The 144,179-nt window shown below is 39.9% G+C and overlaps 8 protein-coding genes across 21 annotated transcripts in view; 4 read left to right on the top strand and 4 right to left on the bottom strand.

Moving 5' to 3' along the window:
- The first annotated feature begins 603 nt into the window (after window positions 1-603).
- LOC117433173 (NSFL1 cofactor p47-like) lies at window positions 604-6,499 on the top strand. Its single transcript, XM_034055238.3, has 9 exons — window positions 604-744; window positions 2,009-2,106; window positions 2,305-2,379; window positions 2,714-2,879; window positions 3,393-3,488; window positions 3,730-3,839; window positions 4,274-4,411; window positions 4,947-5,111; window positions 5,888-6,499. The coding sequence occupies exons 1-9, from the start codon at window positions 643-645 to the stop codon at window positions 6,048-6,050; spliced, it is 1,113 nt and encodes a 370-aa protein (XP_033911129.1). The 5' UTR covers window positions 604-642; the 3' UTR covers window positions 6,051-6,499.
- Window positions 6,500-7,700: 1,201 nt separating this feature from the next.
- On the top strand, window positions 7,701-19,875 carry LOC117433163 (sodium-dependent lysophosphatidylcholine symporter 1-B-like). Its single transcript, XM_059003948.1, has 14 exons — window positions 7,701-7,918; window positions 9,758-9,895; window positions 10,267-10,391; window positions 11,485-11,617; window positions 13,293-13,371; window positions 13,904-14,058; window positions 14,456-14,546; window positions 15,466-15,587; window positions 15,939-16,022; window positions 16,790-16,873; window positions 17,996-18,108; window positions 18,236-18,379; window positions 18,910-19,089; window positions 19,540-19,875. Exons 1-14 carry the CDS (start codon window positions 7,847-7,849, stop codon window positions 19,580-19,582), a joined length of 1,563 nt encoding a protein of 520 aa, XP_058859931.1. The 5' UTR covers window positions 7,701-7,846; the 3' UTR covers window positions 19,583-19,875.
- Window positions 19,876-21,094: 1,219 nt separating this feature from the next.
- LOC117964480 (peptidyl-prolyl cis-trans isomerase FKBP1A) lies at window positions 21,095-25,962 on the top strand. The gene is made up of 5 exons (XM_034908061.2): window positions 21,095-21,247; window positions 21,342-21,389; window positions 22,832-22,944; window positions 24,195-24,338; window positions 24,694-25,962. Exons 1-4 carry the CDS (start codon window positions 21,211-21,213, stop codon window positions 24,321-24,323), a joined length of 327 nt encoding a protein of 108 aa, XP_034763952.1. The 5' UTR covers window positions 21,095-21,210; the 3' UTR covers window positions 24,324-24,338; window positions 24,694-25,962.
- Window positions 25,963-27,060: 1,098 nt separating this feature from the next.
- LOC117433182 (syntenin-1-like) lies at window positions 27,061-36,735 on the top strand. The gene is made up of 9 exons (XM_059003950.1): window positions 27,061-27,210; window positions 31,536-31,590; window positions 31,922-32,015; window positions 33,619-33,719; window positions 34,231-34,392; window positions 34,613-34,788; window positions 35,053-35,224; window positions 35,487-35,578; window positions 35,778-36,735. Exons 2-9 carry the CDS (start codon window positions 31,540-31,542, stop codon window positions 35,830-35,832), a joined length of 903 nt encoding a protein of 300 aa, XP_058859933.1. The 5' UTR covers window positions 27,061-27,210; window positions 31,536-31,539; the 3' UTR covers window positions 35,833-36,735.
- Window positions 36,736-37,585: 850 nt separating this feature from the next.
- On the bottom strand, window positions 37,586-52,922 carry LOC117434405 (syntaphilin-like). Of its 5 annotated transcripts, XM_034056937.3 has the most exons (7): window positions 52,715-52,919; window positions 52,348-52,430; window positions 45,739-45,832; window positions 45,066-45,131; window positions 44,062-44,175; window positions 43,525-43,674; window positions 37,586-43,073 (listed from the first exon to the last, which is right to left on the bottom strand). In XM_034056937.3, exons 3-7 carry the CDS (start codon window positions 45,780-45,782, stop codon window positions 41,867-41,869), a joined length of 1,581 nt encoding a protein of 526 aa, XP_033912828.3. In that variant the 5' UTR covers window positions 45,783-45,832; window positions 52,348-52,430; window positions 52,715-52,919; the 3' UTR covers window positions 37,586-41,866. The 5 variants fall into 5 exon arrangements, with proteins under 5 accessions (XP_033912828.3, XP_058859929.1, XP_058859928.1 ...); XM_059003946.1 differs by lacking the exon at window positions 45,066-45,131 and having other exon boundaries at window positions 52,715-52,921; XM_059003945.1 differs by lacking the exon at window positions 52,348-52,430 and having other exon boundaries at window positions 52,715-52,920.
- Window positions 52,923-53,949: 1,027 nt separating this feature from the next.
- Window positions 53,950-62,029, bottom strand: LOC117426506 (double-strand-break repair protein rad21 homolog). The gene is made up of 14 exons (XM_059004379.1): window positions 61,981-62,029; window positions 61,184-61,357; window positions 60,831-60,960; window positions 60,248-60,347; window positions 59,954-60,060; window positions 59,364-59,513; window positions 58,428-58,529; window positions 57,756-57,872; window positions 57,264-57,493; window positions 56,707-56,818; window positions 56,144-56,271; window positions 55,565-55,681; window positions 55,313-55,393; window positions 53,950-54,900 (listed from the first exon to the last, which is right to left on the bottom strand). Exons 2-14 carry the CDS (start codon window positions 61,325-61,327, stop codon window positions 54,697-54,699), a joined length of 1,722 nt encoding a protein of 573 aa, XP_058860362.1. The 5' UTR covers window positions 61,328-61,357; window positions 61,981-62,029; the 3' UTR covers window positions 53,950-54,696.
- A 25,224-nt stretch (window positions 62,030-87,253) lies between these two features.
- On the bottom strand, window positions 87,254-114,358 carry LOC117964457 (neurotensin receptor type 1-like). Its single transcript, XM_034907920.2, has 4 exons — window positions 113,586-114,358; window positions 98,450-98,651; window positions 92,054-92,138; window positions 87,254-89,458 (listed from the first exon to the last, which is right to left on the bottom strand). Exons 1-4 carry the CDS (start codon window positions 114,270-114,272, stop codon window positions 89,209-89,211), a joined length of 1,224 nt encoding a protein of 407 aa, XP_034763811.2. The 5' UTR covers window positions 114,273-114,358; the 3' UTR covers window positions 87,254-89,208.
- Window positions 114,359-123,212: 8,854 nt separating this feature from the next.
- Window positions 123,213-144,179, bottom strand: part of LOC117964527 (solute carrier organic anion transporter family member 4A1-like) — a 25,244-nt gene continuing 4,277 nt past the window's right edge. The window contains exons 1-13 of one of the 10 annotated variants that reach the window (XM_059003995.1): window positions 138,356-138,488; window positions 137,115-137,221; window positions 134,249-135,156; window positions 133,395-133,485; window positions 132,801-132,919; window positions 131,997-132,102; window positions 131,489-131,643; window positions 130,906-131,101; window positions 130,509-130,677; window positions 129,354-129,526; window positions 129,070-129,134; window positions 128,722-128,870; window positions 123,213-127,518 (exon numbers count right to left, since the gene is read on the bottom strand). In XM_059003995.1, coding sequence (XP_058859978.1) covers window positions 127,354-127,518; window positions 128,722-128,870; window positions 129,070-129,134; window positions 129,354-129,526; window positions 130,509-130,677; window positions 130,906-131,101; window positions 131,489-131,643; window positions 131,997-132,102; window positions 132,801-132,919; window positions 133,395-133,485; window positions 134,249-135,071 — 2,211 coding nt within the window. In that variant the 5' untranslated portion in view covers window positions 135,072-135,156; window positions 137,115-137,221; window positions 138,356-138,488 and the 3' untranslated portion in view covers window positions 123,213-127,353. Of the gene's footprint in view, window positions 127,519-128,721; window positions 128,871-129,069; window positions 129,135-129,353; window positions 129,527-130,508; window positions 130,678-130,905; window positions 131,102-131,488; window positions 131,644-131,996; window positions 132,103-132,800; window positions 132,920-133,394; window positions 133,486-134,248; window positions 135,157-137,048; window positions 137,222-138,032; window positions 138,148-138,351; window positions 138,493-144,179 lie in introns of those variants that run through there. The other 9 variants (XM_059003990.1, XM_059003992.1, XM_059003994.1 and 6 more) reach the window with 9 other exon arrangements.

Genomic DNA, 144,179 nt, shown 5'->3' on the forward strand with positions numbered 1-144,179 from the left:
TATTATTGTTGATTACAATACCTTCCATACTGTACCATGGAGCTAGGGTTACCATATGACCCCATGTAGACTGGGACAGTTCAGGCTTTTCAACTCACATCGCAATGAATTCTGGTACGTGTTACCTGTTTCACAGCAGGACTACGCTTACCAGAATGCATTGGGGTGTGAGTTAAAGAGTCTGAACTGTCCCAACTGTCCCAACTGTCCTAGTGTACCCAGAGTCATATGGTAACCTTACTTGGGACCAGCAGTTGAAATATATGCATGATTTCTCCCACAGGCCTGCAAGCAACATGGCAGCCACATATAGAACTACAACACCCGGCATGCACTGCACCACCACCACCAACAAAAAACATTGGTGACTTCGATGTATTCATTTTTCCAATGCCATGTTGCAATATTCTAGCTTAGTTTTTCTTTATATGACACCAAGGAATATTTATGTCTACTGCTTTTTTGAAAGATCAAAAAAAAAATAATAAATTCAGCAACACAGGTAATGTTAAATGAAGGAACTGTAGATCTCGCGTCTCCTGTTTCCCACCAGATCTTTTCTCTGTTGTGCCTCTCAGGCGGAACCTTAGTCATGTGGTAAGTGTTTCCCCGCCGGCTCGACTCACTTTGTGTAGCTCCAAAATGGCTGATCAGGAGGTGGCTGTGAGAGAGTTTGTTGCGGTGACAGATGTTGACGAGGAGCGGGCCCGGTTCTTCCTGGAGTCTGCCGGCTGGGATCTGCAGGTAACGCTCATCGCCGAGAGTGAAAACCACGACAGAGGCGATCGCGCTGTCAGAAAAACGATGGCAGCAGACCAAAGTGTCGCAGCCGGGGTTCAAAGCATCTGAACGAGCAGGCGAAGCTGAGCGTGACTCACCGGGAATCATGCAAAGTCATTGCTTTAGTTTCTGTCTATTAAATACAACGAGTCCTAATAACTGTCAGAACTGAGTTTTAACCTTCTGGAGTCTTTTAGGCGATTGAAGACTTGAAGCGCGAAGTAAACAGCCGCCTGTCGTTGTTGTATTTTTTTGTGGGCCAAAAAGTGAATAGGTACCGGTATTTAACTGTTACAGTGTTATAATTAAACTTAGTCATCAACATTTAAGAAACCCCAACGCAGCCCACACCTGCTTGTGGTTTCTCCAGTCCCCAAGGCTTTTATTGTGTTACTTGCAACAGAAATGATTCATTACCAGAGATGACTGCACAGCATTGTTGTTTAAACAGTGCCTCTTCGCTTTCAGGGACAGTCGACACATACAGTATTTATCAAGATTTCAGACGTCATAAAACATTGCTTTTGTGGTTTTAGTTAAGCTTTTATTACAAAATTGTGCTCGCTAAAACCCCCGAACCACATTTTGAACATCGTTAAACTACAATAAATAAAGTACACACACAATCGTCTAATTTGTAAGACATTACGAAAGTACCATAATAATTAAAATATAACGGCCGTTAAAATCGAAAGTACCATAATAATTAAAATATAACGGCCGTTAAAATCACATTGAAAAGTAACAGACAGTTTGGCATGTGATGTAAATAAGTACAGAAAAAGCCTATTGCTGTAAATGGACGAGGCTTTGTTCTGCTGTATACTTTGTCAAAATTAACAATACACACAAACATTTGAATAAGGGGGATGTATGTAATAATACTCTTTAAAGGTGCTTGATCAGTAATATTTTGACCTGCCTTAATGCAGATCATATATGCACACAGATTTAACTATGCTAATATAGCCTTCAATCTGAAGGTTTGCTTGCATTTATTTTAAATTAAAAAAAAAATTAACGAATTCTGCATAATAGCAGTATTGTGAATACTTTGATTTATTGTCCATAATTTATTGGAAAATGTGGTGTTGTAACTCTCTTTGCATATTTGGGATGTTTCCTTTTGTACGTGTATTTGAGGTGATGTCATTGACTTTGATCAGTTTCACTCTGGTTTGGTATAACACTATAAATAATTGGCTCTCCCTTGGGCTGTCTGTTTCAGCTTGCACTGGCCAGCTTTTTTGAAGATGGTGCTGATGACGATATTGTAACTCTTCCACCTCCAGAACCCAGCGCTGTACCCAGGCCGACTGCCCCTAGGTAATGGCAGCTGTCACTCAATGACTTGGAATTCCAGAATGGGTATTTATGACTGATATCCAGTGTCCTGACCTTATTCAAATTAAATCATGTATAAACTTAAAAGGCAAACAATGGGAGCTCAGTGTTGATAAACTGCAAGATTATTGAGAGGAGAGGGGAAGAATTTTTTTATAACAGTTTTTAACTTTATTTCAGCGAACACAGAGTGACTTCCTTCAGAGAGCTAATGCAGGAGGAAGAGGAGGAAAGCGATGAAGAGGAGGGCCAACGGTCAGTGCCCTGTTGAATTCAAATCCAATCAAGGCGCCTGGTTTTGCAGTACACACAGCGGGGCTCTAATACTACATTATCTGTAGGGAGGAGCTGCTTTTACCCAACCTAGTCATTAGTGTTGCCAACAATCTGCAGAACTGTTCATTCAGGCGCAGTTTGTATGCACAGTAAAATGCATTGACTATTGTTCTGTAATTGTTGTGCTGCAGAGGATTAATTTGTAACGAGTAGTTCTGGAAAGAATTAGCTGATGGCAGCATCCATGATTCTGATTCTGTTACTCTAGTCAACTGCAAATGCCTATTGTGTTGCATTTATTTTTCACGCGCAGGTTTTATGCTGGAGGGTCAGAAAGAAGTGGGCAGCAAATTGTCGGCCCCCCCAAAAAGAAGAGCTCGAATGAGGTGGTGGAGGACTTGTTTAAAGGAGCGAAGGAGCATGGGGCTGTCCCTGTGGACAGAGCATCGAAAGGTCCTGGAGAATCCAGCAAAGGACGAGTAGGGAGACCTTTTATCTGTTTATTATTTGAAATGTTGCCTCGCTGGACTGATAAGGGGGTGTTCCTGGAAACAGCAGGGTTTCATTGACTGTATCTATGATGAGACAGACGCATACACAATCGCAGGTACCAGTGGTGCATCCACCATCATTTGAGTTTGGATTAAATAAAAGGGAATCGTAGAATCTGGAAACAAAATTAATAGTAGTTTTTGAAATGTCCAAAAAAAATTATAGAAGTCCAAAAACTACTGAGTTCACAGTCATGTTTTGTTTCTGTACTACTGTATTTTGGTTAGTCCAAAAAACTGCTGTCAATCAGTTTTAATTCACGGATCGCCATTTTCTTGGGGGGGGGGGGGGGGGTTGGATTTAGTGGCTACCCATATGGTGTACTTGCAAAATTGCTTTTTTTCTGAAGAGAGATCTTGTCACATGCTCTACAGTTTCTCGTTTGTCTCTGCGTTCTCAGAATATGCAGTGCATGGGATTTATTCCATTGTGTTTTGCAGGTTTTTGGTGGAGGTGGCTATCGTCTTGGTGCAACTCCAGAGGAGCAGTCTGCCTATGTAACTGCGCAGAAGCGATCCACAGAGCCAGCACAAGATGTGAGTAATTCTGAAATGGGTCGGTTGCATACATACCGTAACTCCAAGCTGAAAATAAGTTAACTAAAACTCTTGTGTATCATCCGGAACAATTTCCAAATACATTATTTTTACAATTGTATTAATTGAAATATTTGTCAAGTTTTTTGAAGCATATTCTTGTCATCTTAAATGGGATTGAAATGCAGTGCTGAGAAATGCATTCTCATGTTGAGCTGTCGTTGTCGCTTCATTTCTACAGGTTCACGTGGTTCTGAAACTGTGGAAGAGTGGATTTAGTTTAGATGATGGAGAGTTGAGGAATTACTCTGACCCGGGGAATGCTCAGTTTTTGGAGTCCATCAGGAGAGGGTAAGGGAATGTTTAGTCCATATTGTTTGTATCTGAAGCACTCTTAATCAAATCCAAGTGCATTTATTTAACCAGGATAGAACCCTTGAGAGATCTAAATTCCAAGGGGGTCCTAACAAAAGAAGGCAGCAAGAAAAGAGACAAATCATTCAAACTGGACAAAAACTCTTAAAACAATCATTAAAAACACTAATACAAAAATAAAAGCTTGAAAAATAAAACCATTCCAATTTACCTGATCCTGGTCATAGTCAGTATTTACAGAATTTGCAACCCTGGTCAGATTATAAAGTAAATATTTCGGAGTGATTTAAAGGTATTGTGAAGAAGCTGTTTTTATGTTCGTAGGCGATGAATTCCAAAGATGAGATGCTTGATATACAAAGGCACATATTAGATCTCAATTTAGGGATTTTAAAATGTGTCTTTCCCAGTGAGATTCCCATGGAGCTGCGGAGGCTGTCGCGCAGCGGGCAGGTGAATCTGGACATGGAGGACCACAGGGATGAAGATTTCTCAAAGCCTAAAACTTCTTTCAGGGCTTTCACTGGAGAGGGGCAGAAGCTCGGAAGGTAGGCAGAGTCAGTTATCTTCCCCCAAGCATGATATTGTATTTAATATTGATGACCCAAATGAAATGAAATACCTTGTCCCCATTGACAACCTGGGCCATATTCACAAAGCATTTAACACCATTCCTGTATACTTAAAAAAAAAAAAAAACGATGCATCCGTAGCACAGTGCTGAATGCTTTAATATGGCCCCTGTGGTGAGTTAACCTGGCACCCAGGCCCAAGATGACTGTTAGTCCTGTGCTTCTATAACAGCTTGCTGATATATGTGCTGGTTGTTTGAATCAACTTCTTGAAAATGTAACTTTTAAGACCTCAATTAGGTATCATCACCAAAATTTGAATTACTTGGCAATTATTTGAATCTGGCCACTAGATGGCATGTGTACTGTGCAAATGAATTGAAGATAACACTTTTTTTTTTTTTTTAAAACACCCACATTTTGTAAGCCGTAGTTTGGTTCCTATGTTTTGCACTGCCTGTGTTCTGTCTTGTGTACCGGATGTTTTAAAGCTTGTGTTTTGTGTGTCCAGTGTCGCTCCCCAGCTCGTGGGCGCAGGCTCTAAATCCCAACAGGAAACTGATGAAGCCCAGGCTAGCTCCTCCATGGCAGTGAATGAATCCGAGGCCACCACCAACATCCAGATCAGGCTCGCCGATGGGGGGCGCCTGGTCCAGAGGTTCAACCACACTCACAGGTCTGCAGATAGAGAGAGACAAAGTGCCCCGCTAAGGACAGGAAAGAACCAAACATTTATTGTTTGATCCTGACATCTTTTTATTTGTTTCAGTGAGTCAGTTAAAGGTAGCATCCAGAAATACAGTTACTTTGCACTCTTGATTAGACTGCATCTACTGTATATTTGACCCAGATATTTGACAAATGTATCCTTCACATTGCTCGATAAATCCTCATGTTGGATAGTTTTTAATTCCATGCTCCCTGGCAAAGGGTACAGTTTCTGTTCCCAGATCAGGGAATGTTAGAACTGGATTGACTGACGGCTGCCTGGGATTTCTCCTCATTCCTTCTCTCTTGTGTAACTGCTTTCCTGGATTCTACCTTTCTCTGACAGACTGACTGACAGGCATTTTTCCAAGTTAATTTCACTCTCACAGATCTACCTTATTTTCTAACTTATTTATATGTCCTGCATTTCCCCTCCCCTGCCTATGTGACCACACTTCAACAGTGGACCTGTTCACACTTCTAAAATGCTAATGTCTAATACGTCTAGAACCAGCACAAGCTTGTTCCTCTTTGAAGAGACTTGCACCCTGTGGTTATGAGAATGTGACAGTCGATTTTAGCATCGAAGATCTTGAGAAATGTTTTCTGGTTAGATGTATTTGTGTGTTTATTATTATTTTATTTTTTTTGTGATGTATGTGAAGGTTTTTCTCAGAAAGGAATTTGCCTACGAGGGAGGAAGTGATAGATAACATCGTCCCTCTTTTTCTGTGTATTTTACAGGGTGTCGGATGTCCGCCAGTTCATTCTTGGTGCCCGTCCTTCCATGGCTGCAGCTGAATTTGTTCTAATGACCACATTTCCTAACAAAGAGTTAGCGGACGAGAGCCAGACCTTGAAAGATGCAAACCTTCTCAACGCTGTGATTGTACAACGGTTGAAGTGATAGGACCCCACCCCTTCCCAGCCTGTGTAAATATGACCAGAGGAAACTCTCACTGGACTTTGTGTAGAATAGTTCACCGGCTGGGGGTGAACTGCGGGACATAACAATAAAAAGAATAAGAAATAATAAAGGCTTTTTAAAGAAACTTTCATTACCATTGAGGGTTCTTCAATAGCATTAGGTTTCTTGTTTATTTGGAGTACAGGTATTCTTATGGCAAGCTCGTAACTTGACACCGCTCATCTTTCACCTGTAATTCATTTGTATTGAGCGGACTTTTCAAAATGAGGCAGAACAACAGTAGTAAAGGATGGAAACGCCCCGCGGAGTGATACTGCTCTGAGCTTGCTGATTACATGCTGCTGCTTTTCTCTTCCATTTCATGTGTGTTCAGTACTTTGTTATATGTTGACTTATGAAAACTTGTGATTAAAATGTAGCTTCATGTCTTTCCATTTTAATTATTATTATTTTTAATAGTGGGACACCAAATATTATTCATTTTCTTCCTGAACTACTGAGTGGAGACATTTTGTTGTTTACTTTACCCCTCAGAGTGGGTTTGTGCCGTGGTTGGCAGATTAAATGGTGTAGAGCAGTGGTGCCCAACCTGTGGGCCGTGACTAAACACCAGCTGGTCCGCAAGCAACTCCCATGGTTTGGTTATGCAAATCATGCAAAAACCCATTTCTGAGCATGAAATGACTTCTTATTACTGATAAGAAAGTTCGACTGTGAGCACTTTTCCAAGATAGTTACATTAAATCAGAGTTTTCCTAAGTTTCACAAGACTGCTCATACCAGTAACTCTACAGATAAGAAAAGAGCCCACATCTTAATCTGGTTCCAAGGAGGAATTATGCATTACAATAACAAAGGCACACAGACACATTTTTAACATCAGAGCAGTGCTTAGTTTTTCTAGGTTCAGCTCTTAGTATCCTGCTTGCAATTTACTACAGTAGTCTTTCTGCTGGCTGTAACATCCTTTAAAACACAGTACAGAATTCTTACAATATTGAATATTATCACAACTTCTCAGTCTATTTTTAATCACGTTCTCCAGGGATCAGCTTGCTCCCAGCACGTCTACACCCAGTAGGAAAGTCCTGATCATGCTCTGCTCTCAATGGGTTTGTAAAAGCGATTACAGGCTCCTTTATGCATTTCTGCACAGCCCAGGTGTGGGTGACAGTTTAGAGCGCCTGGTATCTGCAAAAACCTTCAACCTTGTTAGCTAGGCAAATTGTCCACCCTTCATGCACATGGTATGTGATCAACTGAGAAGGTAATACAGACCTGGTATTGATTCTGCGATTCTGTGTGTGGATGAACGCTTAATAATATACATACATCTTATAGCCTTTTGCTTTTTGGCAGTCTTGGAAAAGGCTAAAGGTAGTCCAAACGATCTGGAACGTTTAGTACATGTACAGAAGCAAACAAAACAAAAACTACGTTGTTAAATAAAATATGCAGGCTGCAAAAAAATGTACAACTTTTTTTGTACGTGTAAATATCATGCAAATTAGTTATACTCGTATGTTTTTAATCCACATCTCAAAGTTTAACCAGTGTCATATGATATCAGTACGGTCATATCCTGTGTCAAAACACATTGCATTCACACATGTTGTAAGGAATCTACTGAAAAAGCTAAGCTTCTGATATGCAAGCCGTCTTGGGCGGAATGAAACAACGACGATTGGCATCGTACAGGCAGTACTGTAATTGCACAACTTGTGCGGGGTTACAGGGAAGCGCTCCTCGCTGTTCGTGTTAGTGCGAGTAGGAGGATGAATGAGATGCAAGATAAGGAGAATCCCGGACCAGAGAACCGTGGACTGAACCACGGGGATCCAGTCAGAGTAAGTTTTAGTTATGTTTTTTTTTTTGTTATTGTCGGATTTTTTTTTTTTTTTTTTTCCGAATCACGGCTATTGGAATTACCGCGTTTAGGGAAATTAATCCAAAAGATGCGCACTGTGTAATCTGAAATTATTGATTGATATTGCTGTTTTTATTGTCTTTTTGTAAAGTTACAAACAACGTGTTTTATATACTATACTGCAGTCATGTTTTGGCAGTACTGTCGTTATTTTCATATGGGCAGGAAACGAATTTACTGCATGCTATATTACACATTTAAAACTTGCAAAAAATGCTCTTCCTTCTACAAGCGTATAATCCAAGCATTTCATATGGTACAGTTACCCATATCATTGTGGAATATGAGAAAATGACCGAAACACACATAGCGCAGTGTTTTGTTACCGGTACATCTGTTTGCAGTTAGAAGTTTTTTTCCCCCGTAATGGAACCCCTCAAATCCCTGGATTCTTTATTATACACAAATCATCTGCTACAGACGACGACATTCCTAATAAATTGTAAGGGAAACGTTTTATACTGCAGCCTGCAACAGTAATCTGCATGCTGGTGCAGTATTGACAGTTATTACCACTAGTGTAAATAATGAACACGTTGCCTTTGCAGTAAAGGGTAATACCTGAGCTGCTTCCACGCCTGTGGGGCTGGGTTCTCATAACATGCATGTTATTAAACTGTGATATAGGCTGTTATCTATTCAGGGATAGGAACATAGTTTGTAACTAATAGATCTGGGTGGGATTAAAGGGCGAAGCAAGCCCAACTCCCTCTCAATACTTGTTTGAGGCTTGTGTATATGGTTTGTTTTGTTGGCATCTTTGTTGCTCATTAAAAAGATATACAAAGAGGTGCATGTATTATTCACATATACAACATTTTATATAGACATATACAACACACTACCACAAGGATTGTGAATAAAGGACATGTCTTGAATGGTTAATAATTATTATTTATTTCTTAGTAGACGCCCTTATCCAGGGCAATTTACAATTGTTACAAGATATCGCATTATTTTTACATTTAATTACCCATTTATACAGTTGGGTTTTTTACTGGAGCAATCTAGGTAAAGTACCTTGCTCAAGGGTGCAGCAGCAGTGTCCCCCATCTGGGATAGAACCCACGCCCCTCCGGTCAAGAGTCATGATTTGAATGGTCTGTAAAAACACAACCCTAAAAGGAATACTCTTTATATTTTGCGGACCACATTTCCCTGTATTTTTTATTGTAGTGGTTTTAAAAAGGGGGTATAAAATAAACCCCTCACTGGATAACACCTTGTCAGCCCCATAGAAATGAGTCTTCTGTAACTGACAGCTAAGAAGGAAGCAAAATATTATCAAAGGGGAACTACAGGACATGTTTCCAAATGCTGTTCTGCTAATTTCTGTACTGATAGTACTGTGAAGGGACACAGGCTTAAAGAACAGCCTAATTAAATTTGAAACTAATTAGATTGAAACAGCAATTGATACAACTAGTATTTGTGTGTCTGTTTTCAATCCATACATGTGTCTTCTATATAGATATCTAATCACGTGTGTGTGTGTGTATTATATATAAATTGTAGGAGATGACATTCTGCATAAAGTATTAATTATGTATTTGATTATAAGTTTCTTTATTTCTATGTTAAAGTTTTCATATTTGAGGATGCTCAGTCCTTTTGATGAATCAAACACAGTGGAATATTTATGAAACTGTGCTAGACTGCTGCTGGGTTCTTAATCAGAAGCCCAGGAAAGTTACATGGATATCCAGCTTCATTGTATTCAGTATAAATGCTGATTGAACTTTGGCACGCCTCCTTGCAGGTCTCCCCTTCGCAGAAAGGGGCCGGGAGGCTGCCTCTGTCCAGGAAACTCTGCTATGCGATTGGGGGAGCTCCGTATCAGATGACTGCCAACGCACTGGCCTTCTTCCTGCAGCTCTTTCTGCTGGATGTGGTCCAGGTTAGTAAAGCACACTTCTGCCTGTGACCTTAAACAGAGGCAAAGAATGATCGTCAAGACTTGGAGAAAATGTACGTGTTGTTTTGTTTAAAAAAAACAAACACAAACTCTTGTCAAGTGTAAATTGCAGTAAATGTCTGGTGATTGATTAGAATCAGCACTTAACACAATGCCTACAACATTTTACACATTTAACACCCTGTATCTCAGGAACCACTTGAGACACAGGCTTCAGATTCAGTGTTATCTACACACACACACTGACGGACGCAAGCACACACTGACACACACTGACACACACACAAACACACACACACCAGATAGGCTGCTCACATGTGCTGCTATCAGTAATGTGCCTCTGTTTGGTTTAGATGGAGGCTTTCTATGTGTCCTTGATTTTGTTCATGGGACGGGCCTGGGATGCTGTCACAGACCCTGTTGTTGGATACCTGGTGAGCAGAAGTGGGATGACTAGATATGGCAAGCTGATCCCGTGGTGAGTTGGGTAATATAAAAATGGAACAATTTAGCACCAGCATTAATTGTATTAAGTGTGCACCTGTTCAACCCCACGGGTCCTTACGCACGCTATACTGAGTGTCTCCTTTATTCTTCGGCCGTTTGGGACGAAGCTGTACTGCAAGTGCACGGCTACAGTGCCATCGATCTCAAATCCTAATTCTTTTATTAGTTGCTGTCGTGTTAAAGTGGGACAGTGGCGAGCCTCCCTGATTTATACTGAATACAATGAAGCTGGATATCCATGTAACTTTCCTGGGCTTCTGATTAAGAACCCAGCCGCAGTCTATTATTATTATTATTATTATTATTATTATTATTATTATTATTATTTATTTCTTAGCAGACGCCCTTATCCAGGGCGACTTACAATTGTTACAAGGTATCACATTATACATTATTTTACATTATACAGATATCACATTATTTTTACATACAATTACCCATTTATACAGTTGGGTTTTTACTGGAGCAATCTAGGTAAAGTACCTTGCTCAAGGGTACAACAGCAGTGTCCCCCACTGGGGATTGAACCCACGACCCTCCGGTGAAGAGTCCAGAGCCCTAACCACTACTCCACACTGCTGCCCGTCTAGCGCAGTTTCATGAATATTCCACTGTTTGAGTCATCAAAAGGGCTGAGCATCCTCTTTAAATAACTCTCAAACAGGAGAAGGTCTAGTATTGTGCTGCAGTACAGTGACAGTAAAAGAAGAAGCAGAACAGGGAAGGAAATGGCTAGATTTCCTTTCACAGATGCAAAACGCTAAAAAAAAGCTATTAAGGTCATGACATTAGGTGTATAAGGTCCGGTTTTATTTACAAATGAAATCCTAGTTATAACAGTATATTGTCTCATTGGCTACTCTGTATCTATTCTGTGCTGCTTCTATTATACTGTATAAAGGACTGTTATAGGAGACAGCATTTCACACAGGTTGAGCTGCTCAGCTTTGCTTTGCAGTCCTCTTCCCGAGCTGCACAAGGCCAGTAAGAGACACCCGACACACCCCATGTTACACCAGTCTTGTGCGCTCTCAATGCTAAACGAGCCCTGTGCTGTGTTGCAGGATGGTGCTGTCCATGCCCTTTGCAGTCATCATGTACTTCATGCTGTGGTTCACCCCCGCTGACACCATGTCTCCTGCCTTCAGCTTCTCCTGGTACTTCATCACCTACTGCCTCTTCCAGACCTTCATGAGTGTAAGACACCCTCACACTGCACTCAGTGCTTTGGTTTGTTACCTGACACAGAGGTGGAAATACAACTGCCAGTGCCTTGTGTTATGAGCTGCTGCAGATTTTAATCTGAGTTTAGTATTACACACCCAGGCTTGTGACCTGTGAGGTGTGTGATTGACAGCTCATCGTCACACCTTAGAGTGGCTTGAACCTCTGTACAGCGGGAGTCTTAATTCAATCCCACGTGAAAGCATCTAATATTACCCCAATTCTTTTTTATCCTTCATCTCACAGCAATTTTTTTTGTGAACAACAATACAATGTAATCTCTCTGCCAAGCCTCTGGTATTTTGGCACCAAAGTTTTGTACAGACAGGCTGCATTAGTTGTTCTTTCCAAACAAAGAATTACATCTAATGTTCCTGCGAGCCAGCAGAGGGTTTAAAGGAGCCATGTATATTGTTTTCATCTTTTGTTCCTCGCCTGGTTAACACCATTCTATTTTTTAAAAAAGAAAACTTAAGCGTTTGGAAGTTTGTTTTTCATTTTTTTAAAAAATGACAGCTTAGCTTGGTGGTAAATGCTTTGTAAATTGTGAGCAGATGTGAGAGCTGTGGAGGGGTTGGGCTGGAATTTCCTTTCTGTCAGAGGGAACAAGGGGTTCACTGTCACAAACATCTTGCTGTGTGAGCCGGAGGGCAGGCCAACAAATAGCAAACCCAGAGTCGGTAGACTGCAATTCAGTGCTGTTGATTTAAAAACCTCTGCACTGCCACAGTCCTCAGTAAAAAACAAAAAACAAAGGGTGTTTGTTATGCGCTGATCCGTCAGTCTGTCTGTCTTCACAAACCTTTTATTACAAATTTGATTTGCTTATAATCTGATTTTATAGAAGAAGTTTTAATCTTCTGGGTACTGTGTGATTAATTACCCAATCGGGAGGACCCTCTGTATGACCCTGTACTGGTTTCATTAAAGGGAGTCAGCGATCCTCTTATCACTTTAAATACTGACACACTGTGTGCTGGTAGCAATCTTTCCATTTCCCTTTTTAAATTGACGACACTGTTGACCACAGTAGAATAGACTGTTCTTTTTTTTAAGCACAATCATCTCCTTATGCAGCCTGTTCCCAAGGAAACGGACACTGACACTGAGGGCGTTGCTCAGGGACCGATGCGTTCACAGTAGAGACCAAAGCCACCCTCTGAAGCAGGCCAGCTGCGTTAACTCTACAAAAAAAAAAAAATGACATCCTAAGATGTAAGCTACCTCAAAGCCAGCTTTGAGTGTAAACTGGGGTATACAAGACAAGTGACAAGGGTGGTAGTTTAATGAAACATCCCTCAGCATACCGATTGCAGAACAGAATAGCAAAGGCATGGTGAAAACATGTTAAAGCACGGTCGTGGATTGCAAAGCTCAGGTATATATCAGAATACATGTCCAGAAGCACAGTTATTGTGCAGCATAAGCACGACAAACAAATGCCGAAGTTACCATGTAGTTAAATCAGTTTTCATCTCTGAAGACCATCCTCCAGTCTACACCTAGCACTTGGAAGGTCATTTAACTTGTTTGTGTTTCAGAGAGAAAGAGAGAATGGAATTAAAGCAATGCCAATTAGAATAAAGTGGAAACTCAGCAAATCTGTTAAGAAGATGAGTTGATTTGTTGTGTGTCCCTGTGTCTGCAGTGCTACCATGTGCCATATTCAGCTCTGAACATGTTCCTGGGAGGAGATCAGAGAGACAGAGACTCAGCCACAGCATACAGTAAGTGAAACGATTCACAGCTGTGAGTAATTATATATATATATATATAAACTACTGGAAAGCGGTACTATGTGTTTGGTTGTGTTCTAATATTATTAATAATAATAATGACACATACAGGCATAGCTTGGATTGCAGACCCAGTCCGATATCGGAACAAGATGTGATCTGATTTCACAGCATGTTTATGGTGCAGATGGAAACACAGATGTTAATCTAGGGAGTAGGAGTGCAACCCACACCCAGCTCGGTCTCAGTGTCTAGTGAGGTCAGTGACACCCAGCTCCCCCAGGGAAACAGTGGGTCTACTTCCTGAGCAGAGCGATGTGTCTGCACTCTGATGCAATCCCATGCTTACACAATCTAATAGAGTCCAGATAAGGACTGCAGACAGACCTAGTGATATAACACATATATCCCTGCGTGTTGTGTAGTATAGTCTTGAACATGCCATGCATTTTAATGTGTCTGTGCTGGTCTGTGCCATCTCGCTGCACGCTGTCCTAATGAAAGCTGCTCTTCCTCAATGCAGGGATGGGGATGGAGGTGTTTGGGACCCTGGCAGGAGCCACGATCCAGGGCCAGATCGTGGGAGTGTACCACGCCAAGACAGCACAGACCTGCAGCATGCTGAACTCCACAGAGCTCAACAGCACCTCGCCACTCGCCGACACCCTCTCCAACACGGTCAGCTTCTCTCTGATCAGCCCTTCTGTTGTTCTGCACAGTTAGATCACAATACAAGACATGTGTGCACACTGTACATCTGCAATGGCACAACGAGCGATCAGGAACGCAAGTGGCGGCTCATATGATTGTGTTGGCATGTAGAATTGTGAACAGGTTGCTGCCATTCCTATCATTGTGGCTGTTGATAATGAGTAAACTTGCTCCTATTCGTTCATATTCCCCTTTGCCTTTTTTAAATGTATTTTAACATGCTTTCAATTCAGTCATTAGTTTTTTTTTTAGCTGCACAGATGATGTTTTCACTCGCTGCCGTCCAGACGTTGCACTGTATATCATAACGATATTGCCAGCTGCTGTTTGACAAACTGCTTAACCCTGGAATACTGTTTTCCAGAGAAGGGCCTATGTGATTGCGGCCGCAGTCCTGTGTGGGATTCAGATTGTGTGCTGTATAGTCATGTTCCTGGGAGTAAAAGAGCACCCAGGTAAGACAGATGAGGCGCCCGCAGTTCTCAGGGTTGAGCTTTAACAATCTCAGTTTATGGCCCTACCATATCTCTACTGTATCATTTTTATGGCAGCACCATGATTTAGATTTAATCCAGGCCCCTGTCAGAAAATACATTTATTTTAAACCCTATAGAAAATGTTTAGTATTTTCAAGAGTAAGTAGCGGGGTTCCGAAAAATATCGCGTTCCACTTCCCCACGTGATGCTACAACTGTTTAAATAACGTACCTGTCATTTTTATTGTCATTGTTAACATCCTGTGTTATTGCTGTGTTACCTGTTTGACAATGTGGACAATAATCCTTACACTATCAATGCACTAGAGCGGCCATTCTGAAAAGAGCTTTGAAACAGACTTTAAAGTTAGAAGTGTAAAAAGTTGTCAGGATGTTAACAATGAAAAGAAAAATGACAGGTACGTTATTTAAACAGTTGTAGCAGCAGGTGGGGACGCATAACGCTATATTTTTTCAGAACCCCGCTACTTACTCTAAGACTAATAAACTCTCAAAATTAAAAAAAAAGACTACTACGGGCTGAGTCGGAGAACAGGCTTGTTTTTCTGTTTACCAGTAAAAAGGAGAACTATAAGAGGATGTCTTATCTATGTAGGAAGCTGGCACATCCCCTGACTCCCCAGCATGCTGATTCAAGGCTAGACTGAAAACAGCTTGGGTTTAATCTGGTTTTCAGTTTGCTCCCTAGCGGTGCAGAGCCTCTTGGAAGGGAGGCTATGTACAGACCTTGATGCTGTTAAAGTTGACAGCATTGCCGTGTCTATACATACTGGAGTGCCATAGGCTTCATTTAATCCAGGGTCACGAAATAAGATTGTTCTAAACTCTGTTTAACAAGATGGTGTTTGTGGCTGATATGCTCTGTGGCTCCCCTCAGCTCCCCTCAGCCCATTGGGCAGAACGAAGATGCCGTTCTTCTCCGGTCTGAGGTGTATAGTAAAGCACACGCCGTACGTCAGACTTGTTTTCGGATTCCTGTTCTCATCACTGGCTTTTCAGGTCAGTAGACTAGTATTCCTCGTACACTTACCTTAACTGGTAAATGAATAAGGGTTTATTTTTTCCCCTGCTGCCGGGAAGGTATAATTTCATGAAGTACGTAAGTAAGCAAGATTGGTAATAATACACTCATTAGATTTTATTTCTCGCAACGGTAATCTCCACTAAATGAAGCACCATGCCTGTGATTCCATTAACACACTCATTCAATCTGTATACATACGGTACCTTTTCAAACTCAGCATTCTGTTTGCGCTAAAGGTTTTTTTTCCAGGGAAACAAGTGAATTGAATTGATCTTCATATTGTGAAGCGATGTGATATCAGGATGTGCTGTGTTTACTGTTTTCAGCTGTCCCAGGGAAACCTTGCCTTGTTCTGCACTCATGCGGCTGGATTTGGGGCTTACCTTCAGCACCTCATCCTTACATTCCTGGTAGGTACTCGTGCTATCAAATCTTTCCTTCTCAACTCCAGCCCACCCCCGATACCCCCCCTATAGCAAACCTGCAGCACCTCCATCATTTCCTGAACTCCCTCTGCCTCTCAGTCCCGGACTTCCTGTCCTGAACTCCCTCTGCCTCTCAGTCCCGGACTTCCTGTCCTGAACTCCCCCTGCCGTTCAGTCCCGGACTTCCTATCCTGAACTCCCCCTGCCTCTCAGTCCCGGACTTCCTATCCTGAACTCCCCCTGCCGTTCAGTCCCGGACTGCTTCTCAATCAGAGGCTGCCAAGTGGACCAAACTGTGCTGGTGTTGTGGGCTGATGTCAGTTTGGGGTTAGGTGGAAATCAGCAAACTTACTTCGCTTGTGATCTGAACCTATTAGAAATGGCATGAGAGGCTTGATACACAGACTCGAAGGAACAGACACAACAGTCCGGTATAGGCTAATCATCTTCCTGATTTGAATGTGTGAAATATGGAGAGACACATGCCTCGCATAGAAACTTTATACTTGGAAAAATCCCTCCCTATAATGAATAAATACATATCTTTACCAAAAATTACCCCAACATGTCATCAAGTTTAAAGAAGTGTTAAGCAGAGTTTGAAAAGGATTGTTGCTGAATAGTTGCACGCAGTTCCGAGCTTCTGTAGGTCCATTGGATGCACTGCAGACTGTGGTGATTTTCTAATTGCGTTTGCATTCTCTTTTGTTACATTCACCTGATGAAATAAACATCTGTTTATATCCCAACAGGTTACGGCCACTCTATCGATCCCCATGTGGCAGTTTCTTCTTGTTAAATTTGGAAAGAAGACCACACTTTTTGTGGGCTTGTCTGTAAGTTTTTCAAAGCCAGGCTCTCAAGGTGCCATTCATTTGTTTCACTGCTGTTAGTTGACCTTTGTCTGTGGACCATCATATTCATAGTGTATTTGTTTATTCAGCTGTGGTCATAGTCAAACTTTCAAATCCATGCGTGGGTTTAATTTGAATGTTCGTCTGCAGTAAACTAACTTATTTCCTTAGTTATATTTGGGGAAAATAGCAGAAGGAAGTAATATGTTTTGTCAGTATTACAAAGAGCCAAAGATTGCCCCACATCAAAAACACACTCTAAGTTACAGAAACGCAAACCAGCCTAAATTCATAATTAGACAGTAGGGTCTATTTAAACAGTGATGCAGCAAAATGCTGAAGCATTGCAAACACTCGCACGCACTGTTAGATGTAGGATTTTCATAACCGTATTACACACATTTTAATTATGAGGGACAGTATTTAAATTCACTGCCGTTTAAATCAATCGATTAGTATCTTCTATGAAATAACAATAAGTGATGATGCAGTACTTTTTACTGTAAAATGCAATAAGCAAGTTTGAAAAAAACATGTTTAAAAACTTTTCAAACATACATAACATACCAAACACTGCCCATTCACTAAGACACCATGATCTGCTGTCATACGCTTATGATAAAGGGTTCAAAAAGACTCTGAAATAAAGCGTTGACAGACACCTAAGAATAGTATCCATGGCATTGAAATGTGCTGTTGTTAAATGGAATGGGAAATAAGCATGCTGTGTGTTATACACTATACCAAGGTCCCTGATGGGCACAACTCTGTCTTAATAGCTTTTTGGAACAGCTTTTAGTCCATAGATAGTAGAATGGATGAAAAGCCATTCTCACTGCTGCAAGCTGTTAGTGCAATGTACTGCAATATACAAGAAGTGAGAACTAATCAATGGGTCAGCTGTCTGAATGCACTGTCACAAATAACATAAAAGGTGTGTATCTTTATCAGAGTAATTCCCTTCTGGTTTTATTGTTATTTTACTATTTTTAAACCTTTTTATAATGTTTGCAATAATATTTGATGTTTGCATAATTATCAGCAAAAAAATTGGATAGATTAATAACAATCAGAAGCACTCAGAATTCTTCCTTTTCTTCTTAGTGCTTTATTCCAGCTCTCATCTCCTTAGCTTCATTCAAAAGCAGCCTGGCTCTGTTCTTCGCCATGTCTGCGTTTGCTGGGAGTAGCTTGGCAGTTCTCTATCTACTACCATGGTGAGTGATTTCGCTTGCCATACATGCAATGTGCCAAGGGCTTGAGTAGAGACAACAAGGGTGGACAGAGCCAGTATACCGTAGACTCTGCTGTTCAGACTGTCTTTGTGCTGGTCCTTGTCTGCAGGTCCATGCTGCCTGACGTGGTGGATGATTTCAAAGTGAAGAACCCCACCTGCACTGACCTGGAGCCTTTGTTCTACTCCTTCTACGTCTTCTTCAATAAATTTGGTGGCGGGGTGTCCCTTGGAATTTCAGCCATGAGTTTATAGTAAGTAGAGTTCAACACACGAGATCCACCTTCCTGCCTATTCCCTCCGCGCCCTGAAGATTAACTTACTGTTGAAAAGCATCCATAGACACCACACTCAGGTGCCTTCAAAAATGTATTCTATTGGCCACCTTGCGATCTACTCACCACACCCAGTTTTCTACAGACCAGGTTTGCTGGGGGCTAGGTTAAATTACAAATGCCATTTTAAGACTGCAAAAGCAGTTTCAGTCATTACAGGCTGCTTTGTAAAGCCTGAAATGGTGTGAACTGCTATGCATTGGAAGCCTCTAGGACCATCCAAAAACCCTGTAGTTTCCAGTAGTATACTGTGCTCACGCTGTGGTTGAATATAGCAAACTATAGTATTTTTTTCTGGGTTATCAGCACTGACTTGGATGTAACCCTTGGGTCTCTTTCTAAAGCAGTGGCAGATCTTAGTACTGCTGTTCTCAAGCTCAGTAAGTCAGCCTGGCTTGGGGTAAATGCACCAGCGGATCTGAGTCTGAGTGCTCTGTGCTGTGCCTCAGTTTCGCAGGTTACAAGCCGGGGGCCTGCTCACACAAGCCTGCAGTGATCACCACTCTGAGGGTCCTGTTCGCTCCGGCCCCCGTGGTGCTGCTCCTGCTGGGCATGCTCATCTTCTACTTCTACCCCATCAACGAGGAGCGGAGGAGAGAGATCAAGAGAGAGCTGGACAAGATACAAAGGTAAGATGGGGGGGCTCAGCCCTTAGACAAGTTTACTGTGGTACATCTGCACAGTCGTTGTGCTTTTCCATGGTTAGCTATGTTTTTTTTTGCCTACCATAGTTCCCAATGCTTTTCCATGATTGCCTGTGTTTTTATCATGCTTTCACCCTTGACCCTTTTATGAGGGGCATCTCCAGTTGGAGAACACCAAGGGCTGGTTTCACAGACCCTGATAAGGAGTTAAAACTTAGAGGAACTTGCTCAATCAAGTAGAAAACGTTTTTGGCTAGTGCCTTCATCGGTGTGCTGATTATATGACATTATTGCATGATATCGATTTTGCAGTTGCTGTTTTATTTTTACGATTTGATTAAAAAGGAATATAAAATTAGTTTTTAAAAAGAACCCTCTTTTTGACCTGGAATACATGGGGATGCTTTGCTGTAATTTCTCTCTCTCTCTGTTCAGGCGTGAGAAGGAAACCAGGGAAGATGTGAACAGTGCTTTCTAGTTGTGCTTTATTATATGTGCTTTTACAATCTGCTGCCAAAAGGAAACCAAGTCAGTGCTACTGTACTGCCATGTGCACTCAGAGGACTTTCAGGCAGGTTGGAATTGAAGGGTCAGTCATTGTTAGTCCCCAAATGTCATGTTTCTGGACAGGATTATCACCATTTATGTTATATATAGAATATAAACAGGCATTCTATTTTCCTACAAAACCAAATACTGTTTTATATTTGTACTTTCTATAATTGTTTTGGTTTAATAAAACCATTTACTACACAGTGACCTTGTGGCACAGTAGGTCCTCTTAGTCTTTTTTTTAAAACCGTTGTTGCATGGTTCAGGTATTTCATAATAAACTTTCACCACAATGACGATGGCCTGGTCTCTATGAAACAGGCAGGTCTTTGTAAAACAAAAGCTAGTCTTATATTCCTCATTCCATTGAAGAACAGAAGATTAAAGATTCTGTGTTGAACAGGGTATCTGTTATTTATCTGACAGTAGAAAACCGAGACGGTATAATGTATTTTATTTTGTCTGCTTGCAAATTATTATTATTATTATTATTTTAATAATTGTGCTTTTCTATATATTTTATTTAATGCTGTAAATCTATATACAGTAACAGTTCAAACCCGTTTGTCTTTTTTTCTGTTAACGTGCGTTCCATGTTCATTGAAGAACACAGCTGACTGTAAATGACCTCTTCGGCCTCAAGGAGGCGACATTGAGCTAATGTCAGCTGTGTTCTTATTTTCCATCCAAATAGCTTTGCCATGCATGCAGTAATTAATAACTCATGAACGGGCTGATGGAATGCAATTAGGCGTGACTAGAACAAATAGGACTGTTGGACCTACGTGCATGGGTCACATAGTCTTATTTTATAAATAACACTTCACATGCACTGTGGTGAACTGTGTAGTACAACTGGTGTAAACAAATGCAACTTTGGTACATAGAATTGAGGACATTACTGCGGATATTACGAGTGTTCTAGAAGCCACAAAAGAACTCGAGAACCTTTCTGCAATGAACATTCTAACAGGAATGAGCTTTGTAAACGTCTAGATTTCGGAATAATCGAATGTGTACCGTATAACAACAGCGACATCTAGTGATTAGTGCAGTCAGATTTATTTTCCTAAGTCTCGGCCATACTCCTGTTGTAACATACACGGTTGCGAAAATGCCATCGACGTAATAATAATAAAAATAATAATAATAATAATAATAATAATAATTGATTTTATAGTTCATACATTTCTATAAAGCGCTTGCAGGATTGTTTAACTAGTAACGCGGTTGCACAGTCAGATATATTGACAGCATGCAATATTACAAATAAAAAGATGTTGGAGACGCCAAATATGAATGAAATGACAGATCTGCGTGTCGCTGGATGGGGACAAGGCGACTGTAGCAAAACCACATGGCTGTACCACACCAGCAATCCAAATGAGAAATATCCGCTCCCATCCGGGCATCCCTGATGGAGGAGAGAAGAGGCGGCGCGCCGTGTGGTCACGTCACGTCACGTCACGTGTGCGCGCACGGCGCTCTCGTCCAGGAAGGGTGGGAGCGGCGCTCTGGATCGTGCAGTTCAGCTCAGAGGGACGCGGAGACAAAATGGGAGTCGAGGTTGAGACGATCACCCCCGGAGACGGTACGGATCTGCTGTTTCTTATCGAGCGACCTTGTATTCCGTTTGTTTCTGAGTAGATTATAGCCGCTGACCTGTGTGTGTGTGCTTCTTGCAGGAAGGACCTTCCCTAAGAAAGGACAGACCTGTGTGGTGCATTATGTCGGTGAGTCTGGCGTTCATGTGTTTGTTAGGCCGCATGGCAAAACAGCGACAAAAAAAGAAGAGAAAGCTCGTTGTGTTATTAGTGAAATCTTACTTGAATCGGCTTCACATTTACTGTGAGTATACTATAAATTATACGAGGGGCTAGGGATGTGTTTTCACGTAGAGGCTTTTTCTGCTACGGAATGATAAACCCATTTTTAATATACAGAAAAAACGAGACTGGAGGAGGTTCAGGGATTTAAAACCGGATTTATATTTCTTTGGCTCGGATTTGAACAGATCAGCTGCGTTGCAGAATGCGTGCACATAGACGGGCTGATACATTTATATTGATGTGTATAACATTGTATTCTGCGCTGACCTTGTAATGTTTAAATGTAGGATGCAAAGGGTTCATTGAAGTCCCGTTTTCTTGCGCTATTAATTATACAGTACAGTATGCACAGGACAGAAATCTGCCGCAGAATGGGTTTCTAGGTCACTAGCGATACAAACCAAAGAATACAACACTTGCTTCTGCCTTTTATCTGTTGTCGACATTTTAAAGATAATTCTCAAAAAAGGTCATTTGAGACCTTTGTGTAACGTTAGTTAAAGTTGACGTTTTATGTGATTTCTACAGCAAATGCATAGATTTTTTTTTTTTCTCAACGTCCACAGCATGATGTAATGCATATTGTTAGTAGAGCATTAGACATTAGTAGTGTAATTGCATCCAAGAAGATAGGGCGTTCTTTAATGGCCAGTCCACAGAGCTATTGCTGTTGTGCGGTAAAGTGTTACTAGTCGAAATTAATATACATTTCACATCGTTTCTCCGGGACCCCATTTACACAACTGTACATCCTAGGAAGCAGGATAATTAAACACAACCTTCAGTGTGGTTTCACTGAAGCCTGGAACAACTGCATATTTAACACCAAGGACCTTTAAAAGGAGAACATCCTTTCCACTGTCCTGATAAAGAAGGTGGAGTCCACGTCCTCCTGTTTATTGCGTTTCCTGTGCTTCTATATAAAAAAAACCTGCAGGATCTTTATTTTGTAGTAACACTGGAGTGGAAAATAAAAAATGTCAATGCATATTTCTAGTTTGTGGATTAACATTTAAAAAATTGCAAGTTGACTGGAAAAAGTGATTGCTTTGAAAAGCTTTCCTGCAGTGCTGTCCAGGAAATCCCTGAGGGTGGACACCAAAGGAAGGAGAACAGCTCCACTCTTTCCAGCCTCGCCTCTATATCTGTGCAGCCCTGGTGTGTGTAGCCTTTTAAAAAGGGCTTGGATCAGTCAGTCGTGTAACACCGAGGGCACAAATATACTTGAATTGTATAAAGTGCATTAGACAAGGCTTCTCCGTTCTGCTCTTTCTCGCTGTGACACCTCCATTCTTGTGCTTGTGCAGTGTGGTGAATGCAGTCGTGTGCTCTGCTCTTTGTTCTAGGCTCATTGACAAATGGAAAGCAGTTTGATTCCTCTCGTGACAGAAACAAGCCCTTCAAATTCAAGATTGGTAGCCAGGAAGTGATTAGAGGATGGGAGGATGGAGTTGCCCAGGTATGCAGCTTACTCACTCTCTCTCTCTCTCTCAATTATTAATCTTCAGTAAATTCTCATTTAAAATATGTATTTCCACCCACACAAATATCTATGACTTAACATTTGATAACTTAAGTGAATATTATGTCTTGCAACTTGTAGTGTGCTTTTTAATAGTTACTCAATGTCATTTCGTATGCTTTCTATGATCAACCACCTTAGTCTCTGAAAATGGATATATATATCAAATATAATAATGTGTGTGTGTGTAGAAGTACATTATTATCCTGGCTGTAAGAATGCCGACCCTCCAACTGTACAGATTGTAGCTCCTTATATGTGCCTGTAATTTGCTTGGTTATTATAAACATACTTTGTGTTTGCAGGCAACCGCAGTCATTTTTAAAGAAGGCATACACAATATAATTGAACTGTGTCACAGGAAAGGTTAATGTTATTAGTCATCTCGAGCATCTTGCAGTACTTTTAAAACGGATAATGTAGGGCCGCTACAAAGCGTCTGCTAAAATAAGCCTGGTGCACTTCCCTTTCAGCTAAAAGCAGGAGGGGTAGATGGTGACCGTGGCCTTCGTGGACCCCTTAGTTCGATGGCTGACATCAGTTTGTTTTTTGGGTTGGAAAGCCCTTGAAACAACCATTTAAAGTGATACTAGCCTTAATCAGCTAGGTCAAGGGTGGCCAAAGTAGGCTGCTCCAAGCTGTCCAGACCCTGAAGGAGTTCATTATATCCTTTTACCTGTTAAACCTGGAGTGGAATGGCCCTCCAGGACCGTGATTGGACACTCTGAACTAAGCCCCGTCACACACACACACACGCACGCACATGTTCAAAATGGGCGCTGTAGCACACAGCTCTACTACGCTGTCAAATTCACTTTCTAAGTACTTGGATGATGGTAAAATCTTATTAGTGCACATTACTGCATGAGAGATCCTCTTAAATGGACGGATGTGTTTCCTCCCCATGAGGATATCCACTAATAGGATTTCAGACTTGTAATTTGATTTAAATGTTTCCCTCCTCTTCCAGAATACATCTTCCACATTTTCTCCAGTCTCGAATGTGCATTATTTTTTTCCATTGTTGTTACTGTAAGGATTTCTCACCTGCGTAGTCGGTTGTGTTTTTGCCTTCCAGATCTGTGCACTCCTCTCTGTGGTAGAGGTTTTCCTATTCCACTTTTTGTATAACCTCTGGACGTGAATAACCCCAGTGTTTCTGCTCTGCTTTTTTCCTGTTGTAACAGATGAGTGTTGGTCAGAGAGCGAAGCTGACATGCTCACCTGATTTTGCCTACGGGTCTAAAGGCCATCCAGGTATCATCCCGCCCGACGCCACTTTGATCTTCGATGTGGAGCTCATAAGGCTGGAATGAAGCAGTATATTTTTTGTAAGGAATGATACTTCTGAACAGAATTGAACTCACTGTCTCAGTCTATTGTACAAACTGGGTTCTTGGGATATTTAGGAAGTAAACGGTTTAGGATTATGTTAATTAGGATTAGTTCTAGCTAGGCACTGAAAGCTTGTTTCTCTGATTAAACTAGAACTGCAGTTTATCTTCAGGGACTAACAACGTACATATTCATCCTACTAGTGTTAACTGGATATGTTGAGGAAGAAAAAACACATGCCTGAAACTAAAAGAAAGGGGTGAAATGAGTCTCAAAATGGAAAGCATGTTATAACCTGGAAATAGTTGGAAAGGCTGCTGCAAAAGAATAATTGTATTTTTTTCTTTTCAGGTTGCCTCCTACGACAAGAACACAAGAGAAAGCTAGGAGCGTGTGCACTTGAATATCAGGGGCTTGTCGTATAGCTCCATCTCGGTCACTGTTTATCCATATAGAATCTGTATCGGTGAATCTGCTTTTCTCACACACCCTTCCTTTTAAACTATGGGCCATAACCTTAAAAACCTCAAGTTCTTAATCTTGAATTTTAATTGTGCTTTTTTTTTTTTTTTTTTGCTCTTTGTGTAGAATCCGTTGTGCATGATCAAGCATTATAACAATATACCAATGAACAACAGCAAGTGAAACTGATGGATGAGTACAGTAGTGATGTGTGGTACCGCCCATGCCAGACCATACAACTTTGGCGATCTTTGTATTGCTGACTTTATATTTAAAACTAAAGCACACAGTCTTAAACCTTGCTGTCTGCATTAAAAACAGGGAATAATGTACCTGCTCTCCGTTAGTTTTGAAAGTTGCATATGAAAACCGTGTAAGATTTGGCACAATTAGTAAATGCATCCCTGTGCATTCTAACCCAGCTTGTCGGTTTGGTTAGCTGTGGAGTGCAGGTACCCTGTCCCTGTAGTTTTTTATTGCACTGGAACGTGTATCTCTTCCCTCTTGCTGTATACAGGAGCAGACTGATATTCCTTCATGTGAGTGTGTGGAGACCTCCTGATGTACTGTATTCATGGCATCCCTTCATAACTACAATGAATTTGCATGGCTGTTTAGGAACTCCATTTCTGTACTCTTTTAGGGTTTCAATACAGAAAGGCTTTTTTTTTTTTCCCCCTCGAGTCGGGCTGTAGTCATAAAGCCACAATTGAGAGAACAATACTGCAAGACCGTGCTGGGGAGGGTATGTTAAGTTGTAGTTTTCTTACGCGGTGCCTAAACATGTGGGCAGGGAACCTTGCCATTGTATTTTTCAGATGTCAGCTATATATAAAAATACTATATATTATACATAGACCATGTTAGGCTGAGCAGTTTTAAAATTTTTACAACTGATAGATGTTACCAGTAATCTCCCACACTCTTAGTCTTTTTGTGGGGCCACAGAGGCGTCCTTTGTAACTAAAGGTGCTGATTTAACAAATGACTCAAATAAGATGCTGGTCATCACAACTGTTGATGTATCCTGTCCAGTGTGGCTTAATGTCCTGTACTGAACTGTGTATCTGCTGTGTGCTGAATAGGCAAGAAAACCAATGATGAATTCAATTCTGCTGTTGCAATAAACTGCTTTCTACCAGCTTTGGGGAAAAAAAACGTGTGTGTAGTATTTCTTCAACCAAAAAAATGCAGGATATGTTTTAATAATTTGTCCACTCCGAAGTTAAAATGTTGAACTTCTGAATTGTGTCCTCCAAACTGAATTTCTGTTAGTGACACAGTTTCTGTCTGCATTTGACAGAAAATACCACTGAACTAAAGGTTCTCAACCCCGGTCCTCACACCCGTGTCTGCTGTTTTCATTCCACTGTGCTCCCAGGTACTTAACTAGACCCTTCATTGAACTCATCATTTGCTTAATCAGACCTTTGTAATTTCTCTGCTCCTAACAGGTTGCAGATTTCAAGTTACTTATAAGATTTTACAGTTAACTTGAACTCTCCAGCTCTTCTAAGAACTGAAAACAATTAAGGCCTAATTAAACCGTAGTTTACAACTAGAACTGTGCACACATGGGCATGTAAAGGACAATCCTTAACATGTTTGACACATAAAGGCAATTTATAAATGATTTGCCAAATGTTAAAGGAAAAAAAAAATCACTACACTTACAGCCTTGGCTTTAGTTTGTGGTGTTTGTTCAGGATCTTGAAGTTCTCCTCTCCACGTTAAACGGAAAGGTAAAGTGATATCCAGACACCCGTGTTTTAATGCTGCTAATCTGATTCTGCATGCTTTCATTTATATTGTCCTGCACCACAATGAATAGGCTAGGTTCACTTTGCGGTTTCGATGCAGTCTCAAAACCACACACTACATGTAACCATCTGCGGGAGTTAGTCAAATATTTAACCCATAAGAATGTGTGTGTGTGTGTGTTTTTTTAAGACAGTTATATTTAAAACCCCAGCCAAGAGTGGATATAAATACAATTAATAATATGGATCTATAATAATAAACATGCCACAAGTGACCAGTACAAGACTGCTATTGTAAACCGTGGGCTTCTTTCCAGCAATACCGAATAGCTCATTCAATTAACATAATCTAAGGACACTACAGCTTGCATGTTGTGTTACTGCTCAAGCAATTTAACACGGAGCGCTTAGATTTGAGGTTGTCTTTAGACGAACCCTTTCCCAAACGCGATGAACATCCTTGTGACAAAAAGTCAGCTGATGCCGTGTAGCCAAACACGTCATCGATCGAAAAGCAGGAAGTGATCTCAGTGTTTCTGTTGATAGAGCTCAGAAGAACGGGTCCGGACACAGTCGTGGTTTGTTTTATTTTGTCGTTCGAGTTTCTTCTGTTTTTACCTTTTCATATCGTCAACAGATATCCAAGGTGAGTTGTTCTGTTCTGTTTGTATTTGTTTTTTTTTTTATCTGAATTGATGAAATTCTATTTTGTTCAAAGATGTTCAATAGAAAATATGACAAAAGAACTGGTCGAGGATTACAAACTAGTCAAATCGCCAGTTTAACCAACACTGTGACTGGACGAAGGACGCGTGTCGGGGCTGGCGACGCTTTAGATTTACCGATGAGTTACGTTTTTCTTTATGTACATTACTAAAACATTTTACAGGTACAATATTAAAAAATAAAAAAATAAAAAACACAGAAATGAACGAAGTTGCTTAATTGGTGTTGCTGATTAGTACCAGGCTCCGGAAACACAGGCAGACAGCTGGGATTAATACATGTACGCACATTGTATTAATGTGAAACATGTCCTCATTCGTTATAATAATAATGCTGGAATCCGACCAGATCAACCCAGAGAGAGTTCAAGTAGAGCTTGAGCGACTTCTGTAGCGAGTCCATCTCAGGAACTTTTCTTAACCGCCGCTGGAATGATGTTTGTGACATTTTAAACGCACTGATTTGTTATTTTTTAAAACGGTTATTATACGATTGCTATAACTAATACAAATCCGGTTGATGTATGCAATAGGAAACCCACATACCAAAATGAACCAACCCCCAAGCCATACGTAACTGTTGCATATGTAATCACATTCTTACAACTTGAAACTCACCTGGAAGCAGTTATCATAAAGTGATGGTATGAGGTTGGTGTCGGAGTTACAAAAACGCACCGTTTTAAGAGTAACTACAAACTAGTGTACGAGCTGCGGTGCTTGACAATAGACACTAGACCCTAGACGCTCAGCATTAGGCCATTCAAAATGTAACGTGCCGTTGTATAAATGCATCAAACCGCAGTAACAGGAAAGGGTACATACCTTTGTTTGTGTAATGCATAGGTAACAGTTGTGCGTTGCAGTGGTATGGGTTCTGCTAAAGCATCATGCAAATAGTACAAAACCAGATAGACTGTGTTATTAACTTCAGAATGCCACAAACCTGATAGGCTCGGGTGTAGTTAACCCTTTGCTGCCCTGTGTCCAGTATATTTAACATTGCTTTAGTAGGTATGGGAACATACCCAGGGCAGTAAAGGGTTCACACCAGGAGTCTCTGATGGGGTTATCTATGGACATGTTTCCTTGGTATAATATTAATATTAGAGACATGATTTCTGATTAGTTCTCTTGTTGTGCACCCACATGACCTATTGTGAAAAGCATGTTGAGTGTTGACGATGCTGTATGCTGGGATTTCCCCTACAGCCCTATTGCTGCAACATATTGAGCAAAAGCACATGCCTCGCATTATTAGCAATCACAAGATGGAAATGCAACCAGGGTGCAAAACATACTGTCTTTACAGTCATGTGAAAACAAAGTCGAAGGTCCTTTGTAAGGATTTGAATTGAAAAAGACGCAGTGCTGGGTGAGCTGTCTTGCCTCCCCTCGTTCGTATTATTTGGTATGTTGTCTGAAACAAACCCATTGGAATTGCACAAGCAGGGACTCGAGACTGCTCTAAACACAGTGTCTGTGTTCTGGAATGCTACTTGGCTTTCTCAAACAGATTCTGCACGCTTTGATTTGTGTCCTTTTCTCAAATGCAGGCATTTCTCAAGCTCTCTAAAACCTCTCGATGCAATTCTGCGCTCAGTCAGAGAGATGTGATTTCCCAATAACTCTGTCATGAACCCTTTGTTTCTAAACGCAGCAGGGAATTGAGGGCTCTTAAAAGCCTTTGATGAGCCATGCTGTTCTGAGGAGCGCTCTAAGTGCGGCCCATTTAGCATTCGTAATAGCTGCGGTCCAGGCAGAGCCAGGGCTTGAGTTTTTTATTATTTATTATTTTTTTACTTGAAGGAAATGGAAGTGATGATGATCAGGAGGCTGTGTGATCCAGTGGTTAAAGAAAAGGGCTTGTAACCAGGAGGTTCCCGGTTCAAATCCCAGCTCACTCACTGTGTGACCCTGAGCAAGTCACTTAACCTCCTTGTGCTCCGTCTTTCGGGTGAGACGTTGTTGTAAGTGACTCTGCAGCTGATGCATAGTTCACACCCTAGTCTCTGTAAGTCACCTTGGATAAAGGCGTCTGCTAAATAAACAAATAATAATATGACAGTGTCGTGCTGTGCCAGGTATCGGATTATCTAACCTTGTGGAAATGTGTCTTTGTCTACTGCATTTGCAAATTGGCGTCTTGCTTTCCTGATACAGGTTCTGGAAAACGTTCCGTGTTTGAAAGAGGATACATTTAACAAAACCGAATGGTCTGACTAATGTGTCTGTGCCAGATCAGGAGGTGTTACAAATACATTATATCAGATTTCCTTTATGATAGAAGAGTATAACGAGCATTTCAAAAGAAAATCCTTTCATGCAGGCAGGTTACGAAATGTCCTGAAATTCTAAAGGAAAAGCTGTGACCAAAAAAGTGTTTCCACGTCCCGTTTTTACAATAAATCCTTGTGCACATAGCGCCCGGAAGATTACAAGAATTTACACGATACAGTACTATTTCAGATGGTACAGCAGTACCTTGTGTATCTCACCACAGCATTTGACTTGGTGTATGATTAGTGACGTCAGACAGGAGAGAAGAGACGTGGGTGACTGGCCTCATTGTGTTTCACTGAGTGCATAAACATTGCATTTGTGCGTTCCTAGATTTGCTTCAGTATTTTTATATTCTTGTTGCAAACAGCTTGTATTATTGCCCCCCAAAAAAGGGATACTTTTTTAATGTCCTTGATGGAAACGAGACTCCCACTGCAGAGCAGTTAGCTCCATTCCTGGTTTTACTATGAGTTTAGTAAGACACACCTGAGCTTGCTACTGGAGCAAATCAAGCTCATATTAATTGAAGGTCTTAAGAGTCTTATCTCCTCACTAGAATGGCACACTCTCTCTCCACTGCCCAGCACAGAAAGTATAGCAGGGGGGCTGTAATAAGTGCAGACTAACGTGGGTGAGGGGGCTGCTCCAACATTGATTTCAAAGTCTTTCCAGGACTAACTCTTCACATTCACAGACACCTTGAAAAACTGAACAGGGTGACTCAGATCTGTTGTAGTTCAGTTGGCGAGTTCTCTTTTGTGAGGGTGGGAAGTGTCAGCTTGAAAATATAAACGCTCAAAGGCTACTATGTAAGAGGACAGGAATGTTGAATTGTCAGTGTAGGTTACTGAGACCCTGTCACGTGAGGCTGTAGGAGAAACTGGTTGTATCCTAAGTGCGTCATGAACATGCAGCGTTAAATGCAATCTCATTTCATTCGTCATTGCTGTGTTATCTACAGTAGCCCTACCTGTTTTATGTACCTTGCATAACGTATTAATAGACAGATTCCACAGCTGTGTTGCATTGGTTGTTCAAAATCATAAAACTGGCTCACCTTCGCTGAGCTCCACTCAATATTTATTTATTTTGGTTTTCATCAGCGCCCTTGCTTATACAAAAATAAACTCTGACAGGAAGCGTTTCTACTGTGTGAGAGATCAAACTGCACACAGGTTTAAAAAAAATTCCATTGTTTGAAAGCGATGTCAGTTCATCGCTGTTTTGGCCAGGTTTTATTCAACAAGCTTTGAATATCTTTTTCGCTTTCAGCGATGAGTGATTTTTTAATTGTATTTATTTATTCAAGTCCAGTGAGCGATTCGCACTGTTCTAGATTACACTGCACTGCTAAGCAGATACAGAGCTGGATCGAATTCAGTGGTTTAAATATACTTTGTTAATATTTATGTATATAAAAGAGAGAAGTCTGTGCACGTCCATGGAATCCTGTGTCTACACCGTGACAGATCCTTCAGTACAGCGTGACGAGAAGAGACGTACTTCATTGTGAAAAGCTTGTAACGGGCTTAAACTTCAGACATGTGTTCATGTAACGTATACAGACTCGCGGTGTTAGCCTGTGGATTATCCCCCATTAAAACATTTCTATGACATCACCCTTTTGATCATTGCATTGATTTTGTTTACCAATTCAGCTGAAAACTTAATAAACTTAGAGAAGCGTAATGGAAATAAGACTCCCTTTGCAGGGCAGGCTGATCCATCCCTGGTTTTACTCTGAGTTTAGTATACCTGAGCTGGTTGCCGGTACACACTGTGGCTAATCAAGCTCGAAGTAAAACCTGGAATGGGTGAAACTGCTATGCATTAGGAACCTTATTTCCATCCTTGACGTTGATTTAATAACTCTGAGTGGTTATTCAGTGTTCTGATATTCCCCAGTCTCATTTCTCATTAGTTATCCATTACATAAACTCATCTTTCTTCCTTCTTTTTCCAGAAAGATGTCTCTCTATCCTTCCCTGGAGGACCTGAAGGTGGACAAGGTGATGAAGGTAAGCCAGTGATATTCTGTGACTGAAACTCAAAGTTACTTCCCACAAAAAACAAACCAAGAGTATTTGACACGTTTTAGACTTGACTCGGCTAAACGACTTGTTTACTGTGGTTTTGTAAACTAGTTTTGGTTGAATTTCTAAAGTAACAAACTTGAAGATCCTTTTTTATTTATTTGACGTCGCGCAATCCTGTTTAATATGGAACAGTAAAGGGATCTCCCATGTGACTGATTGCTCGGATGCCAGTGCATACACAGTGTCTGACATGTTTTACTCCAGTATGTTCTCTTGCTGTCACTTTCCTCACTGTAATGCTCCCTTCTCCTAGGCGCAGTCCAGCTTTGCAGCCAGCACAGCCGCGCCAGCCATTGCAGAGGAAGCTTCAGAAGGGGCGGTACAGAGCGGAGCAGCAATGATGCCAGGTCAGTCTGGGGCTCTCCCTCTCTCTATCCATGTGCACACCAACACTAATCACTATGCTTTACTACTACTGGACCTACTGAGTTTCAAATGTAAAATGAAATGACATTACAAAGCAGGTTTGTCAGAGGCTGAACGCACAGGAGTAGTAAATTGCAATGGCTTTAGTTCCTTTGTAGCTGCATCAGTGTGTTCCAGATGATATAAAATGGCTCTGCGGGAGCTACACTGTGGGCTTTCAGGACCGGGGCTTGCAGCGTCTCTTCGTCTATATGCACAGAGATTTTTTGCAAGATAAATTCAGTTACAGGAGTTATTTATGAATTCATAGCCTGCTTAATCGTAACCAGTTAATACATTGTTTGTATTGGTGATGTCAGGTCAGTGTTTTGCCAGGAGAGCGCTGCTCAAACTGTGAACATTAATGTCTGTATAATTAGGAGTCACCCTACACAAGCTGTCAGAAGTAGATGAATTCACTGGTGAATGGGGTTCAGGGTGAGGGAGGATTGAAAGGCCTGTGTTTTGTTTTCTCGTTTGTGGCATGTTGACTGTTGCCATGGAGACTGCTGCCAACCAGAGTGCTCTTGCAATTCACCATCTCGGGACTGAGCAGAACTTTGAAGAACCTCTTCTTGTTTGAGTTGTGTATCTTATTAAGACAGGATTATAATCAGGGCTGTGATCCATGCAGTCTAATTGCAGGAGCGCTCTGCCTGGATTCTGAAAGTAAAAGATCACACACATTGTGAGTGGCTGGCTGAAGGGAAGATAAACAAAGCAATTTTATTGCAGCCCACGAGACAGCGTGTTCAAATACAAATCTTATTGAATGAGAATCCTAAAAGCAGCTCCCGCTGTGTGCCCTTGAGCAGGATCTGGTTTTCCTTCAGCCCCCCCCCCCCGCCCTGCATTGTACTTGCTCTGCGCTGTGCCGGCCAGGAAGGAAACTCCTAGTTTTCCAGCAGGCTCCCAACTGCCTTGCTTTGTCATGGCATGCTGGCTCGATGCCTGGAAAGAATTGGGTGTAAACCCAACCAGGCACACTTAATAACACAACCCTGCCCGCTCTCATCTCCAGCCAGTTGTCTGCGACCACCTTGGTGTGTTTATATTCTGCAGGGATGACAAGCAACAGAACTTCATCTGTTTTGTATTGTCTCTATTATTAACCCCTTCACCTGGGACTGTTTTTATAGAATCAGCCCACATTAAAATGTCAAGCATCCACCTTCCGCATGTATGGATATGTATTGATAAAGAGGTGCACCTGATAATAGTTCATGTTCTGGAAAGAACTAAAGGGATATAAAAGGTACCAGTCTGAGGTTGTATCTCACTCGCTCCCCCACCAAGAGCAACACATACTGATGCTGCTTGAAATAGGGGATGCTGACTGCAAACCTGCGCTGTACTTTTTTAAATACATGTTAATGTATGGAGTTTCATCCTCACACCCACAGAATTGTGTGTAAAGTGCATGCAGTAAATATCAGTTGAGGGTAACTGCATGCACTGTAGGTAATGTACCTGCATGTTGAATAAGCAATGCTGGGACACACATATCCAATTCTAAATCTATTTTCATCCTGTTTTTTCTGTCAGTTCTGTATCCCAACCTGCAGGAGCTGGGTGATTACATGGGGCTGAGCCTCAACAGTGATGAGGTTCAGAGGAACTTGGCCCTGCTACCTGCGTCTGGTAATGTGAGTATTTCAGAGTGAACCGCTGGTATTCGTCATTGTGACTTCACTAACCTCGTAATATTAAGTACTTGCTAACGGAAATATATATATTTTTTATATATTAAAAGCTTATCCGGGATGGAACCAAGACTCCCATTGCATAGCAGTTTGATCCATTCCAGGTTTTACTAGGAGTTTAATAGGACACACCTGAGTGTTACCTTAACACTGGGGCTAATCAAGCTCGTAGTGAAACCTAGAATAGGTGAAACTGCTATGCAATAGGAGTCTTGGTTCCATCCCTGCTTATGTTATTTCCTGGTTCAGGAGATTTAAAGCTGAGTACAGCACATACTGGAGCTGCACACCAGCTTGAGCCAGGAAGGAAAATATGTACGATCTAAAGGCAGACGTGGACCAGCGTAATGGATTATTTGAACTGTTCCAGTTTGTCACGTTGGTGGCGGTGTTGTATCGTGGTTAAAGCCTGTGCTTGTCTGGGTTTTCTCAATCCGATTCTGTCCCCCTGCAGCAAGTGGCGACCAGGCCGTCTGCCCTGGGCTGCATGGTGTCCCCGGTCACAGGGAATGACGTGGGGCTGCGCAGGGCGGAGATCAAGCAGGGCATGAGGGAGGTGATCCTGTGCAAGGACCAGGACGGGAAGGTGGGGCTCCGGCTGCGCAACGTCGACAATGTGAGTACACCGGCTCAGCCTGTGAAGTTTTGCAAAACTTTACACCTGTTTTATTCTTTTGCGAGATCCAGTCTGCTGCAGTTTCAATAAAGACCGTTTTGCTTACCAGTAAGAGTAGGCAAGTGAAACCTTTTGAATGGGTTGTTTTGATCACGACAGTCCCGTGCGGATCGGTCCTGAAGCAGAGCAGTTGCTGAGGTTTGTTGGTGTTCCCCGGCAGGGTGTGTTCATCCAGCTGGTCCAGGCCAACTCTCCGGCCTCTCTGGCTGGCCTGCGCTTTGGGGACCAGGTCCTGCAGATAAACGGACAGAACTGCGCCGGGTGGAGCTTCGACAAGGCACACAAGGCACTGAAGATCGCCGCGGAGAGCAGGATTGAGCTCATTGTGCGAGACAGGTAGGCAGAACGGCTGCGGCATTTCATACCAGAATATTTGAATTGAATGTATCCAAAGCCCATGAGAATTACATTAGACTATTTTAAATGCGCATCAAAGTTGTTTGTGTTTGCTGTGAAACAAGTAGTCAAAATGTATCTACACGTTTCTGTCTAGGTAAAAGGCTCCTGCAGCCAGAACCACTGAGGTAGCAAATAAACAGCCATTCCAAGGGGGCAGGCTTGGCCTGTGTGGGCTGATGGTTTGTTGATTTCTCTCTCCAGGCCGTTCCAGCGCACGCTCACGATGCACAAAGACAGCACCGGGCACGTCGGGTTCGTCTTCAAGAAGGGGAAGATCACCTCCATCGTGAAGGACAGCTCCGCCGCCAGGAACGGCCTCCTGACCGAACACAACATCTGTGAGATCAACGGCCAGAACGTCATCGGGCTGAAGGTACGAGAGAGTTCAGATAGAGCACATTAAAGGGTTTGCTCGCCTTTCATGCAGTCTCGAGGTCTACAGAAGTAACTAACTCACTGAATAGTTTACATTTCTTGCTTGTTTTAGTCCCAGCACTACCATTATCCCATAAATTGCTCATTTAATATAGTCTAATTCTGTTAATGTGCTATTAATGTTACACAAGATACTTGATCGTCTTTATTGAAATAAAACCAGTTGGATTTCTGAACATGACCTTGTGTATGTATTGCAGGACTCTGAGATTAAAGACATCCTGGCCACATCTGGAGGTGTGATTACCATCACCATCATGCCTAAATTCATCTATGAACACATGGTCAAACGGTAAGTAATAGGCCCTGTAGTTTAAAGCACAAGTGAAAATGGAGCCGTTCTCAATATTCACACCTGCCAGTGCATTCAGCTCCCTGCTGAAGACAGCAACAGCCACGCCCATTGCCATTGAACCATCAAGGCTGTTTTAATCCAACACGCAGTCCAGGAGCACAGCAATGCAACTTCTGATCTTTGTCTCCTCCTCCAGCATGGCCTCAGGGCTGTTGAAATCGTCGATGGACCACTCCATCCCGGAGGTGTGAGGAAGAGAACGGTGTCTTCACACAGAGAAAGAAAATGTGTGCCATCGGCGTCTTCATCCTTTCATGGGTCTCTCTGAATCTACTTGCTGTATTGTTAAAGCCTCAAAATCACTTTCTATTTGCACCCTGAATAGCTCTTGGTATAATTGTAAGATTATTGTTCTTCTGTTGACCTACCTGGTTTAGATTAGCATCATTTATATAAAACAGTTTCCTTTACGGTTTAAACTTTAGTTTTATTTTTATATGTAAAATCATTTAATTTTTTTCCTACTTTTATAAATGCAATGTGTTTTCAAGCTGTCAGAATAGTCACATATCCCAGGTATAGTCACTTACAGTGCATGCTTCAGTTTGACTGGTAACCTGAAGGAATAAGCTGGCTCCAAGAAAAATGACCGTCTCAAAAGCTAGTCCGAGTTGCCCAGGTAGGACCGAAGTCACAGGTTTTAAAATGGAGAGCAAAAATAACCCATGACTGATTTTGAATAGACGGCTGGCTCTATCAGTTCCTATTTTGGGCGTCTGGCTCATTTTTCAGGTAACAAATCATAGAAATCCGAGATGATGTAAAAACGTCTCTTTACCACGCAAATAAGGACCAAAATAGCCACAGTGTTCATATCTTATCTGAATCATTTCATCTACTTCAGCAAAACTGAGATGCTTGTTTTTTTCTCTTGTTTAATTGTTTTGAGGAAGTGTAAAGTTTTTATTAGCCATGAACAAGATTTAAAAGTAGATTTTTTTTCTTTTGTGGTTTAGAAATGTATGGTGAAGTAACCCAGTAATGGACCAAATGAAACCCTTTCAGATATGCTGTTATAATTTTAGAATCTACCTGATCTGTAATCAGTATAATCTGCAAACAAAAAATAATAAAGTGCTGTATCATTTCTTTAACCGAATCCTATTTTTGCTAAATCTCTGTCCTCTTGCAAATTGAAAAGGGAAGTTCCAGAGCACGCAGTAATTACACAGGTAGGCTTACCAAAGAGATTCAGACCTTGAAGAACCCCCCCCCCCCCGGACACTTATTCACTGTGCAAAAAATAAATGACAAGCAAGCACAAAACAGATACAGTACTATGTACAAGACCTTCCATGTATGTCATCATAAAACATCTATATACTCTACGAGAATATACTGCAGAAGACAATCCCTCATCACACTGCCTATATAATGCACAGTGCCCACGTTCTGAAAATGAGTGGCAAGCCCATGATTTCAGAGTGCGCTGACCGTGCATTATTTAATGAGTACAAATACACCTCCCTTAGGCAAGACTAGTGTCATATTAACCAATGGGTGCAACCTTTTATTCTAATTCTATTCCACTGGGTGGTGCCAGCAAGACCCAAACATGAAAATTACAAAACAGCACAGTGCCAATGAGATTATTTATCACTGTGTAAATGGCATACCTGCGGGAGAACGACAAAGTGGTTCTTCAGTTCTGTCAGACGCATTGCTACATGCAACCTGTATGAGGGATGGGTAATAACATGCATTATTAAAAATGATTTATACATAATAGCTCAAGGTCACGAGGAGACAGTGATTAAACTGGTTTACATGCGTGTGTCAGCAAAACTGCAGAGATGCAAATTGGACATTATCCTATTGTACAATATAAACAATACACAGGAGTTTCACGTGCCATTTAATATATAGGCTTTTGGTTTCCATACAGTATGGTGACGTGAAAACGGTACAAAGAAATGAATGGAAGCGATGTCTGTACACAGCAGATATTGCAATACCTTTATTTGACAGACATTAGCTGCACGTACTTATTTTTTCCCCCCACACTGTTTCCATTGACAGTTAACACAAATGCTTGTTCCACAGACAAAGCCAGTGATTAAGTGGATCCGACGCATCTCAATCACACACACAAACACAACATGGACGTACAGGATACAGTTATTATACCAGACAATGAAAGACACGTTGGACCTGATAATGTTACACCCTAAACCAGAGAGCGCTCAGATAAGCAGCGGGAGGGAGTGGAGTCCCAATTAAAATCCTCTTCTCTGTGCAATATCCAACTAGACCTTACCTTAGGCAAAGTAGTCAAGTTACATTGGTAAAGATTTATTGAACGAGAGTCCTTACCCCTTTGTGATATCAGAACTGGTCGGTTCTGTTTTTTTTTGTGATTGTTTTCCCCAATCCCAATACGTGGATGAATGGAAATTCCCATTACTGTGCTATCTAGGAAAACAAGGAGATGTCAATAATATCCAAACAAAGCACTTTATCAGACAGGTAGATTAGGGGCTCCTTGCTCTCCGGAAACATGAATAGGTATCTGGACCCTTTCTGTTCTAGAATCGATTCTCCTGCATGTGTCAACGTCTAGGCACAGATTTAAAAACTGTACCTATAACCCAGAGGGAAGACAATGCAGACTCCCTTCCCATCCCCTCTCTGGCCAGGGGTTCCTCCATACATACACTAGCTCACTCACAACAAGTAGTGCGAAGGAACCAGACAAACACATTCAGAAGAGAACTTTGGTTGTATACAAAACAAAGAACAATAGATTGCTCATAAACAACATCATGGTGATGGTGTGCAGAACCCTGCTCACCTAGTTTAAATGAAATAACTCAAACGATTTAAAATAGGAACAGTAACGCCAGTAATCAGCAACCAAGTTATGACATGGCTTCTACAGGGAGCAACTCAACTCATAGATACACCCACAAGACTGGGGATGGGATCAATTCCTTTTTAAAAGCAATTCCAATTCAATCAGTTCCAACACATCATTGATTAGAACTGCAAGAAGCACTATTCTGTTAAAAAGGAGCTTCTCACAGTGGCAACAAATTACTTAAATTGAAGTCACTGTTTGTTAGTCAATCGAATTGGCTTCAAATGAAAGCAGTTAAACAATTATTACATATCATTCCTTCTAAGGAATTGGAAATAGAATTGAACAGGAACAGGCTTTGCAATATATATTATATAATCGGTTGAATTTCCTCTGAAGCAGTAAGACCCAAGCCCCATTGGTCATGTGATAAGGGCGTTACCAAACTGAATCGCTTGCATCAGTGTCGAGTGACCTACTAGAGATATGCAGACAGGTCAGTGGTTTCAACATGGTGCGATGTTCCCATTAATAACAAGGGACACTTAAAGTTACATATATTTTAGCCACAAATATTTTTATTTATTTATATTTTATTCCACGTAAGAATATTGGAAACCGAGATACAACATTAAGAAAACAAAAACTGACAGCAGCTGCCGACCCATTTGACTTCTTAAATATTTCTTGGTCTGTAATGAGTTTAAGATGCCTGAAACTCATACAAGGAAGAGGTTCACTGAATTAAGTACACTTATTTTCTGGAGCGATCCAATTAAAAAAATGTGTGACCCAATCATCGCAATCCTCATTTCTGAACCCACTATCCTCCATTCCAACAGGAGCCTCAACTCCTCTCCAGCACATAATCAATAAGACTAAAAGCATTAATCAGAGGGGACGGCCTACGTGCTATACTCAAATAACCTGCTGTTCCTGAACGCTCTGTCTGGCTATTACCACCCATCCCTCATCTAATAAAACCTGATAAATTCAACTTCATTTCTACAAGTGATGATCGCATCCATCAATCCATGCTAACGTATTATGGCTTTACAGTCAAAAAAAAGGGTGAAATTTTTTTTTTGTTTTTATTATTATTACACATTCATTTTACTACTGCTTAATCCTCCATCTTTTAAATATTTATTTTTTTACTTTTAAATATGATTTTAATTTGTGCACAGTGCCACCTGGTGGTCAAAATGTTCCAGTTTCCTTGAGAACGCTTAATATTCCCTTCCCTAAAATCATGGGCATTGCACGGGGGCAGACTCAGAGAAGACAAAGGACTGCAGTACTGGGTAACGAGCAAGGCTTTGGTTACTGAAGCTTCTTTAAAAACTTTCCACTTATATCACAGGCTCCGAAATGACATTTCGCAAAGCAGCTTGACATTTTGTGAACAGTAGTACACATGGCTTTGTCACTTCTATAAAGAAGGCAGAACATCTCTCATACTGCGAGTATTAAACACACTTCTAATCCATTGACCTGAACATGATTAAACTGTACAGGGGTTCATCTGACCAACCTATCCTCTGCTGGGATAAGACACAGCTAAATTCTATTGTATAGCTTTTTACAGCACTGGGGAAAACACCCCCAACCTCTATGTTTTAGGGGTAAACCACAAGATAGGTGGGTTGATGCAATACTCAGTTAAAATGCAAATGGAGCTGTGGTTTATCCCTGCAGGGTAGAACCACCTAGACCTCCATTCCCTTTGAGCACTGTGCTGCCCTAAAGGAATGGTTTGTAATACATTTCTCCATGCAGAGTCACTCACTTCACTACCTTCTACCACTTGGCTAACCCGTGCCCAGCACAGGTTTGTACTTAACCCTTCAGAACGACCAATCACAAAAACACAACAAACTAATAAAATATTTCTTTCAAGGCAAAACCTTTCAGCAACCTAGACATACTTCGATGCAAATCCCAGGTGCATACTCTAAAGAGTGCCGTTGTTACCGAGTCCTGCATGGTTAGGTTCATACTGCATTTTTATATGAAAATCAACACATTTATTTCATTTTTATTTTGTGTGTGTGTGCTCAAAGCAAACTGCTTTCAGCACACATCCTAGAGCATCTTACGTTAAGTTTAAATGGGGTAGAACTTTGTGGCAGACTAGAAAACAATAAAGCATGCGAACCTTGAGCATGACAAGAACTAGCATGTTCTACGAACACAGTGGCCATTCTGACCAGGATTTACAGAACGACAGCACAAGATTGTCACGCTTTAACAAAGCCAATGCTGCACACATTCAGAAAATAAAAATGACAAAAGGCAATGTATATATTTAGAGAGAGGATAACTCTGCAAAATACATTAGGGTCTAGATCAACTCCAGACAGGCAATTTACAGCTTGGATTAAATATTCTGTGCAATTTGATACAAAATAAATCAATGCACTTATTCAGTGTGTGTCCTATGCATCTATTTTACCAGACTGTTCTACAGTATTTACAATTAGTAACTCGTAACCTTTTTACTTTCACCAATACTTTACATGGATAAAAAATAACTGCCCCTGCTAAACGTAGAGACATCAATGTTGAGTCATGCAAAGCAATCAAAAATTCAAGTAATAATGTCTTAAAGTGAATAATAGTGCAAATAAAATGAACATATTTTAAAGAACTAGATTTGGTATTTCCAAAATAATATATATATATATATATATATATATATATATATTTTTTTTTAAATTAGGGGCTTTACTTATTAAATAGACATTTGATTTTAATTAAGGACAAGCCCAAATACACAAAAGGAAACTCAAATGGCTGCAATAGAGAAAGCTCATTTCAGGTTGAAAATTGCAGATGTGAGCAGCGAGCAACAGCAGAGCCAGAGCCTGAGAGAAATAAAAAGGCTTCTTGGAATCCCATTCCAGTGGTTTATTCTTTCCAGAGACCAAACATGGGCTTTGCATTTTATAAAGATACATTTCTGGGTTTTCAACGGAGCGGTGTGTGCACATGGATTTATTTTTCTCCTAATTTTTTATATTTACATATTGCACATAAAATATATCTATATACAGAATGCATCCATGACTGGTTTCATTGACTCTGATCAGGACTAATCATGCTACTTATGGTAGTCCAGGATTAGTGCTAAATCAGGGTCTGTGAAACTGGATGATAGTGTATTAAACAGTAAATACACACAATTCAAACAGATTCCTAGAGATATATATGCTTTTTTCACATCTGAAGGCTAAAAGGTCTTCAGATTTCAGTTGTAACTGAAGGCTCTGCCTCCACATGTTGCTCACCGCTTTATTATAAACCCAAGTGACAGCTGACCCCCCCCCCATGGTACAGCAGAAGCTACAATCAGTGTCTAAACAATGCATGCTGTGAGAGCGGGTGTCTCAGTGCAATGCTGGAGGAGGTGGGAGTCGGTGATCAGATCAGATCTGGGTACCCCCGTTAATGGGGCGGCCGCCGCTGATCTTGCGGATGGAGTGCAGGGCCACGGTGCAGCAGCCGCGCAGCAGAGAGCTGATATTGTAGACCGGCTGGCCCTCCCGACGCGGCCCACGGCACAGCCAGGCCACGGTGGGCACCACAGGCACCGCAACGGCCAGCAGGTCCACCAAAAAGTGGCGGCTCCAGTAGCTCTTCTGGATGCTCATTTCTGCTGAGGCTTCACTGTTCTCCCCCTCCTCTTCACCTTCATCACCCACTACTTCCACCATCTCCAGGATGTCAATGGTAGTCTGTTGCCCCCTGGCACTTGTGGGCTGCTGCACTGTAGGCTCAGCGATGGCCCCTTCAATACCAGTCACTGCAATTACTGCGTTGGGGTTACTGGGAGCCAGGTCCACCGCACAGGGATAGTGGTGGTCGAAATGAACCAGGTCCATGTCCTTGGCTTCGGAGATCCAAGCGGAGGTGGGGCTGCAGGCCTGAGACTTCATCACCTTCTCCATGATGGTGTCCAGGTCGGGGTTGTACTGGGTGAAGTCCGTCTGGATGGCTTGCTCCTTCATCTCCTGGAAGAGCTGGTGGTTATTGCTGCTGCTGCCCATCTCCATGCTGCTCAGGCAGCTCGCCAGCTTCTCGTAGGTGGAGCTATGGGGGAGCCTGGAGCCGGCAGTGTAGGTGGTCAGCAGGGAGACATCCTCAGATAAGAAGCCTGGCTCTTGGAGCTCTGTCCTGCTGTTGCCGCTCTCTCCACCGACAAAGCCGCTATCCATGGTCTCCTCCGCCGAAAAGCTGGGAGTGTCAGTGGCCTTCTCCGCACCTGCTTGGTCGCTCAACTTGGTGTAGGTGGAGCTGCGGGTAAGGGATCGGGCCGGGGACCCCCCTGCGGACTCCAGGGTCAAGCCTCCTGCCCCCTCCTCCCTGGGGGAGTCGTTCTGTGCCAGCTCCATGCTGTGCAGCAGGGTCTCCAGCTTCTTGTTCTGGCTGTTGATTTCCACAAAGTACTCGTGGATGCCCTGGTCCTTGTCAGTGAGGTTGCTCCGGACGTTGTCAATCACCTGCTTCAGCTGCTTGATCTCCTTGCGGGCCTCCTTGAGCGCCATCTGCGCCTCCACGCGGTGGCACTCCTCCTCGATCCAGTCCTCTTGCATCCGGGACAGCTGCGTCTTCAGGTCCTCGATCTCCGAGTCCCTGCAGACAGACCGAGGCAGTCAAAGAACGGAGCGCCAGCATCTACAGGATCGAAACCTACAGCTATGACCAAACGTTTTGCATCACGCTATAGAATGAACTCATTTTGCTTCATAAAGTCAAATGAAACCTGCCAAATAATGTTACATTAAGATATTGAATTACATACAGCTTTGTAGTTTTCCATATACTGGTAAACATTAACAAAATGCGACATTTTTGAAATCTAACATGAAATACTGTGCTATTATATTTTCCGGTAGACACTTGCGATATCATTTTGTAGTTTTGGACTACAAGTCCTTCAGCTTTTTCCATCCAGCTGAAGATATATATTTATTATTTCTCAATCCTACAATTCTAGGTGATGCTAAGCTTTTGGTCATACCTGTAGAATGATCATAGAGCAAATACACACACAAAAATAAAAATACACTACCAACACCCTCACCTCTCCTGCGCTTTGTCCATGGTCTCTTTCAGCGTGGCTCTCAGATGCCGAATGCAGACCTCCTTCTGCTGCAGAGGGGTCAGGTACTGCTCTGGGGTGGGAGGCTTGATCCCATGATTATCGCTGCATGACGCATACTTGATGTGCCGTCTGGGTATACCAGCAAGGACAAGCAAAGAAATTCATTACTTAAAACAAACAAACATCCCCGGTGCCTGGTCTAGGCTTGATCTGTAACAAGGTTTACTCCCCTTTAGTTGCACAAACCTACACTGCATTATTTATACACGCTTCACATTTTTAAATACAGGTGGAAGGAATCTTAACTTGAACCAGAAACATTTCTGAGCAAATTAACATAACTGGAAAGAATGAGGATACACCATCCATGGTTCCGATTTGGAATTTTGAAACACATTACAGTTAACCCTTCATGCGGTGCATCCCAATTGTGCATGACAGTGCTTACGTGAACACTGGTCTCGTTATAGTGCTACAGTATCCGATTCTCGTTTTCTGCAGTGTGCTGTGCATTACCTGGTGGTGGGGCTGCCGTCGCTGCCCTTGCAGGATCCTGAATTGCTACTGCTGCTCAGGGAGGAGGTACAGTTGGCGTCCCGGATCCCTGGACTGACCGGAAGAGACTGCCGCCTGCAAGGGGCGGGAAGAGGGGCGTCGTCAGAGCCTACTGCTCCCAGAATAACCAGGACTTCGAGCAACACAATGGGAATTATTGAGGGAACGCATACAGAGAAATGTAAAAAAAAAATACAATGAAAGCATCTCCGCCAGCTTGTTTTAATCTCAGTTATAAATGATTACCTTGCTCTGCTGGGTCTATTATTAGACATATTCTATTAACTAAAGTGATTAATAAAACACTGAAAATGAATCCTTATATGAGATCTTTAAAAATTCAACACCCTCCATCCTTCACTAGAACATAAGTCAATGCTTTCTACTTCATGGGCTCACATTCTCAAAGCATTAATCACCACTTCAGTCACTTCGTTAATGATATATAACCCAGGTATAATCAGAGCTGTATTCGTGGCACAATGGTGCATAGGTTTTGTTTCGCGTGTTGGTCTCTTTGCAGCAATACCCTTTCCCATTATATTGTCAAAGTACCTTGTTTCCACAGCACAGCACACATACTGAATTAAATTATTTTACAGATTATCGGCAAAGATGACTGGGCTTGAACATTTTGTTTCATTCGGATGGGAAAGGGTCCATGCCAATTCATAAACATGGAAAAGCAACAGATACAATGGATGAAACATACAGCAGCAGCCATTCTCTGGCAGAGATCCACTGCAGCGCACACAAATCCGCAAAATAAGTGAAGTGGTATAGACGAGTCTTCACTGTATATTCTGTATTGTCCGTGTGCAGAGGGGGCAGTGGTAGGGTGTGTAGGGCAGACCGCGTGCAGAGGGGGCACTGGTGGGATGTGCGTGTATAGTGTTGATGCAGCTCTGAGATGAGAGAGATGCGTGCCAGTGTAAGAGAATGGTAAAAGATACAATAAATCTCACGCTGAAGGGGAAGACAACATTTGTTGCAAGCGGCGTTTCGGTTGCAGAGCCTTCAGAGGGTTGAATCTGAGGAGAAAAAAAAGAGATAAAAACGGCTAGCTGGCATCTTTCACTCTTCACGCCATTTAAAACAGAATTACATTTAAAATCATCTTCCCCTCCACAAGAGTTATTGTTTCTTAGTCCTTTTGTTTTGAGCTCTTTTTGCAGCAGTATATTCAGAGGAACTGCAAGCAAGCAGCTTTTAACGTCTGTATTCTGCAAAGAAGGCACAGTGCCATTTCCAAATTGAAAAGGTAGCTCTTTTTGAGTGTAGCCGATTAGCTTTGGATTTTAGACTTAAGCTAAATGGGCAATAGTAGGATCAACTGAATCCTCAAGCTGCTGACTCCAGTGGATTTACACTAGTGTACCATCTTCCGCAAGCAGACTTTCTGGCTAAAATTACTTCTCCTTTAAAGCCACCTTTTCATGCGCTTCAACAGCAGCACCTGGTGGTTGAATATTGTAACGCTTTATTATTTGCAATGTTACACACAGCCCCTATTAAACGTATGAAAGCCAGCTGAATGCAATGGTGCCCTGACGGTAAGAGACAGGGTGAAGAGGGAGGAGTTGCATCTTCACATGATGACAGGATTACAAGGAGCGTTTTCACATGGCCGCTTGCTACCTGCGGGATCCAGTGGAAGTCCTCCTGCTCGCTGGGGCAGACATGGAGACAGGCGCTGTCACAGACTGCAGGGGCTGCTCTTCAGTATCTCAGCCTGCAAGGAAACAGAAACAGACGGCCGCCTCTTAGTGCACTCATCAGCGTAACCCATCCTGAACAACACCGCCGTCAGCCCAATGGGCTCGCTTACTGCACCTCGGGGCAGTTTGTAGTTTTGTAAAGTGTGGCTGCATCTTTGTGCTCTGTAGTTCAGATTACACAATACAGTAGTTTCTTTTTATATTTGTTAGCCAGGCATGCCTGTGACAGCACTGGTTTACAGAGCAAGATGCTCAAAAAACAACATTTTGATGGCTTTTAAAGTGACATTATCATTTTAGTCAAGTTTTCTTATAATCCCCTCAGTTCCTTGTAAAATGGTGCTGTACTTAAATAAATAATACAATGAAGTGAACAGGTTACAAGGAATGACAAGATAAGATCCCACAGAAATGCACTAACTTTTTATACTGTGCACACAATGAACAAGTAAAGAAAGACCAGCCCCAGGTTTCAGGTTAGCAAGCCTGCTGCTCACAGCATAGAACAGTGTTGTATGATTGTATCATTTCCAAAAGAATGCAAGATTAATTAAACATCTATATAAAAACCACACAACAAATAATAAGGAATGATGTAAGCAAACAAGTCAGGCGAGTGTCTATGAATCTTTGGATGCGAGGATCTACTGCTGCATTACTGACTCATCATTCACGAGGCTGCAAAAAGTATAAAAATAAAAATATATTTTGCAGCGATGCCTCTGTTGCCTCTGTCATGTACATCAACAGCAAATCTTGTTGGGAAAATGGAAGTAGAAGAAAGACCAAACATAATAAATCACTTAATTAAATGACGTCAGTACTAAGATACAGCACTGTAGTCATTGTGGACTGCATCCATGTTACATAGGAAAGCACCTGCTCATGTATAGTTCAATCAAAATCAGATAAACTGTTCAAGATATACCAATTTCCAGCGCAACTGGACAACAAGTAGGGTCAAATGCAACTTCGGCATACATGCATATATACATCCATCCATCCATCTCCACCAATTAAGATACCTCATCTAGTCAGAATTATAACCCCAAAGCGCTCTGCAAAATCATGTAGCTGCTCTACATCATCCACCCTCCACAATGGCAGCACATAAAACAACATCTGCAAAGAAGTACTGGTGTCAAGTGGGATAAGCATACTGTACGTAAACTTGGAATCAAATAGGTAGACCACCCCAACATCAAAATCACCCAGGATGCGGACGGAAAGTCCAAACACATACACAACTATTGGCTACTACAATATAGCTTACACTGAATTTATAGGGCAGTGCTGTGCAATGCAGGAGAGACCATTACAGCTGCAATTGCCAGCAAACATTAAATACAGCAAGTACAAGCCCAAGGAGAGGTGAAAGGTCTTCAACTCATATTCATATTGAGTTTTGGTATTCCAGTGTCTACAGGTGTCATCCGAAACAAACAGCAGCACTTGGGGGACAATGCATGTTATTGGTATGCAGGCAAGGCAAGGGGGATACTGCTTTTGCAATATTAAAACATGAACCTGTGCTGCAGTAGAGCTGCCAAGCAACACTGTAATAGGAGAGCTTCCCTGATTAACACTGAGAAACACTTTATAAAAACACATTACAATGAAATGCAAGCTAGTTCTGTTTCCATTGCAGGCAGCACCTTTGATGCCATAGAAACAATCGGAGCGATAGCATGACAGCAAAAGGCAAATATGCACGTAGCTAAATCATTCTCCAGTTTAGGACGTTTGTGTTGCACATACTACAGTATCAATGTACACAACCGATATAAATCCATCAATTAAGATCACACACGTTAAATGCATTACATTATTGATTGCATGAAACACTGTTCTTCAAGTCACACATTATAGTGAATCTGGATCGATCAGAACGCTACCACTGTGAAAATACTGCAGACAAAAAAAACAAACAAAGAAGGCAAGATGCAATGCAAGTAAATACTCCACGCAGACCTTTTTACAGAATAACAGAACCTGTTTTGTGCATGCTTGGTCCCACAGAGTCAAGGCTTGGATCGGCTCCAGACTGCTCGCTATCTTTAAAGTTCCCATCGGCGGTTTGTCCTTAACTAATCCTTCACCACCATTCCTCCGGCTGCACACAGGAAACGGTCCTCCCCTTACTGCAGCACGCAGGCAGTCGTAATGCAGTTTCACCTAAATGACACTGAACTGCCAGCACTCTGTAGCTGCCTGGGCTTGAGCACCAGGTGACATTGATAAACAGGACTGTCTTTTATTCTTCAGCAAGAGACATGAGCAAGCGGGCAGGCAGGCAGCTGTTTCAAAGACTACTCTAATTTACAGGGCAATAAAAAATAATATATGGGAGCTGATCTATGGAGCAGCATCAATCTGAGGTGAATATACAAACACAACATCATAGTAAGCATAAAGCTAGCGTAGCAATGATTTATCATGAACTTCCTCCACAGTGCACTCTGTTACAATACACAGGCTTGTTTGTTCAGCAGAACGGCCCCAACGGCCCCCCCCACCCCAAGGAAGTGGATGCTAGCAGAGGCAGGCAATGACAGGAGTGGGGTTGTCACTGTAATCTAGACAATAATGTAAACTAAGGGTAATGTACTCCTTGAACAACCTTCAGTGTGTATAGCCCTTGTCAAATATATAATAATAATAATAATAATAATAATCATCAGTATAGAGCAGAAGGCCAGTATTATCAAGGTACTTACTATAATGTTTAATTTGAAGCATTATTTGTGAAAAACGATTTTAATATCTCCAACAGTAAAAGACACAGTAATTAATAGTAGATGGAGTTTCACCTGCACAGAAACACAGCATCTTCACCCCTTAGAATAAAGTTGAGCTTGAGTATTACAGAGTGCACCAGCTTGGGGCCCCAAATGCAATCCCCTTACACAACAGGGAGAGAGTAATGTGAATAATGAGTCCCCATCGGAAAGACTAAATGTCTGAATAAACACACCAAGCAAGGCCTGTGCTGTTCACAACAGTTTTGTCCCAATTTCTTGCAGACCTGCAGCTCCAGTATAAACCAGCAGGAGGATGACTCATAGTCACAAGTCAGAGGACCTACTCTGAAAAGCACCAGATAATACTCAAGCTGTTTCAATAGGACACACGCAGACTGCAGAAGCTGAACAGTAATTACTTTTAAAATAACTAACTAACTAACTGAATAAATAAAACAAACAACATGAATGGCCCGGTTACTTCATTCCAAGTTGGAAAAACACAATTCTCTTGCTTTTCATCATCTACCACGACAAGCAATTGGTAGCGTGTGATACAGTATATATTATTATGCTATATGTGTTGCGGAAGAAACATGCAACTTGAACTAGCAGTGCTCTGAAAGAACAGGAGGTTCTATAAAGTGCCAGATAATTGACAGGCATGCCTCTTCCACTCTCTAGAAGAAGCAGCTCAGCATTTTATCAATGGCCGAAGTATTTTAGGAAATGGATGCATTTACTTAATGCATCCGTTAGTGCTTAGTAGCTTTCAATTTGCAGATGTCAGACTGACACGGCATCTTTTTAACTTGCTCTGGAAGACATGTGAAAATTAAAAAGCAGAGAAATGAAGAAGCCTGAATGACACAATTCTGAACTGATATGCGCTGGCTATTTGGTGGCAGGGCTTGGAGTGTTTACGGCATGTAGCCATTTTTCAATCTCTTCTGAATCTGAATCTAAACAGCGGACAGTGCTTGGTAATTTTCTCCCAATGTTACGCTATCCCCAGTATGATGTCACAATAGCTCCCAACCCTAGCCTTGCTAATATTACCACTTGTCAAAACAGGAAATCTTGAAATAAAAAAATAAACTGGCTGAACATTTGAAAAAATAATAAATTGTAGGCTCTACAAGTATACCACTAAATCTTTACCATGTGACCAACACTGACCTAAAAAAAAAAGAAAAGGAATGTGCAGTTAAATCACTCTCAAGTCCACCCAGTAAAATGGTCTTAAAAACAATGCTGGTCCCAGTAGAGGAGAAGGTCATTGTATTTATCCACAGTTTAAAAAAAACACATTTCTAATGCAGCTCAATGTCTAGGCCCCTTTGAAAACCAATTTAAAATAAACACAGATATGAAAGCAACCGCCCCTCCTTTAGCCGACCTGAGGAACCCGTCCGCATCAACACCAGGTAACTGGGTCACGGGTACCCAAGGCATTCACCAATAAATACAGCTTAATGAAGTGAGCACAAGAGACTGAACCTACTGGTCCTGTCTGAAAAGACCACCACTCCATCAGCATCATTGCCAGACAACAAAGCAAACGCTCGACTAGTGAGACTAATTTACTTCATTTACGTCCACTTTACTCGCCCTACCCTCGTGAGATACAAATGATTTCTTTGTTTCTCAATCTGCAATCATGCCAGAGCTTTTTTGCAAAGGCCCCCGCCAGTTCCAGGAAGTATGGTTTAGCAGCCCCCCCCCCCCCCCCCCCACCTAATTCTTCTTAGTAGCAACACCAACTGTTCATGACAGGGTTTGTTTCCATGGAAACAGAGTCCGCCTTGAATACGAATGAATCATAACACTTGATGCATAGAGATATGATGATTGTGCAAGTTGTTTTTGTACAGGATTTAACTTCAAAACAAAAGACATGTGTATTCTTGATGTATAGGGTTTGTTATCATCATAGTTTTAGTGTTCAAGATTTATTTTCAAATAAAACTGGGTTTGCGGATCACTTAGGAGCTACATTAAAAGCATCCTTTCCCTGCAAACTTCCACACCAACATCTAGAAAGGGTGCTCCATGCCCGAGCTGTCTCCCAACAGCCTGAAAAACACTCAACTAATGCAGCATTACTACCGAGAAAGAAAAGCTGCTACAAGATAAAAATAACAAAGCCAGTCAAGTAGATTAACATCTTTACCAAAAATAAAGGGAAATGCATCAGAAAAAAATACAAAGCATTAAACTGAGCAAACCCAGACCTCTTTCTTAACCTACTGCTGTCACACAGCATCCTAAAGTATTTACATACAGGGCCACTTCGAAATCAGCTGGCCATTTGGCACTGATGCTTTGGAGAAAAAACACTGAGCACATGGCAGTAGTGACACTTGGCAGGCAGAGACACCAGACGACTTCCCAGGACTACCAGCACTGATCATAAAGGGCTCTGTAACCGACCCAAGGGTATTTGCATTGAAGTATAATTAAAGGTATCCTGACCGATTTCCCCAATTAACCCCGCCCGTTTATAAACATTCATTGCGCCCAAGGTGTAGGAGACTTATTACTTCTTCAATCTACAGCTTCCTTCAGCACTAAGTGAAGCAGAGCAGCTAGCTAGCAGGCAATGTGTGAAGTGCCAATCTGGACCTGTCCTCCTCCCTTTCACAGCGACAGCGTTCCTTTACTGTCTGCCAGGCCTGCGTTCACACAACTGCCGCTTTTCTACTGCCTGCAAAACGAATGAAACAGGACTACAGGCTCTTAAACAATCGCCTCAGCCCTGGGCATTACAAGGAGGTAATGCTGGTGGAGTGTTGAACTGGATTACAGTTCAGCAGCCAGCAGTCAGGCAGCATTCCACTCCAGGCAACTATATGACAACATTCCAGTGCAAGCAGCACTACACAAGTGCGTTAATTAAAGGAGGAACCTATTAGAAATACAGCACTCACTTGTTCTTCCTTATTAGTTGTGAGAGTGTTTCATGGATGCACAAACAGCCTTGAATACTTTTTACCTGCATTACTGTTTGGCTGGAATCGGACACACTCAGCACATGTCTACATTCAGTTTACTACTTGTGCACGTTTACAAACATTTGTACAATAAATAAACACATACAAATAATACAAATGTGGACTTATTTATTGTTGTGGTGTTGCACACAAAATGGGGCACAACATGCATTAAAAAAGAAAAAAAAAAAGATGTACTATGCACTACGCACAACGTCTTGCACATAAAGACATATTTAAGGCTATGCTATAACCTTTGAGGCCTACTGCAGGATTCAGCAGCACGCTACATTTCAATGAAGACCCGCTTCAGCCAGTCACACCTATTCGGCCTGTGTGTACCTTTAGACCAGCATGCGCTAAAAACGGTACAGTACTCTACAATAATCCTCGGCGTGCAGTGCGCTATTGTTATGCAACGTAAAGGTAGCTCACCTGGATCCTGAAGGAGTCTTTAAAAAAAGAAACCAGTGCGGCGATTGCACGGATAGAGAGCTTCCAATTCCAAATTAAAGTAAACCGTGTTAATTAGTTTTAATCCCGGTAATATACTGGGTGAAAACAACAAAATAATCGTTTTTCTACTGTGTCGAGAACGTTCTTTGAAAATAAAAAGCAACGCACGGATACATGTCACTACAAAACCGAACTCATACCAAAAAAAACAAATCTAAATGTTCTTATAATACTGCACGAATAGTTATTTTAAACCGTGTTTTCATTACAGTTTGCACATATGTGAATTGAATTGGTAAATATTGCTTTCGGAATATGTGCAGACGCGAGAGAGCTCACCTGAGAATTCCAAGCCCTGCGCTCCTCGTCACATTCACGAGCACGTCTGCGCTTGATGCAGCACCACTGCAGTATGCAAGGGGCTGTGAACACAGCAACCACTGCTTCTTAACAAGATAAACAGGAAAGGGCAACACACATCTGCACAAACGTCAAGGCACGAATAAAGTAACACCCTAGCCTACTGCAATTTTCATGCAATATTAAATGATTCAATTCATGCAGTTTCTGGCCCTGATTTGTATTAGCCAAGTGTGATTATAACATCTGACTGACTGGCTGCGGCAGTGTAACACGATAGATGTCCTTCACCGGTATGTATCATACAAACAATATGACTGCATAATAACACGCATGCAGGCTTTACCTGTTTAGGTTTCCATTCTATTGCCTCATTGTGTCTGTGATTGGTGTTCCCCCAAGGTATATCAATTCACCAGTACTTTTCTAATACATTACAGCCAGAGTGGGAAGGATGTAGGAGGTGTGTAAGAGACTCAGCCAAGCGCTCCAGATAGCCGCAGCTGCGTAGTTTCAGAGCCTCTTAAAGAGATACAACCGAAATAAACTAAATATATTTATAAAATATAACTGGTGTTTTTCAGTATTTGCACTCTGCATTGAAGCATTAGAAGAAGAAAAAAAAGGAAAATCAATGTTCCTTGACCTTACCTGATTTCATTATGATACGCTGATCAAAGGATGGTACTGCTATTCACCTATTATTTACACGTCATCATTGCTGCCAGTCCTGGATTGGCTATATCTGTCTGTATCCTTCTTTCTACAGCAAGATGCGGTGCTTTATCCTCGTGCTGTCTCGGGGCTTGTACAAAGTACATGTATGTGGTATCAATGCACCGTGGGAATATGAAATGCGCCTTGACATGCATGGCTGTGTTAAAATGGTAAATACTACCTCTAATTTGAACAACAACCCTGTTACCTGTCATTTTCATTCTGTTTTACTTCCTGAATCATTTTCAGCAGCCGCATTATAAATAAACGGCTGACAAACTGATCACAAAATAAAAACTTTTCCTTGTTCATTTCGTGTTAAAACACCTTATCATATCTGTATTACAGCATATACTGCCTTGTAATATTCGATTGAATTATACAGCAGTATATCTGCCATGCACAATCATCTGTCTTCAAAAGCTTGAAAGAAATGCTAGTGTCTAAGAGCATTAAATCTGTGCCTTTGACAGGAACAAGGCAAGTGTGAATTACATCATCCATAAGTCACAGGCCTAAGCTGTGGGAGGTGTTCCTGTTTCCTTCTGCCTCTGTCTGCCAGCTACATCTGGGAGGTATTGCTGCTGCCAAGAAAAGTTTAATACTTCTACCGCCTGAACCAAGATTACCTGCATCATGGCCCTTTCCAGTGTTTTGTTTTATCATGAAACCATTGCAGACAGTATTTTGTGTCTTCCCAGCGAAGCCTTTTTGAAAAAAAAGTGTCCCCAAATTAGAAAGATTTGTGTGTCTCGATTAAATGAAAAAAAAAGCACAGAATTCCAGGTTTCTTTTTAAAATATATATTTTTTGTGGGCCAACTTGGGTGTCACAAAAGTGTAGCTTTACCTGAGAAACCTGGAACTCAATACTGAGAAGTGTAAGTGCAAGATGTTCATGACACACCTTTAGTACAAAGGAAGGAAGCTGGCACATAAGTTTAGGCGTTTCAGAACGGGAACTTTAAGTAAGTAAAATGTTCAAGCCTTTGAAATTAGTTTAAATGTATTTGCTTTTTACCCGTTTAGTTTTTATGCTGGCAGAAATAATGAATTGCTTGAAATGCTGTTAACTGTCCTTTTATGTTTTAACAACAACGACAAACATACACACCACAGGCTGTTCAGAAGACTTGGCAGGAAAACATTTATTTGTTTTCAGATCTCAACATTTTAAGTTATGTAACATTAAAAATATAATTAGAATTAACTATTTTTTTAACATATGTACAGTACTTCAAACCATTAACTGACTTAACATGTGAACTGAAATAAATACAAAAATATTTGTCTATTAAGGAAGTGTTTTGCAGCTGGTGAAAAGGTAATGAAATGTTAACACTCTGTTATAAATATACTCTAAACACTATTCTTACTTACTGAACACCTCCAATGTTTGCGTCATTAAGAAAGTATGTTTTTGTCTTTAAAAAAAACAACTGGATAGGATTTAGCTACTTAGGTCTGAATTCAATCCAAATAATTTGTTTTATATAATGCCATTCAGACCATAAGGTAGCTGCAATAAATACAAGCCGTTGCACACAAACACAAAGAACAATTCAGAAGCAGTAAGTGTACCTCTTTTTGTGCCAAATAAAGTTCGTTTTACTCATTTTTTTAAATTATTTTTTTTATAAAAGTTTGGTCCTGGGGTTGCAATGATAGCATCATAAGGTTTAATCTGGGTGAGCTCAATCGCATTCTGCTTCTTCAACACCAAAAAGCAGAAGAACGTCGCGGCAGCATGTTTACGGGTTTCATTCCTGCACAGTTCTTGCAAATTAAATGCTGTGCATCCAGAGTGATCTTGTTTCTGTACAAGTGGAGGGAAAAAAATGTAAATTGAGCGCAAAGAAACAATGAACACGGCAGTGTGCTCTTGTTATTTCACTTGATTGATAATTCCCAATCAGGCCATGTTGACAGTAAATTGTATACTGTGCTTAACTGTCCTCATTATTTTATGTGTCAGAATGCAATCTGTATAATACCCAAGATACCCAGCTATAGGTAACTCTAAGATGTACCCAAACCTGCACATAAAGTACAAGATCGATTATCAGGCGTGATTAAGTCTAAAACTGAATTATCCCATTAAAACTTTAGGGTTTTGCAGGTTACAAAGGTTCATAATAAACAATATTATGCTTTTTAAGCATGCAAAGTTAGTCACTTGCAGTAGTTCTTAATTGTAATAACTTGCACAAATGTTTATCAACACTTACTTGTAAAGTATGTAACAGGTGCTGAATTCTCTTGTTCAATTTTTTCTCTTCAAAATCCTGTCCATCCACTGCTGCTTGTGCCTATTTTTCCAAAAGATATTTTAACAAAAAAAACAGTTACTTTACAGCAATTTGGTGCGAAGCATGTAATGCAAAATGATTACCACTATTAAAATAGAGAAACATAAATTCATAAAAGAAACCCAACCGCAATTAGAACCATTACTAATCATCCATTTTTTTTCAGCTGACCTTTTCCATTTGAGTTAGACTTTGGTCAAGTTCTCTTTCCTGCCCCATGGAAGGATTAACAAGCATAGACTCCTCAGACGGCATGTCCAGCAAGGCTGTCTGGGTTTCACTGACCCCCTGTGTAGCACATAACATTTCATTCAGATTTATGACAGGCAAATATGGTTACAGAGCACAATGTAGGGTTAACTTGTTGTCTTTCTGGCCAATTTCATATTGCAGTATATCCCCTTGTGTTGAATACTAAACTTTATCAGTGTTACTTAAAAAATCCCCCTTTTTTTTAAACTGAGGAAAATTAGGTATCATGGGCAGTGCCAGGAAAACGTTACACACTTAAAGCACTCAAATATCCTTACTTACAAGGCTGTGTTAACTACAGACGGAATTTACTACACTGATGACTGCAATTTGCTTTATAACATATTAGTGTAATTTCACCCTTAAAGGGCTGACAAGAGTATTTCCGGTTAAGAGCCAAGATTAAAAATTACAGGAAAAAAAAGAAAAAAAGACTATTATTTAAAACCCTCTACCTTCATTCCACTCTGATCATAAATACATCACCCATCAACTTACAGCTTCACTCTCCGATTCTGCATGGTGTCTGTTAAGATCCCTAGAAAGTGGTGTGTGATCTATGCTAAGTCTAGTTGATTTCTGCATTACAGACGCATCTAAATGGCTCAGATCCTCCATCAGAATGACTGTTTCACAAATGTCCACATAAAAGAAAAAGAACAGAACGTCTTAAGTAATGAAGATGATACCTTGTTAAACTTTGGAGTCATACTGCAGACACATTTATTATAAAAAACGATGTTGTACTAGTCTATCTGAAATCTGTCTTAAAAGTGAAAGAACAGAGCCCAGCTTTGAAGGCATTTTAAGGAAATACTGTTGTCCCAATAATTCAATCAAATGCCTTAATATATATTGACCAATTCTGTGTATGTATATTTTCAAAATATATAACAAAAAAATGTAATATTATGATATATTATGTAGATAACTCTACAGCCTTCAAAACCTTATGCAGTCATTAAGGCAAGCTGCAGGCGCTGTTCAGTGATGAAAAAATGGAAGAAAACAATAGTCAAAATTTTTTGAGCCTTGGATGTGGGATGTTCATGAAGACTGACCGGTATCATCCAATTTTTTGTCCTTTTGTTGCTTCCTCATCTCTTCTCTCTCCTGTTCCTCATCATTCCCATAACCTTTTAAATTCCCTGGTAGTAAATCTCTTGGAAAAAGCTATTAAAATATTGATATTAATATTTTACATTCCTATATCATATGAGTTAAGACAAACAGCTGAAGGCAAGTTTATTAATATTTGGCATCTAACAAATATTCCTTACAGTGCATATATTTTCTAATTAAATATTTTCAATTCTGGCTGCAACACTCAGTTTGTCTTTCCACAAGTACAATGCTGTCATACAAAGCAAGACAGAACAAAAAAAAAAGACTTTACTGTCTAAACAGAGAGGCTGTGTCAAATAGCCTTGCAGCTGTTGTGAGGTATATGCTGAATTTTTAATGAATTGTTAATAAAAAGAGGGGGCACGTATTTCTGTTATAGGTGACAGGTTTAAAATAGTATAAAACATGTCAAGCACTTTAAAGTTCACCACGTTTATCCCATTTTAAAAAACTAAACAGGGTAGTATTTAAAGGGATTAAGTGGTTGTGTTACCTTTTGTAGCTGACTGCTCATTAAACTAAAGCCTGGCTGTGAAAAGAGCTTATCCGCCCCACCAGTCTCTTTCCACTTCATCAGCGACTTAGTAGGAGGAGCAATGTCTAACGTACTGGTGATATCAGTACAGTCTGTGATCTGATCTCTGATGGTTTCACTCGACAGTTCCTTTGTTTCATCCACAACAAGTTTCCTCTTCCTCTTGCCCCTTTTTCGTTCTAAATTGGCTGAAACAATTTGTTAAAAAAATTCACACTCCTGCCTTTTTGCCAGGGCTTTTTAGGGATCATAGTGTTGGAGTGACTTAGCGTTCACAAAGCTGTACAACTTTAATATGAACATCGATTCCAGTTCCTTTCTATTGCATTTTACAACACCCAATGCATAAACAATATATACTTTTTTTGATATACTTGTATAATAGGTAATCTAGAACAACCTGCGAATACAACATCACATTTAAAATAAGTTGTTTTAGCCATGTCTTACGAGTCATTGTAACAGGTTCCAGTGCAAATCCCTCCTCCTCATCTGCCAGCAGAGTTGTTTCCTGTAGTGTTGGAGCATCCTCTGCTGGTTTATCAGAGGCAGGATTTTCTCTATCTGCTATAAAGAAAAGATTCACAGAATCTGTCAACCATATTCATACTTTACTGGGTGCTGTGTTTGCCTGTTGCACTTACTGGACCTAGTTTTGTCATTCAATATATGAAATAGCTTTAAAAATGTAATACGAGACATTATAATCAGTTTCATGTTAAATTTAATTATTTTTACATTACCACCATCAATGTGTAAACTGAGCAAAACAGTGGCTAAGTGCAGTTTTCAGTTTTTATTAAAGATAAAATGGGCTGCTTTCAATGTCATTTTTTAATGCCAACTCACTCCTAATTGGTAATTTGGTAAAAATCTATGTGATCATGGTTTTATTTGGTTTTCTTTTTCTCGTCGCATTTTTTTTTCACAGTGGTATAAATGTATTGTTTTGATGAAAAAATAAAGAATAGAAAAAAAATATGTATTGAACTTTATTGCCAGAAGATGGCAGAATAGATCAACAATGCAGTGTAACAATAAAATCATTGCAGAGCGTGCTGGCCTGAAAACAGCTAAAAAGGAATCATACCTGTCTTTTTAACAAAAAGAAAACTAACATACCATTATTATTTTCATCAAGAGGAGGCTCTGGGATCGCCACACCCACATCCTCAGCAAGAACGTCTGCAATTAATGGATTCTCTCCGTCAAGAAGAACAAAATCTAAAGGATTAAAAATAATACACCTTGAACCTCCAACACATTTTTTTTTTACATATTTGTATAATAATAATAATAATAATAATAATAATAATAATAATAATAATAATAATAATAATAATAATAATAAGCAATGCATACAGTACATATTCCTGACCAGGTATGTTAGCACGCACTACAAATACAGAATAAAGATCTTTATAAACTCACATTTTATACATTCTCTTTGCAAGGCCTTTTTTTAATCTGTGGGGCCTAAAATTAATCCTCTATTTCACATGTAGTGCAGAAAATAAGAGAATGTCTGCTTACTTTCATTGAGTAATGAGGTGCTTTAAAGTGGTATTTGTTCACTATATATAAGCTGTAATTGTAATTTAGTTATTCACTGAGCCGCATAATTGTTCAGAAGACTCAGCACACAGTACCAGTAGCATCACCTGTTCATTGTTTTACTGGTTAGAATGTTTTAAATTTCACATCAATTTTGCGCATAAACTATAATTTAATGAAGCCTTTCGCACCATGTCTCACGGTTATCCACTCAGACATTTGACTTCTAAATACTTTAGTTGAACCTCTAAGCCGTTTGCTGGATATGCAATTAAACAAACCACAGTGTTAATAATTTGATCACAAAAAAAAGATTATCAATAAATATTTATATCATAGCAGGGTGACTTCAAACTCACCATGAGACAGATCTATTGGCCTCAATTTTGTAGCAAGTGCAAAGGGAAATTTTCTAAATAATAGGAAGCAAGAAACTAATCTTCTTGTAACTAAGTTGTTTCGTGCCTTTCTCTTTTAAGCCAATGTAATTTAGAAAAAGCATACCCAAAATATCACATCCACCTTCTTCATCACCAAAGCCATCAGCTTTAAGTCTGTCTTCAGTCAGGCTTTCAATACTAGGCAGGAGGGATTCATCCGTGCTTATACGCACACTATCATCAAAATGACCACCTTGTCTGAAGTGATCATCTCCTGGAAAGCAAGACAAAATAAAAAAGCTACAAATACCTTAAAAATACCTTAACTAAAGTATATCATGCACCTTACTTGAGCTTTTCAATACACTGCACCTTTGAACCTTTTCTGTTTATCAATGACTTCTAATCTGAAATATATATTTATACAAATCACAGTTAAAAACAACAATCTGCCATGTCCCTCAAGCATCTAAAATTGACTTCAAGCTATGTGTAGTAAAACACTGGGTCACCAAAGGAACTTTATGTGGCGACTTACTTATGATCGATGGCTGCTTATTCAAGATGCCTCTTTCTAACATTTAAATTTCTAACAAAATAAAAAATATTTTACATGCCAGGGCCACTTCAACTGATGCCTTACAATGTGCAAATTATATGAACAACAACTTTTTTTAAAAATACCAATGCTTACTTTTCCTAAACAATCCTTACCAAAGTTATCATCATAAATAAGAAAGTTATTTCCATAATCTTCTTTAAGAGTGATTTCTTCGGTCCTGCTTTGGTTCAGAGTAAAATGCTCAGTAACTTCAATGGCACTAGAAATCAACAAATAAAAGGTTCACCTTGACATTATACAAATTGGACATAAGACATAGTTGAGTGCATACTGTACAGTTACATTTACAGTAACTTTTTTCTTTTTTACTTAAAGACAATATTGGTGACTGTCCTAATTGTTGCAAGGTCATGCTGTATAGTATCCAGTAAACATAAGCACTTTACTTCACGTCAGGCAGCTGTGATTCAAAGTCACGGAAGTCCTCAACCAAGGTAATGGCTTTATAGGGAGCTTCCAGGTTATCTTCAGAGAGATCCGTTATACCTACAAAATACATTTTAAAAGAAATAAACAGATCTAGGTTATGTTATACATAACCATTTTCAAATGTGCTCGGGGGTCTATTCCATTGATCCAGACTGAGGCTGATCTAAATGATAATACATGTTGTTTAAATCATTATAATTGGCATGTATCTATTTTTAAAGGCATATACAATAAATAGAATACACATATAAAACGTTTGATTTTCATAAGCTATCTTGACAATGTGCCAAATTCTGAACAGACCCCATGGCCCGTAGTCTCTCGTTACATAATACAACTGTATTTTAATTTTATTGGGAAAAGAATGACATGAGAAAAAAACAATTACTGGCAGATTAGGATACAAACTTGAGCCTCTATCAGTATGCTTTAATGAATTTCCGAAAGTTAATTCCACTATCACAATTTGTTGTTTTAGGTACTAATGGTGCTAATAATAATAATAATAATAATAATAATAATAATAATAATAATAATGACCTGGACGAAAGGCTATTTTGATTTTAACAACTGCTTCATTGCAGTCTGCCAAGAGATATTTTGCTTTCCTGGAATAGATCCTCACAACTCCTAGAAGCAAATGTCCTGATGTTCTCAATGCAATTTTCATCTAGATAAAAATAAAAAAAACCAAAAAAACATAAAGCAATCTAACATTTAAAGCAACATTTACATTCACTGAATTGAAATGTTTTTTTTTATTTACACAGAGGCATAATCTAACTAAGCATTTATGTCAACAATGTTGCTAAATATTTCAAGTGTGTATTGCAAACGTTGGTTATTGTGTATGCTAACTTTGTATTTATTTTCTATAAATTATACCCCCATACCTTTGGTGAAAGTATATCTTTAACTGTAGTCTCCAGATTGCACTCATAAACATGAGCTTTTGTAATCTTCTTTTCCCAGTGAGCGGCCAGCCATATTTTAGCCAGAGGGCCGCGTTTGGACATAAACAACTGTGTGTAAAACATCTTGCAGCTAATCTGGCGTTTCTAAACCTGCTGTAAACACAAAAATAAACCAATTCAAACATTTTATTTGAGCAGGTGTGCAACACGTTTACACGTTTTACGTCGGTAAGAAACATAGTTACAAGGCCTACACCACAACCTTAGATTTTTACAGAAAGCTAACAACAGGCAGCCGGGGACCAAATACGAAATGCCTTTAACTGAACATGAGCAAAGTTTAATTACTTTAAATGCCTTCCTTGTTAAATTAGCTGTTTGACTAGTACGTGTCTTTCGAAAACAACTGGCACCGCTTTATTTAATGAGCGCTATTTGTTTTAAATGTATGTGCCTGGATACGCCTTCATACGATTACGTAAACGGCGTAAAATCACCGTAATTCCAGATTAAATGAAAAATACGCCATAATACGCATTTTCTGTGCAAACCACTAACAATTATTCACATGGTTACTGGAAGATGAAAAAGAAAGCGTTGTCTTAATAAGATAAATTTGTACGCGACACAACAAAACCTAATTTAAATACCTTAGACATTTTATTATAATTCTACATTTCTTTCGACGATAACAAGCATGGCAAATTACCAGCAATTTATTTTAAAAAATGTAAATACAGTAGTTTTTCATTAAAACGAGCGGACAATATTCTTACCTGCAGAAATAAAATTGAGATGGCGCCTAAAAAACAGCGGCCAAAAAAAAAAACCGCTCGAGCCAGCAGCAAACGCGAGGCAGAGCAAAGCAGGCAGTTCTGCATCTCAGTCAAGCGCAGTGCAGGGTAAAACAAGTGACACATGGTGAAGAAGGACATGTTGTAACGTGCACCATAATAAAATAAGGAATACATGTCTTTGTTTTACCATTACAAAGAAACTGCCGGGACTTAACGCCTCATATAGTCCTTTCTTCTTCAGTTTGAATCAGGCATGACAGTTGTGAGCGGTTTGCTTCGGGTAGCAGTTAGCCTACGTTGTAGATAATTAGTTCGGGTACTACAGACATGAAAAAAAAAAGTACAATACTACTACGTTTATAACATTTATGAAAATGTGTGTTTTCAATAAAAACAAAACAAAACGTAATGCAGAATATTCGATATATAATCTCACCGACGTTATTTATATATTTTTACATTTTGCAAACATTTCTTGAAAGGTAAATGTTTTGTAGTAAAGAATTGTAGTGTATTTTGCTTTTCATTGCTAACAGTACTTATACTAATAATAAAGCAATAGTCTACTACTAACTACACTGTAGACTTCGTTTTGTTCTTTATACTGTATTTATACTGTATTACAACCTTTTCGCCAGCAGAGGGCATCGGTGTCAAAACTATCAGACGTAGCGGTAGATCAGTGCTCCTCAATATGTTTTCCACTTGGTCTGGACCTGATTTCTTAAGACAAGCTGAGTGAGTCTCCTTGTAATGTAGTCACACTGTGTGTAAGTGCGTGGGTGAAGAAGGTACTAATCAAAAGAAGCTACAGTCATTTTCCTGACTTGAGTGAGTGTCGTCTACACTCTTAAATGAATATAACTGCTACACACCTGCTCTGAGGTTTTAGTTCCTAGCTGGATATCTGGTAGGAAAGCTAGCAGCTGCTGAGAGATCATATATATATAGAACAATTCCTCATGTCAGGGGCACATAGCAAAGGAGCAAACCGCAGCCTGCAAGCAGTAGGCAAGTGGGGATCACAAAAGAATATATTAGAGCCTTGTCTGTGTTTCGGTCCTTTCCTGTGCTTAGCGTCGATATGAGGACTTGTGCCTGTTTCTGCCAAACAAAATGTATCCTGTCCACTTCCTGCAAAACAACATGTTCCTGCAGTCGCTGAACCCCAGTCCTCATTTAAGCAATGCTATTTCAGAACAGACCACTAAATGCATTCAAGATCTACTGCAAAGTGCTTGTAGACCAAGCAAGTTCAATCACTGATCAGTTTCAATCTCTGAGTTCAGGCCGAATGTTCAAAAATAGGGTACATTTCCAAGAAAGTGGCTGCTCCAGTGTCCACACAGAGATCAATGATGACAATTAAAGACTGGGCATGGAATGGAGAGATCACAACCCTGCCCTTATTTTAATTTTGTTTATTATTTAGCAGACACCTTTATCCAAGGCAACTTACAGAGACTAGGGTGTGTGAACCGTGCATCAGCTGCAGAGTCACTTACAATTACATCTCACCCGAAAGACAGAGCACAAGGAGGTTAAGTGACTTGCTCAGGGTCACACAATGAGTCAGTGGCTGAGGTGGGGTTTGAACCGGGGATCTCCTGGTTACAAGCCCTTTTCTTTAACCACTGGACCACACAGCCTCCTTAATGATCATATTTGCTGGAATGGCAGTGGAACGTTTATTAAAATAAATTTTATGGAGCTAGAAACTGACTTTAATAATAATAATATCTTTATATAGCACCTTTCATAGTGGACCACCATCACAAAGCACTTTACAGAGGTATGCTGTGAACTGTGCATTATATGCAGAGTCACTTACAATACATTGATTTAACATCTCACCCGCAGGATGGAGCACAAGGAAGTTAAGTGCCTTGCTCAGGGTCACACAGTGAGTCAGTCAGTGGCAGAGGTGGGATTTGAACTGGTGAGCTTCTGTTTACAAGCCCTGGACCACACTGCCTCCTAAAGAGATGATTAGGGTGTTTTCTTTCGGTCATTAAGCCAGTTGAAAGCACACAAGTTTAGGTGCATTAGGCTGTAATCTTTTTTCTTTTTCTTTTTTGTGGAGCACTTTAATCCTCTTTCTCTGTGATCATGCTTTTGCAAAAGAGCCCCAATCAAATAAACCACTCTCCTCGATCTCCTGTCAGAGAAAGAAAATACCCTGCTCCGAACCTTAAAGAGATTTCTATCGTGCTTTTGGCACTTGCCTTTCAAAAGTGTGATTTATGAACAGAGATTTGAGTGGGCATGTGATGATTATTCCAGGAGCGCTAGGCTATAGAGTGTTTCACAGAGCAGAGACACTTTCAAGTCGGAGTTTGTTTGCCTGGGGGCTAGCTATGGCTGAATAACGAGTAGGAACAGAACAGCGAATAATAGGAGAGATTTATGGAGGATTAATCCAGCTGCATAAAATGGAAACAAATTTGAGGCTTTTTTTTTTTTTTTTGTTTCAATTTTTCTTCCCAGGATGGCCCAACAGGAACACCCCAGCCTTTTAACTGCGGGGGTCATTGTGACCCATGTACCCCATTTAATACTTTAATGAACAGTGATCTCCAGTGCATGTACCATGCACCATGTGTGTGTGAGAAGGACCAGCAATCCAGTGCTTCTATAAACCAGGAGGAGGAGGAGGAGGAGGAACACTTTCCAAGGTGAAGCCACAGATTGCAGATCATGTCTCAATATTTCAGACCTATTTAATATGTCCTAAGTGAGTTGGATTTGATAAGCTTTTTACTCCAATAGTCATTAGTTAACTAACGAGAAAGAACTTAAACAGAAACTTAGCTTGGGAGAGAAATATCACTATACACCCTCACTGATGTATTTCTTCTGTCAGCTATGGGCAGAGTACCGGCTGAATTTAGAGGGAAGACTCTTCTCGGTCCATTCATTTTACGTTCCAGATGTTTAGTCCCCTCAATATGCTTCCTCGCTTCTGCCTGTATGAGGCAGCAGGGTGCACTTTCATTACCCAATTCCACCAGCAGGACTTTGCTCAGAGAAAACCCTAATGATCTTATAATAGCGCCGTATCAGAAAATGACATTTTTCATTGACCAGCATCACAATCTGCCTGCTTCTTTTTTTATACTAAGATTGCATTTACATGTATATTTGTTTGGAAGTGAGCCGTCACAAAAAAACAAAACAAAACAAAAAAAACCATTTATATTGATTGTAAAGGGCCCTTTGTTTTGATGGTTTAAAAAAAGAAAAGAGTTTGATATTCAAAAACCACAGACTAGAAATGCATTCATTCAAAAATGTATTACCTGCGAATCCAATCCTGCTCATAGCCTGATTGCATTTAATTGCAGAAATGCTTTTTGTTTAGAAAATGCAGCACAAGTTTAATTTCATTAAAACAAACTGGATACGTATATTATATTGTACATGAATAGATCCTTAGGCTCCAAGCCTTTATTAAAGATTAGTCATGTTTTGGGTGTTGTGTGATCAAAGAGGCCATTGCATAAAGGATCATAGATCAATGTATTTAGAAAGCGAGGATTCCTTGGGCTGTGAACCAAGACACTCTATAATCCCAAGCATACTGCTGCAAATGTAAACGTAATTTATATATCTTCTATATGTTCTAGTTTGAGACATTCGATTGCATTCCAAGCAAACAAAACATACCCTCTTGTCTAAAAGCACTAAATGTAACCTTTCTTTTACATCCCTGAATGCATCACTACTCAGGAGTTGCTGAACTTGATTGGGTCTGATGGAGCAGAATGGCCAGGTTAATATCCAAGTCCGTCCTTGTCTAATGTCTCTATTTGTTGTTTAAGATATGTGCATGACTAGACTTTTACATCATTTACATGTATTTGACATCATTTTTCATTATATATCCCTTCCACAGTCTGTGCTTTACCACAGTTGATACAATACTATATATATATATATATATGTGTGTGTGTGTGTGTGTGTGTGTGTGTGTGTGTGTGTGTGTGTGTGTGTGTGTGTGTGTTTGTCAGCTTTTGTAAGCCCTGAAATGCAGGATACCAGGTTGTATGTGAAGCCATCATTTCATTCTCCTTTCATTCTCTGCAGCACACACGCAAGCAGAAACTGAGGACGCTCATCCATGTGCATGAGGACGGGGGTCTGGATTGTCAAGCAAATAAACTTAAAGGGCAAAGAAATTGTATTTAATTTTATTATTGTTTTATATATATAAAAAAAACATTTTACAAAGAATTGCGACCGTTGATGGATAAAGAAAGTGGCTACCTGTTCATATTCTTTTAGGAACTTAAAAATAACCACCTCATAACTGGCACTCCCACAGTGCGTCTGCTTAATATGAGATACCAGATATGAATCAGTCCGGGGCAGCAGTGTGGAGTAGTGGTTAGCGCTCTGGACTCTTGACCGGAGGGTTGTGGGTTCAATCCCAGGTGGGGGGACACTGCTGCTGTACCCTTGAACAAGGTACTTTACCTAGATTGCTCTAGTAAAAACCCAACTGTATAAATAGGTAATTGTATGTAAAAATAATGTGATATCTTGTAACAACTGTAAGTCGCCCTGGATAAGGTCGTCTGCTAAGAAATAAATAATAATAATAACACAACTCTTTCAGTGCAACCCATAGTTCTACTCTTGCTCTCTGTGTTTATGATTGAAGGCCAATGCTGCAAGATAGAAGCTGCATGAGTTCCGTTGCAGTTCTGTAATTAAAACTTATCAGCTGGGATTCATCAGCTAGGAAGCATGTCACCCGACTCTTATAAGAGTTTACCATAAAAAGCGTGCGCAGTCATTTTACAGTTTCCATTCTTACTCTCACAGACGCTTATGGTTTCCATGTTCATTTTTACCACACTGTGGTCAGTGTCTGTGCTTGACCATGCTTTGGCCATGCTTTTCCAGTGCTCTGCTGCCCTTTTCTATGCCTTTCGTCCATAAATCATTATGAATAAACGATGTTTGAAAGATCCAAAAGTGATCTATTTTAACAATCGCATGTGGCAAAATCACCCATGCACAGCACACCAGCCCAAATCACTCGGTACCACTTTAATGTAATGGCTGCAAATCCAATTCAATTTATACATAGCAGACAGTTCACACTGGGTTGTGCAAGTTATTCAGATATTCTTTTGAAGCTATACAAATGATTTCATAGTGCTACAGTTCCCTCTCTCTATTTTTACATTATATGAATCCCTACAGTACTAATGTGGTTACAGAAGGTCATTGAAATGAGAATGTCACACCAAGCTGGCTTGACAGTTTGGCTCCGAGGCAGTCAGCAAATCCAACATTAAACGTTTAAACTGAAAACTGCACTTTTACATTCTCCCCAGGTTAAACCACAGGCACATGTTCATTTAACATTTTCTGCCTGAAAAAGCGAAAGGGCAATTGTTATTTGTAAGTCCTGTTAAGACAAAAAATGCTCCTAGGCGTTTCTCTCGCAGAGGATGAAGACTAATCTGAAACCATGATCTCTATCACTTCAGAATTCTTACCTTCCTCCAAGTTGCTTTGAGTCGTTGCTCAACAATGTGCCACAGTATCAGTATCAGGCTTGCACAACAGATAATAAACTGTATATGCTGGTTATCTTCAGTGCTATATCAGTGCTGCTCAGGGGACATACTTATACAGTAGCAGGAATATATTATCTGTGTGAAAAAACAACCCCCTTATTTAAAGGCAATAAAAGTAATGTATTTGTGCAGAGACTTTGACAGGAGCATGCACAGCATCCCTGCAACAGTCTCCTTGTGAAAACACTCTAATTCCATGGAATTTTCCATCTTCAGACAATACTCTGGTGCTCACAAGCATTCCGTGTTCCACTGGTGTTTAATCCACTGAATATCCCCTTCAGCCTTCTATCTATGTATCACCGTGTGTGTGTGTGTAGGGCCGACACCTTTAATCCCTAAAGCAATTCAATTCAGCTATCTATTGTTTAACCAGGCAGTGTTTTATACAACTTCCCATTTTATGGAGAGGGGAAGTGTTCACACCTTCACTAAGATCAAATGTCATTTTGAATGTTTTATTAGGGTTATTTAAAAAAAAAAAATCTGTTTTCATTTCAGTAATCCAAATGAATTCTTTCAACTGCTTTTAAAGGGAGTTTGTAGTTCCTTCTCACACATCTTTCAATAAAGAGCGAGTTCCAGACTAACAGTGGCAGTGCAAACACCATGCATGCTGTAAACATTGTAAATATTGTGTGGGTTTAGCAGACAAACCCTTCCCTGTATAGTAATTGTAGCAGTGCAGATATCCCCTCTGGCCACTCCTTGTACCATGTTAACTGCCCTATCTGTCCTATACTTTATAATGGATGGATGCTTTTTCGAAATGCTTTTTAGGGCTACTTCTCATCCCTCCATAAAAATAATTTTAAGGCCTGTCCTAATCGGAGGGGTCAGACTGTGGTCAGCCAAAATTGAGTAATGAATTGTCAATTTAGCCAGGCCACCTGTATAAAAACACATTGGAAAGATAATTTCAAGAGGGGGAATGAACAAAAAGAAAACACATTCAATGCTAAATTAGAGTTAGCAAAACAATGTATTCTTTTTTCTTTTTTTATGATAGTTTTGAAGTGCTGTGTAAGTAACCGACACAATGTTTCCCCCGGGAGAGTTCAAAACGAGCAGGTTAGCAGTGAACTACATCAGCTCACTCACGCAGCTCAAATACGTTTTTACTGTCCAATAAAATAAAAGAAATTAAAGAAGCCCACGTTGAATATTAAATTCCGTTGCCAGATCCGCTGGAACCAGATTCCACAAGGAATTCATTTTTTTTTTATTCCTCACATTTTTATTTGTTCCGTCTCATCTGCAAATTTTAATTAATGAGTCACTGTTGAGAAAGAAAGAACCAACCCAGTGTGCATTGGGATTCCCACTAAATAAATCTTGCAATTCTGTGCCCATTGAACCAGATAGGACAGAAAACCTACAAAAGGTGATCCTGGATAAAATGTCTCTTTGAATCATTTCTTACATCTCACGTTAAATTCAAGTGCAGATCTCTGTGAGCATTGTAGCTCACCGGCTGTAGCACACTGTATTTCATTTTCAATTCATCCACACTTTCATCTCGATGAGACAAGCAGATTCATGTCCAAGCTGTGCTTTGGTGCTCAGAGCTTCATAATTTGTTACTGTCAATTTGCAATGGGGAATCTTCTAATGCTTTGACTTCTGTCTCTGGTCACAAATCCCTTTCGGGCTCCTGCTCAAGTCATATCCCTCGCAGCAGTCAAACTAAAAGACAATCTGACCTTCTCTGCAACCTGGCTTTTAACTAATCTAATTGACAAATTGATGTATTTGTCGTCTGAACTGTCTGGTTATTGTATTTAAAGAGCAAACGCTGTCATTTCAGATGTCACTTTATTTATTTCTTACACCTTTCTCTTGTCTTTTTTTTTAAATATGTGATTATTGAGTTGTTCTGGTTTGAGATGCGGTAAAGGGATTTGAAACCACCAATGCAGATGAGCCTGGCTCCTTTGCATAGAGGTTGAGACACCCACTCATAATGAAGCTGCTATCATGAGAAGGACCACTACAGAAGAAAACCTGCTTTTAGTGTTGAGGTAAAAGAGAGCCAACCAACCGACTGTTGCTTGGAATCTTGTTCAGCCAATTATAGTGTTGTGTTCACCCAAGCCATTTCACAATTGACAAGCCCACACTGATCGCTATAGTCACTGTCTTATAGTACAGCCATGGGACATTTCATATGAAACATTTAGGACATCCCAAGTTCATTATGCACTGAAGACATCATATCTAACTAGCAGGCAAATTGATGTATTTATAATGTATCATGCATTTTGAATTCAGCTTTATGAGTTATTCTGGTAATTTTAGGGTTCTCCTCTTTCCAATTAAATTGTGAAACAATGTACATCTGTCTGTAGTTCTCCACTTTAAAATGATTGTGATTTGACTTCCCTCACTTTATTTCTTAAACATTTTGAATCCCGTTATTTGGACCGCACAGGACATTTTCACACAAAACGGCCCGAATTACATTCATGTAATACAGTGCAGGATACAAAAAGACTGCAAGCTAAATGACACACGTTACCTTAACCTCAATAGTAACTTACAACTATTGTTATTTTAAGAGAGCTTTCCTCTTCCTGACAAGCAATTAGCAAATGCAAGAACGCCCTGAATACACTTCCCGGGGGCTTTGAATTAGCTGCCTAGTTTCACATAGATCTCCTCATGCACTTAACATGTGCATACTAGATAGGCCAACATGAAAGAGAGTGCGTAATTGTACATTATATTTCTGTACATCTACCAAAAAAACAAGCAAACAAGCAAACAACAACAGAACGAGTGCTTGAGTATTAGTGTTCAATTGCAAAGCTGTTTTAATACGCAGCTGCTGAATGTTTAAAGGGACAGTAGCATCAAATGAACACTTTCTTATTTTCTTATTCTCTTACATTTCTTATGAACGGTGCTTATTTCAATTACTCACACTGTTTTTTCTAAGCCTATGTTGAGGTGCTTTAACCTGATTTCAGGAGCCACTCTTCACTTCATTGTCTGCCACAGACCCCTGCAATACAGGCTAGATCAGCCCAAGTCTCTTACTATTTACCCAAGGCCTCCTGAAGCAGAGAAGCTAGTGTATTAGCCAGCTGTGCCACTTAGCTTCTATCGTGAGTTTTTGTTTAATCAAATAGCCATCCTTGAATAGCAATTATAACTGTGAAATATCTTCTATGGTCACTCCATGTACCATGTTAACTTTCCTATCTATTCTTTTATAATGTCTTTACGGCGCAAACAATTAATCAATTCACATTAATTAATTCAGGAATGCGAGGAAGGATCAAATTTGCATCACTTGATGATTAACCAACTCCTTACAGGCCAATAAATAACTCAGAAAACTGTGCACGTCAGTTACCTTACCTTGATGTGATTATGTGTGCCACAGGCTTCTCCTTTATCATAGCTGAATGCCAGGCAGATGTGTGCTTTTCATTTTGCTCAGACCAAAAATAAACAGTCCAGCAAGCCGCTCTGTCAGGTAGAGCCTCCAGGTCCTGTTAGTGTCGCTTCCAGGATTTTTACCCGACAGGCTCCTGCATGCGTTTTATTCTGTTTACCGTTTTAGAAGTGCCCCTGGTTTATCCTTCATTAAACTAAACAGAGACATTTTGTCTCTGGGATCAAATGTGGGTATTCATGGTTTTGGCTCAAAAAATGATACTCCCTCTATATTGCATTTACTCAATGAAATAATCTAAATCTCTGAGCACATTTTAATATATTTCCTTTCATAGAAGAAGATGAACCGCTGAAAGATAAGGATGGATTTGTTCCGCTCATTGGGCCAATTCGTATGGTCATTTAGGGGTTTATTATAACTTTTCATATGCATAGGCTAAATGTGTACCATATTATTTTTTAAATATAGTCTTTTAACCATACAAGTGAAAGTAAAGCACTGAGACCAAACACCCACTTAACTCTGCTAAGGGGGGGGTGGGGGGGGGGGGGGGGGGGGCGGGGGGAGCTGATGGCAAGCTGCCTGTGTGGTTCAGGGCAGCAGGAATGGAGCCAGCACACAGGGCTGGAGCAGAGCTCCCCGGGAACAGTCTACAAGCTGCCATTTCAGAACCTTGAGAGCAAGGAATTGGATGGCATGCTTTGACAATCCCCTGCTTCCCTTTACGTCTCATCACCGTGGTGACTGGCCCAGCGTGACAGCTTTAGCTCAGAGCAGAGCTGCTGAGCTGGAGACAGTCCACTTCGCTCACTTTCTTATGGGTTTTATTTTGTGCAGGCTATCCACAAATGTTGGACGCCAAGGAAAGCTGACCCCTAGATGACAGACTGTTAGCTAGACCCCTGTGGTTAAAAAGAACAACCACATAAACTCTCACTCCAGCAGTGGATGGATCCCAGTTAATAAATCCTACCGGCTAATGCCTTCCTCAGTACACACAGAGAGCAAAAAAAACCTGCCACGCTACATGATTAGGATAAGATGCAACACGATTTCACTGAATGGGATTGATTTTGTACTGTGTTTACATGCAAAGCAATCAGTCTTTGTGTAATTGATTGTTTGGAATCCGAAAACTAATGTGAAGAGCTGACATGCCAATCTCAGCTGGGTTCAGAGAAATCAATGCTTCTGACTTGAACAGCATGAAAATACTTAGGGCAGGGCAGGCCAATCCTGGCCCCGGAGAGCCACAGTCCTGCAGGTTTTCTGGGTATCTTTAAATGATCAATGGCTAAAAAATTTGAGTGTTGAGCAGTTAAGAAAATAATTGGTTCAATTAAGTAATTGAGAACTCAGATGGAACAAAAAACAGGACCAAGGTTGGCCACTCCTGCATTAGGGGGCTTACAGTGTGTGAGTAATATGTCTGCAGATCAAAGACTTTAAATTACTTGCTTCAAATTTGGTCCACAGCTTTATCTTGTGAGTCAGTTGATCTGTAGTGTCTCTTTACTTAAGACTAGTCTGTGCCCTTTAATTACAACGGGCTGCACAATCCTGGTTCTGCACTCATCATTAATTAGAGAACAGAAACTCATCACCTCTCTGTTAAAGATACTTGTGTTCTGTTGTGCAAATTACTGGTTCTGTTGGAAAACTCAGAAAAGAGAAAACAAACAGTTTTTTTTTTCTATGCACTACATGGCCTAAAAAGTTTGGAGACAAGAGCTTGGAACACGTTGAAGTGCTTTGTTTTCTCATGGATGGAATTAAAACGAGAAGCGAGACAGTTTTACAGCAGAATGTTAATACAAAGAATTCTCAATGTTTAAACCACAACAGAATCTACATAAACAGACTATGTTAATATCAGCTTTTCATCTGTTTTTTTTTTAATTTAGATAATTTGTTTGTAAGTGTTCGGTGGCTCACTCTAATCAAGTTGAGAGCGTATTTTCTCTTGCACTCTTTGTGTGAACGACCCTGAAAAAGCAATGTGCGTGAGACATACACTCTCAACTTGATTTGAGGTAGCCACAGAACACTTTTAAACATACACTATAATTCCTGGCATTTGACTTCCGTTCTGAGCTGTAACAATCAAATATGATCAGTTTGCAACAGCTTCTGCGTTCGGCAAGCATAGCAATTTGTTTGCAGATGAATGAAGGTCCTGTATTTCAGTCCTGGGGTGTTAAAGGGAAGGACACATTCGAGGTATTGGAAACACATGATATAAGATGCAGCCGGTATCATTTAACGCAAGCAGTGTGTTGGAGGAATTGTATTGTTATAAAACTAGTAAAAAAAAAACATTTGAAAGGAACAGTTACATTATAAAGTTATAAGCAGTAATCTTAAAATGACTGGTAACGCCTTGTAGTTACCAGTAATTATCATGGTTAAAAAGCATTGACAAGTCATTTTGTACTATTTCGTTTTGTTTTCCCTAACCCTAGTCTCAATTCTAACTCTTATGACGAACAGTTACTTCACAGAACATTGCAGGTATTTTCACCACGGTAGTCACAGGTAATTGCTGCCTGGTTAATATGAAGCCTGATCAAGTCATTGTATTCATCTCTGCCACAAAAGGACTTTCAGCTCAGCACTGCATAGCGGTCAGCTGGAGCTACAACCTTTCTGTTTGAGGAGTTTCTTTGAACCCCTGTGTTCCCTGTTTTCAAGAAAATCTTTAAGACTTTATGCACTTCATGAAGGACAAAGCAGCTGTACTGTGTACAGTATATTGTGCAATAAGAACTGCATATGAGCAAACCTGAGAGCAATGAACTAAAGGATGACATTGAAACAGGAGCAGGTTGTAAACCCAGGGCCACAGGGACCAAGAGAGCAGTGCTTCCTGTCTGACTGGACTTGGAATGAATGTGTTTGCGAAAGCAGACAAGCACAAAGCAATCTACGAAAGGTTATTTAGATTTTCACAGCTACTGCTAAATGTTTCTGAATTTTAAAAAGGTTTTGTTATGGTTTAATAAAGAGAAAAAAGAAAAAAAAACAGCATTGCTCTTATCTCAACCTTTAGTGACAAACAAACAAACAAAAAACGACCACAAACCCAAAAGCAATTTCCTTCTAAAAATGCTTTATTTATGTATTAAGCAAGTCATTAATGTAATATACTAGCCCATGCTGTTTGGTTTTGCATTGCAGTTTAATGGCAGAGGAGATCAGTGTGATGCAAGTAATCACCAATGCTTATTTGCTGTAGTTTTAAACATTGACTAATTTAAGAGGATGCCAATAAAACAGAACAGTATACATCATAACACTGCTGCAGGCACACTTTTGGCCACTGGAACTGAGACACACAATTTCTGAAAATATTTCATCAGTGCCATCAACTTATTGTAAAAAAGGAAGTTTCAGTCGTTGACCCTGTGTGCTCACGTGGATGCTGCAGGGCTGGCCTTTGTCCTTGCTGACATCCGCTCTGCAGTTCCTGGGTTTTGCAGTTGGTTTGGTTTTGGGATCGGAGAATGCCCACCCATCTTCAGTTCCCCTGAGCTGTCGTGGGGAGATGCTTTGTGGAGAGAACATAATTGGGCACTGTAAAATGCAAATACAAAAACCCCCAAAAAACTTTGAGCTCTTATTCTTAAAGTGATACTATATCTGGCATGTTAATGCAGCTTGGTGAATACCTCCCTCTATCATCTGAAGTGCTGGACCCATGATGAAAGCTCATCATTTGAGCCCTGATGCACTGAAACACTTATAAGTTGTACAGCAGAGCTTGTGATTGTGGAAAGCCTTTTAAATGTATTTTTATTTGGTGCACTTTCTGTATTTCACGAATTACCTTTTAGTTAAGATGAAATAGTTGTTGCTAATTACAGGGAGGCTTGAGGGTGGCTCCTGTGTGTGCGGACAAGGTGCTGACAAAGAAGATCTTAGGGCCCTTTCATTCCAAGCCTAGTTTAGATTTTGATAAAATGACTACATTTCTAAGTTTACACACCCGTATAACATATAATTTCAACATTGTTCCCTTGGGTAGATTGCATTATGATGTTATTTAATCAGGTGCTCCATGTCTCCAATTCTGAAGCCTACCGAGCATTGCTGGAAAGACGCTGCGCTTTCAGGGTGCAGAGAACTTTCATAATGCTGTGAGACAATGGAACTGAAGAGCACTTCAGGTAGTCGGATTGTATGGATTGTGTGCCTGTGGAAGCTCATGATCAGTTCTTGTGTTCTCATATAATTTCATTTAGAAGAGCGTCCTAGACGAATGTTTACTTCATATGAAATCACAGCAGTATAAGATGGAATAGAGACAAATTGTTTACTTTAACAAACTGGAGAACATGCAGTTTGATAAGTAGATCCAGTAGTTCACCACACATGCTCTTGTAGAACAAGGGCTCTGCTCTACAACTGAAGCGCTACAGTACCTGATATAAGCCACGTCTCAACTTCCTTAAATAGATAAAGCTCACAGTGGCACTTAAAGGAAAGCGATGGCCTTACAGGAAATCTTGCTCTGTTGTTATTGCTGTGCTTTAAGGGTCGATAGATAAAAGCTTTCGCAATAACGGCTACAGTAATATCCCTGATTAAACAGTACGTGAGCCTAGCCAATGTGTTGGATGCACCCGTAAGTCCTGCGTGTTCTGGCAGCATTATTTACAAAAGCACAAACAACTCGTTACTGGTAATTGACAAATGAATGCCTTTTGTTATTCTGGGAGACCTTGTTGTTTTGTATGCCATCCTTGCTAGCTCTGAGACTGCACCTCAATCCAGCAGCCCCATGTCAGATTGAGTTTTGAACAAGGTAGCAGTTCATGGGTAGAAACATCTACTCTCCCAGGCCTTCCCCTGACCATGGTGCTGAATTGTGTCCAGTTGAGGGGGTCTTTAAACCAGACCCCCAAAGGTGGAATGTATTATAAGCCAGTGCCAGTCCGTTCCTTATTGTTAAATATTTAAATATTGGTGAGTTTCAGTATAATGACTACATCACAAGCTATTTCCACGTAAAGTCGTACGCTCTACCTCATGTGTGCTGTTGGCCCTTCTGACATCTCATTTCAGCGGTTATTGAACCGGGGGCGTGAAACAAACAACCACATTATTTATTATTATTATTATTATTATTATTATTATTATTATTATTATTATTATTATTATTATTATTATTATTATTTCTTAGCAGACGCCCTTATCCAGGGCGACTTACAATTGTTACAAGGTATCACATTTTTACATACAATTACCCATTTATACAGTTGGGCTTTTACTGGAGCAATCTAGGCAAAGTACCTTGCTCAAGGGTACAGTAGCAGTGTCTACCAACTGGGATTGAACCCACGACCCTCCGGTCAAGAGTCCAGAGCCCTAACCACTACTCCACACTGCTGCCCTATTTTATTTAATAGTCTTCGAGGCAAAATAATGAGCCGCGTTTTCCGTGATTTGTTTCAGTCAATTATCAAAGGAAAAAGTGGTGCTCGGTGAAGCAACACAGACATAATTACTTGTCCCTTTGATCTTGTTTTTTTATGCTGTTGCTTTGTGAGATTGGAGATATACGGTGCAGCTAGAATCCACTTGGAATCTACAGGCTAGATTGTACCTCAGTATCTGTCAGGTGGACTTGCTGAGCCAGTTTAGAATGTCTATTATGCTGGCTCACTGCAGCAACGTCTCACAACAGCTCAGGAGAGGTGGATGTCAATGGCATCGTCCAATCCCACCTCCAAGTCACTTAATACCCATGAGTGTGACGAGCTTGGCAGTTTATGGGGCATTGCACTGTATACAAGGCATGACAGAAGAAGCAATGATGTTTTGTGCTTTTGCCTCTTGGAATTAAATGGCCTAATCTATAGTTGACTGTTTTAGCTTTAGCTAACAACTGAGGGTAACCCATTTTCCCCAGATACCAAACATTGCGTACTGGAGGTGAAGAACCCCAGTGAGATCCAGAGTTGAAGAGTAAGCAGTACAATTGTAAGAAATCAGATCTCCCTAGTAAAGGCATGAAGTATTATGAGTGTTAAACAAAAATGAAAGTCATAGTCTCCTGTAGAGACTGAATTAACCCATTAAGTGCCATTGTCCTCATTTGAGGACAGGCTACTTTATATATATATATATATATATATATTTTTTTTTTTTGCATTTTTAACTGGCATCTACCTGTTAGTTAAAATTTCTCTTTAACTATATTGTTATGATAAATTTCTCTAATCTTGTTATCCGCAAAAGTTTAATTTAATTTATTTGGTACATAATGGGTTAATCCAGACCAGTTAACACATAGTGAAAGTATGGTAAGTAAAACCCAGAGAGGTATGGGAAAGCATAATAAAAAACATGGCAAACCATAGTAAACTATGAGAAATGCTTCGTATAACCATGGGAAAACTGCAAAAGTGTCTTCCCATAATGAGCAGATCAAAAATGAAAAAGACTCCCTAGGCAACAAATGTGCCCCATTGCATATATTTTGACGACATTTTTTAAAGCGTTTGTAATACTCTTCATAATTACTAAACATTGAATTCCTTGAGGATTTCTTTGATCTGAATGTGTTCATTTATTGTAAGAGACAATTGGGATATGAAAATGAGCTTCCAATACTGTGAAATTTGGGAACATCCAGAAAAAAAGTTATTTTAATTATGCGTAAATTACATTGTATTGGTCTAACTAGGTCAAACTGTACTAGAAATATACATTATAACTAATGTGCATAACATTTCTGCACATTCATTCAAGGCTCACACAGCAGCTTCCATTCCCTTTCTTGTCTGCAGTAGCCTCTTGCTCTTAATATAGAACAAACTGCTTTTTTGTTTAAAACTCCATGGCAACGTGATGTCATTGCCCCTTTCTACCTGTTTCAAGTTGCTGTTGCACAAATGGCAGTCCTAATGCTTGCCAGTTATATTCTACTGGTTTTACTTAAAAGTTCTTTCCAACTTCCAAAAGGCCTGCACTGCAGAAAGGAGAACTCACTGGCTGGCGTCTCTTCAGCATATCAAAGGTCTGTGTTGGAGAACATGAATTAACCATTAAATAAGTATTGTGTAGCTCATTGCTAAGCGTGCGGACTGGCAGAGCTACAATCGTGTTATTTTCTGAAAAGCGACTAACATTGGAGATAGCATACTGCTAGTTCCAAAACTGCACACACTGCTGACAATTGATAAGGGCTAGTGTCACAGACTCTCGGCCTACAGCTTACTTGCCTGACATTTATTGCAAGCAGACAGTAATTGACTGCAAGTTGCATATTCTTGTGAAAAACAGGAAGAGCCAAATCCACACAGGCGTTAAGATGACGGCAACTTCGCTTACAAACAACGGATGATGGCTGAGGAAACTGAAACACTCAAGATAACATGACATTAGCTAGCTAGCGTCCTAAGAATACAATCATTTTATTCCGACAAGCAATTTTCAAGGCTGCCTCAGCACATGACACTAGTCACATCTTTTGGACACAACACAAAAAACATTACACACACAGTCCTATGAAAGAGGTGTAACCACAGAACGTTGTCCCTGAACTATTGGTTAAGTGCTAGGAACAGGGGAGTGGAAACACTCTGTACAGAAGGGTATTTAATGTCCTGTAAACTGCAAAAGCTTTTAATCTGATTGCTCTGTGTCTGGGATCTGATTTCCTGCAAAATAAACTTAACACTTATTGAAGAAAAGGACTCTTCATTTTCTTAAACCCACCTACTCACTTAAAAAAAACTACTTCAGTCTGCATGTACAGCACCATGTCACATGCATCACTGTGCTGAAATGAATATATAAACAATGCATTTTTAATAAAACAAATTCAGACAATTACCTTTAATCCACAAATTTCAATAGCATTACTATAATTGAAAAATGCATGAGTTACATATTCATGTAGGTGCAGTTTCTGTCTGTCTGAATCGGGAGGGCTTGTTCTGTGTCAATTAGGATGGTTATGCATGAAGAAAAAAGTCACGGCGTGTTTAAATGTCTCGACTGGCTTGCAAAATTATTCTTTTCATAATAAATCTGCTTTCAAAGCTAACATGTGCAAATGTCAATGAAATCAATTTAACGTGGAAGCAATCAATCATGTTTGCAGTGTATTTTCAATAGCACAGTTTAATGGTGTCAAAGCACATCTGAAATGTCAACTAAATCAATGGACAGTCCTATTCAACTGCAATGCTAATGTTCCCTGGCTATGGTGGGGTTTGGAATACGAGCTGTAGGATGAAACTTGAAAGCTTACTTTAATTACACAGTCACTACAAAAAAACACTAGATATGTTGAAACAACAGCAGTGGTACCTCAGTGGAAAAAGCACTGGAAATCAATGGTGTGGCAGTGCCACAGGAACATGCTACATCAATGACTGCCTTTAACAAAAGAAGCACTTCTTAATGACCTATACACTCTACTGTATATGGGTATCTTAGTCATATGGTAAACAGAATAAATAGGATTCAAAGGTTTTTCAAAGAAATAGCTGCTTTTGGGATTCATGCTGAGCGACAGTCTTAAGTGCTGCCATTTTCAAATCTTAGTTCCTTTACCAGAGATATGAAACAGAACGTTTTACCAACTTGAAGTCTTGTCATAAGCTTTACAGCAATCGTGCACCATGAACATAGTCTTGTAATAAACTGTTATTCCTAGTTTGTAATTGTCAAAACACACCTGTCACCTAAAAACTTGTTAAAGTGTTAAGAAAACAATGACCCAACCAATTGGCACATTCTTTTGTAACCCCAGTTACTATTATAAAATGTGCTCCTAGTAATAGCACAGCGATGTGTAATAAAGCACAGTGAAAGCATGGTAAAGCACAGGATAGCATTGTAAAGAATAGCAAGGTATGGTAAAGCATGTTAATAAACATGGCAAACCGGGGTAAACTAGGTAAATGCATAGTATGACCATGGGAAAAGCATGGAAAAACTGCAAAACTACTGTGAAAACTTTCAAGAATAGCTTTAATTATATAATCCTCAAACTAGCATGCATCTTCATATTCACTGCCTGCTCCACTTTAATGAAATGTGTAAAATATGATCAAAGCATTATTAAAAGCACCAACACTAATGTGCTACCTGCAGACTAAGGGTCTTCTGTTCTGCAATTACTGATGTAAACTTGCAGGACGCTAGAGTCTGATTAAATTAATAAAAGAGCATTTTAATGCAAATCAACCTTTTTTTAAATGGATCTGGCATACCATGTTTAGCACCAGCGTCAGTCACACAGGAGGTGGTAAGGCCACTTAAGAGGAAGGCTTACTTTGTCTTTGTGAGCTCAAAGTGCAATTTTCTGTAGATCTGCAGCAGTGGTTTTTTATCTTTCTAAGCCTGATGGGCTGAGGTGTAAAATCGTTTGAAGCTTGAAGTAGAGTGAAATAAATCCTGGGCTTATTGGTGTTTCAGTCTTTGTTTCAGTCTTGGCCATAATGAAGTTTCTGTATTAACTCAGCTGTGTGGATTGTGCAGGACAAGTTTGCTATTTAAATTCCTATAAGTTTTAAAAGAATGCTTAGTTGTTGCTGATAAACTGCTTCAGTCTACCCAATCCCTGGAGTGTAGATAAACATATTTAAACACAATTCAGCACTGTGTTTAGGATGTCACTTATAAACAGTTTACATGTTATTAGATACTTAATTGCAAATGTTTTGTAAATATTAATAATAGATAATCTAATAAAACTGCAATAACTTTTAAAATAATACATGTTATGATACATAAACACCCTACTAAGCCCATATTATAAATAACAGTCTATCTGTAGCTCTCACCTGGATATTCAAGCCCACGCACCAGCCTGCTGGACACTAAGCACATTACACCCACCTTCCTACATCCGCTGAAGCCCCTGCTGTGAATCTCCTAGGAATCCTGTCCAGGTTGAGTACGCAGGCAACTGCATTTCAGTAATTGCAATTCCATTCCCTCCGCAACGAAGTGTTCAGAGCTGAACCGGCAATGTTAGGTTCTGCTGAACTGCATTTGGCTAATGGGGTTAAGAGGCTTTTGACACTGCCTGCTGTGAACCTCCGTTGCTGCTGAAACACCATTAATCTCCCACGAGCGTCTGATGTTGAGACGCTAGCATGCCGCTTTTAGGCTTTTGTGTTGCCGTGATTACAAACATGTGCTGTAAAAATGAAATAAGAGCTTTGAATTGCAAATTATAAAAGACATTAAATTGCAACTACAGTGTAAGTACAGGTGGTAAATATACCAAGAAAGAATGAATCAAGCACTTAAGCTTAACATCTGAATTAAACTATATTAACTGTATAAAGTAGACAAGGTGTATCCTACCTGCAGGATATCACTGTCTCTAGCTGACCCTCTGAATTTAAAGGTTACATTTAAAGCTGGAGTGCACAAGATTGGGAGTTTTCAATCTAATATTCTTCACTAGTTTATATTCTGCAAACAAAAAAGGAAACAATTCAGCCAAGAATGCTTCTTTAATACATTGAGCCAGGAGCCCAGATTGCTTTGATGTCTCATGATAATGGAACGCGCTGATCAGTCTGGGATCTGAAGTGGGGGTGGGGGGGCACTAAATCTAAACTGGGGGACGGGGACAGGGACGAGGACGGGCCCCCCCCCCCCCCCCCCCTTTGGTGCTGGCCCTACAACTTCCCTCTCAGCTGCCTATCCACAGGGTCAGCCAGCACACTGATGCCATGGTGTTTTTGTTTAACAGCTCACACAGAATGTGTCTAACATGCTCTCAGCTGTGGCACATACAGCTGAAGACAGTAGTGTGATAATTTGACTCTTGAAAAATGTGTTGAATGTTGCCATGGATTCAACGTTCATTTTTTTAAATACAATTTATGTATGAGCATGTCAAGGCTCCCAAAAATAAACTTGCAGCTGCAGAATCATTCGGCATGCTGATGGGGGAAAATAAACCAAGAAAATAATAATAATAATAATAATAATAATAATAATAATAATAATAATAATAATAATAATAATAATAATAATAAAATAAAAAAAGGTAATGGCAAAAACACCTGGAACAGGTGGTTAATTGAGACTGAAAGGATTCAGTCGGTTTTGTAACCAATAGGAAGGCTTGTCTGGACAAAAGAAAATGTAAACATACCTTATGAACCAGACCAGAGACGAAATAGTCTGCAGTGATTCATTTATGACACTGATCAGACACAGGCCTGACCAGGGCAGAATTAATAGGTTCATTTTGCAGATGGTTCATCATTAGTCTAGTTTATTGATCCTGATCATAAATCATTGGTATTCATGCAGGCTGAAAGACAGACTGAAATTGAATGTTTATCACGGTATAGCTTTTTTACAGATTAACAGAAGTTCTTCCTTTTTGTAATGGTTAGTTAATATATTATAACATATCAATAAATATGACCCAATATCCATTCATCGCCACTTGGCTTCATCTCTTACAGCATCCATTGGATATTAGACCACATTCGAACACCTCCACCTCCACATACGCTGTGTTCTAAATCATTGGCACTGATTATTAGATCAGAACGGATGATGAATTGCACTGATAAACAGTACCGTAAGCTGAAATAACTGAAAGAAGTAGATGAAAAAAGACTCAGTCATGTTCATTCTAGGTTTATGTGTTTGTTTGCCTGTGTTTGTGTAGGTGTAAATATTGAGGAACCGTCTGGCTTAGAGCTGGCAATTTCAAAGCAATCAGCAGCATCGCAATCGTAAACCTTGGAAACATCTTCCCATGAATAACAGCCTCTAACTGTCATCACCAACCCTCTGCTTGCACGTTAAGGGAAGCTAATTATCCATAAAGGAACAAAACAGCATTAGACGGGGCATGTTTTGCAATGGCATACACAGAGTTGAACGTTCCCACAGAGAGTGATCAGAGGGCTGTAAAGTCTCTTTTGCAAAGGGGGGAGTGGATCCCTATTGGTCCTTCTAAGTCTCCAGATGAATCAGATAATGTCTCCGCAACACTTCTTATTTCATTTGCAGTGTGCTGTTTTATTCAGGCCACAAGTTCCCTTGTAAACGGCAGCTGTGAAATGGGATCAGCGAAGGCCTCCGTCTGCAGCTACAGTTAATGCATTGTGCTCTACACAAAGACTCTCCAACAACTTCTGCGTGCTAACCGACAAAGGAAAGGCGGAGGCGTTTTTACTTAAGCATTGGTGTGCAAAAGGTCAGGTGATATTTAATTGCAGGATGCCAAACCATGAAAAAGAGTACTACCGTACTACCAAGGAAACTTGTTAATGTGACCTTAGCACTGTACAGGGAACCAAAGAGAATATGCAGAGCTAGATTTTTATATAAGTCATCCCGGGCTTTGTTATTCTACAGGCGTGTTCATCACATTAAATATAAAAGCTCATTTCATTGTATTCACTAAACGGTGATGCGTCTCAATACGACAATCACTGAAATAATGCAGAAGAAGCACCTCTGACTGAAGTCAAGGAGCAGCTTTTTTACTGATCTGAATGGCAGTGGTATTAGGATCTATTCAATAGACTCCAGTGGAATATGTACAGCTGCCCAGGTCTCTTATTGTATAAAACTGTCTTCTCGAGAGGACTTTGGGTGGGCAAGGGGACCATGAAGTGAAGCTTACAGAACAGACACGTCTTCAAGTTATACAAGATTGATTTCTTATTTCCAAATGCTGTTACTTGTTTACTTTTGTTCATCGTTCATTTATCATGATTATCCCATGGTAATTCAGATTGATAAATCATTAGATGATAGATATCAAAGGACAACATACTGGTCCAGATTATAAATGCATCAATTCTTTTTGTGTGGCTGTCTATTCTTGGAAGTGACACATATACCTTACACATTACAATTAAGATGCATCATTAAAAATCCAAAATATGGCAGCCTTTTACTCTTTGATGAATTATCATTACCACTGTATGTAGCTCTGCGCTTCCTGTTAAGTGCTACTGCATGCTGTTAGCTTTCCTAAGAAAGTTAAACGTGTTACAGCTGCAGCTACACACTCAGCTGTTGCACTCTACCTTTGAGTAGGACTGGGAGTGTAGGCAGCCGGTATGGGGCAGCAGTGTGGTGTAGTGGTTAGGGCTCTGGACTCTTGACCGGAGGGTCGTGGGTTCAATCCCTGGTGGGGGGACACTGCTGCTGTACCCTTGAGCAAGGTACTTTACCTAGATTGCTCCAGTAAAAAAAAAAAAAAATAAAAAAAATAATAATAATGCTAATTTTATGTGCTTCTCAATGAAAGTACTTTGAAGTAGTATGTAAACTGTTATCCAGCTCTGCAGACATGTAGGGCTCTAATCACCAAGCTTTAACTCATGAGTATCACTACTCCTGCATTTTAAGACTTCCAACAAAACAGTGAAGTGCCGCTTCCATTCTGAGTGAACTCGCCGACATGTGCCGTCATTGTGCCGTCAATGGACCCTTTGTGATGTTTCTACCACGGCATGTTATCATAATCTGGAATCCCATCCAAAGTGAATGGCAGGGAGATTCCACTTGTCATAATAATAATATACCCGTACATACAGTGAATAATAAGGACGATGTCAGGACCGCCCAGTCTCTGACCACATTCCGGCGCCTCCTTAAGAGTCACCTCTTCAGACAGCACCTGTAGAACTCCTCTGTTTTTCCCCTGGAACACTATCACCCTTCCTTAAATGCGCCTTATTTGCTCTTATCTGACCCCTATTTTACTGCATTTAATCCTGTACTTCAGAGTACTGCAATCTGCCAAGTGTTTAATCTATAGTATTTTGTAGTTAATCATATCCTGATGTAACTATCACTGTTATCTGCTGTATTATTGAATTGTATTTTGTCACACTTGTACTTGCTTGAACCATAGTCATTGTATTTATCTTGCTCTTATTGTATTATTACTTGTACTGTAACATTTGAAATGTATTTGCTTACGATTGTAAGTCGCCCTGGATAAGGGCGTCTGCTAAGAAATAAATAATAATAATAATAATAATAATAATAATAATAATAATAATAATAATAATAATAATAATAATAATAAGAGCTGGTTCATCTTGTAGAGCTATGTATTGTCCATATACAGTAGCTGTTTTATTGTGAACTGTTTACAAATCCCACTTTTATAGAACTATCTTGTGTTCAGCATGTTTCTCCATATCCAGAGTGGAGAGTGAATAATCTGAAAATCAATGTGATTGATGAGAGATGACATGTATAGGGGAGTGTATGGGCTGTGTATTGATTTATTTAATCCACAGTTAGCCTCGAGAGTAAGGTGGATTGACTGAGACAATTCAAAGGCTGGTTGCATTAGCTGCTAGGCTAGGTTGCCGAGGCAATTTCCTGCTGTATGTTGAATTTTTGTTAAATGATTTTCAAGGCTGGTAAAAAAGCCTACTCTAGTACTGAATAGATTGCCTGATGTCTTTTGTTCCAGTATCACAGTCAAACCTTTTAATATTATTGGGGTTGTGCAGCGCTAACATCTCTTGTAATCACATTGCAGTTACACATGAGGTGGTTTAGGTACAATGTAATGACTATGTAACCACACATGACATTGAAGTGAACTGAATGTAAAGTGTTACAGACCTTTTTAATTAAAAGAAAGGATCTTAAAAATGATCTAAAACACTTAATGGAATAGGCAAGCCTTAGAAGGAAAAACAACATATGAGACCAGACTTCACCCACATGCACTGAAACCCAGCCTTCCAATTGTGAAACACTGTTAGCAGTAGATTCAAGTAAACCTCAACAGATAGTGAGAAAAACCCAACTTTCCTCTGTGCAATGGGCATGATAATTATTTTATGATTTTGACACAGTGTTAGTTTGTGGTCTGACTTGTAACAGTCTCTTCATCTCTTTACTGAGATCAGAACTGTGTGACAAATTCAGTCCAGAAACAGGTTGGACTTTACTGAATATATTGGACTGAATATTTAAAGGATAGACCATGAATGTTCATAGAGTACTGTTGTTGTTCCATGAATGAGGATGGCCGACTAAAATAAAATGAGCAACTCTGAGAAATCATTTGCCACAAACAATTTATTAGGAAAAAAAAAACATTACAGAACTGTTCTTCATATCCAGTCAACGTCATATCCCATCTACAATCCATTTGACACTAAAACAGGTACGGCTACACCTTACATAATCCTTTAAAACAAACCATAGAAACCACATGGAGCACACCGGACACAAAACGATACCTGCACAAATATCAAACTACAGATTATCTATACAAAACTGTGGAGTCACAAAGGAAAACTGTTATCGACGCATACACATTTAATGATAGAGCTCTGTAGAAATACTGAAGCACTCTATTCAAAAGGGCAACATTTCAACAAAGCAGCAATCGACGACTGATTTTACATTGGCACTGTTTATCACTGCAAGGGAAGGGGAAACCATAACAACATAACAGACACCGTAGCACACACATCCAACACAAAACATTTCAAATACAAGCAGGAACTGGAGTCGCACGTCAACCACAACACATTCGCACACAGCAGTTTAATCACAATTACATGTAAAACAGTAAAAATATATATTTTTTGTAGTTGTTTTTATTGATACAATAGAACTTACTGTATTTTAAGTACATTCACTGTCAAACATTGGTTCTGTTTTATTTATATATGTTTAATTCTCTTTGGAAATAACCATGGGGGAAGAAAGAAGCTGTTCAGTGTGTACTAATATTAACAACTACTGGTTCAGGTCCCAAGTGATGTTTATTACACTGTAATTATGCATATACTATGAATGAACTATCATAGTCTGCTGTGTGTAATACATATTAAAATAAGTATTAGCTAGTTTTCTTTTAATTACAACTTGTAGGTGCTCATTACAGTGAAGGAAAATGTGGAAAAATAATGCATAAAACACAGTTGCTTTCCACTCCTGAATAGCAATGCAGATCTGCACATTTACAATTCAGCCCATGCACTTCGTATTCCAGCCACACTGCTTCCACAGATCAGCTTTACATCCCTGCTATCAACATGCCATAGCCTTTACAGCTATGGCTAGCAGACCATGTCCCGGAAAATCCCTCTCCCAGTATTCTTCCTACTGCTGGAGAACAGAAAAGGTTCTGAGAAGGCTCGGACAACAACCTTCCCATGGTCCAGCAGAAACTCAGGACATATTTCACTCCTTCTTTCATCCTCTGAATGACTGCTGAATTGGCTTCTGAGTAACAGTTATTTTTTAACTTGCAGTACAACTGCTAGTCACCAAGGGCATTGCAATGATATCCTTTTTTTTTTTTTTGCTTCCTAGTGGCGACATCCCTCATAGCACGCAGCCTTTATGTTGCTTGTCATCTTGATCTGGTTCAATTTGTCTTCCCAGTGCCCCAGAATCTTAATACTTTCTGACAGCAAATCCCTCTTTACATGCTTTTGTATAAGAATAATTCTCTTGCTATCGATTTTGGATTCACACACATACACAGTTGACTGGTAGTGCTCTAAATATTTATACACACGTCAATCTGCCAGAGTAATGTATTATCCCTGATCAGTCTGTGGCAAACCTACTTATCAGAGGCATGACTTCATTCTTGCTAAATAACTGGGCAGTTTATGTACCTAAATATTTACTGCATAAATATTTAGTGTACTGACTTTGCATTTTCTGTTCATATATGAGATTTATTCTGGGTTACTAATCGATACTGTAAACAATTTCTACACTCACACACACACGATGTAATAACTGCACAAGTGATTTACAAGTGAAAAGGGAATTTCCTTCACTATTTTCTGACCATCTTTTCACCTGAAATCCCACTACTGAGTCTTATTTGATATTTTTGAGTCACATTTCTAATTAATGCACACGTCTATTTGAATGCCTGATCCACACTATCTGAATTGGTATTCATGATTAGTTAAATCAGTTGTAATGTAATTACAGTTATGACAATACAATGGCATTTTAAATGACATGTGAATAGTTAATACCGGACGTTATTCCACTTGCCTTAAACTGCCTAGATAGGTACTGTATTCATTAAAGCCAGTACAGGCAAACTCAAAAGGATCATGTGCTGCTTCCTCTACCTTAATCACACCCAAGGACTGAAGGAAAGAAGGACCCAATTTTAACACATTATATCTCTCCTGAACTGCAATGGTCAGGTGCCAGTCATCGTTTACCTCATTTTAACACATTATTACGTCAATGCACTGAAACACTGTTGAACGGATGCTTCTCAGAAGTACAGTAATTGGAACGAACTGAGTGGGCAAATCCATTCTTTACAGGAGCGAGACAGAGAGCCGGCGTGTGTTTTAAAAGGAACAGTTCGTTCTCATTTTAAAACACTTAGCGAGTAGCGGAGTAAAGGTTAGAGGTGGTGTTTAAAGCTGTAGTGCAGTAAGCTGTAGTTTTTTTTTTTAAACTTTTGGACAGTAAACCAAGTATACAAAAAAAAAAAACATGCTGATGGAGTTCTTGCTTTAGACAAATACTTAATACATAGACTGCGGAAGTGATTTCTTATTTTAACATAAAAACCGTAAGATTCACGGTGACAATGTACTCTGTTAAAAATATAATGGGTATTTACAATGTGTATGCATTAAATAATCACAGCCTGCTGTTCAAGTATCCACATTTCTGGACAGTATTAGTGCACGGCTACTGTACAAAACTTTACAAGAAAATGAAACTACTCCTGTGATGCAAATGTCATACTATTTACAACGCACTGTGCATTATTATCGTATTTACACACTATGGAAAATATCCAGTCATTAACACCTTGTTCGTGGACACAGCCATATCCTTGAAGACCACTAACAGTCCAAGTTCTATCAAGAGACATTTCACCCATATTCTCCTATGATTTGCCTGTTTAATATCCTATGATGTTTGTTCTGAACAGCAAACATTACTTCTGAAAAGATGTTAGGATTTACATGGAGGCCGTACCCATCCTAATGAGAGTTGAGGAGTCTTTTCAGAAGCACGAGCAATGTTCGAAGCAAAAACAGCAACACAGAACCATACAGAACTTGCATAATAGTGTATTAAGCAGGTACGAAAAATGAACATGCATACAATAATGACCACAGACAGATCTGAAGTCAATAAAAACACCAATAAAATGCTTAGCCCCTGGCTGAAAACGCAAAACCCAGACTATTAGTGCCTTAGAGCCACCGAGACACAGCAGCCTTGCTAGTACATTGTTTCCTTAATGATGTTGCTGGAGAAGGTTTGATTGCTCGTGATGCTGTTGAAATGCCTGGCGAGGGCAGGCCGCTTCCTCTTCCTCCTCCAAGGCAGACAGAAGTAGCTGAGCGTCGACATGAAGATCTGCCTGTAGTTGGCCGACACCAGGTTATAGAGGACAGGGTTGACCGTGGAGCTCACGTAGAACAGGACGTTGGTCACCATGTAGAAGTAGTGGTAGAAGTCAAAAAGAAAGCTGAAAAATATCAGAAGGGGGACCATTTTATCAAGGGCTGCCTAACCCTTTAAACAAGAAATCAAGCAAATGACAAGAAATCAGATACAAATGTGTAACATTGAAAATGATTGTGGAGCACTGCAGCTGAATGTATTAGAAAAAAACAAACAATTACACTTTAAAACATCTGTTAGTAAAAGCTTCCAGTTTCTGATCAGCAAAGTTTTTCCTAGCCGTGCCTATGGGGACATTATCAGCAACTCTGCTTCTATATGATTAAATACCAGGCAGTGTTTTTTTTTTTTTGTCGATGATTAATGTTACTATCTTGATCCACAGTCTGATGCAATTTTAATAGCTTTTGAAGGCACATTCTCATTTATACATTATACACATCGATCTGGACCCAGATTGACAGAAACCCTTAAACCACGACTTTAGCTGTATCCACTGGAAAGAGTTACGAGCATATAGCTGTCAACACCACAGAAAACTGCTACCTTTATTACCTTTACTGTGATGCTGCTTACACAGCTGTTATAGAAACTGCAATGCACGCTCTGCCTTAATGATTTCCTTCCAGCACACACTGCCAGCTGTGTTAATTCATGCATGAATGCATGCCTTACACATGTGATAAACATCACTTGTTACAAAAGAACATGGAATGAATACGGCGAATCAACTCTGCATGCATTAACAGGGCTGAATTCAAAATGAATTACTTCAGAAAATGCATACGATATTCAGTTGTTATTCCTGTGATTTTGCCCACCACTACTGCCAATTAAGTCTCTCCCACCTTCATCTCTTCTAGAGGTCTCCAGCAGTAATGAACTCCCTGCTGTCTGCAAGTTTGCATTACACTCTAACATGTCTGTACAGGTCAGAAGACACCTCTTGCAATAAAGCCTGAGATCTTTAATAAACACAGTGGGACTTTGTTCATATAAAGTGGCCTTATCTTTAATACCTACAGGATGCTATTGCACTTTTTACACTGACGCAGAAGCTCCAGATAACACGACCAGCAGGAACTTTATTGGAATCTGTGCAGTCTGTATGTATAACTACGTCAAACCCAGACAACAACAGCAGTTCACTAATATTTGGATGGTCTATCCTGCACAATTTATACTGGCGCGCCATTGCTTTCTGAACAGGGAGTATGTGTGAGATCCACAGACTGCATTAGTTGCGGGAACCTAGACTGGAACAGCAGGTTAAATGGCACTCGGAGAGAATCTTGCGACATGTTATTGCTGCACAAGCAAGCCCTGTTTTTTTAAACTAGTTGAACTGTAACAAAAGTGTGATCAAAGTATTCCCATTCTATTAATCTTGCAGATGAACCCTCTATAATTAAAAGCTTCTTGTTATCAGCCTTTATTATTTAATGAAAGGTTTCTCTCAGGACCCTGTTTAATAGGATTATCTTTGAAAAGAATGAGGTCTTTGTCCTTGCAGATTACTATTCTTTTGTGAAGATGCCTGTTCTGTTGTTCAAACGGGATCAGTGCTCAAGCCCTGCTCTTTGTGACCACTTCAAATGAACATCATTATGATAAACTTCCTGTTGCTCCGCTGGTCTTCTTCAAATTCGATTTGTTCAGCTGCTGTGTCTTCTAATCAGGCTAACTCTGAAGCCTGAACCCTCGCTCTGAAAATGATTTAGCCTTAATGAGTGCTAGCAAAGGCTACTCAATGTTCCACATCTCTGTCAAAGCTTCATCAGTCCATGTGTATGTAACGCCACTAAAAATCAATTTTTAAAGAGCCGTGCAATCAGAGATGTGTTTATTGGTCTGTTTGAGGAATGCAAGGTTTCATCAGGGTTTTTAATGAAAACACACAGTAAAAAAAAATCGAAAAAAAAACAAAAAGAAATTGACAAAATGTTTTCTTCCTGTTATTTTTAAAACTACTGTAATTGACCTTTTCTGATTCAAGCTGGATATATGCTGATGCATGGTGGGATAAATAAATACTAGAGAGGTAAAGCATATTTACTAGAGAGGTGCAGTAAAGCATTTACCTTCAACATTCCGTTAGCTTCCCGTCTCTAACCCTAGCAAACAGTTGTGGTTCACACCAGCATCAGACGCTGTAGCCTTGCAGGTGCACTCACTATCTGTACGGACTCCCTAAAACTCACTGCATTCTCTTTCATTGACTTTCAGTCTTTCATTCTACTACTCCTTTTTGTTCACAATGACATCTAATCGCTCGTGCAACTTTCCCATGGCTTCACATCTGCCAACCAAAAATACAGTACGCAAATCTTACACAAGGTCATTCATTAAAATGATTACACATTGCTGTGGCTTGCGGCCAGTGACTAACCAATTCGGAAAATCATTTAGGTCAGCACACACTATACTACAGACTTTCACACCAATCAGTTAAAACAAGCATTCACTCGTCCATTATTGACCTCCATACTGACTCGTCCTAATCTGTGTTCAGGACACAAACCCTGACAAGGAGCTGCACTTGGGGGAGGCTGATGAGCTCTGAAGCACGCTTCCCTTCTTCAGTTACTGATACAAACCCAGATCACTGAGCGGCTGTGATCACACAGTGCCTCAGACCCAATCCAGACCACACACTTACTCTGTCCAGTCGGTCACATAGCAGTACATGAGGCGCCGAATGTGATACGGAAGCCAGCAGACCACGAAGGCGACCACAACAGCCCCTGCAGGAAAAGAGAACACGAATAAAGCTTTTAAAAAATGTACCGTTAAAACCACTGCGACATTTTCAAGACACGAGCCAATGGAGAATATTGAAAAGCAAGCAGGAGGCCGTAGATGGTCCCTAGAATCTCAGTGTACTACTGTAGCTGCAGACATGTCTGCTGAGTCCTTCAGTCACCTCATTGTTATACAAGCTCAAGCATTGGAATGTGCATGAAGCATTCTTCACAAAGATGGTCTGCATATGGAGCACCCTGAGTGGTTGGGCGTATCAACAGGGATGCAAATCATTTTGAAATGTAATGTTGCTGCTGCTATATGAGGTACCCTGGTGCTAGACTCTAGCGCCATAGCGCTAACTTTGCACCCCTGAGAAATATGTCTTCTGGCTAATAAATGATTACATTCAGAAACCTTCAATTTTTCTGCTCTTGGCTGTAGTTTCACATTTCAGGAATACAAGTACCTTGTTTTCCATGCCACCACACAGACAGACACAGTTAAATAAACACTGTACTGCACAGCCTGCATCTATTTGCACTCCAGGAAACCTGAGAGGCCTCTTTGTTAGAGAGGATACACATTTCTGTTCCTTAATCAGCCAGCTCAGGTCTGTGAAACTATCAGGGAAAAACAACAACATCTTAACCTTCTTCTGGTGCCACAACCCTCGGTAGAGGTTCAAAAAGAGCACACATGAATTAGTTTAGTTAATATCACACTGGCCTGGGGATAAGTCACATTGACATGGGGGTACCGGAGGGCATCAGTTACATGAAAATTCATAGATTCAAACATGTGCAGCACTTGACAAACAAAACACAGCGAGGCACCACTCCACTGTAAATTAGGCTCATTCCTTCAACAAATTGAATATTTAAGTATTAAACAGGTCCATGCAGTGCTTGGTGTGAGATCGTCGGCTCATTAGTTAATTTTTTGTGCAATGAAATGTTATATTTTTTATATTTTTTAAGCAAGAGAACTCAGGTGATTTTTTAAATTTATTTTTAAACTAGATGATTACTGTAATTTGAGCAATAAGGAACCTTTAAACCGATCTGAATAATTGCTAAACTAATTCATGCATCTTCCATCAAAAGCAATTTTCCATCCTGACACTTGAAACTTGAAAGTAATAATAATAATAAAAAATCAATGTTGCAAAAAGGTATTTACTGCATGGTACAGTATATGAACAATGGAAGCAGATGCTGGCACACAAAGTCCCAGCGTTATTCAAAATCCCCAACCGGATCAGATATCAAGGTCATTTTAATTTATTTTCCAATTATTGGCTGATCAAAGCTGTCTGTTTTTTAAATAACATTTTTTTTTATTATTCTACCATATGTGTTATTTATCTGAAATCAGCTGGGCTGTGAAGATAGGGCAGATTGCGGAGCTCATTTTAAAACAGCGAGAGTCAGGATGTTTGTTTTGGAAGGCAGGTGTCTGTGCCTGGAGGGAGAGCACATTAGATTGAAAAAGTGAGAAGTCAGGGGTGGATGGAGTGAAACACAGGGTGCACAAGTAATCGTGAGTAATCGCCCGCAAGGACAATCGAAGCCACAGATGATGGAAGCGAAGTGGCTTCCAACTGCTCCATTCATAGCAGCATGCAGCAAAGTGAATATGGCATAATTCGAGTTGCTAAGGCAACTTCACTTGGCCTTAGGTTAGAATGATATAATGATAAGGCATGGGCAGAAAATAAACTGTAGTAAGAAACAAACTGTAGTCACGTATGCTCTGAGCCTACTAGAGTATAAAAAGCACTTATAGAGGCGACACAGACAGAGAAGCTCCCAATACCTCCAGATCATTGGGACCATCAATGTAGCATCTGAGGGCTGTCTCCAGGGTTGAGGTCATCCGGTCAACTGCCTATCTCTGTTAATTCTAGTGGCACGTATTGTATCTAAACAATAATGTTCAAAGTAGAATGTAATGGTATTTGGAACTAATAAATGACAAAGAATTTAAACATGGTCTGGTCTCATCCTTATAGCGTAACAAAGTAGCTAATTCCATGTATACCATAATTTTGAAACCTTACCATTATTAATAATAATAATAATAATAATAATAATAATAATAATAATAATAATAATAATAATAAATAACTCTATTGTATTTAACATTGGCAACACCAGTACAAATCTACTCTCATGGGCAGATGTAATGGATTCAAGAAGAAGACTGATCAAATGTTCAGAAAGGCAAAGGTAACATTTACTTTCCCTGGCCAAAGACACTCTAAGTGACACAATCAGATATCTGTTATTCGTAAGGTTCAGCCTACCAGTTGACCCGATTGCCTCAATCACTGTTCATTCAACATCAGATGAAAAATAAGTTTGACATCCCTGCTGTAAATTGTCCTTAATAGCACACCTGCCTCTCAGGAACAGACTCACTGAGCTCCAGTAACATTGCCGCCTGCAGCTGGCCTTTCGAATAGGATTCTGTTTCAGCACAGAGCCATCAGCAAGACTGTTACTTCTGTTTGCTTGTTTGATACAAATCTTTTGATGAGCCCTCCCCTGCCATTCTCCAGCAGTGGTTCTGTCGTTTGAATCCATTCTCGCAGCCTCCCGTACATGTGTGAAGGCACCAAAGGGTTATGCAACAGAAGGCACCCTCATTTCTATCATTTAGTAGGATTCTTCCCGGGTTACTAGTGCAAATTATTTCACCGCACAGGTTTGGATTACAAAGCATCTGGCAGAATTACACCCATTCAGCATCCATCTGTTTCATTTGGTATTTACAGGAGTTTCCTTACAGCAGTTGACATAATTGTATCTCTACGGGAGGGAAAAACAAACATCACACTGTTAAATTTCACTCGTTAAACAAGCATATTGTCTTTTAATGCAGTGAGTGAGTGTTGAGGTTTGGGAGCCTGGACATGGTTTGGAGCCTGAGCTTGGTAAACCTATTGGATTCCAGTTCATTTATTCTACAAAATGTACATCATTACCACACATTACGTTAGACCATTTTGGTGCTTCTATCTAAATGAATTGTACAGCCATTTAAAACAGCAATTTAACAAGAGCTGGGCAATCTAAACATGAAGTCCTCAGTTGTTGTTGTTTTTTTAAGACTGGTAGTTCTTGGAAGATTCAAGTCATAGAATCTTATAAGAAGATTCCAAATGATTGCATAAAGCTGAACAGAAGATTCCATTAGCATGCTGTTAAGACAGTCATCAGTCCCCTTCTTAAAGTGCTGTCTTTGGAATCCGGTAACACTTTACATTAAATGTACTTACACATAATTACAATGGCATTGTGTATAGTTACAATGCACTTCATGTATCTTTCTACATGATATATGTAAGCACACAATTGTATCAGAAAAGGGTTAGGGTTATATCATGCAAAACGATTTACACATTAAGTACATTGTGACTATGCATTAAAACATTATAATAATGTGTAAGTGCACCTGTATTTACTAAGTAACTACAATGTAAATACACAGTAATTAGAGACACTTAATGTAAAGTGTGACCTTCCATTTCAAAAGAGTCCTGTACGTTTGTGAAGGCACCTCATGTATTTCCATTCTGAAAAATGATTTCTGGTCTTTTTTTTTTAACCTGCAGCATGCTTTAAAATGAAATAAAAAGAGGTTTGCTTTCACATGTGTTCCTTTCACTAATGCACATTTGAGACTTGTGCTATATAGTGACTGGAAGTGAGTGACGGGTAAGATAAGGGAATGATTTTGTTAGATAAGCTCTTTAAACATTTGCTTTGAAAACACATTTAATTATTTTCTATCCTGTTAAGTTTCAATGAAGGCAACTGGGATTAAAGCGGGAGCCTCGCGTTCTCTGACATTACTGTATTATCCCAGATATCTGTAACAGACTGATGACCTGCGTTAAAGATATATCTTGGGCAGCAGTGTGGAGTAGTGGTTAGGGCTCTGGACTCTTGACCGGAGGGTCGTGGGTTCAATCCCCAGTGGGGGACACTGCTGTTGTACCCTTGAGCAAGGTACTTTACCTAGATTGCTCCAGTAAAAACCCAACTGTATAAATGGGTAATTGTATGTAAAAATAATGTGATATCTGTATAATGTAAAATAATGTATAATGTGATACCTTGTAACAATTGTAAGTCGCCCTGGATAAGGGCGTCTGCTAAGAAATAAATAATAATAATAATAATATTATCTAGAGCTTGCAAGGTAACCTCGATGAGATTCGTGTTTACTCTGTCAGCGCAAGCCAGCCAGATTAATGCTGACATCTTGAACTGCGAATGGCCACTGGAATGAATGTGGCGGCTGTGCGTGGTTTTGTTTTAATAAGTTGTCATCCATTTAACACATTGACAATACACTTAGGAGAATTTATTTACTCAGGTTTCCAAACGTGAGTTGTGCTTAAAGACCCATAAGTGTGACTACTGCATGTTATTTGTTATTTATCTTTTCTCTCATAAAAAAAAAGTGTTAATTACATGTCAGAGTAAAACCCTTGATAAATTTGAATGCCAGCCGTCACAAAGTAAGTTGACCTCATTGCGGTGTTTGTTTGCCCCAGTACGTCCAGGGAGAGGTGCTGCTATTCTGACGAGACCAGAAACCAAGAAGCTGTAATCTTGGTGGATATTAAAGACCCCAGGGGACTACTGCAGAGACCAGCAAGCGTGATAACCCCCCGTGTCTTGGCTAACATCCAGCACTGCTATCAATCTTCTGTACAAGACAACCGAATTCAATCTCAAATCAATTCAATTCTCCAGACCTCTGTTTGGGGGTCTGGGCATCTCTGTAAATATGATGTGATTTTCTCCAGTGCAGCTATGCATTCTCATACTTGTGGAGTCTAACAGAACGCTGTTAACTCTTTGTCTACTGCAGTGACTTAAAAAAAAAAATGAGGCTAGATTCACATAGCTTTAAAATAACTTCAATTTGCTTGCAACGCCAGTTGCCGTGTTGTTTACTTATTTAAATATTATACATTTAGAACAGCAATTATTATTATTATTATTATTATTATTATTATTATTATTATTATTATTATTATTATTATTATTATTATTATTGTGTTTATTAAACTGATTGAATAACTGGGGTTTCTATCAATCTAAACTACTTTATCAAACAGTGAAAATACAGAACCAGAAATATCTGCCTTTTGTCATACAGGTTTGTCAAGTTGATTCACAGTTCTCTACAGCACAGAATAATTATTTTCCAACTCTATCCAAGGCCTTTTTTTTTATTACACCCTCTAGTCAGTACTATACAATTTTTTCACCAGCAGCTGCATCAGTGTTTAACAGAGCTATTTATAAGTGGTACATAATAGCAGAGGACTTGAATGACGTGGTTTAAATTGTACAGGACAGTGGCAGAGAAGATTCAGCCACACTCAATGGTTTTCAGACACTTCAGGAGAACTTAACCATTAGTGTGGTGCTGTACAGAACGATCAAGAATCAGCTTGGTTGCAGGCAAGAGCAAGTGCTTTTTTTGACTTGGGTAGTTTCTTGAAAACAAACAAATCCCTGCCTGAAAATGTGTATGTCTAGGGCCTCGGGTCTACAGTGTTAGCACACCCTGTGAAAGATCATGCCGGTTATTTCTGGTTGGCAGTAAAGTCAAAGAAATAAACGACAATAAACTTGATTAACAGCAGCACTAGCTGATGCTGGTTCTGAGCACTGTATAGGCCCCTGAGTTCATATATATATATATATATATATATATATATATATATATATATATGTGTGTGTGTGAGTGTGTATGTGTGTGTGTGTGTGTGTGTGTGTATGTGCGTGAGTGTGTGTGTGTGCGTGAGTGTGTGTGTGCATGAGTGTGTGTGTATGTGTGTGTCTGCGTGAGTGTGTGTGTGTGTGCGTGAGTGTGTGTCTGTGTGTGAGTGTAACAGAGTAACAGTGAATTCAAAAACAGCAAGCAGCTCTATATCTAAGGAGAATCAGGATGTTACAGGATACTCACCAATCAATCACTATACTTCATGAAAAGAAAAGCAATTGACAAACTGAAAACTCACTATTTGAATAATTAGTTACACCGTTTCAGGGCCCGTCTTCTTCAGATAGCATGGCAGAAATAGCCGGGCAGACTGATGTTGTTGTTTAAGTTTGAAAGTTGCACAGTGACTTACAGATGAATATTCTATATATACAGTATATACTGTATACTGTACAATAACAAGGACATGGCATTGGATAATTTGACATAATTATAGTATGCATACAGTATAGTTAGCTTGGTATGTGTTGTGAAGAACAAGGACTGGAAGGAGAGCACTCACGTAAGACTTTGACCCCATGTCTAAGAGACTGCACTCGGCTGGGCTCCACAGAGACGCTCAGCATTGTGGGATGTCCTCCAATGGTGCAGACCCTGCTGTCCTGGGCAGCCTGTTTAAACATCTGTATGAGCTGATTGGCGATAATGGTGTTCAGCACAGAGATCACCACCATGGGGAATACGAACGAAAGGAAGGCGTTAACCTGGTGAAGACAGTGCAAAGACAAAATGAAGCTCTCAGTGTCATTTCAATAACCTTCAGAACAGCATACAGGCTTGACAGAACATCCTAAACTCTGGACTAACCCTTATGAAGGGTTAATGATGTGAAAGCATGGTTAGGCACAGGCAAATATGGTAAATTACACGGTAGAGCGTGGTAAAAACCCTGTTAAAAGGCTGGTGTGTATACTAAAGAGTATATGCATGGTAAAAGCATGGTAAACTGCAAAATGACTGTGGAAAACATTTCCAGACACAGTACAAGAGTGCTCCCCATTTATTATATTTTATATGTCACCTCTTAAAGACCCTTTACTAACTGGAGAAGACAGCTGTAACTTTGAAAGCAGGGTAGAATCAGTAACAAAGTAGAAAAATAAAAGATGTTGCGATCAGTAGGCTGGATTTGACGCTCCCTTGGGGATAGGAGAACCGCGGCAGACCTGTTGGCACAGAGGTTCTCAATGCCTGTTTTATAATTCACCTCCTCCACCCAACTCTTAGGTTCGCTCAGCAGCTGTGATGAATGTGACTTCATTACAAACTGAAACTGGCCTGCTAACTAACTGATTGTTAATAATGTTGAATGGCTGTAATGACTAAAAACTTGATTACTCGCTTACAAAACGAAATGTTCCTGCAATTAGCGGATGAGGGTGCACTAATTGTGCATTTAACGTCAATTATTCCTGATGAGGCATGCTTGTCAACATTCTTCAGGCTGTTTTGAAAATTGTGTGAGTTTTTGACATTCACACTCTGAGCTAGTTTATTGGGCTACTCTTTAAAATAATGGTTGCTATTCCTGTGATGTTCCACTTGAATCCATTCTGAATTTGTGGCCATTTAAAAAAAAAAGATCTACAGGACTACAAAAACGATTTGTTATTCAGATGTTTCTCCCATGCAATCCTATGAAACCCTGTTGAAATTCATATGAATTTCCGGCCGTTATTTTAAAGTGTTACCGGTTTTTTGTTCTAGTTCTATTAGTTAATAAAAGATGAAGAAAAACAGGAAACAACAGCAGATAAACAACGTTCTCTGTGGGAATTAATTAGAAATGCTAATTGTACATTTTGTTTATTAAGGTTAGTTTACGCTGGCGTGTTGCTTTGATCCAAGATGGTCCCGCTGTTCTTGGCATTTACATCAGCCTAGATTTGCAATACTGATGATGCTATAAATATTCATAGAGCTTCTTATTATGCGAGTGCTTTTGTCTGTTCTGTTTTCTTAATCTCGACATAGATACGGTGGGTCACCTGTGCAAAGAGCAGGGCAAGCAAGGGAAGCACCGAGAGGAGGCAGGGATTCAAAGGGAGGTACTGGCACTGCACACCACGCCACAACCATCATATGACAGGCTAAACTAAATCACGAAGCAGCTTTTATTTGCAGTCTGGTTATTAAGGGCCTGAAGACTTTATTGGTCACCAGTTAAGAGAGGGAAGTGAATGCAATGCTTTACCATACTCCTGTGTGCTTTATCTGCCAAACCTCCCCTCCATAACTATCACTGGTGCATAATTCAAATCGATACGGAAATGGAAACCCATTCGAAGAGGACCATTCTGAGTAGTGGCAGGCGGTTTGTCATGGTGATAGCGTGGCACTGTTTCATTCTTACACAGCAGCACAGCTCAGCACAGCACAGCTCAGTACAGCTCAGCACAGCTACCCACCAAAATACTGAAGAGAAGAAACTTATCCTTGGTCTTTTATTCTTGAAAAGTTTCTCTCCCTTGTGTAACTGTAATGGGGGGGGGGGGGGGGTATTCCGTTATGTCTAATTATTGCTATAATCCCTGCCTGCCAAGACCCAGGGGTAATAAGCTGCATTAGAAAGGATGCTGTGGAATGAGGTTGCAAGCTCGTAAGGAGAGCTGGGATCACTGGCAAATTACAAAATTACAACTCAGTTACACAAATCATGCGCTTAAGCTTCAATGAAAAAATGCATGCAGATCACAAAGGTTATCTAAAAACTAAGCCGTAATCAAATTTCAATTACTACTTTGACATTGAAATAAAAAAAAAGAATTGAGCTGCACAGCAGTTTTTCAATTCAGAGTAACACCTTATTTAAATAGCTTTTTAACAACTGTAGCAATTACTATACACTAATTACAATATCTTAGTACAGTGCAATTACAATGTAATTACTGCCTCTTAAAACACTTGTACACCTTCAGATTTAAGCCCAAGCCTACTGAATATTAGTGTCATAACAAAAATACTCTTATCATTATGCAATGTTAATACTGTACTGTATTTATAAACAATTACATTATTAGGGAATAGTTGGGTAAGATGATAAAGCACCAGAGAACACTCCATAAGGTACCCCTATGGTGTTAGACTTTATACAACTCATTGTAATCCAGACGCATCTTAAAAGAGGAGAGGGATATTCTGTTGCCATGTTTTAACAGCAATTCATTTTTCTTTTTTGCAAAGATAAAGGCAATCTGTCTTAAAGAAATTACAATTATTGCTTCAGTGTAATATTAACAAGAAACGGCTTATTTAGTTGTTTTTTGTGTTGCTTTTGTTACATACCGTTGAAAAGGCTTTGGGGCGTTAATTAAAATGTGCCTTGGACAATGCACTTGCTTGGTAATCGGTCCCACAGTACAGCCATTCCAGCTAACAATGCACTTCAAGAGATGGCTTAGCTATCTATCAATCCCGTTCTGCTTATCAGGGACTTTAACAGAAGACTGCACACATACACACATTATTTTTTAAAGTCAATTTGTGCTAATGACGAAAACAATCACTGAATATCCCTTACTTCAAATTAACTGAATTTCATATATATATATATATATATATATATATATATATATATAAGATGTAAATCACTAAATTGTACCCTACCATTCATTTTTTTTCTTATGTTAATCTAACATACAAATGACTGGTTACACCGTTCAAATGGAGATTAAAGCTTTGCTCTAATTACTGTAAGTGCTCCTTTTCAACAGAATAATCTTATTCATTTTACTAAGCAATGTGCACTTCAGGAAATTAGCATCTGGTTCCCCAGAAGGTGAATACTGGTAGTTACTATGGATGACAGTATAGAGCACACAGTATTTAAAAAGGTCCAGTGCTTACATAGGTAATAAAATAACTGTGCAAGAGCAGAGGCAGAGCCAAATTATCAGACAGGTAAAAATAATTATAATGGTATAAAAACTAGCAAGAAAATACCCCAAGCTATATATATATATATATATATATATATATATATATATATATATATATATATATATATATATATAAAGATAATTGTCTCCTTTTAAAAAACAATGTTAATGAGCAAGACATGTCACAAGTTGAATGGTCCCCGAAATGTTCTCCTTTTTCTAGGAAAGCAGCACAACTGGGCATTACAGGGTTAGGAGAGTTCGTATCAGCCACAGATGCTCTTAATTCTGGCTACATGAAGATTTCTTTCTTTTTTGCTTCCAGAAAAGGATGTCATGGATGAATCTGTGCTACATGGATGCCTTACTTCAGCAGTCTCACGTATGATGAAGACAGATACAAAAATAGATGCTTTGGATTTACTTTATCCGTTTATTAAGAGCATTCATATCTGTGATTGCTTATTCGTGGCGACTGCTGTTTTGAAAAGAGTTATTTTAGCTCATTGAAGTATTAAAAAAACACACACACTACTGAAATACCTGTCTCGCAACATGGCATTAATATGTCAAACTCCAGTGGTCTCCTGAGCTGCTGGAATCATCAGTAAGGCTACAGACAGAAATGGAAGCTGCTTTATATTTTCAGAAAGGAACTAGCCATCAAATAAAATGAGAGCTCAGGGAGAGACAGCAGCTTCAATTACAGCCTTTGCGTGGCGATGCAGTGACATTTACACAGTGGAGTTATGGGTTCTGATACTGACTGTCAAGTAAGCAATAAAGATCATATAAACCTGCTAAGGGAAATGGCTCTGTCTACAAGGCTTTAGTAGGAAAGGGCGAACGAAAACCTCAGACACCAGATAATAAGCCAATCAGACTCAGGGTACAGTAAGTCATTAACCCAGAAACTATTCATGTAATGATGGCTCCTTTTAATACACCAAAGCAAATCTAGTGCATTAACAACAGACACACCCTGTGCTATGCCAGGTGGCTGTGGTCTAAGCTCACAACTTGCTGTAGAACACAGATGAATCAATTTTAAACACTTGTTTGCACCGATCTACCACGCCAACAACAACAAAGTGTTCTTGCATACCATCTGTGTTTACAGAATATTCCATTTCTTACCTGTCTAAAGCTGAGGGAACGCAAAGCCACTTTGTGGCTTGGAACCTGGTTTCAGGAGACTAGGTTTCCGGCCCCTGCAAGGCACACAAGGGGAGGCTTTACTCCCTGGAGTGCTGTTCTCTCCATGTTATGTCTGATCCTTTATTAGAAGAGCAAGAGGCTAAAAGTGTTACTGCGCATCGAATTAAAATCAGTCTGTATCTGGCTAAATGAATCAATACAATGCACTGCAATCACCCTAACTCCCGTTTCAGTCTATTTTATTTGCACAAGAGATACACTGAGAGGTATTTACTGTATACGATGATCCCAGAGTTAGCAGACACAGCACAGTTGTTGTTTTTAAATAAAGAAAGTGTATTGTACTGTATGTATGTGTATATATATATACACACTGCTGTGCAAAAGTCTTAGACATGTTGCATTTTTCTACTCTGATGCATTATGAACATCAACAATTTACTCAAAGCCTCCACTAGTGTTTTCTACTATTATAACAACCTTGACTTGCATAAAGAAGGAAAAACATTGAGTGAAATTTCTTGTTAGTCTTACTTTAGAATCTGTGATGGAGAGTTTTTGATGGAGGTTATCGTCGGAATGTTCTCCTGGCAGGATCCACCTTTTCTTCTTTGTTTCCATATCAAAGGCTTTCATGGTTTCAAGACAAGGTGTTGCAGGAATCACACAACCTTTTCCTCTTGTTTCCAGAACTTTGATCTTTGGTTGTTTTCTTCAAGTTACAGGGGCGATTGGCCCTTGAGGAGCTGCAGTGCTTGACAGCAGAACGAGTCCGTGGGCAATTTCAGAAGTAATTGTTCTCTAGCAATCTAGGAAAATTGAGCACACTTATAGTGTAGGTGCAGCATGCCGGATTATTAGAAAGAAATGAGATCTCACTGGGGCTGCAGTTGCAGGTTTCTTACATTATCCAGCAATGAATGGGAAGTAGTAGGTGCTCAAAGAAAACAGGCAAAGGTGCTGTACAAAGGATCAAAAGTTATACAAAAGTGAAATCTGTGGACATGTTACTTTGGGGCTGATTTAATCCACCTATACCAGAGCATTGTACAGCACCGGGGAATCCCTATAGATTACTTCTGGGAATAGTCCCATGACAGCCCAGGATGGTGGTAAATTTAATCCAAGGTGATTACACTGTGCTGTAAAATTCTCTAAAAATAATAAATCTTAGTCTTAGGTTCTGTTGATCAAATCGACGTCCCAGCCTTGAACCACTTGTTTCTAGTGATTAAATAGTACAACTAACCTAAGACACAGCTTCAGTAGTTTTCTGCTAATGAAGTATGTTGCATGTTAAAACACATGGTCCTGGGACTCATTTCAAACTCACTGAAAACCTGAAATGGGAGACTTCAAAAGAGCCATATCATGGAATACAATGAGCCATAAGTGGATCAATAGCCATCCATGGCCAGCCCTGGTTCAGATTATTAAAACAAACCCCGGTGTCAGGTGGCTGGAATATGTGTGGAAGACAGTAATGCAATCTGATCTGGGTTTTAATTGGGTTCAGGTGGCAACAACGGAAGGGAATTTAATTTAGAGCGTATCCGACAGGGCAGTGCTTGTCTCTGGGTCAAGGAGCAGTATTTGCATTTGCTTCCCTGCCGTGTTCTAAAAGCAATCCTGTGAAGCCAGGGGAATGTTTTTCAATTCCAATCTCATTACAGATGCCAATTAGATCAGAATGTAAGATATGACATCCCAACTAGCGCAACAAAAGAACTATACAATCATGCATGGGGGCAGCGGTATTACTGTTGCTGTGTATCACAAACTCTACAGTGGTTTACCCTTCAGTCACAGCGTGTATAATTGTACCATGTTACGTTTCCTATCTATGTATACACATTTAGAATTACTGTGTCTGGAATATAATGTCTGGAATATATACTACAAAAGATAAAGCACTTCCCAGCACAGCGGAACGCCATTCAGAAACTCCTTGAACATGAAAAGCGTTCAGCACAAAGTGACATCTATCATACCCCAGCACACTTTCAATTTCCCTTTCCAGAGTTTGGGGAAAAGGATTGTATTGCAGATGGGTGCTTGAGTCTCATGTCCCTCGAAATGACTAATGAGATATATTCTTTCTGCTGCATGTATTTAACAGAGAGGCAGTAGCCCATCGAATCAATTTCTAATAGATCATAAAAACAAATCATTGATATTTCAGATGGTATGCATACAGAGCAAAAAAGTGTTCCAGCGTACCGCAGCTTTAAAGCGTTGAACGATCTGACTGCTTAGCAAAAGCAAGAATAAATCAGGACCATTGAACAAAAAAGAGCCTATTTTCCACTTTAGTTAATACTATTGTTTTTTAAATCGAATTATGCATAACCGTATTGAGTAAACTGTAATTGGTATTACACAAAGAGATGATTTACAGCTATCCTCTAAACCCCCAAGAAAGGCATAGACTGTAACAATGAGACAGAGTAATTCAAGTATCAGACCTTTTCTACAGCACAGCAGACCCTGACGTATCCGTCGCGTGCATCCCCGTGCGCACTTGTTCATTTTGACTGGACCTTTTCAAGGCCACTGTGATTGCTACAGTGTATTTTGAAGGGGATCCTGACTTTTCTGGATAGCTTTAGATTGACACATGATTGATACACATTTGGGCAAGATCTGACTAGTCTGCTACACAGTACAGTTAACTCTGAGCTCTGTTTCCATCTAACACTGAGATGAAGCTGATAGCGGATAGAGACATCAACGCGGTCTGAAGCGTGACTCTGACAGTATGCAATCTAGAACCGAGAAAGTCTGGCTACGAAGCAACCTGGCGATCCAATCAATGCGAAGGGCAATTGAGTCAAGTTTGTACCCATTCAGTGCCATTCTCCTCATCTGAGGAAGGCTACATTGTAATTCTTTTGGAGCATTTTTACTGGCATCTACCTGTTATTTAAATTCTCTGTTTAACTGTATTGTTATGATGACTGTACTCTAATCTTGTTAACTGCGAAAGTCTAAATGTAATGTATCAAATTGCATAATTACAGCTTGTGTTCTGATTTCTTTTAAAGAAACATTAATTTGGTACTTATTGCAAAAAAATAAACATGTACAATCGGCAGAACAGAGGACTGTGAAATACTTTCAGGGGAATATTGGTATTCCCAGATCTCCCGGGCTTTGAGGAATGGGTCAGTGTTACAGTGGCTTGTGGTGTGATGCACGTCTTCTAATGATAATGCTGCCCCCTGTGGGTGAGATGAGGCTATAGCTATAAGATCAGTAATCACTCTGAAGCAGATCTCTTTATTAATCACCCCAATGCTTTAAAGGGGATGGGGATTTAACCTTAATATTCCTCGTTAAACTCATCAATGAGGATAAACAAGCAAGTAGCTTCAAGTCCTTTTTGTTTGTTTTGACAGACATAAAATAATCTCAAAGTTTCAGAGAGTTATTACAGAAGTGAAGCGAGTGAGTCAGTGAGCAAACAGAATAAGAAGGAAAACACATATAAAGGCAAACAAATATATACATCCTGTCTTTCTCAGCAGACAGAAAAGCGTCAGGCGGTGAGTGTAATTTGATAGACAGTTAAATAAGTTAGAAACACTGAGGCCGGCACACTCTCTCTGTGACTCTGAGAGGGGGGCCCTGTGGTGGAGTCGATAGGGAGGGTCAGGACTTTAGGGGACAAAAGCAAACATTCTATCAACTACAGCTACTGGTTTAATTCAGTAAAAAAAAAGGCTGTGTTGACTTAAAGTTCTCTATTTGTGTATGTTCACATTCTGCAAACATGGTGTATTACATTTTTTAAATATTTGATAATATTTGTTATAAAATGACAGGTGTTATTATTATTATTATTATTATTATTATTATTATTATTATTATTATTATTATTATTATTATAGTAGTAATTGTGTAAAAGGAGATTTAATGAAAATTCAGAAGCACAGAAAGCAGTATTTATTGAGAAATATTGATTTCCTGCAAGGAAGTCTAAAGCTTTTCTTGCTGAAAGTGACAATCATCCCATATTTCTTATCATCAGTAGTTTGAAGCCAGTTTATAATCTTCCACTTGAAACTTTTAAAGCATTAGCATGTATTTTTCTTACTTCTTTCAATTCTCAAACGGAAAACTCCCTGCTAGGCAAGGATTCAATTTTGAGGCAAATTGGTTTACAAACAACACAGCCCTGACTGACAGGTGGTTATGCAGTATCAGAGACACACACGGGTGATCCTTGCTTCATGCTGATATGCTGGAAGTAAAGCCAAGGTAAACTAACCCACCAAGCTGGATTGATGGTTCACCCTGGAGATTGCATGGTGGGACTGCATGGTGATTATTAAGGTACTTGCTCCTTTGGATGGTAAACTGACAGATAGTGATCGGAGAACAGGATTGGGTTCTGTGTTGGTCTCAGAAGGTGCACATTTTCATAGCACGTTATTGTATGTCAATCGCTTAGGGTCACAGTGTGTCAACCTTAGAGGCTTAATTCCAAACACTTTATCTCCAGACATGAGGCTCCTGATTGATTAAAGCTGCTTCACAGCAAGCAAAGTTAGCTTGGAAACACAATAAGTGTCTGTGACTACTGTGCATTTATATAGTGGTTACCTGGTAAATACACGTGTACTTACACAAAATGACAATGTTATCATGCAGAGCTACAATGTACTTCATGTGTAAATCTTTGTGCACGATATATGTAAGTACACAATTGTATCAGAAAAGTGCACATGTATTTACTATGTAACTGCTATGTAAATACACAGTAATTACAGACACTTAATGAAAAGTGTTACCGTCAGCTTCATGTAAATGTTGCGGTGTGCAATTGCAATATTCACTACAGCATGCTCTCTATTCACCACCTACACCTTAGAAATATTCCTTGGAAAAAAACCCTTTTTCGAGTGTAAATGCCTATGTACAATACATGTTTCTAATGGCACAAGCTGCTAAATGCATAGCAAAGTGTTGAAGAGCAAAGTGCATGCATGGTAAAGCACAGGGCAGTATAAGCATGGTGAACTGCTACATGTAGCAGCAAGAAACTTTCCTTTTTTGTAAGCAATGACAAAGTGAACAAAAGTCTAACTTATTCAGTAATGTGGAGCTTTAAGAAATGGCACATAAAAACATCTGACTAGATAATAACAGCATTTGCGCCAATTCTCAACACTGCAAAGGTGCCTTACAATAGGACAAATTGCTGAAACCATTTTCATTTCTTTTTTCAATGTTTTTTAATTGCTTAATCTTTATTTCTGAGGCTTTAATGGCACCTACCATCATTTAAACAGTTCTAAAATGACAGAAATCATTTAATGACAGAATAAATCGATACAATGTTGCAAAGGCAACAGTTATCTGACACCTCTAATAAACATGTCTCCCTTTACAGGCACCAAAGGGGTATATTAAAATTATTACAGAATGGTTGATGTATTCTTCTAGTGAGGCTGACCTACACCAGCGGAAATGACTTTACTTTACTAAATGATCTAAAACTTCGGTGTTAAAAGCGAGCTATTCTGACATGCAGCGTGGTTTGTTGTGGAAAGTGTCCAATAGATGATGCATAATTCCGTCAAGCCCATTTTCTCTCTCATTGTTTTAGATTGCTGCTTTCCTGTCATGTGTTATTTTTTTAAATAATATACAGCACACTGTTACCCTTTAGTTTCTAACACTTTACATTTTGTGCAAGATGCAGAATCTGGTAGCCAGTGATGACCTGGATTAACGATCAAGAGCTGGAATACTTGACCTGTACTGGTGCCCCCTCTTTGCAAGACAGCAGGACCTCAGTCTAATGTCCGAGCTGAAGGGCAGCACCTCACAGACGAACATGTTTTTGAAGAACTCTCCTAGTCACACATTAGGGTTATTACACTGTCGTGGTTGTTTTTTTTCTTCACTGCATACAGTACCAGCATCTGCAACAGCGCATAAGAGCCGCACTTACTTCCTGCAGCAGCTGGGCCTCGTTTTGAGCTTTTATTCCAAAGCACTGAGATAAAAAAGAGAACCTGGAATCTCCGAAAGTTAACTAAAGCGCCTCTTCAGTAATATGCACTGGAGTCAAACTCCCAAGGAACCTCACGGACCATGTTGGTCTCTGAGACATCACATGTGAGTACTGACCCACCTGCTAAATTCTAACGATATCACAATCCAGGCTTGTATGGCCTCATGCAACCAAGACGTGCAGGCTCTTCATAGGCAAGGAAATCAGTATGAACTGAGTATTTGAAACAGGCCACTGACCTAAACCAAAAAAAAAAAGAAAAACCTGGCTTACGTTGAACTGTTCCAAGAAGTTTATTCTATTGGGACAAACAACATTTAATGCTTGCTACTGTCGTTGTAGCTGCACTTAAAATGCATTAGAGTGATGTTAGCACAACATGACGTAGAGTGCCAAAAAATGCACCAGGGACCTTGCATTTTCTATATCCCCAGGATGATGTCTTTGCTTGGAGGGAAGTCCAACCTTCAAAAGTTTCTTTACATCATTCTTCCGTGAACTATGGATGACGACAGGCCCCCAAAGGGTTAAGCAAGGGTTAAATAGCATTTCTGTTATATTGTGCATCATACTGTATGTTGGCTGGACTCACCCTGCCCTCCGACTGCACCACTTGACATTAAACAACGTGGCTCTCTATGATGTCATGTGATGAAGAGCCCTAGGAACACATTGACGATTCCGTTTTCAAAATAGCTGTTCCAATTTATTTAGAAATATATACGCATCTTATTTAGTTATGTGAAATATTAAAATAAATACTTCAGGCTCCTTACTACATTGCAAGGACTCCAGTGCTGTGCACTGTAAAGTCTGCAGTATTGCACACTTCCACACATACACCTTCTCCCCAACAGCACACACAGGCCATTGCTGAGTTTGCTTTGAACAGTTACAATAATTCAGATAGTATTGATCGATCTTGACTAAAAGCAATATTGCGTTTGACTGTTTCTGATTGATTTCCATGGAGAGATCTATAACTGGAGTTTAAGCACCCTTGATTTTAACGGTGCGCCTCACCGTGAAATTACTTCCAATGGGCACCATAAAACAGATTTAAACACTACCACAATATCAAGCAGCCATGCAAAAAAAGTGATCATCATCTAATGCCATTTACAGCAGGCTTGGAAATGGTGTGCACGGCAAAGTGTCACATAAAACAAGCCCAGCTGAAAAAGTATTCAGCGGTAAGGCTCAGTAATTTACACTTGCTACTGCAGAACAGGGGTGGCCAAAGTCAGCCCTTCCACTCCTGGTCTTTGTTCCAACCCTGTTCTAAATTGAACCAATGAAGCCTCCATCCAGACCCTGAAGCTGTTCATTAGCTCATTTTACATGTTAAACCTGGAGTGGAATAGCCCTTCAGGACTGGGATTTCATTACAAATAAGATTATTATTTTATGTTATTGTTTTGCCTAAATACTTGATCCCTTCCCTTAAAGTGCATCCTACTGCAAAGCAAAATTAAACTCTCCACAGCCATTTACTGGGCTACAGGTGGTTCCCTCTGCTGGGCGTTAATATAATTACAATGCAAGCCATTGTTAGTCACTTCTTTGGGTTTCTGTACGTCACTGAACCTCAATAGGTTATCTCTGTGACTCTTCCAAGTGGCTCTACAAATGTTATATTACATTCATAATGAATTAACAGACCGCTGAATAAAACCCAAATGGATTGCATGTATAATAAACATACAGTACTGTAATACAGGGTAATGACTCGCCTAATCCTTTCAATATTTTTATCGCATAGATACAAGTGAAGATTGTGTTAAAAGCCATTGATTGGGTTCAGCATATCATGGGTTCTAGTTTTGCTTGTGATATTATTAGGCATTTTTATAAACCAACACATGATGATTCTTGCTTTTGATATAATTACGTATTTTCATAACCTCTGGAACAATCTTCTGCCTAGCTACAACTGAGACACCATGAATATGTCTGAATAGCTGCTAACAAAATGCTTGTTAATACCACGCGGACGTTGGCAAGTGCTTATTGGTTTAAATGGGAAAGCCCCACTTCCTAATTCTTTAGTATAAGGATGCATGGAAATTATATTTCCGGTGTCAAGGAAGCCTAGCAATACCATCTCTGTACCAGCGCAGAATGCCATGTGTTCAGGAAGCCATGGCAACTCAGACCTTCAGCTCTGTCGCATTGGAGCTTGGAAAACCACCTGTCGAGACCTGGAGATTGACCTCTGTACCAGAGCAGTGCAGGAAGCCTTAGTGCTCAGAAATTACACCAGCCGAGGCCTGCCCTGTGCGGCGTGTGTTCTTTGTTCTCGTGCCTGTTTTTTTTTTAACTTGATTTTTAAAAAAACTCTTTTGATTGATTTCGAACCCATCTTACACACACTTATTACTAGGTTCCCTGAAGTCTCTTGCTATGCAACTCCTACAGGTGAACACGTCAATAAACCCTATTGATTAATCCCTAGCCTCTGGCTTGCAGCTCCTAATTCACTTGCTTGCAGACAAAAGCGAACATGTCTTTGAAGAACTCTCCTCGTCACACATTAGGGTTATTACACTTTTGTGTTTTTTTTTCTTTGTGCATCACAGCTGAATGCTGCCCATATTGTATTAAGTTCAGTCAGAGATCCACTAGCTCCCTAGTGCTTTTTGCATCTGCTAATGCTTGCATAGCTATTGTGGCTCACAGCTTACGTGGCGTTATGCCAAAATGTCAGACTGAAACCCTCTGTTCAGAAATGGTTCAGCTGCCTAAATAACCTGGAATTCTATGAGACACAATTGAACAGTCTGTACTTTTGAACTACTGTCTGATCTTTCTGAATAAAAAAGGATCTGAAATGTTAATTTGCATTAAAATGCAGATGCATCAAAATGATTAATTAAAACTTTGATTTTAATTCGGCAGATTAAACTGAAATGCCACTTTCTCTTTCATTTAGAAGAATATTATGTTTGCAGTTTAAAAATCCATTGAACACAAGCACCCCTTTATGCTGTGTACAGCACATTGACAGATGAACTGTTATCATGTCACTATCTGATCAATACACCTCCCACTTACAGAATGCATTAACATCCCAATTGACCACCTGGAGTACAAAAATGACTCTGCAATCACTGGAAGAACAAAGCTTATTCTTCATTAAAACATAACTTCTTATAACCTTTACTTCAAAATCAATATCATGAAGAATCCTGCTTAAAGAGTAAGTAGCGGGGTTCCGAAAGATATAGCGTTCCACGTCCCCACGTGGTGCTACAACTGTTTAAATAACGTACCTGTCATTTTTCATTTCTTTGTGAACATCCTGACAACTTTTTATACTTTACTTTAAAGTCTGTTTCAAAGCTCTTTTCAAAATGTCTGCTGTAGTGCACTGATAGTGTCAGGATTATTGCCCAGTTATAAGCAGAATTTTTTTTTCAGACCCTACTACTTACTCTTTAAGGTACATATACATATAAATATATAAATAAACTGGTGCAATCTCTGACAGCGTAGATGCAGCACAGCAGCCATGAAGGTCGGGCAAATGAAACAATTCCAAAGGACGGAAAAGTATTAAAAAACCAGCAGCATTGCGAAAACAGGAAGAATGCAAGCTGGTCACCACGACAACCTGTTCTTCTGAAAGTTCTCTGTCACACAGCAATCTTCCCAGCATTCTTTCTCTCAGTAAAGTGCTTCAAACAGATGAGTAATCCATCCCCTGATAAGACAAAGTGAAATACACTGGAAACTGCACATCCTGTCTCTCTGTGCTGCCCAGCTACTTCAAGTGGTACTTCCACTTCTACACAGTTAAGGTTTTATATCAGGTACAGTACAGCTTAAAAAATGACTTTGAAAGATCATTTACTTTTTTGTATTCCTGTTCATAGTTTTAAAAGCCTTCCCATTTTATTAAAGGTGCTATAAGCATTGCCCCCATAATAAATAACTTTATTTACAGTATATGTATTGCAAACTGAACAGTGAAAAGGTACTGTCAAAATATATGTTTTAACCTTTACATTCTTACATTTGCAAGTTTTCTTTTTTTTTTTTTTTTTTTAAATCACACCTGTTTCTTTAAATGACCACGTACTGTACACCTGAAGCATATTTGGAATGTATGCGTAGTTTCAATAGGAACTCGTTATTTTTTTTACATGTTTACAGAGTTCTTCATTAAAAAATGATTGCTTGCATATATATATATATATATATATATATATATATATATATATATATATATATATATATATATATATATATATATATCAATGACAGTAAGATGGCCTCTGGAATACATTCAGTGGATAAGTGGAATGTCAAGCAGTGCCACATCTACTAATAATATATGAGACATATACAATCGTGATAAAGCTGATTTTATTTTAATGTGCCGGGGTATGTCTGATCCGTGTGCAATAGTATTATTATAGCAATGTTTAACATCATTTAAAATTACAGCATGATAAAAAAATCAATAGAGAATCCCTAGTCTAAGACCTGAAACAGCGATACCAGGAGGAACCAAGCCGCGCCCTCCTAAACCCCTCAGCGTGGGAAGCGCCCCGGTTTCTGCCGCGTTCTGCACTCACCTGTAGGACGGTCTTTGCCATCGACTGGTCCACGATTGTGGTGCAGATTTTAACCTCTCTGACATAGATTTGCCCCATGATGAAAAGCATGGGGATGGCCAGCAGGAAAGAAGCCACCCAGATAGCACTAATCAGCTTCTTGGTTCTGCTTCTGGACATCATGCTCTTCGCTTTGAAAGGATGGCATATCGCCATGAACCTCTCCACGCTGAGGCTGGCAATGTTGAAAGCCGTGGCATAGGTGCACGCGTCTCTCAAAAAGTAATAGCCTTTGCACACAGCGTTGCCGAATGCCCAGGGGTTGTGAACCCAGATGAAGTTATAGAGTTCTATTGGCATGCACAGAACTAGAATGAGGAGGTCGGACACCGCCAGGCTCGCCAGGTGGTAGTGCACGGTGCTCTGCAAGTTCTGTAAAGTCTTTTTCTTAACTAACGTGTACACCGTGATGGAGTTGCCCAGACACCCTATTAAAAAGAGACCGATGTAGATCACAGTGACCACGACTTTGGAGTAAATGTCCGTATTCACGTCCAGGTCGTCCTCCAGCTTCCCAGTCGTGTTGTTTGAGCTGAGTGATGATGAGGCATTGGTTTCTGAATTTCCAGGGTGCTGGAAGTCCTGTGTTATTAACTGAAAGTTGCGCGAGGCGTTGTGCACCGACGACAGAGGTAAATTGAGATTCATTTTTAGTCAGCCTACAAATAAAATAAAATAATAAAATAAAAAAAATCTGCAACTGAGACAACTTCAGTGTGTGTTGTTTGGTTACACAGACAACAAGCGGACTGTTCAGACTGGAAGTTGCGTTGTGGTTATATCTATGCACGAGAAGAGGAGGCGTGGTCCTTATGCCAAGACATTGGATGGTGACGCAAACATACTGTCGAGGCTTTATTTTTTCCCCAATACCAGAAGATAATGACATTGTGAAACATATAGAAACATATTATAGTCTGGTTACAATATAGAAACCAAACCAATGCAAGCACAAGGAATTCATGCAGAATAGCTAAACGCATTGTATGATGCCGGTATGTATTGTGGTGCTCAAAAGTATTGACACACTCCTATAATTTCAATGCAAGTAATTCACGTTGATATTAATATTACTGCTATTAAGTATGTCTAATGATTGATGAGTATCCTTTTGAATCCTGATTCTCCTTGGATAGAGAGCTCTCTCTCTCTCTCTCTCTCTCTCTCTCTCTCTCTCTCTCTCTCTCTCTCCATATAGAGTGAAGCGAACTACGAATGCCAGAAAAAGGAAGAAAAAGGGGATGCAATTAAAATGGTAATATTAAGCATTTTAGAAGGATTTTCTTACCTTTCATTAGTGCAACAACATCCTCACCAGTCCCTTAACCATTCAGGTGTATCATTGTGTTCAGGTCAGACACCCTGCTAAAGCCTTGGGGTGCTAGCCAGCCATAATATCCATCATCCAGATTACAGTATTTGCAAAGCAAATTTCTTAATCTGAATATATCATGGTTTTCTCTAAGCATCAGTTCAACTATCTTAATTGTGATATTCGAATAGCCAAGTTCAGTGGCAGTGGCATTATTTGTACTGTTTGACAAGCGTGGATTTATTTACCTCTAACTGTGTTTAAAGACCCCAGTTCATCAATATAAGTCAGCTCAACCTGCAGTGAATGCACAGACTCATGTATAGTCTGCCAACAAACACTTTTAGACACAAATTGGCTGCGGGTATGATTGGCACCAGGATAATGGATTATGTTTGATTTACACTTGATGCTCAGCTAGCTATTCAACAGCCAACAAGAACATCTCAGGGGGTTCACGTAACATTTCAGAATCTCCAGCTGTGCTCAGAAAGATGTCTCTCTGAAGCCAATATGAAAATGCTGCACTCAACATGACGCATTGCTTGGCGGTTTAATCAGTAGAGGTTTGGGGGGGGGGGGGGGGGGCAGCAGGTGTGGGTGATTCAGGGTAACTGGCCAGCAGCTGTGCCTTTGCAGATGTGCATCTCCTAAATTCTCTATTGTGATCATTCTTTTGAAGCTCACAAAAGAGTGGTTTCTTGATATCCAGACACAATGGTTGGTGTGGCGTTACCAAAGACACTGTAAAAAAAAAAAAAGCTGAAGCTGAATTGATTGCACTGAATGCTTGAAGCTTTGCCACTTGCAAAGAGCCATAACAAAATCCATACCCGCAACCAGTGATTTCTTGCACATTTTGTTCATCAGTCTTATAGGTATTGACTTGAGCTGCATATTCACTGTAAACCAAGTCAAATGAGATGATGTTTGAACATTTTAACTAACTATTAAGCAATATGTTTTGCCATGAATACAAGTACAGTGTGATTTTCATGTGAAATGTTTGGGAGTATAAAAGCAGAAGGAATATGAAGAAAGGATGCCTGATTATCTTTGATAGCTTCCCTAACTAATAATGCACATTGATGCCTCATTATTTCGCGATGTGATTTACACATTTACACATGCAAAAATAAATGGGTAATTGTATGTAAAAATAATGTGTAAAAAATAATGGAATTGTATGTAAAAATAATGTGATATCTTGTAACAATTGTAAGTCGCCCTGGATAAGGGCGTCTGCTAAGAAATAAATAATAATAATAATAATAAAGGGTGAAGGGTAGCCAGGCAACAGCCCATTATTCATTAAGAATTAAAGAAATGAATTTCTAATTCATAAAAAGACTTCATAAAGCAAATATGTATATTGTGTACTTTCAGCGTCTTGGAATCCTTTGTGCACGACCTGATGCAGCTCCCTTGAATTTCAAGTGACTAAAAAATGTACTATATTGTAATGAAAAACAGAGGATAAGAAAGCAAACAACAAATGAAACTTGAATCACTTCAAAGTCCTCCATCCAGATCAATATCTCATTTTGTGGAAACGTTTCACTGACATTATGAAATTACGGGTCTGCCACATTATTCATCTGGCCTGATTTTTGTTATATTGATCTTGATTAAACTTTATGTATGCAGAAAGTTGTGTTGTCATCAACAAAATGTCTAGAAGCCCCTTTTCTCCAGTGGATACGACAGAGTTCAGCTCGCGTTAGCTACCCTACATGAATGGTTTGCTTTTGTCGTGATTGATGTTTTTGTTTTTCCTTCAAGAGCTTTGTGACATTTCTCTCTGGTGACCTTCAAAATGCTGGAAGGTGAGTCTAAATGAGCACCCTCTCGAGTGTTTGAAAAGAGTTTGGTGGCTAACGTGCTAAAAATTCATTAGACAGGACAACAAGAGAGATTAGACCACTTTCCTATTGACAGGTTCAGACACCTCGCCAGACAATACACCTTGTTACATTAATGTCTGGGAAATAGGCTTGGATTACACAGGATTATATGGAAGCATTACACAGTACATGCAATTATTGAAATTACTTACCGAGGGTTCTTTTTTTTTAACATTTTTTTTAAAGGTTTGCCTGCAAACGATTATAATGATTGTATTTTAATATTTAAACACTTAAAATTGAACTTTTAATTAAAGAAAGTCAACGCTGTAAGGGCCTTTTTCTTCCACAGAATTAAATGCAATTACTCTGCACTTCATGAATGAAAAATAGCCGACATGATTAACTTAATTGATATATTATTATATACACCAATGAAGAACATATTTTTACACTTCTTCACCTCATTAAATGTAATCTTTACACAAGATGCATTTTTTAATATAACTATATACCCCATACCGCTTACACGTACAGCTATGTCCAAAAGTTTTGCATTACCTACAATTACTGATAATCTGAGATGAACTTCACTTTGATTTCCCTTGAGCAGAAAAACATAGCATTTTAAGCGGTTAATGGTGTATTAACCAAACACAATTCTTCTTAATTAGACAAACTATTGAAGAAAATAAAGGATCTATTTTTTTTTTCAAAACGATATCCATACAGCCACACAGAGCAATGACATTTAAGCAAGGCAGCTACTGTGCAATTGTAATGAGCACACAGTCGCAAAGCAATACACCACTGTATTTGTCTCTTCTGCACAAAAAGCATTGCTAACCTATTCTAAAGTAGCGTCATATATCCCTGGTCACAAGACACATGAAGGAGTTGCACAGAAATGCATAATTGGCTGATTACATCTATGAATATTCAGCCTCCTTCATGCACTGTTTGTGTAGTCAGTTCCTACACACCTGCTAATGCAGCCTTGAAAGTTCCTTCAATTACAGCTGCATTACCATATCCAAGCGATATATGTTGCACAATAAATTGTCAAGTAATGACATTGAAAGTTGTTATTGATGATGCCAATTACTCATATACAACACACATGAAAGCGTCTCCAATGAATGTGGTACTTTGCATCCTAATGAATGTGGTACTTTGCATCCCATAGGAGGCTGTGTGGTCCAGTGGTTAAAGAAAAGGGCCTGTAACCAGAAGGTCCCCGGTTCAAACTGGTCCGGCTCCCGGCACATGCAGGCAGAGACAGACGAGTGGCTTGACAGACAGCAGGAACAGGGGTTGCACGTAGATCTTCAGTCCTTCCTGATTGGTACAGTAAGTCAGTAGCAGCTAGAGGTGACTTTCAAATTGGCCATTTCAAGGACTGAGCTACAAAGAAAGACTGAAAGAACAGAATCTATTGAGCTTGAGACAAGAAGGGACACGATGAAAGTCTTTACATTCTTAAAAGGAGTTTCAATCGTTAACCCAAACCATTGCTTTAAATGCAGCACAGAAACCAGGACAAGAGGACACAGTTGGATATTTTGTGGATATAGGCAGAGGGTAGGCACTTGACACAGAGAGTGCTGAGTGTATGAAATGGGATACCTACTCATGCTGAGGCAGAAAAACTTGGATCCTTTGAGACCCAGTTTGACACATTTATGAGATGAGCTTAGATGGGCTGAATGGACTCCTCTTGTTTGTACTTTTTCTTATGTTCTTGTATTGGGTTGAAAAACTTGAGCAACAACTTTGATACAGCACAACCGAAAAACTCCCTTAAGCAGTTTCAAATATTTTCCACACATCTCTAACTGTTACAGTAACTGGGAAAACAACTGAAATCCCAATAAAACGACAGATGCATTGTGTCTGAAGGGCTTAATTATCTTTTGTGATACCAGTATGGAAGCTAACAGCGTGGCAATAATGGTTTCAATAAAGCAAATACAGTTATCAAATAAATATATATATATATATATATATATATATATATATATATATATATATATATATATATATATATATTTATACACTACAGTTTATTTTCATGTACTCGGACCAGTGCATCCTGTCCATTCTGTATTCTTTATCATTTGTTTACAGCAAACCCTTTTTTATTCCTGTGACATTAACATTAGCTAATTTTGCGATGTCCGTTTTATCGTTATCTTGAACACCTAGCTCCACAATGCACTGCATGCTATGCTGTACACGATTCAACAGTTGTCCTGTTTGTCCTTAATTCAATGCATGAATTCATTTACTTTATAGTCCTGTTTTAATATACAATTTACTCCAGCGTGGATGGTGTTGTACCATTATTAAAGATTACAAATATAGATATCACTGTCATATGTATTTATTAAAGGTGCTTGCAATTCAAATATATTGTGCATTCCTGCCTTGCCTTCACTCACTGGCTCTGAAGTAATGAAAGCTGTGTCAGTGGAGATAATAATTACATTCTGCACATGGAATATGTAAAGAGGAAATGATATTATTTTTTAATGAATAATACTGCAAGAACCTGAATGTCCGTGCTGAAAAAAAGAAATCGAAACCTTACTTTGACATTTAATACATTAACATTTGAAGTCAAGTGCAAGCACATGATAAGTCGTAATTTTTGAGCTGCGTTTTTTTGCCTGGCTGTGATCCCACTCTCCTGGTGCGTGCTGTCCCAGGACCCCTAGATCACGTATCGAATTATTTTTAGCGTTATTGTCTGAGTAGAACGGGGACCGCTGGAAGTGAAGCCCCTTGCTGCACTGATGATGAGGGCATGATGCAGGCTGGAGGCTAAATCAATTTAAGATCCATCCCTAGTCTATCATGTCTTGTCCATCTATTCACAGCTTATAAAACTCATTTAAGGAATGCGAGAGTTTCTCCAAGCAGAGCCTGGTAGTTAGAGCATCAACATGCATGGGATATTTCAGCCTTAAAAAGGAACTCATTGAGTTTCAGTCTGATCTTTTCCTTCTCAATCTGAACCTACTGTCCCATCACGAGGGGGCTTGTCTGTGCCCGGGGGGGATCCAGCGCAGCTCCAGCGTTTATCTGGGATAGCTGGCTTTCAAGTTAATAAATCTTAATCGTGAGATAAAATTTTGAAAACGTCGCTTTCCCTCAAAGGGAGAAGCAAGAAAAGAAATTTGAAAACCAAAAGATAACCACATTAGAGGCCGGCAAAGAGCCCCGTGAGACGGAAGGGATTATTACAGCATGATTGAGTAGGAAGAGCTTTAAATAAATTCATTCAGAGATTTTAGACTAGATCAATTCAATATCACTTGGATAAGCTTGTTTACAGAATAAAATGGACTCTAAATCATAAAAATGTTCATTACAGTTCAAGTCTTGTTTTTCTGGTTCTAAATTGCCGCACTGTTGCTGTCATTTTCCAGGTCACTTCAGCTGTTTAATTTGTCACTTAGTACAGCAGCTTATGGCTTGCAGCTGCACTGCAGAAAACGACTCAGAAAAACATCACACAGCCCTGCCCCTGCAAAGCGAGCAACTGCAGAGATGGTCAGGTTCTCTGAAGATGTGGGAACCAAAGCCACCCCAGTCGGCAAAGCAAATGCATGTCACACATTGATCGCAACCTCTGCTGTGTATCTGACTTGAAATAATTGATTAGCCCTTTTGTAAATTGTCTATGTGCACAGTATTGACCAAAACAGTAAAAAACTCAAACTGACGCTATGAAATAGATTCCATAACCAAATACAGGGCACTTTTATGCAGAAAGCTCTTTCCCTGTCATATGCTGCAATTCAATCAGACTGGTAAATACAGCACAGATTTGGAGATCGCTAGAATACACCATTGAATCAAGAAAGGGTCAAACATGTGCCTTTACATTCTTCAAGCCCTTGATATAAAACTACATTTTACAGTCTTAAATGTTACTGTAGATCAGAGAAAAAGCACCAAAACAAATTAAACAAGCAACAGCTGAGCCTCGCCTCAGGTGTGTGCACCTGCTCTTGGTAAGATGGTTTGAGATTTTCCAGTTGACCTGTTTGGCCTTTCCAGTTGACCTGTTAACAGAATGAATATGCCGAATCACAATCAGCAAGGACAGGGTTGAATGTCTTGGGAATCGCAGGTGAGTTGCGTTAGAGCTGCTGAACCATTGCTTTATGGAGCCCCCTTTTTGGTGAAGCCACTAAAGAGCGTGTTTGATCTGATACGTTTCCTTATGTTGATTTTTAATTGGGCTATGTAATTATTCTACTTCGAAAGATTATTATTCAGCCTGGTGAAGATGTGTGATAGCAGTAGATGCAAATACTTTCTAAGAAAGCAAGCAGCCATTAAAACAAATGCATTACCGGTACAGGGACATTGCAGAAGCTGTTACTGTCTGCTGGTGCATGTAATCTATGCAGTGGTTCGCTGCCTTTGGGTTTGTGTGCAATTGCACCTTCCAAAAAGCATACATGATGCAGTGAGTCGTAGCTCATAAATGAACTCATCATCAATTTGAACCACAAACGAATGTACTTTCTAGGGCTTGGAGGATGAAATAGTTTCAAACTCTGCAACTGTTTTACTCATTCATTTCTTGTGTAATGTGCAAGAGGATTTAGTGCTTTTTATCTTCTGGTTGTTGCTGAAACATTTGCAGCTAGGGTCAGAGCTGATTTAATAAGGTTTTCTTTTTGTTCCAATGGAAACACTTTCAATAAATAAGCTGTCAGAGCCTGTTACTTTCAAACATCTCTTGCAGGACAATAAATGAATGTAATCTTCTACCCCCTTTGTGTTATTGAATGGAGAGCGTTGGGTCAAATGCTATCTCTTTGACTGGCTAAAACTGTCAGTGAAACCGTGGCTGATACATTCAAACAGCACCGCAGAGAGAGCACAAGCATTCAAGATGTATGTTTTAAATGGTATGTTCTCTTTCTGTAACTGTGCTTGAAGTCTTGCTGTACTGCCTCTGATTGATATCAACACATTGAATAGAACATTCATGCTGTCACCCCATTCATATCCCTGACTCAGCTGGTCTCATTACAGTCTTCTCAGCCCAGCTATATGAAAACATGTATTTGATGACTGATAATGTTTAATTCAATGCAGCGTTATTGTATTTAGAGAGACAGAAAAAAGGAACAGGGTTTTGAGAGATTCAGAACAGATATTGCTGTATTGGGGAGGGTAGAAGGAGTACCTTTATAAAGTTTACAGTGGTATTCTTGCATGTTACATTACTTTTAGCTGACTGATTCCATTGTCTACCTACTGTTTACAATATTTTAATATGACTATTTCGGTCATTCATGGGCGAATTCCTTCGGCTTTCAAAGTTACCGATAGATAGACTTTATGATTATGATGTGTACAGTCAGTTATAAACTACAGTTCAAATCCAAACCGATTCCTTCAGTATATATGCATGTTTTCCATTCAGCGTGTCTAAGATTCCACAGCTGGTCTCGATTACCGTTGATCCTGAATGAAAACAGAGAATCAGACGGCTCTAAGCATCCATGAGACTGATCCCCCAGCTAGCTGAGCTGTAACACTGTCATGCCGAATCAGGAGAGCAGGGTGCTATCAGTGCTGAGGCAGAGCCTTCTCTTCAGATCCATTCATGTAAAAATAAATGATCTACATTTTAGTGTCGGAAAAATGAAACGAGTGCTACATTATCAAGCTGTCAAAGGCTACCCGTGAATAAAAATGAACTTGTCATAAAAGGATGTTCCTGATGTCCCTGACTAAATATTTTTGCAGAAGCACATGTTTATATTCAGAGCTTTTTTTAATGAACCAGCACTGCTCTGCAATTGAATACAGAGACACAAGAGGAGTCCCTTTCTATTTCTACTTTCTATTAAATCTGGAAAGTGGTCTGTATAGTAAATAGGAAATGACCTCGGAGAAGCCTTATGTTGCTATTGTGCAGAAAGTCAAGCCCTACACAGTAGTATCTGGTCTATATCACCATGCTTGTTATGCCTCAGAGACTGCAAGCCCACAGCAGTCTGCAGAGACCCCTTGTGGTCTAAATAGTGTAGCGTCCCTGCCAGAAACCACAAGCCTATAAAAATGCTACTGCAAAGGAGACAGATACTTGTGATCTTGTCTGCATGCCGGGCCTGTTGCAAATCCAATGGGCGTGATAATGCTGCCCTCTAGTGGCGATTCGATACGTTGCAGTTTATGTTTCTGAGTGTGGGTGTATGAACCCTACACAGTCCCCCTTTACAAAACACAAATACTATAGGATTTGACTTAACTAATAAAAGCTCACCTTATGCACAGATGAAGCTATTACGTAACAAAAACAAGAACAGAAACAATAATACAGTATTCTATATTAATAATACAGTATTCTATATTAACTCCTGAAGTTAATTTAACAAGAACAATTCAAACACAGAAGACACATTTTGTAACAGCCACGTTTATTAAAAAATTACAAAAAGTTTCATAGAAAAAAACAATCATTAATTGGGAGCAATTTTGTTTTATTACAAAATACCAGACAGACTGCAAGTCTTCATATTTATACTGTACATCATACACCAGCATTTCAGACACTTCACAGTTCTTACCAGGCCAGAAACAACATTAAACATAACAGTTACAACAGGGTGACCTTGCAGTTAATGAAAAGAAACCAGTAGTGAAGTGGGTAACACTTTACATTGTGTCTCTAATTACTGTGTTTTTACATAGCAGTTACTTAGTAAATGCATGTGCACTTACACATAATTACAATGTTATTATGCATAGTTACAATGCACTTAATGTGTTGATCATTTTGAACAACATATGTAAGTACACAATTGTATCAGAAAAGGGTTAGGGTTAGGTTTAGAGTTAGGGTTGCAAAAAAGATTTTCACATTAAGTACATCGTAACTATGCATACTAACATTGTAATTATGTGCCAGCAACACAGAAACCACGTTGAAAACAGTCATGAAAGGGAGTTGCATGCAGAACGAATCGCTTGAAAATAGAACCACGTTGTTCACTTTTGGGCCTGGCTTGATAACCGGTCTTATTTATATAATTGTGCATATTTATATGGAAACATTCTCTGCAGCATTAGTTGCAATGTAATTACACTTGCATATTGTAATGAACCACAGGGCAATTACTGAAAAAAGTAGTACCAGCTAGTACAAGTTTCGTTGTAGAATTGCATGTTTAAAAAAGTAAAGTAAAAAACACTTAGTTATTTATTTTTTGGAGGGGAAGTTTTAATGCACGACCAAACAAACACACACACACACACACACACAAATACACACACACACATAGTTACACAGGCACAATATTATTTGTTTGGGCTATTACTGCAAAACTCCAAACTTCAGAAGTATGTTTTTGGTGTCTAAAGTGCCCTCTGTCAACACAGCAATGAATAAATCATGTGTTTATCCAGGCTAGCTCCTCAAGAGAGGCAGCATCTCAATCTCAAAGCCCTGTTTGTCCTTGCAGATGCAAAGACCTGCAGTGAAGGACAATTTTAGCAAGTGGATACCCAACAGTCAAAATCACAGTGACCACCAGAGATACAGCACGGTATTGTTCTGGCTGCAATTTACACAATGACTATGAAGAGTGTGAGCCTGCCTGAGACATCCCTTCAAGCCAAGTCTCATTTTATAGAGCTGCTTCGTTTCAAGCCCTCTTTGGAGCCGTTGCTCTCTCTTTCCTCCACTGTGCACTCTGGAAGCAGGCGCAGAAGGGTTTGAAAGCTGTCATAATGTAGGCTTTAACTTCATGCTAACACCCAGGGACTTTAAGCAATGGCATGCAAGACCAACATTGAATAATGCAATGCACTTTCCTGTGCACTGTAGCTACTGCAAGGCTGTGCCTCTCAATGCTGGTCTAGGTTTCATGTGAGCCATGTCCTTTTATTAAACTGTGTCTCACACGCAAGACTCCATAAAGAATCCGAGAGCGTTTTATACGAACGTCTGCCGCTGTGTTCTGTTTTTAAATAACGAATGCAGGTCACACTTTCATGAGTGAAGAACATTACACCGCACACGTAGATATTTAATACAGCCCTTTGCTGTAATGCATAGTTGAGGCATTTCTGTAGATCTCATTGCTGAGACAATAGCAAAACAGCAATAGCAAAATAATATTCGCCGACTCTGAAGCGCAGAATCCTCATCGTCACACTGCACTGAGCAGAGATCTGGACACTATCAGGGCCAGCATTGACATCATCATTAGAGGAAACTAGACAAAGCTGTTCAATCAGTTAGTACTGCATCCAGGGCAGCAGGAAAAAAAACGAGAGAGAAGAGACAGTTATTGAAACAGCATGAGATTCAGAAGGAAACGAAGGCATTCACTATACACTGCATGCAATATGAATGAGGGGGGGGGGGTTATTTCAATTGTAATGTTTCCAGTTGGAATGATAAGAGGGATGGTTCGGAGGGGTTGGGTGGGTATTATCTGAAAAGATCTGGTGAAGTGAACTTTTAGTTTCTAAGTGAACTGGCAACAGCCCCCACACTGTCAGTGACTATTAACATCCCCCCCCCCGCCGCTTCTCTTAACAGCAGTGCATTAGCACGAACTCCAGCAATGGTCAAATAAAAAGGGTTTTCTAAAAAAATAAAACTGCCAAGCAAGACTTGTGTTGTGTTCATTGATGCTTTAGTCAGATTTATTAAACACTCACAGAAGAAATCATATAGTAAAGGATTTTACATTTAGTACAAAACATTAATATAAAATACAAATTTGAATGTGCAATACTGTTTTCTGAATATGAGCTTCTTCTGTGGTTCAGGTGAATCCTTTGTTAAGTTTGCCAGCGATTTAGACAGAGCTCTGTTCAACACATAATCATACTCTCCCCATTACTACTCTCCACTGAAGATATTCTGATTTGATGTTTATCAAACATGCATTTCCCTCTCAAACTCCCTAGTTATAGCTATTTTCTTTAATGGTTTACCGCAATACAGTGTTTAGTAAATTGGTTCAAGAGATGCCGGTTCATTATTGGCACATTCCTACTTTTGTCTTTCAGTTAAAATAACAGTTTCATTTATTGGTTAAAATAAGCAATTTTCTTTACTTACACTTTATTTCTATGCATAGGTTAATTACCACAATATAGTATTTCATTTTTTTCATTTGAAATTCAACATATTGTTTTAAATACAATTTTTTTCTTCTGTTTTTGATCCAGTTTCTTTTAAAGCATTCGAATTGGTATAACCATGATATTCTAAAGCTGTGAATCAGAGATTTAGAGAAAAGTGCTGTCTGACCCACTATGTAATAAAAACTGTTCCTACTTTACGATCATATTGGAACCTATGTTAGCTCAGTCTGCTACCCCAGTTCATGCCAATGCTACTGTTGTCATGTCACTATTCCTGTTACTATAGGAAAGCAAAGTCTTTTTCTGTATGATCACAATTGTTCCGATATGCGAATGTGACGACGATAGCACCAGTTTCGTTATATTTCCATTGAGGAAGAGACTTTTGAGGTCTTTAAAGATAGTGTTTGTATAGAACTGTTAGTCTAATGAAATAAAATATAAAAGCAGTACCAACTCAAATCAACTCGCATGAACTTTTCTCTCTTTTATGCACACTGCTGTACTCTGTGCAGCACATATTGGGCAACACACAGTTCATTTTATTTAGCATTGGGAAATGCATCCAGACCTGTCAGCACAGGCAGAGAACAGTGTTATAAAGTCATGATTAGGGGAAGAAGATTCTGTGTCCTTAGTGGTGCATGTACTGCAGGAGTGGTTCATTGTCCGACTTTCTCTGTCTCATTTTTAAAAAGATTTGAGTGCATGAAATCCCATACTAAAACAAAGCAGCTTCCTACACCTCTCCTCTTCACTCTAACACGAGTCTGCAGCGTGTTGCATTGCTACAGAGTGTATTAAAGAAGGTGTACTGTAGGAATGTTAATCCCCACGCTGGGAAACCAGTCCATGTTGCATAATACATATACAGTACAGGGTGTCTTACTGTCGATTGTATCTTAAGTGCTTTCACCTCAAGAGAAAAGTAAACCGTACCTGTGAAACGACTTCTTACATAGTCAACATAAACTACAATTCAACTTTCTTAGTGCATGTACCACACATGGTATAAACAGCACTGGAATTAGTAGAATAACAGAATGAAACTAAACCTGGGGCTCAATTAAATACATGACATGCATATTTAAAGCACATAAATACCAAAACAGAAATGTAAGTCGTCTTATGCAAAAGCACTATGCAAGACTGGAACTGTTGTTCCATGCCTATGGAACAGGAAAACTGTACGTATTAAACAGTATATATGTTATAAACGAGTCTGTTTTCCCCCATTAAAACGCATGTTGTTCGGCAGGGACACGCTTCCTCAATACGTTGGAAATGGAACTCTGTTCTAACAGGATCAGTTATAATACAGTGGGGTTCAAAACCCCTCCTGGATGAATTGTTCAGTTGTATCACCAGTTATGTTCTTGTGGAATGATGTCATGCAGGGTGAGAGTGCGGCGGGGAGTGGAGCTGAATGAGAGAAGGGGGTTCACAGCTTGGTATTTATACTGCACAGCATCTCCGGAGGAATGTCCTTTACCGGGGGGTCACTCTCCCCTGCTTCTCCATTGTCAGTGTTTCCAGAGCTGCTCGGAGGAGACCCGGGATGCTTGTAAAGCATGAGGGCCATGAAGAAGAAGAACGATCCCAAAACCTGCAGAGAGAGGAAAGACGCTGTATTTAATCCAGTCTCTCAGGACAGCCCCATAGGTTACTGAAGAAATGCATGTTCATAAACTCTGCCTGACCTCAGTCCTTGTGCCTGTGGGGAGCTTTTTAGCAGGCTTCTGGGTTGGGTGCTCCCTTGTTTTGAAGGCAGTCCAAAGAGCAACTACTGTACAAGTGGTAAGAGGATCATCTTTATGTAATATCTGAATAGACCGAAATAATACTACTGTGCGTCATACAAAAAAAATATTGCAACCTCTGATAATACTATTGTTGCAGGGTGATAATACTATCGTTCAGACCCAATAATACTATCATTGGGCTTATCATTTAAACACATCAGAACGTTTGGCTCGTGCAGAGCAGAGCTGGCTTTCAGTCTAACTGCCGCCCAGACCAGAAAGCTGACTCCCTGTCCCAGTAAAACCAACAACGTGAAGTAATGGCTCTCTCAAAGGAAAACAGCACTACCGAAGAAAGACTGGAGTTTGTTCAAACAAGAGAATCCAAACACCGATCTTCGACGATCATCTACTACAGTCCTATCTGTCAAGAATTGGCGAGTCACAGGCGATAGAAACCATACCCTCCACACAGCTCTACAGAATTATAGTGGCCTTTATTTTTCAATTAAAAAAACAAGACCGCTCTGATCGGCACTTAATAAAAAAAAACTACTCTGCCTTTCTAGAGCAGACCCTAGACACCCTTATAGCTAAACAAAATGACCTCAAAAAGCTTGGCATGGGGGAACACACCTAGGCATGCAGAGCCACTGTCAGATGAAGACATTCATTTGCTGTAAACCAGCGGCACATGTTTCAATTAACAGAAGGCAGTTTCCACCAATGAAACGCAAGTACGTCATCAACTCAGACTCAGAGTCTGAGTAAACAAAACAAAGTGCCAGCGCTGATCAAAAAAACTTTAAACAATGTTCAGTTTCCAGTTCTTATTCGTATTTAACAGTGTTTAACGTTTCTCACGCTCCTTGGACAAAGCTACCCAAGACGCATATTTTTTTAGACTCAGATGTGTATAACCATCTCTAGGTTCTGGGGACAGCTTCACTCTCGAGGGTCCACTGTCCCTAGAACCTCTCGATGGTATTACTCCCTGGTAATACACACTGAACCAGCCAGTATTCTATTTCTAATGAACTGAGTCAGTGATGTATTGGTGCTCTCACCTTGTATATGACCCCAGCTGTCAGGGTGTACACACCCATGGTTGAGTTCTCGTACAGATAGCAGGATCCTTGTTCCCCACATTGGTCTTGCCACAGCATACAGGAGTTATCAATGACTGAACCGAAGGTAATCGGACCTGGGATTGCGCCTGTTAAAAATATTACATACAAAATGACATTCACAAACAAATGACAAAATTACAAAAACGACTGTGCCAACGGTAAACTTTCGAAAGTTGTAGATTTTTAAGCCTATAAAAGCAGAATGCCATGCCAGTCTTAATGACTGCAGTTTAACACAGACTCAGACCACGTACAAGACAGGAAGCACAATAAAGTACACAGTACCTAGTGCTCGGATGATGATCCACTGAATTCCCAGGGCGAACGATTTCTGTTTATCTGGAACGCACCTGTACAGAAGATCACATCAGTTATTCAGTGTTAACAGGTGAGCGACGTCACACTTTATCAGCTGTACTGTCTGAAGGCTGCACCTTGCTGGCCACACAGCGCCACAGTATTGGCAGGCTTGGAGCTGCACTCATGTGCATTGACTGGTACGCTAAGGCCTGAACAGGATGTAATGCTGTGAACTGGGAAAGGGGGTCTGGAAAGGAAGCTGGTCGTACCTCAAGGTGGCCGTGAGAGCTGGGATGCTGCTGAGTAAAGTGAAGAGCATGACGACGAAGAAGAAGACCATGAAGACGGGCATTTGCTCACAAGAGGAGCTACACTTCCCCGAGACGGCCCCTCCTGGCACAGAGGAGAGGTTCCTGAACACACAGCTGCAGTCATAGTACACCTGGTGCAAGGCAAGAGCAAGGTGCTTTCACATCCATCCGTTATTACACATGACTCCCACTGCATAGCAGTTTGATCCATTCCTGGTTTTACTACGAGTTTAATAAGACACACCTGAGCTTGTTACCTATACACTGGGGTTAATCAAGCTGGTAGCACAACCTGGGATGGGTGAAACTGCTATGAAATAGGAGTCTTAATTTCATCCATATTATAGCAAACTCTGACAGGTTTACTGCAAATCACCATGAGCTTGTTTGATTAAGAAAGGAAACAACGCAAACAAAATGCATGCTACATGACATTGAGTATTGTGAAAAGAACTGGCAATACAGGTTCTGGTTAGAAATCAATTTACTTTGCCAGATACCTGTCAGTGTTGCCAGAGCTTTTATGAAAAATGACATACCCTTTTGCTGGTCAAGGTTTAATACAGGTTTCATTGAATTCAATACGTTTGGCTCCAGATTTGCTTCCTGCAGTACATTGCACAACTTTTTTCCCTCCAGCAAAAAAAGGCTAAACAAGTTTCTCTGCTACGATGCCTACGAAAACATGTTTATTTTACGTCTTTATTTTCAGCTTTTAAATACATATATGTAGGAATTGTTTTTCCTTTATTCTTGTTAATCTCTGGCATTTCGCGATCCCCTTTAAACGAGATGCATATTTCGAGAGCTTGGTTCAAATTTAAGAAAACAAATGCAATCAAACGGCGTTGACGATACTTGGGGTCGTATTCACAAAGCATTTGCACATCTCTAAATGCATAAGTGCACTTAATACCATGCTAAAGCTTTATGAATGCAGTCCTGAATACCACAGAATACTTTTGAAACGTTTCCTGCTGTGTGGGAACGTACAGTAAATGACATACTTTTGCACAAGTGCTTTGTTTAATTAACTTGCATAAACCATTGAAAGCTGCAGGTGCAGATCGGCCCTGGTAAACTGTGTAGTGAAGCCTTGAATGGAAGAGCTACCTTTTTGCCAGCTTGGCTGAGCGTCTGGTCGACGGTGCTGCAGCCCGCGTGGCAGGGGGAGTAGTACATGTAGCCATCGTCTCCACACACAGGGTTATAGAACTCCCTGACGCAGTTACACTCGGAGTTACAGAAAGCTGTGAGGTTCAGGGGCCCATCAGAGGCGGGGCTGCACGAGAAAGAAGAGCAAACTCAACAATTACCAAATCACTTCTGCACGCTGCTAGAAAGAGAAGACCACACTCGCTGGGGTGGGTGCCTCGTTCATTTTATAACATTGGAAAGTGATGAGAATTCAGAATTACTGAAACGAATTACTACCTCCAGTTAGCAAATCTATTAAAATAACTATACAAATAAACAAAAAGTGCATTCAACAGGAGGAGGGTCTCCTTACCCCCCTAAGTATGGGTCTGTGACTCCAGCCATGGGCACGTTGGGACAGTGGATGAGGAATATGAATATGGCCAGCAGACTAACGACCGCACAGAGCAGGCAGAACTTTATGATTCCTCCACAGCGAAGATTCAACTTCTTTATAATGTATCCGCCCATGAACGTGCCACCTCCCCCTGCTGGTACAACCATGTAACCTGAGGATGGAGAAGCACAAATACAAAGAAGAGGAAGAAGAGAGGAAACAGCTGGTTTTCTTGTGTGTGACACGTGTGGAAAAGTATTGAATCCCCTAATCTCAGGTGTCACTATCAGAACACATTGGATAAAACAAAGAAATATTAAACAACGTATACAATATAAAACAGGGTACACAATTCTGGTGCTTGAGCCCTGACGTTTTTTGTTCAACCTGTACTCTAAATGTCCAAACTGAACCAGTTTAACACCCATCCAGGTCTCTATAAAACCTGGAGGGCTCCAGACTCCTAGGACTGGAATTGTTCAACCCTGATATCCAATTAACAAGTTCTGTTGAAGGATCAGCAGTAAAGCTTGGAAAGGAGTGCCAGTGGAGCCCTTACCGAACATGGTGGCAGCCTCAGAGGCGCTTAGATTAAACTGGGACTCCAGGAACTTGGGTCCGAACGTCGACACCCCAGCAACGAGATTGGCTTCGGTGGCCCCAGCCAAACACAGGAAGATGAACGTGGGGTTTTTCAGCAGGAGTAACATTGACCTGTACAGAAACAGCACCCGGGAAGAAAACTGAGTGACGCTACCGACAATCTCATTGCTCTGGGAATTCTGCTCTCCAGCTACAGTGACAGATTCTTATGGAACACAAACAGGGAGTCTCGCTTTCATGTTTAACATCCCACAAGAGCAGGTAAAAAAAAAAAACTATGGGAACAATTGATTATAAAGTTCCTGGCAGGACTGGACCACCTAAAGAGGTTTTCAAACATGATTACAGAGAAGACGTTGTCCCATCCTTCCCTGCCAGCATGTACATTGTGCAGTGTTGGTGGTCAGAGACATTCACAGCATTGCCTTGGTGGTGCTCATATTCATCATGCAAACATTCAGTACCTTGGCATATCCTTGATTGATTTTCCAAACTGGGGGTCTGTTTCTTGGCTGCTGTCTTTAATTTTGTAAGCTTCTGAGACTCGCATAGCCACGTAACGCTGGGAGCCTAGAGGCAAATTACAACAAGCTACATTGACTGACTGTTTTTAAATACATAACAGCAAAATGAAATAGAAAACTATTAATATTACGTCAAAACAGTCATTGATTAGGATGTCAAAAACCTGAACATGTCCCAAAATACAACTGTCCAAAAACAACAGAGTTTCCTGTAGCAGACGGAAATACTGTAAGACTCCTATTGCATAGCACTTTCAGCCATTCCAGGTTTTACTACGAGCTTGATTAGCCACAGTGCAGAGGTAGCAAGCTTCGGTGTCTCTTATTAAACTCATAGTAAAACCAGGAATGGATGAAACTGCTATTTCCATCCCTGTAGTACCCTGCAGTACATGTACAATAGTATATTACAGGAAGCTAGAATGTTTTTGAAATATAAATATATATATATATATATATATATATATATATATATATATATATATATATATATATATATATATATACACACACATACATATATATGGGTTTATGGCTGAAATCACTTAATAATATATTTTTCCATTTAAGCAGATTGCATTATACGCACTGTGCCACGCACTGGTTGCATGCTATATTTAAATAGCATTTGTAGCAACCTAGCATATTTAAAAAAAGCAATCATTTCCCATCTACGTATACCCAGTACACACATGCAGTTAAGAAATGACTCAACAGTGGTAAAGTGAAGTCTCTGTATCGTACCTGGCAGCTGTCGTGGATACCCGAGGATGGGTAAGGCAACAAGGAGTGCAGCGGCTCCCCCACCCAGGAACCCGATCCACCAGGCCCCCACCCACAGGGGGTCCTCCGGGGTCAGCGTCCTGTGGGGGGGGGGTCACAGAATAGCATCGGTCAGGGAGTATGTGATGGAGGGTTTAAGGAGCCTCCAGAGTCACACCTCTTTCATTACAACTTTAGGATTAAACATGTTTAAGCTATAACATGTTGGTAATGGTTGTAACCAGGATCCTGGTGACAAAGCTTAAAGCTGGCTGCAGAAAAATGCATTTCATCACAACAGTTTCATGAGACAGATTAAACAATTACTTAATACAGTAAAGGATTGACGCAAGAGGAATGCATAGGCAAACTACAACATGACTGGGAGGCAACTGTTTGCTTTAATGAGTCACACTGTATTATAAGTGTCTAGAGCTTAACAAGGCCAAACAGGAGGAGAGGCTCGTTTTCATTGAAATTGTCACTAGAGGGCGCTGTTTTCTCTGCACTTTAAAAACTCAGATTGTTGAACATGCTACCAAATAAGAACGTAATAAAAAGGATTACAATGCTTACGTTTCATGGAATTCTGTAAACATGTTGAGGAAAAGACCTCCTAGCAAATAGCCAGCAGCTGGCCCAATAATAGCAGACGTGTAGAAAATACCTGCCAAAAGAGAAGTACCATAGCATTGTAATGTCATTGCATCGTTGAGACATTAGCCTGTACTGTAATTGCTTTGATGTTAGACATGAACGTTAATTAGGGTTCCAGACAAACAATGCTTATGGTAAATGTGTCACTATGCAGAGGATAGGAATTGCTACAATATTGATAACTTATCTGCCTCTGTTCTGTTATTGTCTATTGTTAGATGCATCGTGCTTGGCAGTCCTTCATTTCATTTTATTTAGCATTAGGAAATGCATCCAGACATGTCAACACAGCCAGAGAAAAGGGCTTTAAAGCCATGGTTAGGGTAAGAAGACCTGGCTTTGTGTCCTTGATGGTGCATGTACTGCAGGAGTGGTTCATTGTCAGACTTTCTCTGTCTCATTCTTAAAAGATATGAGTGACTTCTTTTGTATGATTTTGTACCATGTTAAGTTTTTACATGAGTCTTGATAGCTGAACACTGTACACTGTACCTGTGATCTAACACTTCCCTCCCTGGTCTGATTTTCAGAGCTGGGCAGCATTTGTTGCATGAGTGTAACTGTACTTAAACAACATTAATGGTGCAAAAAATGAAACATTTGCTTTCAGTTAAAATATATATATATATATTAGTTTGGAAAATACTCAAAACCTTCCTTACTGCTAACAGTAGTGTAAAGTCATTATGAAATTAAATCAGCCCTTCAGTTTGGAAGGTGCTTTTGTAAATGAGTGAGGCAGACAACTGAGTTCTAGTGCATGCTGTACTTACCAATATAAACCGGGGCATAGCTGGATTTGACATTCTCGTCCAGGTAGGTCACCCCCAGTGTGTAGAGAGGGGTGGCCCCGATGCCGTGCAGAAACTGCCCCAGCATGAACACGTACATGTAGTTAGAGAGGCTGGAGGTGCTTTCCTTACAGGGGGCTGTCTGATTGGCTGAGCACAGCCCTGTCTGCTCCGACATGGTCGCTTTGTAGCTCTCAGTGGTGAAATGAGGCAGGGCGAACACTAGGGACCCAATTGCGATCACCACTACCCCCCAGCCCAGCCACTTGGGCTTGTGGCCTGTTCCGCCAAAGTAGCTGACGAAGGACAGGCAGATGCAGCATGCAATGTCATAGGAGCTGGCGATCAGTCCGGACTGGTAGCTCCGCAGGTCAAACCTGCGCTCAATGGAGGTGATGACGGTGTTGATGAAGCCGTTGATGATCATGCCTTGCAGGAAAGAGGCGACACAGAGGAAGAAGAGCACCCACTTGGGGGTGTTGAACACCTGGATACAGCGGGGCTTCAGGGCACCCCATCCACAGAGGTCCTCTGTCTCCTTAGGCACGAATCTGATTCCACGTGGGTCGTCTTCTCCATGCTGGCTCTCCAGCTTGCCGTTGAGGAAGATTTTAGTCTGAGAAGTGTCAATGGTGGGGCTTGGCAAGTCAAAATCCAGCGCTCCACTGTCCGTTGAGCCACCTGGTGACTCCTCCAGGCTGGGCGTCTCCAAAGACAATCCGGCCACTTTCTCCGGGCTGTCATTGAGGTCGAGCAGCTCCTGTTTGGAGCTGAAAGAGTCATCTGTGGTTAGGAGGTGTGGCATTGATCCGGTTATTAGGAGAATGTCGATGGCACTTGAGTCTGGTTTAAAAAACAGAAACCTCTGGTTTCACACTGACGTCTTCATTCTATAGGAAGCAAACACAATCACAACTGCATCAGGAAAACAGAAGCCAGTTACTCATATACTGTGACTGAATACGACAGGAGCTAGGAGCACCAGCTAAATGTGTGTCTTCAAGTCAAAACAGCAAGTGGATTGCAGTCTTCAGATTTATACTGCATGGCTCTGTGTCTCAAAAAAAAAAAAAAAAGGAACAGCCTTGTTCAGAAGTTCACTCTCACTCCTTGTAGATCAGATGGTTCAGCCCATTTAAAGTACTTTTCAACTCAGTTTTCTAAGTCAAGTTACACAGGCTTAGTGTTGTAAACAGCAACTTCAAAAATCTGACGTTAATGTATTGTATTAATTACTGTATACCATTGTTTCAACCAGGAAGATGCTTTTAGCATTCATGGTTTTTAAGCACACATAACAAGATAGCACATACAGACCTAGAACCAGTGCTAGAGTTCAATGCCAGGCTGCAATACAGATTTAATCAAAATCAAAGAATCATTTCTCACCAGTTCAATACCCTACAGCCCTGCTTGTGTTCCCTGGGATTTATCCCGCTCTTTTTTTAATGAAACAATTGTAATGTAATTTCTGGCTCCTCACGTTTATTATAAAGATCTACGAAAAATACTGCTTGAATATGAGATGCTCCAGAGAACACTTGAATACATCATGTATCCGCTCCCTTTGAAACCCTGCTCAAAACACAGACTATTATTTCAGCAGGGCACTATCCCAATTGCTGAGAAATCATGTGACTTACTGTATCATCCAAAAATGTTTTTTGATAATTACTTCTGCCCAACTGCATCACTCTCCTAGGGTGTTGGCTACTGTAATACTACACTAGTGTCAACTGGAAAGTGTTAGTACACTGAACAGCTAGGAAAACTGCCAAATGCATTTTCAGGATATGTGAGATACTGCAGATATTAGGAAGGATGTACACAGACAAGAGAATCAGCTACTTGACACTTTGAATGCATGTTTTTAGATAAAATACTACTCAGAGAAAGTACTACACTTCTTTATGATTTTGCTGTATGTTCTTTATATGTTATTTAAAATCTAGAAAGCCTGCAGGCGCTAGTTAGCTTTTGTTCAAAATACAAATAAAGGAAATAAAAACAAAACTGACACCCAACAGCCTTTCAGTATCCACTTTTTCTGAAACTACAATAGGCATGGTCATTTTTCTGAAACTACAGTAGGCAAGGTCATTTTTCTGAAACTACAATAGGCAAGGTCATTTTTCTGACACTACAGTAGGCATGGTCATTTTTCTGACACTACAGTAGGCAAGGTCATTTTTCTGACACTACAGTAGGCATGGTCATTTTTCTGACACTACAGTAGGCAAGGTCATTTTTCTGACACTACAGTAGGCATGGTCATTTTTCTGACACTACAGTAGGCAAGGTCATTTTTCTGACACTACAGTATGCATGGTCATTTTTCTGACACTACAGTAGGCAAGGTCATTTTTCTGACACTACAGTAGGCAAGGTCATTTTTCTGACACTACAGTAGGCAAGGTCATTTTTCTGACACTACAGTATGCATGGTCATTTTTCTGACACTACAGTAGGCAAGGTCATATTTCTGACACTACAGTAGGCATGGTCATTTTTCTGACACTACAGTAGGCATGGTCATTTTTCTGACACTACAGTATGCATGGTCATTTTTTAGGGCTGTGGCCTACAAGTTGGCCCTTCCATGTTCTAAATTGTTTAATTGAACCAATCAAACCCCCATCCAGACTCTGGAGTAGTTCTTTATCTCATTTGACCTTGTTATTAGTATACGGCTGGACTATTTCTGTTCTGTTTTAACACTTTCACATCACATCAAGCAGCAAATGTTTTTCCCCAGGAAGCACTGGGATTCAAACCCTCTCACCCGTAGCGTGTCATGTAATCCGCCGGGCAGGAGTGAGTTCCCTCGTGTGACCTGGTAGGAGCTCACCTTTGGCTGCAGTCCACAACCTGAATCATGCAATCCACTCGCAAGCAAGGAGTTGCAGTCTCTATTCAACGAGCAAGGGCTGCGTGACAGACTTCAGAAACAGTAAACTGCGTGCAAAACAAATACAATACAGTCAGACCCGCTTAATATCACCCCTGCTACCAGATCATTACCAGATTGAAATGCCCCCTCAACTACAATATATAGGGAGCCAATGAAGACAAGCTCCTGATAGCATACTGACAAATTAGGACATCGCTTTTTAAGAACAGCTGGTTTTCTAACGTAGAATTACTGTATAATCTACCGCAAGGCACCAGACTCTACAGTATATGCAATGTTTCTATATTGTAGTTTAAAAGAACTGCCACATGCATCCACAAACTGAGTCAGCGTTTACCTTGAAGTCATTATCAGTGAATCTTTCCTGACAGCTCTGGTCACACGTCTAACACTTCTTCGAAAGTGACCTGAAGCTGTTTTAACTTTTTGATATAAATACTATATCGCCACTACTGCATGCACTGTAGAACAAGCCAACACAACCTCCTGCAGAGTCTCTCCACTGAACAGAGTGAGAGCTGTACTCTACAAAACACAGACCATGTACAGCAGAGAACAGAAACTGAATTCAGTACTGCTGATAAACAAACACTTGCCTAGTTACCTTGTTGTTAAAGCTCAAGAGACACAGTAACATTATTCTCTAATCACTGTACACCACAGGGAAAGGAATAAACACTTCTATGTAAAAGATATACATACATATATACTTCTGACCAGGCATATAATAGCTTATTACAAGTCAGGGCACAACATTTATTTGTAGTAATTTGAAATCCCACATGGTACACCCACCTTTTTATATAAATGCTGTATCCCCACTACTGCGCGACTGAATTTCAAAAAGAAACATACCTGTTTTAGTTTTACATCTTTACCCCAGAAGGCTGAACTAGAAGGTATGTTCCGACATGCTCAAGCTGCAGTGCTGTGGTGTCACACAGAGCAAGGTGAATAACAGGCTCTGCAGCACTGCCCCTGTGTGCAGTGTAAGGGCACCTGTACTTTGGTCTGATGCCATCTCACCCACATACATTCTAATCTTTTCAGCTCATGACAATTACTTCAGCAAGCATTTCAGAATGACTTTACAGCACAGCATATTTTATTCCAGTAAGGATTCATTCTGCTAGATTTAAAAAAAAAACCCAAAAAAAACAAAAAAACAACTCACCCACCAAACAGATAAGTTGGGTTTTTCATTTCCACTTCTTCCCCCATTTACCAATGACACGAAAAACAAAATCACACATTAAGACCTGAGGTTTGCTACCAGTGCTGTGTTTTGCAATGGGAGTTGAAGTACTGTAGTTGCCACACAAAAGACTAGGGGAGCCACACCTGCTTTGAAACTGGCACCAGAGAGAAATATGACTGACAGCCAAAAGCACTTCTCAGAGCTCCTCTAGAACTGTGACTCAGCAATAAAATAATGATCTCTCATTGAGAGAGAGAGTTTGAGGATAGAGAATTTGAGGAGAGAAAGTTTGAAGAGGTGATTACAGACAGAAAACTATTGAAAAGGACTGAGCGGTTTTTTTAGGTTCTGTTCGTTATTACCTTGTTTTATTTTGCCTTTTGTTTGAACTAAGTGTTCAACTTTTTGTTTGGTGGTAAAGGGATTAGCCCTCCTCATTAGGTAGGGAAATCCTGTGTTTGATTTATTATTTGGAACTGGGAGTTTCCCCATATATTTGTTAAATTTACTTTCACATTGAGGGTGTGTAATAAAACCAGCCATTTCAAAAGGATCCTGATGTCCTTCATTTTCCTCCTTAATCACAGCACTGAGGGAGATATTGACCTCAGTATACCACTACGGTAAATGTGTTACAATATTTACATTGTGTGCCCCCATAACAAAAAATCACCTTCCTCAGACCCTGAAACAAAACAATCCTGTATCTGGATCCACTCATTCACATACTTGACATCTTTAGAACCCTACCGCATCCTGGTTAGCTGCTGTGATGCTCCTGCTGTTCCAGTAAATACCATGTATTAGCAGGCAGCTAGATGGAGCAAAGATGAGTGTAATTATTTGACTCTGATCTCGAGCAATTCGTACAGCAAAGACCTTGTGCGTGGGTGTAGGGCTGAGTGGGAAAGAAATGTGAAGAAGGGTTAGGCTCTCCTCTGTCACAGCTCTGCGCTGGGCATCTGGTTACTTTGAGGTAATCAAAGACTGGAACCCTGAAACTGTAGCAAAGTCCCAGATTAACAGCAATAGAAACTGCTTATTTTCTTGCAAGTAGGTTTTTGCCGAGGTGAGGAGATCTTCTAATTAATAAACACAGTATTTGTCATTTGCATTTTAATGCAAATATCTCACCTGCCTGCATGCAAAATGTGCAAGTTATTTAGAATAACTATTTCCTTTATACCTGGTAGTGCCCTTAGGAAAATGAGAAACAACACAATAACCCCTCACCAATAGAAAACATTAGCAAGGTTCTGTCCAAGCCTTTTATTTTCGATTGAAACATCTCATTTGTAGTATTTTGTTAACAACCTGAAATTACTTTCACATGAATAATATAAGCACCACGCCTATGATCTTAGCATAACACAGGCTTTCCAAAACTGCCTGGGGTGCAGTGCCTGTTTGTGTTAATAATAATAATAATTAAAAAAAACAAAACAATACCAAACAGACATCAGGGATTACACTTGCATTCATTATGTATTTATTGGCAGTGTGTTACTGAAGTTCATGCACTTGTAAAAACTGCAGATTTAAGTCTGGCATTGGAAAGAACATCCATATTAGGTTGAAAATAAAGTCCTAAAAAAACAAAGCCGCACAGAGACTTAGGGAAATATGCAAAGAGAGTTATTCATTGAAAGACGTGGTTATAGCTTTAAGATTAGTTCATTTCACAGGGATCTTATCCAAGGTTATTTTATCTTAATTGCACAACCCTTACATTAATAAACCTTATTTTCTTAACCTAATTTCACTGTATCGTGTGTTCATGCAATGTTAATAGTGGGTAATAAATCTCAACAACATAAAGACCTCAAAATTTCTTAGAACAACAAACATCATGTATGTAATGATACCGCAAAGACCTCTCTTAGAGTGGTTAATGGTTCACGCAGCAGGTGCTATACAATTAATCCATGCAAAGTTACTGCTTTCTTCCTGGGGTTCGTAATGGTTTCGGTCACAAATTCTTCAGGAAACCACAATTGATTAAATCACCAACACTCCCTGAATGCTCTTTCGTAATGTTACAGACAGGATATACACTTCCAGTAACCCCCCATGACGTTTAACAGCACATACTTCTAAAGCACAGACTGAAGAGACTCCCACTCACTGTGCTTTTTCTCCAAGGGCCATAGTTATAAAGCATTAGCATGCTGGTAACCTTTCAACCACTGGGTTCTAGACTGGGTAACAGCTGACATGAAGTGTCTCTAATTACTGTGTATTTACATAGCAGTAACTCAGTACATGCATGTGTACTTGCACAGAATTACAATGTTATTACGCATAGTTACAATGCACTTAATGTGTACCTCTTTTTGCACCCTGTCCCTAACCCCTTTCTGATGCAGCTGTGTACTTACTGTAGAAGATTTACACATTAAGTACATTGTAACTATGCATAATAACATTGTAATGATGTGCAAACACACAGACATTAGAGACACTTCATGCAAAGCGTTGCTGACGAATGCAAGGTTCTGGACGGCTGAATTCAAGCAGTAAGGGCATGATGCAACGAGGCCGTAGACTAGAGTGAGGACCACTGCTGTCAAAATCCTCCTGGATTGCACCAATTGAACCTCCTTCTAGATCCTAATCAGTTAACAATGTCTATAAAACCAGGAGGAATCCGGACTGTATGCACCCTTGCTGAAGAGTATAGAGAGTTTAACAAACAAAGCACACAGCCAAGACCCGCCCATGAGCAAACACGGAAATGCAGGGTACTGTATTCAAAAGGTGAGGCTTACTAAACAGTGGCTGATCTAAATACTGCCAGTCTTTAACTCTGTACGTGTCATAATGCCTAATACAGTCTTCTGTATGGTTAGCTGTGGTTTATAATGATACACACATTTGTACTAAAGTAACCTCCTGCTCAATGTTATAGAATGTGTACTATGCAAAATACTTCAAGCATGCAGGTACAGTACTGTGTGACGCATTGACGCTGAATCACGCCTGATTGCCTGGAAATACAGAACTGGTACAGTCATTGAACCAGATTTACCACTTGTTATGGTATGTCTTCAAACAATGGATTTTTTGATACAAGACAGCTTAGTCTAATTAACAGATATTTTTAATGTTCTTTAGTTTGTTGCTGTAATACAAGGTCCGGGCTCTCAGAGGTTCTGATGCGACTCCCATTGCATAGCATTTTGATCCATTCCTGGTTTTACTGTGAGTTTACTAGAACACACCTGAGCTTGTTACCTGTACAGTGTGACTGATCAAGCTGGTAATAAAACCTGGAATGGGTGAACTGCTATGCAATAGGAGTCATATTGCCCCCATTGAAATCCCAACTCAAACACAATCAAACACAAGCACAGACTGTACGTATCTGTGACCATGGTGCTTCAGTATCATGATCTATAAAAAACATCCCCTCTACTTCCCCTTAAGAAATGGGTCCTATAGTAAAAACGCTTGGTAAATCACCCTTCACAAACCATCACCTCACCCACAACCCAAAACTCTTCTGGGTTAATTAAATCCGAATCTGGACTAACATTGTGTTTATTTAACCCTTTAAACCCACTAGAGCTCTTTAATCTTTCAGGACCAGAAAAACCTTCCATTACATCTGGCTATTCTTTATTACAGTTTCGTTTAACTCAGTAATGATTCAATCACTGAACTTCTCAAAGAGCCAGTGTGCTGTATCTTTTGGAGAATCTAACTAACTCCTCCACTTTTGAATAACAACCCCCCAGTTAGTTGTACTCTGAAAGCCCTTAAAATACTTCAAACAAAGCACATGACCCATTGCTACAGTCCACTTGTGATAACCGTTATTTTGCTTGAAAATCGTGCACAGTAATTGAACCGATAAGTGTCTAGTAACACAGTTCAAACTGCAGCAATACAGCACTAGTCATTCAAAACACTGATTCAGAATAACTCACTGACAACCAAGGCTGTAACTTCATAGCAAAAGGGATGCAGAACCATTCAGTCTGAATGCTAAACAGTTTGAAAAGCAGTCCATTATTTCCTAATAACAACTTACCTCATGGAGAAAAAAAACAGGCAGTTTTCATTTGAACCACAATCCAGTTCAGAAGCACAAAGAGAAACACAACTCTGCAATATGACGGCCGTGGCATTGTACCTTTCCCTAGATCCTCATAAAACACACGCCATGAAATTTGAACCTAAACTTGACAAGTCACCATGAAGCATGTTTCAAAGTTCATCCCCTTTCCCGTTTTACCTTACTTGCATTAATTTGCATCCACACGTCGTAACTATAGACGGTTATCTCTATTTAAATACATCTGAACGTGTACAGTACAGAGCAGCCCATTTCAATTTTCAAAACAGGTTTCACAAAACATTATTTATTAGGAGTCAACAAACATAAAATGTAGAAATCCAACCCAATTTAGGTATGTATTGAATCAGTGTACTTTATGGAGCTTCCAGCACATTTCCCCAAATGTCTCCCCTCATCTGCAGGTAACTGAATTGGACCAAGTGCTGTATAATTTTAGAACAGGAATTTTGGTTCAGGTAAAGGGCTCCACTATATTACATTAATATTAAGTTATGTTGACAATGCCCCCTCATTGAAGTTAAATACTTACTAAGAAACCCAACCTGATGCTCAGTCTCAGTCAATCTGATAACATGTTCTTAGTTGCTCAGGTGCTACAGTGGTTCTAATGTTATTCCGTGCAACATCTTTTATTGAAACAGCCCTAAAACTAATTCTAAAACTATTGATTCAAGCTGCACAGTCTGGAAGCACATTCATTTCCTCTGGATTATTTAGAAATGCATGATAATATGCAGCCTTGGAAAGCTACAGTAGATTCTCTATATATTGCTTTAAAGTTCCTGTATGGTATAGCCTTTGAGCCGTTCCAGTTAATTATTTTCCATACACCGCCTCTGATAAATCTCATAAGCCCAAGTTCACTCCAGAAGCTGGCTGCAGTTCAATCTAACACTTGTTTTGTGTCTCACTTGTCACATTTTGGCAAGGAACAAACACAGTCAAAATGAAACCACTTAAAAAACCGGTCCATTGTTCTGGAAAGCAGCATTCCTAACAACAGATCCCCCAATGGAAACAGTACTGCCTGCTCGTAAGTTTCAAATTGAGGAAGAATTCCAAGGAAAACAATAGTAGCTGAGGGAAAGGTCACACAGTGTTACATATTCATGCAGACGAACAGGCAAGATGTACAAAGGGCGCTGTTTATCACAATTTCCATGAGATGCAGAGCTAGTTACAAGAGTGTCCACGCACAGGAAATACACCCACCTTCACTGCAGCACACTAAATAGGACTGTCCAATGCGGTGTGTGAGATCTCCACTCTGTGACCAAAAAAGTTGCCAATTACCCAAAACTCCCATTCATTCCTGAACAGTAAAGCAGTGTATTCTAGCTATCTTCACAGGATACTGAACTGGGCTATGACAGCAGACCAGACTGTGTTACACTGTCGCTATTGTTATTATTAGTACTAGAGACATGTCTTCATTGCTGCGGTTAACCATGAAGAGGTGATTAACCATGTTAACTGTGCTGCAGTGCTTTCTGCATAGGGTGGTTTAATAGAAATGGTTTTGCTTGCAGTTTTTTTCCCCCCACTGAAGACATGGTAACTTGTGTACGATAACTGCGCCGTGACAACTAATTGTGTAATCCCAATACCATTTCAAAATACATTTTGTAACTGAATATACCAGTAAACAAATGTTGTACTTGTGCTACATACAGTGTACTTTATGGCACACATCCATCTTTAAAGCCCTTTAACAATGTTATGC

This window comes from Acipenser ruthenus, chromosome 29 (assembly GCF_902713425.1).
Source record: "Acipenser ruthenus chromosome 29, fAciRut3.2 maternal haplotype, whole genome shotgun sequence".
Lineage (NCBI taxonomy): Eukaryota > Metazoa > Chordata > Actinopteri > Acipenseriformes > Acipenseridae > Acipenser > Acipenser ruthenus.

Coding starts and splice junctions, on each gene's coding strand:
- LOC117433173 (XM_034055238.3), top strand. CDS start 643: ATGGCTGATCAGGAGGTGGCTGTGAGAGAGTTTGTTGCGGTGACAGAT. Junction 3,840..4,273: donor TTGGAGTCCATCAGGAGAGG/GTAAGGGAATGT, acceptor TGTCTTTCCCAG/TGAGATTCCCATGGAGCTGC. Junction 4,412..4,946: donor GAGGGGCAGAAGCTCGGAAG/GTAGGCAGAGTC, acceptor TTGTGTGTCCAG/TGTCGCTCCCCAGCTCGTGG.
- LOC117433163 (XM_059003948.1), top strand. CDS start 7,847: ATGAATGAGATGCAAGATAAGGAGAATCCCGGACCAGAGAACCGTGGA. Junction 7,919..9,757: donor ACCACGGGGATCCAGTCAGA/GTAAGTTTTAGT, acceptor GCCTCCTTGCAG/GTCTCCCCTTCGCAGAAAGG. Junction 13,372..13,903: donor AGACTCAGCCACAGCATACA/GTAAGTGAAACG, acceptor TCCTCAATGCAG/GGATGGGGATGGAGGTGTTT.
- LOC117964480 (XM_034908061.2), top strand. CDS start 21,211: ATGGGAGTCGAGGTTGAGACGATCACCCCCGGAGACG. Junction 21,248..21,341: donor GACGATCACCCCCGGAGACG/GTACGGATCTGC, acceptor TGCTTCTTGCAG/GAAGGACCTTCCCTAAGAAA. Junction 22,945..24,194: donor GGGAGGATGGAGTTGCCCAG/GTATGCAGCTTA, acceptor CTGTTGTAACAG/ATGAGTGTTGGTCAGAGAGC.
- LOC117433182 (XM_059003950.1), top strand. CDS start 31,540: ATGTCTCTCTATCCTTCCCTGGAGGACCTGAAGGTGGACAAGGTGATG. Junction 33,720..34,230: donor TGCTACCTGCGTCTGGTAAT/GTGAGTATTTCA, acceptor GTCCCCCTGCAG/CAAGTGGCGACCAGGCCGTC. Junction 34,393..34,612: donor GGCTGCGCAACGTCGACAAT/GTGAGTACACCG, acceptor GTTCCCCGGCAG/GGTGTGTTCATCCAGCTGGT.
- LOC117434405 (XM_059003945.1), bottom strand. CDS start 45,782: ATGTCTGCCCCAGCGAGCAGGAGGACTTCCACTGGATCCCGCAG. Junction 44,176..45,065: donor ATGTTGTCTTCCCCTTCAGC/GTGAGATTTATT, acceptor CGCCCCTTGCAG/GCGGCAGTCTCTTCCGGTCA. Junction 43,074..43,524: donor ATGGACAAAGCGCAGGAGAG/GTGAGGGTGTTG, acceptor GTCTGTCTGCAG/GGACTCGGAGATCGAGGACC.
- LOC117426506 (XM_059004379.1), bottom strand. CDS start 61,327: ATGTTTTACACACAGTTGTTTATGTCCAAACGCGGCCCTCTGGCTAAA. Junction 57,494..57,755: donor GGAACCTGTTACAATGACTC/GTAAGACATGGC, acceptor AAATTGTTTCAG/CCAATTTAGAACGAAAAAGG. Junction 55,394..55,564: donor GTCTAACTCAAATGGAAAAG/GTCAGCTGAAAA, acceptor TTGGAAAAATAG/GCACAAGCAGCAGTGGATGG.
- LOC117964457 (XM_034907920.2), bottom strand. CDS start 114,272: ATGAATCTCAATTTACCTCTGTCGTCGGTGCACAACGCCTCGCGCAAC. Junction 98,652..113,585: donor TGGCAAAGACCGTCCTACAG/GTGAGTGCAGAA, acceptor TGTCTTCACCAG/GTTAACGCCTTCCTTTCGTT. Junction 89,459..92,053: donor TATGTGACCGACTGGACAGA/GTAAGTGTGTGG, acceptor GATATTTTTCAG/CTTTCTTTTTGACTTCTACC.